This window comes from Acomys minous, assembly GCF_964271855.1.
Source record: "Acomys minous genome assembly, chromosome: 2".
Classification (NCBI taxonomy): Eukaryota; Metazoa; Chordata; class Mammalia; order Rodentia; family Muridae; genus Acomys; species Acomys minous.
In genome coordinates, this window is record NC_140484.1 from 6,785,992 (window position 1) to 6,930,170 (window position 144,179).

A 144,179-nucleotide genomic window follows, 5' to 3' on the forward strand; every position below is an offset into this window, starting at 1 on the left:
AACTCAAGTGACAGCACATGCTGGCGAGGATGTGGAGAAGGGGAAACACCCCTTCATTGCTGGTGTGAGTGCAAACTTGTACTACCATTTTTGGAAATCAATCTGGTGCTTTCTCAGAAAATAGGGAATAGTGCTACCTCAAGACTCAGCTATACCACTCTGGGCATATACCTGAAAGATGCTCCACCATACAACAAGGGCATTTGCTCAACTATGTTCATAGCAGCTTTATTAATAATAGCCAGAATCTGGAAACAACCCAGATCTCTCTCAAAGAATGGATCAAGAAGCTGTGGTACATTTACACAACGGAATACTATTCAGCTATTAAGAACAAGAAAATCTTGCAATTTGCAGGCAAATGGATGGAACTAGAAAAGGTCATCCTGAATGAGGTAACCCAGGCCCAGAAAGACACGCATGGCATATACTCACCTATAAGCAGATTTTAGCCACATAATACAGGATGACCATACTACAATCCACAGACCTAAAGAAGCCAAGTAACAAGAAGGAGCCTACAGGATGCTTAACTCTAATTCACAAGGACAAATAGACTAGACACTGGAAGCAGCTGAAGAGAAGAAACAGGACTGGAGCCTGCGATAGAAGTCCTCTGAACAACTCCACACACCATGGGATTGAAGCAGATGCTGAGACTCACAGGCAAACTTTGAGATGGAGCGCAGAGAGTCTTTTGGAAGAGTTGGGGGATAGAAGGACCTAAAGAGGTTTTCTAGGTTCCCAACCTGTATATCATCTCCCTAAGTTTGCCAATGATCAGAAAATGTCATTCTTAAAGGGTATCACATCTCTCTTGCATTTGTTCCCCAGTCTTTTTTTTTTCCTTTGTCTGACATGAGCAATTTCAAAGACTTTCCTTCCAGCTCTGTTACTTCTGCTGCTGCCTGATCTAATCTGTTCCTGGGACAGCTGACTGATGCTTCTCTCTGACCTGTACAGTTTCTAGTGTCCGAAATGTTTTCTGTCTCGTTCTCCTTCAGATCCCATGTTGCCTTCTTTAACCCATTTAACTGTTTTTGCTTTTTTCCATTTTTCTTGAATTTCTATGTTGATAATTGTTCATCTATTAGGATGGGTATGTTTTATGATATTATGTGGCAACCTCCTTAGTCACTTTCTCTTGATAATGTCCTGAAAGGTTTTAATAATGTCCAGGGTTTTCCTCACAGAACAATTTTTTTCATTCTCGTCACAATCACCAAGGCTAATCTTCCACTATAGATTTTTTTTCCTCACAAGACCCTGACCTACCTGAGCTAAAATTAGAAAGTAGGAGGCTGTAGGATCAGGTGCAGGAGGCCAGGTGTTGTGCAGACATGGACTGACCAAGTCTCCCTTTTCTTATTTTCACAATACTAGCTACAAAAGTATAAAGAAAACTTAACAAACTTCTCGTCTCAAACTTATTTCTTGCCTTCTGTTTTGCTCTGTTAAAACAATTCCAAATGAAATTTCCACTTTTCACCTCTTAGCTGGAAATCAGCAAGTGAATGTCATTAGGGGATATCAAGTGCTGCTGTTCTGCAAAACCCTTTGCACATCCGGTCAATTTGTTTTGTGTCAGGAGGACATTTAATCAATATCTGTCTGATTCGCTTACACATGTATCATCCAAAAGTCATTCAGAAAGAACCACTGCATTCCCAGGAAGCCTTTGTACGTCTGTTTCTAGAGATAAATAAGAGATGCTATAAATCTTCTTATACCAAGATGATGACTATTCAAATCCCACATATATCAAAAACTTTGAGAATCACAAGATTTAGGGATGCTCTAAATATAGAAGAGCATCGTGGAAATTATCCCTTGGCTCCTAAGTAGGTAAACTACAACACATTATCTTATTTTTCTACAGAAGTGAAATAAATGTCTAATTCTTAACCAAATAGCTTGCCAAAAATCACCTAGCTATGGAACTTTATATATCTCCTCACATCACCAAGAAAGAACTGGATGCCATGATAAACCACATTAGAAAAAAAAAGTGTTTTTATTCCCCAAGGAAACTTTATTTTTAAAGTTCCATAATTTTGGTGTGACATTTGGATCCCACAGTAATTTACACATGGATCACTATTGGGAAAAGTCTATTAAATGTTATATTTTAAAAGAGAAACATTGGAATGTTCAACAAGAAAAATGAAGCCCTTAGATGTCATTTAGTTCACCTAGTAATTTATATTTACTAAAAATTTCCGACCAATCAGCCAAAGTAGGATCTTTCACTGTCCTGTGGCTTATCTAATTATTACTTTCACCGCATAAAATATACATTCTCGTTCTACAAAAGAGAAGATCCTGCTATCACACTGACAAAAAACAGCAATTTAGGGATTCAGATGGGGTCTGCTTGACACCATGACCTGCCTTGGTACCCTGCTCTGCCATGACCTGCCTTGGTACCCTGCTCCTCCATGACCTGCCTTGGTACCCTGCTCCGCCATGACCTGCCTTGGTACCCTGCTCCGCCATGACCTGCCTTGGTACCCTGCTCCGCCCACAGGGCCACAGGTCTGCACCAGGCCCTTTGTGTGTATACTATAGCTCTCAGCTTGGCATTTTTATGGGGTTCCTGAGTGTGTAAACAAGTGGGTCTCTGACTGTTGTGCTTGCTTGTGGGGCTCTTTTCTTTCTGTTGGGTTGCCTTATCCAGCCTCCGTGTAATTTTTTTTTTTTTATAGTATAATATTTACGTTGTAACATTCGGGTTTTGTCTCAGAAAGGAAGTGGATCCATAAGGGAAGTAAGGTGCAGGAAGGAGTGGAAGGAGGGGAAACTGTAATCAGACTGAATTGCATGGGGAAAGAATCTGTGTTCAATAAAAGAAAAAAAACTAAACTAAAAACAACTTACCAATCCACCAAGTCACTCTTCTGATATTTTTTTTCTCCTTTCAAGAACACAGAGACAAAACATATTAAGAAACCCAAGTACATCCCCCATAGTGGGGAGTAGGAGTGAGTCTCTTATTTGTGAGTATAAGAAGCAAGGCTCTTAAACTGCTCAGTGTCCGTTATACTGTTCCTATGACTTAACGCCATAAATGAACGGACTATTTATTGTCTTAGTTTCTTTTATGTTGTTGTGATAAAATACTCTGACAAAATGAATTTGAAGGAGGAAAGTTTATTTTGTCTTACTTTTCATGTTATAATCCATTGTGGTTCAAAAGCCAAGGTACCCAGAACTTGAAGTAGTCAGTCAAATTACAACTCCACTCAGAAGAATAGATCAATGAATGTATGAATATCAATACTTAGCTTGCCTTTCCAACTCTAAAGGGGGTCAGAATCCCCTGTGTAGGGAATGGTACCAGTCACAGTGGGGTGGTCTTCCTAACCCAATTAATGGACTTACGATGTTTCCTAAAAAACATGCCCAGAGGCCAATCTCCAAGGATTCTAACTTTTGTCAACTGGGCAGCCAACACTAATCATCACAATTCTCCATTTGTCAAAAAAGAAAAGCAGTGTGAATAGACTGTAAATTGGCACCAGGCAGAACTGGGTTTGAGTCTTTCCTTCTTACATTCCCAACTCAGAGGTCCCAGGAAATTATCATTTTCCTGGGCCCTAGCACAGGCTCTTTATGTCTCAGCCATATGTAATAAACAGGTAAAAATGTGCATCCTGTGTAGCATTTAAGTATTTGATGAAATCATGTACAGAAACTCCTTGCAACTCATCAAGCACTATGCAATCTGTCCCATAGAGGTTACCAGTTCAGCATCTTCATCAACTGCATTAGAACATAAAAAGATATTTTTTTCGGCACCTCAGAAGGGAGACCATGTACATACTATTCAGAGGTGAGTCAATGGACACCCTCATCCCACAGATTCTAGGCCAGTTCACTATAGAGGACTTTCCTCTTAAGGCAACTGTCTCGAGAGAGGCCAATCCCTCTGTCAATGTTACTCCTCAGATCACATTTTTGTAGCTCAGCTGGCTGCCCTGCTTCCATACAACGCATGCCATATTCCAAGATACTTTAATCAGGGTGGCCCTTGATACTTAGCACAGAATCCTGGACCCCATGCTGGCTCACTATGCCAGGCTCCTATCAGCTCTTTATACTGTTGCTGCCCTGATACATCTGCCCAAGATTCTGTAAAGCAGAACAAGGCACTTTCTGAGGAAGCCACAAGAGGCTAACCCTAAGAATCCTCAGCACGATTAAATGCCAGAGATTGTTGTGAACTGGGTCAAAAATTGCCATGGTGACTGTTTACATGACATCTCACAGAATCCTCATCTCTATGTCACTGAGACAGAAATGCTTCCTTGTTAGCAAACATGTGTGCCTTCCTTCTTTAGCCAAATTATAAAGTGATTAGTGATTCCCTAAAGAGAGCAGAGGTCTCAGGTCTGTGGCAGACAGCAAGGGAGCATAATATGAGGAAAAGTCCCCATCAGGTACATAACAATAGATGGCTGCAAAGGAACCAGGCTGAAAGGGTTTCATGGTTTTTGTTTGTTTGTTTTTTATTTTTTGTTTTGTTTTGGAGTTGGTATAATTTGGTTTGTAGAATGTTGTTTGACATTTTGTTCTGTCTTATTTTTGTTCATATCTAAGTAGTGTCTTCTTTAATTCATGTCCTGGCAAGCTTTTCTCCAAACCTACATGGGGCAGCAATGTTTCAGGTCTCATATCAGGCAGATTTGCTTATGTTAACTCTAAACAATTCCTCCTCAGAATGTGTGAAACGCAAGTGTAACACCTACCTTACATGGTTACAGTGAGGTCAACAAGTGACATGGCACAGAATACAAATGAGAAGAGAGAACCAGGGTTCATACTTAAAGCCTTCTCCTCGCAGCCACAGGGCAGTGGCTACCTAAATAGAAACAGGAACAGCTCAATAATGCCTTACAGATCTGAATGTGGCTAAGCAGGGACAGCTTCAGAGCCCCTGGGCATGGAGTAGACATGAGGTCAGAATACAAGAATGAAATAGAAGCCTTCTGGGTGTGAGTTGAGTTCCTCATTTTCTGTCTTTCATGGTAGTGTACCCAGAATCTTGAATATTCACTCAGACTAATGAAAAGTGGCTGCCTGATACCATCTCTTTTCTTTCTGGGTGACTCACTGAAGAATAGCATCATTAATATTTACTGTCTGCCATAATAGGATGGGAAGGGAGAATTTAAGGAGGTTGTATATTTCCCATTCATGGGAAACACTGCTGCACTCTGTTCCTGAAAAGCCTTGAAGACACTACCACAGGCGCTAATGAGGGCCAGTCTCCCTCCAAGCTCTGCTGCTGGAGTGGACTCTTCTGTGAGAACTTAGTCTGCTTCCTACCACATTGCTCGCTGTCCTTTCCCCATCAGCCAGTCCCCAGCTCTCTGGCCTCTCAGAAAGTCCTTGACCATCCATACTGAGAAATCATTACCTTCAGCTGAAGTTCATGAAAGTTCGCTGCAATGAAGAGAACAATTTGGGAAAGTGGGGAGAAGTATTTTCCCAAGTAGAACGTCAAAACTTCTATACTGTACCATTAAATTAATATGGATTCTAACAAGCGAGACAGATGTGATCTCTTAAGGCAAATCAGTTGGATTCCACCCTCGTTGTACACTGTCAACATGATGTAACCATTCATTCATTCAGTGGGGTGTCTACTGAACCCCAATGTTTCCAGTTGCTGATATGAGAACTAAGGGCACAGAGATGGACATAAACAGCGCCCTTTCTTAAGGAGGTGACGAAAAGGCAGATGCGAAACGAAAATCAAAAAATTTCATCAAACACGTGCCATGGCAGAATCCAGCCAGTAAGTGGGTGGAAACAGTGAGAGGGTCTGCTTGATAAGTGGGCCAGGGTAGGTTCCATAGAGTAAGAGGTCAAAACCCCATGGCATTGGTCTTGAAACATCAAGGGATTTCCAGAGGAAGATAGAGGATATAGCCCCAGGAAAAAGAAACAGCAAGGTAGTGTCACAGAGGATAAAATGACAAAGTGAAGGAGGGTGTGTTTGCCAGCTTGGACAGTTTGATGGGAAGAGTGAAGGAGGAGTAAGCCAGGCTAGCTTGCGAGAGTGTTTAATGTCCAGTGGTGAGCACTGGCTCACTTCCAGAAGAATTCCTATAAGCTCTGCACACAAAGCCTTGCATTTCACCCTAAACAACCCTTTAAAATTTGTCTGCATATGTGTGTGTGTGTGTGTGTGTGTGTGTGTGTGTGTGTGTGTGTGTATCTGTGTGTGTCTGTGTGCCACATAATTGCAATGCTCACAGATGCCAGAAGAGGGTGTCAGACATCCTGGGACTGGAGTTAGATATGGAATGTAAGCAACATGTGGGTGCTGTGACTCAAACCCAGGTCTTCTGGGAGAGATGAAGGGCATCTCTCCAGCCCTTCCAAATGGCTCTTTTCAAAAATAGAAAATAAAATAGATTTCTTTTGGGAAAGCAGTAGATTTTCTCAGGACGGACTGAGCAAGTTGCTTTTAGTTGAACAGAGATCCCAGGGAGTTGAATGGAACAGGGTGTTTCAAGCAGATGAATTAAGAGGCTTTATTGTTGTTGTTTTTTTCCCCACTGGGGAAGAAGGACAGCAAGAGGATGGAGAAAAGTATCAAGATAGACATCCAGATGCTCCACAGTGAGAATGCCCTCCCTCTATCACCCACTAATAAAAATCTAAGAAGAAGTAGAATGCAGAGGCAGATAAATGCATCCTTCCCTCATGGCAGAGTTCCTAGAGAATCTATCAAGTCTCATGCTGTCCTCAAAGGATAGAATAAAAGCCAAGAAATGGAGGCAAAGGTGAATAAAGAAGCAGAAAGATGCTAGATCCTCCACATGGATGTGGAATTTCACCAGCTCTCCAAATGGCAAAGGGCCTCTGTTGTCACAGATCCTGTCCTCTGAAGCATAGAAAACACCAGAATGACAGAAGCAGGGCATGCATTCTGTCCCACTTCAGCTTCTGTCTGAAACCTCACAGGGGGTCAAGCCTCTGTAATGGCGAACATCTGTGGCATTGTGGCAGACATCAGTAAGTGTCTTAAGTGGCTCATTGTGGGCATCCAGAAGAAAGCATGGCAGATGTCAGAAATATGAGCAGCAGGCCATGTCAATACAGATGAGTATTTGACAGGAAACAAGGTTTTTGACAAAATTCTCGAGACTAAGCCCCAGTAGGTCCCAGCCTCAAACATGCCTGCTTTCTGTCTGAGAGAAATGGGTGGGTGAGACCAGCCTCCTTTCAGCAGTGTTAGCTATAAGAACAAGTTCATTAAAAATCAATGAAACAAACAACCTCTAAGCCCATCATGATTAAAAGGTCTGCTGAATTTCTGACTTGGTACTGGCACACACCAAAGAGGCAGAGCCTAGAGGTAAGGAAGATTTTTAAAGCCCTTTGCAAATCACAGCTGATCGACACACTTTATTTTAATCATCCCATTGTCAATTTAGGAATGTGGAATTACAAAGTGCTCTTTAAATGTTTTTGAGTTCTCTCTCTCTCTTCTCTCTCTCTCTCTCTCTCTCTCTCTCTCTCTCTCTCTCTCTCTCTCTCTCTCTCTCTCTCTCTCTCTCTCTCTCTCTCTCTCTCCCCATAAAAGCCACAAGACATGTCTAGCAGAAATTGCATGCTGCTTAAAGCCATGGGTTATATTTGGCTTTTACTTTCTGGAATGTCTACCAGGGAATGTGTCTTACCCTTCATTCAGAAAATAGATATTTTCCTTCCTTTAATGTTTCTCTCTTTTTGGAGCCATGATCCTCCACATCTCTCAGCTCCTCTGGGCAGGGGAAAGCACCATCTGGTCCAGGCCCCTGCCCTGGATTGGACACTCGGAAGTTCCTCCCTTTCTATTCTCATTCAACTACTCTCCAGACCCTTCTCTCTGCCAACTTGATGCTAGATCAACCTTCTCTCCGTTTGGCTACATAATTCTTCCTTCATCTTACCTCCCCCTCCAGCCTGCTGTGGGGCTGCCAGACCAATCTTCTTACTTCCCAGCCTGTCTTCACCAAAAATCCGGTGAAGATGTAGAAAAAGCATTTCCTCCTCTCAAAGAGCTTGGGTTCTGAGACGTGTGTCCTTACGAGATGCTTGTATTTGACCCATGACAACCTAATTGCAACACAGTTGAGAACCTTTTTTCACTTCAAGCTTGCTGGGCAGATCATGGTCACAAACAGCAGTACCTGATTATTTGGGGAAATAGCTTAGATTTACAGATGTTATCAGGAGGGAGGAACATAAAACAGTCCCTAGGGTAATAATAAAACAACTAGCGAGAAATCTCTAAGGGACTTTGGTTTAAGAGTTTGTTCTATGGTAGACGTGAGTTCTCTTCCAGGACCTTACCTCCCCAAAAGTTATTGATGAAAATATCCATGTCTTCTCATGCATTTAGAATTATCATGCGGGGACACCAGAGTGACCTGCTTAGATGAAAGAATGAGCAGAAATAATAACTGTGCATAAGAGGGGATAATTCACTGAATATTGCGTAGAATATGAACACATGATGAAGGGGGCATCCTCACTCAATCCAAAGCATCATTAATAGCAGTTGTTAATTACTTGTAGGCAGAGTTCACAACCCTTCATGCAGTCTGCATATAAAATGGATCCATGGGCTTATGTGTTGATGGTGTAGTCCCTACTGGTGAGATCATGGAATTTGGCAGTGACCATATCAAGAAAAAAACTAATTTTATCAACAGGTCACTTCTCTACTGGTAAATTCACAGTTGAATTTGCCAGTAAGACTGGCATTGAATTAAAGAAGTACACCATTCCTTTGAAGTGCTTGCTTTGTCCTTGCTTCCATTTTGTCTCCTTCCATCCTATCCATTGGGAAGTGAGCTTCTTCACTCCTAATGTTCAGACTCTCCACACATGGGCCCAGAAGCAACAGAACCAAGTGGCTGTGAGCTGAAACTCCTCCTTACATTGACTTTGCTCATGTATTCTGTCACTGTAAAACAGGCGACTAAGAAAGGCCTTCCATGAAAGGACGCTGATATCGCCCAGAGACCTCCCTAGATTCTGCTTCCTGCACCCCTTTCCAAACAGATCCTTTAAGCTAACGTTCTGCTCACCATCCAATCCATCTCCTCTTATCCTCCTTTGCTTTGCTTCAAGGCCAAATTACCATCTTCCCCATAAAATCATAGGCCTCTTTCTATAGCATCTGTGGAGCCTGTGCTAGAGAAGTTAATTTGCACCTAATTTGATGAACAAACTCTCTGGTTATATTTTCTCCTGCATAAGACATAGCAGGACACAGATTGCTCCTTACAACATGCCCAAGTGAAGCTTCAGCTCTAATCTTTATGAGAGAAGGGAGTAGAAATCCTCACAGCCTCCTCCAAGTATCTTTCTACTTCTCATTAGACATTGGCAGTACTGTAGCCTCACTTCTCTTCAAATAAATAACAGTGCTTTCCAGTTCCAAGACGTTGCTCTGGCTATTCTATCTTGCCAGTGGAAAACACCTTTTTCTCCCCTTTGTCTATCAAACTCCTATTTGTCGTCCACAGTGCAGCTTAATTTCACCCTCCATCACAAATCATTTTACAGTCACTCCATGTTCAGCCTACTGCTACTGACTTCCTTGGACATGTATCAAAAACATGTCACTTCCTTTTAAGAAACCAATGGTTTTCTGACTACCACTGGATACAGACAAGGTCAGAGTCTAGTCTAGAGCAACATTGTCTCTTCCCTGAGCATCTTATAGCCTAACCAGAGGCAGGAAGCATTCATATGCAGATGTTTGTGTTCACACAAGAAAAGACATATCAATAGCCACCAATACAAAGTTGTTTAAAGCTTCCACATGTTTCACCGGAAGAAGAAATGCCTGTCCAGAGCAAGAGGACCGAATCAAGTTGAACACCAAGGTGATGACCACTCCTGTATCCTTATCTTTAGTGGATATCTGTTGCTAAGATTTTTTTTCATGAACATTTTGCAGCCAGGCAACTGTTTCTTGCAGAGACTATAATACATTAGCTTCAGATCACTGGTCAAATGAGACTTGTCATGACGTCTTCCCTTTAGCAGTGTCTTTTAAATCTATAGTGCTTGAGATATCTCTCAGGACCAAACTTATTTAACTGGAGCTCTGGAAGTGAGGGAAGATTTTAAGAGCAAAATATCAGCTTTTGGAAGAGTTATGGATTAAATCTGAAATGTGCCCCCACAGGCTCTTGCTTTGAATACTCATTACCCAGCTTGTGTGGCTCTTTTGTACAATTGTGGAGTCTTTAGGAGGCTGGCTCTCTGGAAGAAGTAGGTCAGGCTCTAGAAATCAAAGTCCCTGGATCTGGCTACTTCCAGCTTCCTGGTTCACCATAATGAGAAGAATCTCTGCACCACCCTGTTCCCTGACCATCAGCTTCACCACGTCGTCCATGCCATGGCTGACTACAACCCTGCATAAGCCAAAGTAGATATGTCCCCTGACAAGTTGTTTATATCAGGCATTATGTTTTCCATGGTGTTGAAGTAACTAATGCAAACAGTGTCATCATGTTCTAAGCTTATAGGTTTAAGGGACCTGTGTCCCTTCATCAAGGCAGGGAGGCATGCTGGAACTCATCATGGTGGGAGAATGTGGTGTGGAGATTCTGCACATCATAATAAGAGAGAAAGTAGAGAGCAAATGGAACTAGGAGAAGGGCTAGAATATTCAGTGGGAACAAGTACAAGTGATACAGAAGGCATGGAGATGAACAGAGCATCAAGAGTGTAGAGTTTCCTGAAATTAACCTCCAAACTAGAAATTCTCTTTCTTTCTACATATGGAGGTGCCGCTGGAGAAAGCATCATCTGGGTTGAAAGATCTAACATGTATATGTGTCCACCTTCTGCAAGGAAACATCCAGAAAGCCTCTTAACTAAGAATTGAGGCTAACAAGGGGCCTTCTAGAAAAACAACATAAAGGGGGAGTGAACTCACGTCCTTTCTCTGAGGGTGTTTCACTAATGCTGTGGAAGCCACTAGTGCTGTGGGTGTCACTAGTGCTGTGGATGTCACCAGTGCTGTAGATGTCACTAGTGCTGTGGATGTCACCAGTGCTGTGGATGTCACTAGTGTTGTGGATATCACTAGTGCTGTAGATGTCACCAGTGCTGTGGATGTCACTAGAGCTGTGGATGTCACCAGTGCTGTGGATGTCACTACAGCTATGGATGTCACCAGTGCTGTGGATGTCACCAGTGCTGTGGATGTTGCCAGTGCTGTGGATGTCACTAGAGCTGTGGATGTCACCAGTGCTATGGATGTCACTAGTCCTATGAAAGTCACTAGTGCCGTGAATGTCACTAGTGCTGTAGATGTCACCAATTCTGTGGATGTCACCAATGCTGTGGATATCACCAGTGCTGTACTAACTGAGCTCTGATTCCACATAGTTTCTCAAAGATCAGCACTATAGACCACAAATAATACATCTGAAAACACTGCAAAGGATCCAGTAAGCTCATATTAACTTCATCTTTTAATACCTCATCTTTTCTATACACTGACCAGGCAGAGCCTAAGACTTCCTTCTATAGCCTAAGAGACCATTTGTATCAAGGGCCCTTCTTTATAGGCCTTTTTCTAGAAAACACACAATTCTTAGTCCTAGTTTTTATTCTATTGCTGAGATTAGGATGATGACTAGAGCAAGCCTGGGAAGAAAGGGTTTGTATGACTTACACCTCTACATCACAGTCTGTCACTGGGGGAAACCAAAGTAGGAAATGTTACAGTTATTTTTATAAACCTGTATTTGTTTCTCTCTTAATCTGGCTATCATGCAAATAATTGAGATTCTTTTATATAATCTTCACAACACAATCTTGAGCAGTGTAAGTCTTTTCTTAACTTTTCTACGTTATCCTGACTCCATCTTTGCCACAATCCCCAAGTTACTTGGTTCTTAGTTCTTTCGTTGCTCCAGCTGAAATGTTTTCATCTCTCTTGAACCTCTGCCTATGGCTGAATACCCTGGCTCCATCTGATACTTCCTCTTCTAGCTCCTCCTGCCCTGGAAGGAAAGAAGTGCAGCTCTATTCTCTCCCCTGCTCATCTATTGGCTGTCAGCTGCTTTATTTACATGCCAGGGGGACAATTGGGGAGCAGAGTTTATACAACATTTAGACAGCAGAGTCTCAGAACAAGGCTTACAACCAGATATGAGAGTGAACAAAAACTAGCATTTGAATTACATAACAACCTTATGCCTACAATGGAAGGAACCTGGAGGCAGGAACTGAAGCACAGACCATGTAGAAATACTATTTCCACTCCACGGCCTGTTCAGCCTTATTTCATAAACAAACCACAACCATCTGCCTAGAGGTGGCACCACCCACAGTGGGCTTAGCTCACCCACATCAATAATTAATAAAGAAAATGCCCTATGGATTTGTCTACAGGCCAACCTGGTGGAGGCATGTTCCAGATGACTCTAGCTTGTGTCAAGCCGACAGAAAACTAACCAACACAGTTACCAGGGATTTAAGCACTAGATATAAACACGTTAAGGACTATGAATAAAGAATGCTGGCAATCTAACCCAGAAACACTGAGAGTAATGCAAAGGTAAGCAGATGCCTTCCATTTGTCATCTACCATAACAAAGAGCATCTCTACGAACCTTCCATTTCTCTAAATGTATAAGATACAAATAAAGCATGAGAAATTCAGATTTTAAAATTACTAAAGGAGCTGAAAGAAAGTGACCAATTTGTATAATCTTTTGGTTTTTTCCTCTTTGTCCTGAGCTCTTCACCAATGAACAGATGAGGGACACCAAAAGCTCAAGCACTTACACATATATCCACCTTGTCAGCTAATACTTATTAAACATTTACTATGTGCCATGCCCTATGGTAAGCATTAGCAATCTGTCAGTGAACAAAAGAGTCATTCAACAACCTCTGTGGAGCCTGAAGACTTACTGGGGAGGGGCTCACATTATAGACATTAACAGACTATAAAATATTGGTCATTTAATGCTTCCTGATTTGATCTTTCTGTAATTTCTATTCCTTTATAATAACCACATTCCTTGCTATCTACTTTGTCTCTGACATTTAGAAGGCTTCAATTCTCAGATTATGAGAGTGGGCAGGGAGTCAAGGGTTGGGCCAATGAGATTTCAGCTTCAGCTGGCCAAAGTGGGCGGTTCTTGTTCAGGGTATTTCTGCCACCTCAGCCAGGCTCTTCAGAATCAGGTGTACAGGGCGGAGGGAGCTGGAATAGGAGGTATAGGATTGCTAGGTTGATAAAATATGTGTGGAGTTTCCTTAAATCTTAAAAGCAGTTATTCTTAAATCACATCCTTGCATAAGTCAAGTTCCCTTCACTGCACAGTTTATGTGCACTTGGCTTCTACCTCTGTAGTCAATTCTGTTCAGGAAGGGAGAAGGCAGGTAGCTCAGAAACAGCACATAGGGAACTACATTGTCTGAGCTACCAAAGGCTTATTAATAGTCAGGAGACAAAAGGAGCCTGAAAATTTATAAGAATAAAGAAAAAGACCCTCAACACTGATTAAATGCCAAAAAAAAAAAAAAAAAAAAAAGGCTGCCACAGCTGTAAGCAGTTAGTTACATTAAAATCAGCCTTTCTGCTCTGTCTTCTAAGAAAAGCTCTCTTCCCTGTGCCTGCCAACTTGCTGTGTATGACTTACAGGTTCTGTGTTACTTTCTCCTATCTTTTCAGCTCACCAGAAGGCAATAACCTGACTCAACAGTCTTCCTGGGTCATAAAATTTATCATTTCAACTGACCAGCAAGATGAACGTGAATCTGTCCTCATATCTGGATATTTGCTTCTGGTTTAAGATTCTCCAAAGAGCAGCTGGTTCACACCAGGTTTCTGAACTTTGGGAAATGAAGAGCCAAAGTGGGAAGGCCTGGATTATTCCATGTGCAGCCTTTGATAAACAGAGCACAGCTCTCCACCTCATACGCAGCCATATAAAGCTACTAACATCTATATGGCTGTCATTAGCGCAGAGTAAAAGCATGTGGGTGTTTGATGTCTCTCTATACCAGAACATTTCTATTTCAAAGATAGTATGTGTACATCAACATCATCATTACTGTCATCATCATCCTTTCTCTCTCTCTCTCTCTCTCTCTCTCTCTATATATATATATATATATATACACACACACACACACACACACACACACACACACACACACACTCACTCACACACACACACTGCCCAAGGTGATGCTAGTATTACTATAAATCCTTACCAAACATGGCCCAGACTATAGAAGATATACCTGACAAAGAATGTTAAAATTGATCTGCTCAGGGGAGAACGAATACAAGATGCCTTTACTGGAAAATTCCTCTCTCTGAAATATTGGCTTCCTGGCCAATCAGATGCCAGTTATGGCACATCAATCTGCATGCTGCCAATGAAAGATAACTCATCCCAGAGAAATAAAGACAAATACCACCTCAGCACAGGTAGTAAAGGAATGCAGCCAATCCAGGGCCCCACTGCCAGAGAAGTCTATTTGCAAACTGCTTTGGCCAAAGCAATTCCAAAGGAATTTGGCTTTTACTTTCTTCACCAGGCTTCTAATGACAGGATGGGGATCAAATCTCATCCTACTCTTGCTGATTGATGTCACTGGCAAGAAATATAGTATGAATGTCTGAGTCGTCCTGTGTAGATGGCAGATGTCTCATTGATTGCCATGTGACTCAGATGACTCATGAATACAAAGGACGTAACAGAACTTAGCACACACCAAGGGTCCAATAAATGCTTCTCCTTCCTCTCCACTTATCTTCCCTTTTACATAAAGTTGACCAGCTGACGCAAACTTTGGATAACTTTAACTCTACATTCAGGCTGGTGTCCTTTTGAGCCCTGTAATCAAGATTCTGAGGTGACATCCAAGGAGCTAACGTGATATCATGCACCTTTGGTAAATAGTGCCCAAGAAAGCCTTTGAACTATTGCAGTAACATAAGCGACAGAGCATGAGATGTGCCTGTTGACTTCACAATGAGTGCAGGCAAATGAGCAGCAAGTTGCTCTCCACACTGCCAGATGGAGGATATTTACTTACTAAATTCCTCATTAGCACAAGATTGGGAAGGTCTTCAGATCTCAGGCAGATCAATGCTCCGCATAAGCTGCTAGTCCATCCACCATTGCGTATGACAATACAGGCTGTGATCTCCTTACAGGGGAATTGAAATCCAGTCCAGACGCCACTAGTCAAGCCAAGGACTCTGACTCTGCTCAGAGAAAGAGTCCTGGGATTGCAGGACTTACACAGTATTGTTGAACCCAGGGCTTTTCATACATGCTAGGCAAGCACTCTACCAACTAAACAATATTCCCAGACTCTGGACCTCAGACATTCTGAAGTTCCTCACTCATTTGGGCTGGAAGTAGATACCAATTTTTTTCAGCAAAGGACTTGTCACCATTGAATGTGTGTGTGTTTTTGCATACACACGCACACACGCACACACACACACACACAATCCTGTTGCTTTCCCATCTCTGCCTCAGATACTCTGATCCATTAGACTATAATAAATACTTCCTGAGGCTGTCTAATCTATTCAGATGACTCTCTCCACAACCCAAACAACTCTGAATCGCCTTATATTTACAGTTAAGTAACATATAATAAACAAATATAACTTGCATCCATTTGTTTATTAATTATTACTTTTTTCATCTGTTGCAAACTCTAAGGGAGCTATATTTGTTTTATTCACGAATTAGCACTTTATTTCTACAACATCCCCTGGCATAACTCTAGTATTTCTGTTTGTTAAAGGATGGATGGATGGATGGGTGGATGGATGGAGAAGGAGGTTTTTCTTCCCTGTCCCATACTCTTGGAATAATGACTCATGACACTCAAAAGTATATTTACAAATACCTAGGTCATATAGCTAAGCTCTTCTTTGACTAGCTCATAACCTAAAATAACCCATTTATTCTAATCTACATTTTGCCATGTGACTGGCTACCTGTGCTCAGGTACCACGCAGCCATCTTCTTCACATCTTGCTGCCTGAATCTTCTGCACCTGGCTCTATCCAAGAATCCTCTCTCCCTACTGGATGTCCCACCCTCTATTTTCTGCCTAAGCTATAGGCCATCAGATTTATTATTGACAAGTGCTACATCCATACAATATACAAGATATTCCTTCTACAGAAGGATGAATGGATGGATGAATAAGTGGATGGATGGATGAATGAAACATAGACAAATAGATACTTGGATCACTCTCTCAGAACTATTTCTCAGCTGTCCTGTGTTTATTTCAAAGTATTTCTTGAATGTGAAAGACTTGAGTCCAGAAAACCATAGACAAACCTCTAGAGAACCCTCCCCTCTGTGATCAGGATGAGTTCAGAAACAAGTCCATGTTGTGCTAAATAGGATTATTATTAGCATATTTGGATCATAAGCAATAAGGGCGAAACTAGGAAAGTGACAATCTTGAAGTAGGAGTCCAAAAGGCAACACAACACTTTCTAACCTATCTAAGCCAACATGGTATAGAATTCAATGCTCATGAGGAAGCTTCAGAGGCCCAGGATGGCCAGCTTGAAGATGACGTCAAAGAGGAAGCTGATGGAGAAGGCTGTGGAGCTGCTACCTAGGTGTGTTGTTGTTTCCTCTGGGATGGGCATGGGAGATCACTGTGGGTTTTACTTGCAGAAGCTGAGGTCATTCAAATGCCTTTACTACATTGGCTCATTAATCATTCCCTTGTGGAAGGAGAGAAGGCTCACGAACCCTACATGTCCCTGAGGGTATATAAGTCGTTCTTGGAGAAGCTGTTGTTTATGACTTGAATTGTTTATGATCCTGCAAGTAAACTCAATAAACTCAATGGCTGATCAAAACACACTTAGGTGGAGTCCTTTCTATCATTACCCTATGTCTGAAGTAAATAGAAATAGTTTCATGAGGAAAAGTTACACTATGGCAAGTCAACATCCAGGCCATCAGGTTAAGAGTAAGATCTGCCCCACAAATGGATCAAAGAGGCCCCAGACATGGGGGAAAATGAGCCTGGCATTAAAAATATAACACGGTTAGGCCAGGAGTAGCAGGGTGTACATCTGATGTCATCAATGACCACGACTTTCTTCCAAAATGGATCTTTGTTTCTTAACTGCCACCTTCTAAAACCCCAAAGTCCTCCTTAAGTCTTCTCTGACACAGAAACCCTGTGAAGGGGACATTAGAACACAGCCATTACACAGACTAGCATGCCTTGTCAACGTCACTGCTTCTCACTCGAAGTGTCCTGCTGAACCTAGGGCTTCCTTGACCCCATCCTAACTACACACTTACCAATAGGCATCTTCCCCCAACCTCTTCTGCCTACTGCCCAGCACCTCTATGACTGTGAATCTGCTCAAGTCAGCAGACAGGCCAAGCAGAGCTTATTTCATCCCTGTGCTTTAGAGAGAGGAGGTGGACCTTCTGAACAGATTGCTTCAAGGAAGACAAACAAAGGAATGCAGGCTCAGCAGAGACACTGGCCACTCCTGTTTTCCCTCCATACCTGCCTCTAACTCTGGCCACATGTAAATGTTACAGCTGTGTAACACGCTAGGACATGGCTCAGGCAGTAAGAGCTGTGCTCAGATCCTCAGTGCTCACGTAAAAAAGCTTGGTGTGGGCCGTGCATCTATAACCCAAAAGCTGGGAGGCTGAGACAGAGGTGTTCTTAGAGTTTGCTGCTGAGTCAGCCTCAGCTTCAGTAAGAGATCATGTGTCAAAAAAATAAATAAGATGGAGGGCAGCTGAGGAAGGCATGTGGCATCAGTCATTGACATAAAGAAGGGATGATAATTGCATGTGCACTGACCAAAAGTCTTCCTAATTTTTAGTCATCTTTCTGTTCATTCTGACATGCCTTGCTTCTCTCTCTCACGCCACCCCACACAGGTTTGTCAGGGTCCTAACCAAGAATGGCTACAGCACTCTGGAGCCCTTGGATGGGAAGGGGGTGTGTGACTTACTTTGCAGCTGTGAGTCCAGGTCTCTGTTCTACCCACTTGTCCCCCTGTAGGGCACATGGCAGCGCTGCTGATGCCCTGCAGCAGATGAGCATTGAGGCAGGAGAGTGTGCTGTCTGGACTCCCCTTTAATTTCCCAGGCAGCTGCCATGCCCTGACTCCTCTTCTGGAAGTGATGGGTTGTCTGGCTCAGCCTTCATCTTGTTCAACAATGTAAATCACAGAAGGTCTCTTGCCTGAGAAAAACAATTAACAAGAAATGCCAGGATTACTGTCTGCCACATTTACAAATCTCTTCAGCTTATATTTTTCCTTCCGACAATTTATGCCTTCCAGTGTCAAGCTGTTCAAATACCTCTTCTTTTTCCAAAATGGACTAGAGTTCTTGGCATCACTTGAGCCATTTGTTCAAACAAACAAACCAAAAAATCTATGAGTAGCAACCCCCACCCCCTACCCCACAAGAGCTCATCCAGGGAAGAGTGCCTATTCTTATGTTTTTATATTTTGGGTTTTTTTTTTCTTGTCTTTCCAACGTGAAGTCATATGACCTCTTTTCAGTTTAAAACTACACAAATTTTTCTAGTTTTATCCATTTGTGGTATATTGTTTGCAGCCTTCTCCATGTGGGTAGAGCTCAGGGATGTGGCTAGAAGTGTGATAAGGAATAAGACAGTTCTCCTCCCTCTGCAGTAATTATCTACAAAATTTCCATAGTGTTGATCTGGAGCAGTATTGCAAATACCCAGAGCAGATGGTTTTCTCACACCCTGCTTCCTCTACCCAGGAGCATTGCCTCACAGCAAGATGGCATTTGGAGGAGAAAAATTGAGAAAAAGGATCACACTGGATGGGCCCCACTTCCTGTTCTCTCCTGCGCCCTCAGAGGTGAGAGAAAGCAGAAAGGACACTCTGTTCACTAACAATGAGCTATGGGGATTCAGGTCTTTAGAACAGGGCTGCTCAATTTCTAGATCTATAAAATTTGGCCACAGGACAGCCCACCCTGTCTAGCTCACAAGGTCACTGCAACACGTAAAAGAAGTGAGTATTAGGAACCTCACTGGGGCTCCAGTAATGGTAAGGAGGGGCGGAAGGATGCATCGTGCCAAGGATGAGCTGAGAAGTACAATTACGCTGGCAAATGGTGCAAGAATTCCAGCTGAAGAGAGAATTCTTTTCTGCTTTTCTTTCCCTTCTTTTTGAATAGTGGGAGAAATTTTTGATTAACACACTTGAAGCAGAAGACCACCATTTCAGAATAGTGTTAAACTGCTACACAAAAGACAAAGAGAAACATGTTACTTCTCCTAAGTCAAACCCAGGGAAACTAGCGGGATGAAGAATTTCACAGACAGAGGATCCCAAAGGCTGTCCAGAGACAGCAGTGCTGGCATTTCTGCTTGAGGTTTTTTGGGTGATGTGATGTACAGTTGTCCTAAGTCTTATTCTCCTGTGTCCTTTAGGATGACATATATGCATATGCATGTGCACACAAACACATGCATGTGTGTGTATGCATGTGTACAAATTAAAGATGCCAACTTACATCAAATCAAATCAACACAAGGTAATAACAAGATACACATACATTAAAACCCAAAGTGAATACCACATAAAATGTCAACTAAACACATACACAGAAGCACACACACCACACACAAGCACACACAAACGCACAGAAGCACACATACAAGTACACAAGCACACACACAAACACACAAGCATACACGTGGTGTCTGGAGACCCACAGATGTCTTGACCAAAGTCAGAGAAGGTTAAAATAAAAGATGCTTTCATCACTGTTACCTGTAGCCTAAGGAAAATGGTACTCTGCTGAATTCCAAGGATGCCACGGACACTTGAGCTGGACTCTTATTGATTTGCAGTGGGATGTCTATCTAGCCTTGACCTTGGCACACATTCTTTGTGTGCCAACGTCACTACTAGACACCACTAGTTAAAGATCAGTTGCTGTAGAAATGCCCACTTGACCCGCTAGAAAAGCTTCCAGACTATACCCAACTACATCTGCACATAGCTTCTTGCCAATGCCATCCCACTCCCCCAGCAATTTTGAATGCATCTGATGCTCATGATTTTATACCAAGGAGCCATTGTTGCTGTTAAATGGATGGCAGCCAAGACGGCTTTAGAAAAAGAAAGTTTTTAAAAGATCAACATTCATTAGTTTGGTTCTTCATTAACTGAAGCACATGTGGTGAAGGGAATAATTAGCAAAGTTAATTGTGGCTTCATGGAGGAACCAAGGGGAATCTAGTGAAATGTCCTGACATTCACCAAGAGCAATATGCTCAGTGATCCTGCAACTAGCTGCAATTAGCAAGAGAGGAAACATATGTATAGTCGCTGCATGTAATTAATCACACCCCTCCCTCACAAGTCTCTCCTGAGTGACAGAAGACATGGCCTTGCGCTCTGCCTCTGCACACTGTGAAGTCTCCATTAGCTTCCACAAAACAGTCATCCCTCAGCTTCCCTGAGGTATTGGTCCTGGATCCCCAAAGTTTTAGTCACGTTTGTCACTGTGGCAAATATCTGAGGAAAAACCTGAGCCTTGAGGCAGAACACCATGGTAAGAAATACATGTTGGAGAAAAGTAGTCACTTCAGAAGGCCAAGAGACAGGATAGGAAGGGGCTGGAGACAAGATAGCCCTCTCCAAGACACACACCCCTAGCAACCCACTTTCTCTAAACTGTTCCCACTAGCAAACTTTCCAACATCCAATAGTCCGTTAAATTATTAACCCATCAATTATCAATCCATTCATTGTGTCAGCACCTTCTGGACCCAATCACTCCTAGGAAGCTGTGCTTCTAAGCAAGTGTTGAGGGTTTTGGTGGATTCTTGGCTGCTAACATAACTACAAGTGGAATTAACTGTATCCAGAAAATGGAGGGAACATCCATAAGGGATATTTTTGGTTTTGTTTTTTTTTTGAAGTGGGTGGATCCACTCCTAGTGAGGATCTTTGAGTTAGGAAGACACAGGCCTTTGATCCAGATCTTAAGGCAGAAAACTGGACCTTTTATCTGGGCCACATCTTCTTCTAGAAACCTAGATGAGGGCATTGAAGACAAGATGCTCTTGCCTTGGCTGCTCTGGCCTCACCAACAAGTCCATCCCTTTCCTCACATTAGCTCCTGCTTCTCTGATATTTCAGAGTGAATTGAAGAGCAGATGAGACATCTAGCCTCATGGACTGAGAAACTTCTGGATTCTTGGACTTTCTGTTTATAGCCAGCCTCTGATGAGTTAGCTGGGTCATTGTAAGTCATTCTAATAATTCCTTGTCTATACATGTAGAGAGAAACTTACTCTATGTGTTCTGTTTCCCTAAAGAACCCTGACTAATAGCAACATACAACTCAGAGGAGGATGTTGCATATCTAAAGTAAAGTAATCAGAAATACCAAAATCCTTGTAGCTATATTGAAAAGTTACTGTCGTCATGTATCCTAAGCATATTCCCTCATGTACTTCAAATCAATATAAGTGATGCATGAATAGTTATTATACTGGGTATTTAAGGAATATTTTATTGATAGATTAGGTTGTTTTCTCAATTTTTTTCTTTTAATATTTTTCTAATTTTCTTTTAAAAAATTTTTTGAGAATTTCGCACACGTATACAATGAAATATAATCTTATCTATCATTCTTTTTCTCCTTTCAGTTTCTTCCAGATCCCCTCCCATCATGTTGCTATTCCAATTTACTGGCTTGATTTTTATAACTGATTAGGTTCTGTTAGTACTCCTATAATGCACATGACCATGTGGCCATCCACTGGAGTGTGAGGAATTTAAAATTGCCCACACCCTCCATAAGAAAAATTCTTCTTTCACCAGCAATTATCTGCCATCAATATGGAGTAGGGATGGACCAGCATGGAGTAGGGGATGGACATCTATCTTAGTGATTCCTGGAGTTTGGCTTACCTGACTTTCTGTAGGTTTTGCGCAGATAACCATGACTTCTGTGAGCTCGTGATTACCACAGCCATGCTATCAACAGAAGGCAACACATCACAGTACATCTGCATCCTCCGGCTCTTACATGATTCCTGCCTCCTCTTCCACAACGGTGCTGATGGGGTTAATATAAAGGTCCCCTTTAGAGATCAATCCTCAGTCTTCCTTCTCAGCCCTTTGACCAATTATGACTCTCTGAACTGACTGACATTCACTGCAGAAAGACACTTCTAGGAGGAAGGTTGAGGGACCAACTCTATAGGAATGAACATAATACTTAGAAGGTGATTTAAAAGCAAACCCATTTATAAAAAAAAAATAGCAGACTCTATGCTAGGACTCATAACCTTTTAGTTATGAGCTTTTGGTCAGGATTACAGTACACATAACTCCTTTCTGTGGAACAGGCCCAATGCAATCGGAAAGACACTGGTCAACCCACAACAGTCCTGTCACTAATGCACCAGGGCACAGATCTTGTCCAGCAGGTCCATATTGCAGCATGAGGGGTTTCCCACTGAGCAAGATCATTGATATTTTTTCACTCATAGTAGCCTGCATAGGATGTTCCAGAGCTGTACATGATAGCTAGGATAAAGGAAGTTTCCCAGCTGGCTTAAGGATACACACACACACACACACACACACACACACACACACACACACACACACACACACACACACACACACACACACATATATATATATATATATATATATATATATATATATATATATATATATATATATATCCTGCAGCCCAAGTGTGCAGTGTCTTCCTCAAGAGGATCTTACCATGTAAGTATGGTGGACACCTAAGGGCGATGGCGGTAGGCTATGTTGCTTTGGAGATCTCCTTGATCCAATATCTTCTAAGGAAGCATCCTACGCCTTGTACTGTGATTTTCACTTAATAACTCATGTCTTCTGGGAGTAACATTGCCCAACCATGCAAGGTAGATGAACTGGAGCTGATATTTTTAAACTGTATTTTATAATGAGCTCCCAGACTAGTGCGTTTCCCTAGGCATTTCCATATATACTTCATTTTAGCTACCCCATTCATTATCCCCTTTGCGCCCATCCCTTGCACCCATCTCTGGTTAATCTTCTAATCCCTCTTCTTTCTTTTCACTAGTGTTCTACTACTCCTCATTTTATTTTAAGTTGGCTTGTGAGATGGTAAGCTTCCATATGGCCTGTCATCCCCCTCCCTTTGGGTAATCCCTGTTTCCAGCCCCCCATACTCCCACATATTTCTAAAGCACTGTTTGTTGAATCCATGCTTGTGAAACCTGTAGTCATGAAAGACCATCTGTGTTTCTTATCTCCTCATACTTGTATTTTATGCCTCTTGCACATTCTGTTTATGTTTCTCAGGGGTTGCTGGGTTTCTCAGTCATGCTGCCACTAAAACACATATCAGTTCTCCTCCTGTCCTGAAGGGGACACTCAGTCACTATCTGGTAAATTAATGGGTAATACAAGAGTGGACGAACCCTCTCCTGTGTGTATAAATTTCAATGACCACTAAGCCTCTGAGATGCAGAGAAGGCCTGAGGATTTGAGACTTCAGAGGTGGTAGCCACTGGCCTGTTTGAATTGAATGTATATATAACCCTTGAAGAAAGACACCAATCTTTTTCTGGCACTATATTTTCAAGTGTGTCTGCCTAATCAGTTGCTGGCTTTCATGTTGCTGTCATTATTGCCCTACATTGTAGCTCCCACATTCCCTCCATCACCACCAAGATGATGTGTTCTTCTTATTGTAAAATAGAGATACTTGTTACTTGTGAAGATGAGGCCCTGGGCAAAGGTTCCATGGTTATCCATTTGTACTATAAAGACTTAGGGATCATTTCAGTTTAGGAGTACATAAAATCTTAGCTATGAGTGTTTCAGACCTGAGTTTAGACCCAGAGTGGGTCTAACACCTATGTCCTGAGAAATCTCATTCAGCCAACAAAATCTTTTAATTGTCTGTCAATTAAGTGGCATTCAACAATTGATAATTGCTTAGTGTTACCTTCCAGACAAGAAATAAGTAGAAGCCCATATCAAGGGCTTTGGAGTAAGGCAATCGAAGCTATACTATTGTTTTGGCAGTTTTCTTAAGCTCCACTGGGGATTCAATACTTCTAAAGTACACAGAAGGATGCGATCTCTTTCACTGTGTACATTTCCTATCCATCCAAAAGATAATGGAGTGATCTGAGGTACAAATCCATGTAGGAGCGGGCTTGCTTGAGAGCTTGAAGCTATCAATAGAAGAAGCTTCATTTCTGCTGTCCCAGTGAAGTAGAAATATACCATGAGGCATTATAGTTACACTGTTTCACTCTCATGGTTTTTTGAGGCAACGGTTGGCAGTGTCTAGCATAGAAGCTACCAAGTAAATTAGACATAAATGATTTAACAGACTGACAAGTTGATGAATAAAACCAATATCATCTAGATGCTAATTTGTCTTAGATTCCTATTTGGATAACATATTTCCAAACATTTTCAAGGTTACTCCTTTTCTGTTACACTTCGTTCACCTCTGAACAAACAAAACATGGAGCCTAGGAATATAATGATCCCTTGAGGACTGGTCCAGCCTGGCGGCCCCTGAACTATACTACTTCTCCATCCAGCCGTCACTCCATTGTAACAGAATCACATTCAGGCACACTTTTCATCACTAAGACCAAAGGAATATCTGACCAACATAAAACACAGTGAGACTTTCCAAAAAGGTAGGAAGTAGAGGAAATCTCATTTACTAGATAGTTATATTATTAGGAGTGTAGAAAATAGCATCATATGCTCCAGCACACAACAAGGACATATGCTCAACCATGTTCATAGCAACCTTATTCATAATAGCCAGAACATGGAAACAGCCTAAGTGTCCCTCAGTAGAAGGATGGATAAAGAAACTGTGGTATATTTACACTATGGAATACTACTCAGCTATTAAAAACAAGGAATTCCCAAAATCTGTGGACAAATGGATTGAACTAGAAATGATCATAATGAGTGAGTTAACCCAGAAGCAGAAAGAGTCAAATGGTATATACTCACTTATATCTAGACACTAGCCCAAGGGATATGTCCCATGAAAGTCTTCACTTACCAGGAAAGTGGGATAGAGAGGAGGACATCATATTGGGACTCTAGGTAAGAGAAGCATGGGAGAATGGGGAAATAGAAGGATCCAGAGGGTCCTAGAAACCTACAAGAAGATCATTATGATGGGTGGATCTGGGCCCAGGGGTTCTGCTCAAACTATGGCACAAGCCAAGTACTATATGTGCAGTAAACATTGAACCCTGACCCAGATCTAGCCAATAGACAGGACATTCTCCACAGTTGAGTGGAGAGTGGGGATTGACTTTCACACGAACTCTGGTGCCCCATATTTGACCACATCCCCTTGGTAGGGAGGCCTGGTGGCACTCAGAGGAAGGATAGCAGGCTACCAAGAAGAAATATCATACCCTATGAGCATATACAGGGGGAGGAGGTCCCCCTCAGTCACAGTCATAGGGGAGGGGACTAGGGTGAAAGCAGGAGGAAGGGAGGAATGGGAGAATACAAGGGTGGGATAACAATTAAGATGTAATATAAATGAATTAATTAAAAAATGAACTGGAAAAAAGAAAATAGCATCATAGATTCTGAATACCAGATAGTCACACCAAACCAGAGCTAGTTGCTCTTGTTTCAAACTTACAGATGACAAAATGAAGGCTCAGCCAGGCTAATGACTTTCTTGGGGAAACCAGTTCATGGGAGAAAGGGTAGAATTCAGAATCACACACCCAGATGAGCCAGGATGATGGTCTTAAACAGAAAGCTCAGTTCTGACCTAAACTGCAAGACTTGCTAATGTTTCAAACCCACCTTCTTGTAGGTTGTCAAGCTCTTAAGTGTAAAGAAAATTACCCTGCAAAAATAGACCAAGAAGAGTGTAACTAGATGCCTTTGCTTCAATCTCTAAGAAGGATTTTATTAAATGGTTGGAGATTGCTCCATAAACCTTCATCACCCATCAGTACAGCGTCTATAGTGGGAGTTTGAATCACATTACATCACAGCTTAGAGTGGGAGCAAGACGAGGTGCTTTTCTCTATAGTGAGTCACTCTGGGGTGACAGGTGACAGCCTTCCACCCTTTAAGAAGCAGGTAAGCTTATTGTTTTAAAGCAAGCCAGCCAGACAAATTGATATATCTTGTTTTTATTTATTTAGCCAGAAACTATTGACTTTTTAGAAATGCATACTGCATAGGATAGATATTAAGAATGAGAAGACAGCAAACAAAATTATATCTGACTCAGTAATTAGAGGTAACTCTAGAAGCTGAAAATGCCTGTTATCTATCTTCAGATGAGGTGCAACATGCTGGAAAAAAAGAGGAAGAGCACACCATGAGTCTAATATGAAAGAATGATGTTACTGTTTATGGAACTCAGGACTAACTAGTCCAACTAGTTAAAAGGATAAGGCTAATGGTTATGGAGCCCAGGACTAACTAGTCTACTGGATAACAATGCACTACTAGTCTTTCAAGGACTTTTCTGCCACCTAAGCTCAGGGAGAAGCTGAGCTTCACATCTACAGCTCAGCAGGTAGAACTGATGAACCATAAAGCAATCTTAAGCATCCTCCTCAATGTAAGTGCTCAGCAAGAACAACCAATCTAAGGTGGGAAAACACAGCCCCCAGCAGTTATCCTTTACTGCAGGCAGCTTATTGTGATGGAGGGAAACCAGTTCATATTAAGTAGGAAAGGGCCTGAGAAAGGATGTATGACACAGAAGGCTATGCTCCTGGAAATGTTCAAACTGTGCTTGATGATCCCCAAAGTCTCAGCTTCTCAAGCAAGGTTATACCTTTGCCTAAAAGACAAAGAACAACAGTGTGTTCTGAAGCGAGATCCTTGAACTTTTTTCACTCACTTGAAACGTTTCATATGATCATTAATATATAAAACACTTCCACGAAGCACTCATTTACTGATAAATCACAGAAATTAAAGAAGTTATTTGATATGCATATGATTTTACCCTTCATTAAAGACTAAAGCAAATTTGAATATTAATGAGGTGGGTGTGGTTGCTCATTTATAAATAAAAAGGTAAATATTGGCTACTCAATATTGAAAAAAACACCTTCAATATTTTCCAATGTTGGTGGATATTTTTATTCTGTTATGGTCAGTGATAAGAATGCTACTTTGCACAAATGTGTAGCATCGCACAAAATGGCAAAAATATGCTTAGGGTCATTTGTAATTTTTTACAATGCTGTCCTAATTCTTGACTCTGAGCCAAGGCATTGAAAGCACCATTCTCTGGTGTTAGGTGTCATGGTGATGGGCACAATGTGAGCTTCATGCAGTGTGCGCAGAATCAAGGCTACAGTGGAGTCACATAACATGGGACAACACAGACAAGTGCTTCTAGAAACATTCCAGGCTCATTTCATGTTTGACCCCCAGTTGACTTTTGGTTATCAATATTCAGGCACATTTTGCTGTTTTCAACCCTCCCTTTTTTTTTTTTTTTTTTCTTTTCTTTGTCATTACAGCCTCTGGTTTAAAAAGCTGGATCTGGAGCTGGGGAGATGACTCTGTCAGGGATTACCTGGCATGCAGGCATGAGGATCTGAGTTCCAATGTCATTCATAGCACCCCTATAACCACAGTCTCAGGGGGAACAAGGGACAGATGGAGGGAGGCAAGTCTCTGAAGCTGACTGGACAGTCAGACCAGACGAAATGATAGACTTCACATTCAGAGAGAGACCTTGTCTCAAAAATAAAGATACAGAACAACAGAGGAAAGACAAGAGACATAAACCTTGGACCTCTACAGAAATACATAATCATGGTCACCACACAACATTTATATGTATCACACAAAACACATCTCTCTCTCTCTCTCTCTCTCTCTCTCTCTCTCTCTCTCTCTCTCTCTCTCTCTCTCTCTGTCACACACACACACACACACACACACACACACACACACACACACACACACACACACGGAAAAACCAGACAGAATCATCACAATATTTGCATTCTCTCAAGATGCTTCTAATATACCTGAGAGAACTATGGGTTGGTTTAGCCTTTATCCTCGTCAAAAACACATCTCCGTTGTCCCCAGTTTTATTCTATAAAACCCAGTTTATATCATTTGCTATGTCTTGGTTTTCAAATGACATTTTGAACAGATACTTAGATCGACCTAATCACTTCCTCCCACTGCCTTGAAGCCAAAAGTTTTCAGGCGCAACTATGTGCTCATAGCATTAAAGTGCAGCTTATAGCAATGTGCTCTGAAACTGAATTTATGCCAACTCTCCAACATTCCAATGTGACTCTGAAAGTGTGGGTCATAGAGCAGCATATCTAAGCTTATCAGAAATGCAGAATTTTAAATCCTCTCAGAGATGAACTCCATCCGAATCTGCTTAGGTCTAAGGGAAGGCATGTCTGGAGATTCTCCTGCAGTGATTTCAAAGCCGACCTTCGGCAAGCAGAAGTCTCCGTGGGGAAGGCCTAAAGCAATGGGCAGCAGTGCTCGGCTGTGTCCTCCTTCAGCCACCAACGGCTTAGCCTCACCTGTTAGCCCGTGATATTCAGGCTTACACTACTTAATTTCTCTACTCCTTTGATTTCTACACAAAGACACAGCTAGTTCTAAATGAGCATTTCAGGTGACCAAACTACGTGAATAAGCAGATTTCTATACACCATGCCTGGGTTTCATGAAAACACAAAAGTTCTTCCCAGGAGGACAGTGTCATAAGGGGCCAACCCGTCTGATGTCCTAAGCACTCTCTTGCCTCTGATAAATACAGAAGGGCCACCTGAGGCCATGTTTAGATGAACAAATTCTGGAGTGGCATCCAGAGGAGCTAATTCCACTCATCATGATTTCTTCTGATCTCAAACATATTAAAATGGGCAATCTCTCCCTCCAGGCCCCACCTAGCAACTCTCCAAATGCAACTTCTGCTATCTCCACTTGCCCCTCTCTGCTGCTACCCATAATGACTTGCTCCCTATCGCCGTGTAGCCTAACTTTTTTTTTTTAATCTGGAGCCAGGAACCTGAGAACATCCTGATTCTTAGCCATTTTCCCAAAGCCCTTGTAAAACACTGGACATTGTAAGTGTGCAGGACACAAGCAGACAAGGAACAAACAGTTCCTGAACCAAAATAGGGAGCCTGGAAAGTCAGACCTTCTCTGGTGTCTTAGCTCAGGCAGAGACTTAATATGCTGCCATCTTATGACTGTCATCCACACTCGAGGGAACTTCATGTAGCTTAGACCTCTGGTTGAAACCATAGGCGCTTCCTCAATATTGGCTTGCTGTCGGTGACATTAAAAGGGGCTGATAGACTGCTCTGACCCGGAGGTTACACTGAAGCTATGCTCCGCTAACCGAAAGCTACGCACAGGGAGGCATGTGTGCAGAGTCATCCTCAGGACCAAGGCATGACAGGACTGAGCAAGCACACAGTAAGGATTCTCTGGGTAGTGGCTCATGCACTACACGTTGTCCCCAGCAAGTTCTTGGGTGAAATGAAATGCCATGAAGAGAAGAAGTGCTGTGGTACCGGGAAGCATTCGCCAGACTCAGTAGCAAGTGCCCATCCAAAGTAGCCATTTGCTTTCTCACCCAGTTCTTCAGGGTATCAAATTCCCTTTGCACACCCAACTACAACCATATTGTCTACAAACTCGGGGCTCTCTACTTCTCTTCCTCCTGCTTTCCCTTGCTTGTGCCAACATAGTTTTTCTTGTTTGCAATGCTGTTGAAAGGTTTGCTAAAGCTGGCCAGCCTTTTCTGATCTGAGGCATTCCTCTGACTCCTACACGGTGTGAGCAGAGGAGAAGGGAAATGTGTAAAAGAGCTTTTTAAAATATCCAAGAAATGTCTGGCATAGTGGCTCACACCTGTAATCCTAGCACTGGAGGTAAAGGGGAATTCAAGGCCATCTGGGGATACATAGCAAGACTCAGTCTCAAAAGAAGAAACAGAGAAGAAAAGGCCAATAATATCTGTAAGTCCCGCGAGAGCCGAGATGCTAAGAAGGTGCAGCCAGGTGGTCTCAGTTTGCTGTACTGTGTCATAAGCATAATTCAGAATCAATTATCTTTTAATAACTTGTACATTTGTCACGTTGCTCTGCTGCATGGCAAGATCTTGGATGTAATTTGTTATATTAAGGACAAACACAACGGAAAGCTGAGACAGCAGGTGGAAGACACGAACAGGGTATGAGACTGTGTGGTGGCTAAGGATGGATAAAATGCAGGCAGCACTTGGGGATGAGACAGGACTCTTGGGTGTTAAAGTACGATTTTTTTCCCTAGGATAAAATGATAGGATTTTTCAAAACTGAAAGATAAAAGGTGGGGGCTAGACTGGAATGCTTAGGAACGTCCCAGAAGATGCATCACAGGACGGTGTGTGGACGCTGCAACTTAAGTTGTAGAACGGTTAAAGTTTGCTAAATCTGTCTAATTCTTATAAATCATAATCTGTGTATAATAAAGAAATTCCCACAGATTATCTATCTTCTTTTGGTAACATTTAAAAGAATTTAAAAACAATATAATTTTAATTGTATCAAAATAGTTGGTTTTTGTTTTGTTTTGTTTTGTTTTTGCTGCTTGCCAGGTTTTTTAAATACTTGAGAAACTGAGTCATAGAAAAATCAAAATAATTTTAAAATATGTTTATTTACTAATTAATTAACCTTATTCTTTGGAAATTATTTTTATTTATTTTTGTCCATTTTATTTTTTATTTTTCTATGCATTTTTCACTTTATTCTACTTTTTATTATTTAAAACAATTTTTAAATTTAAACATATTTTGATAATATTCTTCCACTCCCCCCCCAGTCCTACCACATCCTTTCCACTCCCTACCCACCCAACTTTACACTGTTTCTCAAAAAAAAAAAAAAAAAGTAAAAGTCCAATGCAACTACAAAAACTCCCCAAACCAAGAAAACAAAATAAAGGAAAAAGGAAAAGAAACCCACCAAACTCAAACCAAATACAAGCATACAAAACACCCCCCTAGACATGTGGAATTTATTTTAGCTTGGTAAATTAACTGCTCCTTGGTCATGAGGCCTGTCCTGGAGTGGTTGGCATACCCAGTGTCACTCCATTGGAGAAAATGGACTTTTCCCTCTCTCAGCATGTATAAATGGCAATTCAGTCACTAACCTTTACCCCAATGGCTAGATTTACATCTCTCTCTTTTTTTTTAAAGTTTATTTTATAAGTCTGATGTAATTATCATCTTGGAAACTTACTGTGGAATACACTCACCCTTTCCAGCTCTTCCTGAACTCTAGCTGGCTGGTTCAACTCAGCTGTCCTGCCTCAAAACTCCTCTCTAAGCTCACTGATTCAAACTGGCTTCTCTTGGTTTCTGACTGAATAGCTCTGCTTGGTCTCATCTTAATTTTGGCAATCTGCTATACTCATCTGACTTCCTTCTCATTCTCTGGCTCATTCTGTCTTCACCTGTATCTAGATTGTTCTCTCCGAAACCTGTCACTGTAAACTGTCCTGGTAAAGCTGCCTCTGAACTCCACAGACTGAACTGCCACCAATTGAGCTGCCATGATCTCAGCTAACTCCCCACTGATTCTCAACTGACTAACTGCTGGACTCCGTGGCACTGAACTGATTGAACCAAACTGCCAGAACTACTGAAATGAACTCAGCTCTTCCCTCCCTCTTCACTGCTCTCTTAAGCTGCTTCTCTTTCCTGTCTGTCCCTTGAGAATTGAGCGCATCCATCTCTGACTCATTCTGTCAGATCTGCTTCATCACTTTGTCTGTCCCTCAATTAGACATCGCTTCCAAACATGGCTGCTTCCTTCTACAAGCTAACTTTACCTTCATTGTTTGGGATTAATGGTGTTTACTAAGGGTGCGTTTGTGTTCCAGACAGATGGATTAAAGGTGTGTCATTCCAGCTGGATCACACAGACCTAGAAGATCTTTCGATGTGATCCCTTGCCATAGCAGCCTTGTTGCTGAATGAAATATCCTCTACTATTTTTCTTTTCTTTCTCTTTTCTCTCCCCAAGGTGTGTCATTCCAGCTGGATCACACAGACCTAGAAGATCTTTCGATGTGATCCCTTGCCATAGCAGCCTTGTTGCTGAATGAAATATCCTCTACTATTTTTCTTTTCTTTCTCTTTTCTCTCCCCTTTCCTTTTCTTTTCTTTCTTTCTTTTTTAAATACAAAAAAATAAAATGCAATAAGAAAAAACAAAAACCATCACATTGACGTTGAACAAGACAAACCAACAGTAGGAAAGGACCCCAAGGGAAGGCACAAGAATCATAGACCCATTTGTTCACATACTCAGGAATCCCATAAAATCACTAAACTGGAAGCCATAATACACACACAGATGACCTGGTCTTGTTTTCTGGTGTCCTCCTTCTTTTCTGGCTATCACACTCATTTCATCTTCTTTTCTATTGGGTTTCTGAGCTCTGAGGGGGAGGATTTGATGGAGACATCCAAGGCACTAATCTATGAGCATAGCAGAACATCATTTAGAATCATTTTATCAATACATTTTTAAATTTTTAGGCGTGTATTGTTCGGTTTTATCCAAGGTCCCTTGGCTATCTAGTCTCGGGTTCTTGGTCACCCAAGTAGTCAAAATCAATTATTGGTTGGTTACTCCCACAAGTTTTATCCTGCCATTCTCCTATTATGCCTTACAGGCAGGACACCATTGTAGACAAGAAGTTTGTGGTGGGTTTGATGTTTACATTTTTCTTTTGAGAGTATTCAGACTATGTCCTGTACCAACAATGTGCTAGCATGTAGAGATGAGGTTCTAAGTCAGCTCCAGCTGGACATCTCCATCTTTAATGTGTTGTGTAGGTGTTGTCTTCAGCAACGGGGCCTTGCTGTTGGTTTGTGGAAAGCAACCTACAGTCTTGGCAACAAACTTGGTTGTCTGGAGTTCCTGTGGGTTTCCTTTGGCCAATAATTCAATTAGATGTAACTCATTTCTGGTACTGGAGCTTTGTTTGGTGATAAGACATGGGTAATTGGAACTCTATCTCCCCCATTATTTAGTGATTTAATTTAGATCAAACTCTATATATATATTAGGGAGTTTCTATTGTATTAAGTTTCCATACTGCCCCTCAAATGCCCCTAATTTTAGCTGCCTCTCCCTATATCTCCTCCCCTCCTCTCCCCACTTAGTCTTCCCATTCCAAACCACCCCACACTCACCCACATTCATAACTATATACTCTATTTCCCTTTCCTAACAATATCTTTCTGTTCCCTTTAGTCCCTTACTCTATACCTACCTGTGGATTATAGCTTCGTTATCATCAACTTCACAGCTAATATCTACATATAGGTATGTAGATGCCTATGAATATGCCATATTCATCTTTCTGGGTCTGAGATACCTACCTTCAGATGATTTTTTTTTCCAGTTCCACCTATTTGGTGGAGAACTGGGAGTCTTACAAGTGTGCACGCAAGTGCATACACACATGCAACTCAAGGAGAGGAAAAAGGAAAACACAGTTGATATTTAAATTGATATTATCAATCATTGTCATTATGCATCTTGTTTTAAAAGTAAAGGGAGCAGAGAAGAGAGTAAGAGGGATGGGTCTAATAATTCCATCCTCCAGAAATACAACAGTTAATTCTATATATAATAGTTTGTAAAGTTTTTGTTTATTTTGTTATATACACATACATGTGCACACACACATATGTACACACATGAGTACACAAATACACAAAAGCACATGTGCACACACACAGGTACACACACAGACAAGTATGCACATGTGTTTTCTAATTTTACAGAACTGCTTTTTATACTCTACTTACTGTTCACACCCAGCCTGCTTCCCTCCTAGATATGGAATGGATGCTGCTCTGAGTCAGTACAGAGAGAACCACACTGCCTTCTTAATGGCTTCACAGTCTATAAACCCTGACAATGTTTCCTTTCCTCATTCTGTTTCTATTTCAAATAGAATTGGCATATCCAGAAAAAACACAGCCATATAAAAGTTATGACAATGAACATTCTTTTCATGTTTCTGAGTTTAATGGGAGCTTTGACACTATGCCCAAGGCTAGCTGTGGATTATAAATGTAAATTTTATAATACTGTCAGCATGTCCATCTGTGGACATTTGACTGAGATGTTTTATATCAGGAACGGGAGTTACTTCTCAACAAGTATTTTGTGCCATCGATCAAGATAGTCATTTGCATTGTGTTGTTGTTGTTGTTGTTGATGATGATGTTGTTGTTGTTGTTGTTCTTCTTCTTCTTCTTCTTCTTCTTCTTTTTCTTCTTCTTCTTCTCTTTCTTGCTGATAACCAGTTAAAATAAGTTAACTGATTCCCTATATCAATGAATTAATGCAGTCCTAGAATAAGCCTTAGCTCGCCATGGTAATTTTTCTGCTAATATAATACTCAATTCTATTTGCTGTGATAATTATAAATACCCAAATCACAAATAAAATAGCTGGGATACACGTAACCATTTTATGTGCTCTTTGGACTTGCACTATACTTAATGTTATTTCTAAATGATAATTGGAAATATTGTACTCTACGTTCATGCTTAGAAGCTGCCTGCAGGTTCAAATATTTTAAGGGAAATAATTCTTTGACAAATTTCTCAATTTTCACCTCTTTATTATATTTCAGATTTTCTCCTTCTTAAGGTCTTTTTTATCCTCTTTGGTCATTTGTGCTTTTTGCCATTTGGAAGTAAAATAGCCATTAGGCCCTGAGGCCCTCTAGGTTTCTGATGGAGTCAGCATGTTTCCTCCACATGGCAATTTGATCTAATAGTGCTCCTTATTCCTGTGAATCAATCTATCAAGAGAAGAGGTTCATACCGGCTTCTATTTATGGCATTTCAGGCCATGATCTGTCAGCCCAGTTCTTTGAACAAGGCACCATCCCTTCATAGTGAGGTAGTGTAATGGAGCAAACCTGGTCACCTTACCACCTAAAAGCAAAATGAGAAATTGGGAGTGGTCACAATCCCACTAATACTTTCAAAGAAATGTCCCCAGTATGTGCAAACCTCCCACCAGCACCTCTTTTTTTTAAATTTCCAAATCCAATTATAATGCCACATTGGGAACTAAGTTTTAATCATATGGATCTTTGATGCATAGACCAAACTATAGAGCACTCTGTGCCTCCCACAGACCTGGGGACTCATGGCAATAAATGATAAGGTTTATAACCAAGAGGGCTAACAAATCTGCTGCATAAACTCAGCCATCGCTGCCTGGTTCCAAACCCACTTACTGATTCACTGTGCTGCCTTTTCAGAGCCTGCCCAGCATAGACTTCCACAGAGAAGGAGCTCAGCCTCCATTCAAATGCAATTCATAAAATCAAACTCTAAATAAGTCCAGAGTTATTACATTGATGTCATTTCTGGATTCTCATGATAAATCATAGTAAAACTAATTTAAGTTGTAAAACATGAGTAAACATTAATAATTAGTTATGCAAACGGGGAAGTAGCAGGCTAAAGGGCTGAGTCTTAGCATCCTATAAGGAAACCACGTGCTCAGTCCTGGCTCATTAATTACCAGTGTGGGGCTTTTATTTTCTTATCTTTAAAAGCAGTTGAAGGGCTCACACGGTGTGACATGCACATACATGCTTTAGGACTAAGAAGTGATGGCAGCAGAGGCTGGGGAGATAGCTCAGGCAGCAAGCTTATGTAATTACAAGGACCTGCGCTCAGATTCCCAGCACACGGAAAATGTAGGCATCATAACACATACCTGCAGAAACAGCACTGGCAGGTCGGCGGACACAGGGAGAGTCTCCAGAGCTAGCAGGCCACCCAGTAAGAGATTATGACTCAAAATCTTAAGGCAGAAATAAATTTAGGAATAACATCTGAGCCCAATCTCTGGCCTCCACACATACACATACCACATACATGTGCATCAAAGTTCTCTCTCTCTCTCTCTCTCTCTCTCTCTCTCTCTCTCTCTCTCTCTCTCTCTCTCTCTCTCTCTCCCTCTCCCTCTCCCTCTCCCTCTCCCTCTCCCTCTCTCTCCCTCCCTCCCTCCCTCCATGTATGTGTATCAAAGTACACAAATACATACACATATGCATATACATCAAATCACACACACACACACACACACACACACACACACACACACACACACACACCACAAATGAATTTCAAAAAGACGAGAAAGAGGGAAGAGAAGGAGGAGGAGGAAGCGACAGTGGTGGTTGTGGTTAGAGTGGCGCTAGGAGCTACCAAAACCTCACAAGGGGAACTTCTCTAAGATAACACACCCCAAAGTTTCTGTTTCCTTGATGGAGATTCTGGCCTTGGGTATCAAGCAATCAGTATCAATGAAAGGGCCCAAAGAATAGCTTAACATATCCTGAATTGCATGACATAAGAGAGCCTAAGATCTCTAAAGAACCCCACCCGCCACATCAGCATCTGTGGCTGATTTAGTCTCATGTGTAACTCAAGCTAAAGGGACACTGGGTTTTATAGACCTCTCTCTTCGGCATGCTAGAGATTTGCATGTTTATAGTTCTGTCTTCTTTTCAGCAGGGAAAATTTTGCCAGCCAAGAGGCAGGCTGCATTTATTTTATTTTTTTTATTTTTTGCAGCTATCATATTGCTGATGTTGCTAAACACTGTCATTTCCTTTAATGACATAACTCTAAGAACGTCAATTCTAAAATGGCAAAATGCTGTTTTCCCTGACATGAACTGTGGCCGCTGTACAGCAATGGGAGCGTCAGAGGAAAACATCAAACATCATCAACTTGCTAAAAACATCCCTCAAACATGCAGGTGATGGTTCTGTTGACTAGACTCGCTCATTAAACACATATAAGACCCACTTAAAATTCAACAGCTATTTTTCCTCATTCTTAGCTTTGCATATGAAAAAAATATTTCCTCACAAATCAAACCAATATCCACCCACTATCTGATATGCTGGAAATTAATTATACAGCAAAGATTTTTTGCTGTGCCAGGGTTTTCTATGATCCTGAGATATAAGTTTTCTTTATAGCCATATAAAAAACAAGCTGATGGGTTCAGCTTTATTTTTCCAATATCTTTAAGGGGAGGGGCCAAAAAATATCTTTTCTTTAATAAAAATAACTAGTCTCTGAGGGCTAAGACTGAGCTCTGAATCCCAAGTATGAGAAGGGGTGCATCATTGGGGAACCCCTGAGGCTGGCTGTCTTTAAAAGGCAGGGAGGAGAGAAGAAGGAAGAGAAGAGGAAGGGCTGGGGAAGAAAGAAAATGAACACAGTTTTAAGCTCCAAAAGAGTTGAAATGGGAGTCTAGCCAATCAGAGGGCACTTCAGGGTAAACACCGCCCACCACGTTCCTACCTCCTTTGCTGCTCTTGAGTGATGGGAGATATTCTCCCTCTTCCCTTCCCACAGAAGTGACCCAGTGCTAGAGATATTCCTAGATGCTAAGAGACAGAGGTCCTGTTCTGGCTGGTTTTATGTCAGCTTGACACAAGCTATAATTATCTGAAAGGAGGTTCAGAACCTCAGTTGGAAAAAAAATGGGTCCAGAAGATGGAACTTAAGCAGACAAGCCTGTAGAGCCTTTTCTTAATTAGTGGATGGATGAGAGAAAGCACAACCCATTGTGGGAGGGCCACTCTTGGGCTAGTGGCCAGGGTTCTGTAAAAAACCAGACTGAACAAGACAAGACAAGCAAGTGAGTACGCAGCACCCCTCCATGGCCTCTGCATCAGCTCCTGCCTCCAGTTTCTGCCCTGACTTCCGTCATTGATGGAGCATCATGCTGAAGAATAAGCAAGCAAGCAAACAAACAAACAAGAGCTTTACAAGTTGCTTTTAGTCACGGTGTTTTATTGCATCAATAGTAACCCTAACTAAAACCTAGATGCCCTTTGTCCCTGTAACATGTCATGAGTCTCACGGAAGGTCCACTAGATATAAAAGGAACTGAAGCCAACTGTCTCAGCCTTTTTGTATGAACCACTCAAAAGTTAGATGACAAAAAATAACATAGCCTTTATATAGATGGATCAAATTGTGTTTATATATTTAAGAATGTATGCATATGTGCATGTGAATATATATACATAAGAATTAATTTGTAAATGAAGGCATAAATTTCACAGAGAGAGAGAGAGAGAGAGAGAGAGAGAGAGAGAGAGAGAGAGAGAGAGTGCAATGACAGTGCATGGGAAGGGTTGGAGGGAGGAAAGTAAATGGAAAAGGGGATGTAATTCTATTTTAATTTCAAGAGTTCACACACACACACACACACACACACACACACACACACACAGCCCCTCTGGTCAGGAAACTTGTAGTTGAGTCTTAACAACAGCCCAAATGCATCTGATGCTTACAGTGAAATCCTATTACCTTCCTGCTGGCCACGAGCAGTTGAACAGAACATCTACTTTGTCAAGGTCATTTCATCACAAGGACCATCCACCCCACCCCACAGGCTGAATGCATGGCTGCTAGCTCTTTACCAAGCACAGCTTTATCTCGCTCTGCTCTGTTTCACTCATAAGATTTATCAAGCTAGTCAATCGCAGAATTGTAAAATCAATACCCAGCCTCCACTTCCTAGACATGCACAAGACTGTTCGTCCAGTCTCAACTGCCAGACCTTCCTGAAACGTGCCTGCTGAGCAAGGCCACTACTCCATATGGTATTTTCTTACTTGCCACAAATAATAAGCTAGCCAGCACGTCCCCATGGCCTAGAGCCTATGGTTTCCAGTCACTCTGATACATTCTCACTTGGGACTGCCTGAGGCTCTGTGCTCTCATCGCTAATAAGAGAACGAACAAAACAGGTAAGTCCTAAGTTGGTTGGGACATTAGATAAGATGTGTTGATAGCTGCGGATTCCTATTAGCATTCTTGATGCCGCCTAAGTACATTTTTATTATCCTGATGCCATGAAGCTAATCCTTGCTTTATCAAGACCTCTTTTTAATCTTTTGTTTTATTTTTAATTATGCTTGTGTGGGTGTGGCTACATGCAAATGAGCACAGGGGCTCATAGAAGCCAGAGGTGTCCATCTCCCTGGAGTCAGGGTTGGGAAGGTCTGGACATGGGTGCTGGGAACTAACCTGGGGTCCTCTGGAAGAACATCGAACATTCTTTTATTTTTATTTTATATGCGTGGGCGTTTTGCTTGCCTGTTTTGTATGCCTGGGTAACATATGTGTGCCTGGTGCCCATGAAGGCCAGAAGAGGATATTGGATCCCTTGGAACTGGAGTTACTGATGATTGTGAGCTGCCATGAGGGTGCTGGGAATCGAACCTCTGTAAAAGCAGTCAGTGCTTTTAACCCCTGAGCCATCTCTGCAGCCTCACCAAGCCTTCTTTGAAGAGAGAGTCTCAAAGGGCTATCTCTGTTCTGTCTAGACCTCATGATTGCATGTTTGCTTTGTTAAAATAAATAAATAAAATAAGAACACCTCTTTTCTATTTATTGAGTGAGTTTTTCTTGGGGAAAAGCAAACAAGCACTTCCCCTTCATAGGGCACCAATGCCAGAATCGAGGGCTATTCCATCACAATCTAACTTGGGAAACCAATGAATTTACTAGGGTTATTTATAGAGTCTGGGTGAGGATTAGTTACAGAAGTATAGATGACCCTGTATCAGCCTCGTCACCAAAAGGTGCTACCCTGCAATTGCATAGAAAGCTCCCTGCTGGCTCGTGGGTAGCTATTCCACATGCTGCATAACCCATCACCTCTCACAAACACAAGAACACAAGTAGGTCAGGCAGAATCACATCCTGCAGCAGGTGGCGCAGGAGGAGATGACTGGGATCCTCCTTCAACAAGAGAATGTCAACAGGCCCATACTGAGGGTCACTCAAGGGTAGACGCCGCTTTTGATGAAGACAGCAGAGCTGTCACGCTTTAAGAACAGTGTTCTGCAACACCGTACCATGCAGACTTCTCAGCTGAAAATGTCCAAAATTCTCAAGGAGTGAAAAGCTTCACTTGTGGTTTAAAATGCCCCATACACTATCTTGTTTTAGTTCTGTCTTTATATACTTTGCTTCAAACAAAATGGCTCATGCCTTGAAGGAACTTATTACATCAGGACTCGCTAACTCCCACACTTGCTGGCACAGAGAACATGATCAATAAAATACGTACTGAAGGACAGATTGAAACAAAAGGCCACTAGGTCATAATGCACCCCTGGGAATATACGAAGCCCTGAGGACAACTGGAGGAAAGCAAGCCAGGATCCTGGTCTAAGGCTACTCTTGCTGTTTCTTTCCTTGTGCGGTCCCTGTCTTTGCAAAATAAAAATAAAAAAATCAGTGTTTAGGGGCTTACCACACTCTGCTTTTATGGAAATCTCTTTCAAAGAGAACTTTCAAAGCTTTCTCTTTTAAACATTTTTTTAATCCTTCTTTACTTCTCTATTACCAGACATCTTTTCTCATCACCTAACAAGAAGTTCTATGAGCAGTGAGGGATCTTGCTTTTAATATACAACTTTTAGAGGTGGCTTTAAATCAGATATGGATATTTAATTTATTATAGAGAGCAACCCTTTGATGGCCTGAGATTGCTAGAGATTTTCAGTAATTCTTGGAATGTAGGGTACAAGGTTTCCTTTTCTCACTAGCAAATAATTAATTTTCTTTGGAAATAACTCAACTTTGATTGCTAAGGAACTAATTACTTTCCTTAAAACTGATGAGCAATGGACCCTATTCCCCTGGCTGACTCAGGGTCACTCTTGGGACCTGAGGGATGGTCTTGTCACTGCTGTGACCAAGTTCACATCATGAGGTATGCCTCCCCAGAGAGAGGGAGAGAGAGAGAGAGAGAGAGAGAGAGAGAGAGAGAGAGAGAGAGAGAGAGAGAGAGAGAAAAGAAGAAGAAGAAGAAGAAGAAGAAGAAGAAGAAGAAGAAGAAGAAGAAGAAAAGAGAAGAGAAGATACAGAGACAGACACAGAGACAGAGACAGAGACAGAGACAGAGACAGAGACAGAGACAGAGACAGAGACAGAGAGACCCCATTGTGTACTGCAGGCTCCACTCCTGAACTATCTATCACACAGATTATTTGTATTTTTCCCTCATTCAGCCTCAAGGTTGAGGCTGTTAGGGTAGTACCATGCCGTGGCACGTCCTAGGGATGCTGTTGACATGAACACATTCAGCTCCCATCTACACACATGAGATTGTCTCAATGTAGGATTGTAAGTGAAAACAATCAAGATGCAGCATATATAGCATCCTCTCAGGCATGTAAGCTCACAACATAAGTCCCTGTATGTGACTATGAATGTTTGTGTGTCATTGTTGACACAAGAGATGTGTAAGTGGGTATGTAATAAAGCACGCTGCTTACCTCCTATGGCAAGAGGCCTGGAAGGGGCCTACAGAGAAGGGCAGAAGCTATTTTCATTTTTTGTATATTTTTGCACATTTTCTGCTTCTTAGAATAAAACATATATTTTCTTTCTTTCTTTCTTTTTAATATTTCTTTGTTTGATTTTGAGACCAGGGTCTCACTATTTAACTTGGATGGCCTGGAACTCTATATAGACCAAGCTGGCTTCTCTGACTCATAAAGATTTGCCTGCCTGTCTCCTGAGTGCCAAGATTAAGGGCACACATGACCATACTCAGTCTTAAAGCATAGGTTCCTTATAATAGTGGACTAAAACCAAAAATAAGAGAAGTCCAAGGAGCTTTTGTAACTCTGGAGGTCACACCTGCCATGCCCCAAAAACTTTCTGAAAGAATCCAGGGAAAACCATGTATAATGTGAGAAAAGAGCCCTGGGATGGAAGCAAGAACATCTTACTATAAGAAAATGCTGGACTACACAGATAATATTATAGGATGACCCAGAAGGGACAAGACAAATCTGTCCACTCTCTCCATACCTATTCAACATAGTACATGAAGCCCTAGCTAGTGCAATAAGACAATTAAAGATCAAGGGAATACAAATTAGAAGGGAAAAAGTCAAAATATCACTATTCGTGGATAATATGATGGTATACATAAGTGATGGACAAAATTCTATCAGAAAACTCCTATAGATGATAAATACCTTCATCAAAGTGACTGAATACAAAATTAACAGAAAAAATCAGTAGTCCTCGTATAGAGGGCTGAGGAAAAAAATAGTGAAACAACATTTTTCACAATAGTCACAAATAATATAAAATAGCTTGCAAGTGAAAGACTTGTATGAAAAGAACTCTTAAGTCTCTGAGAAAGAAATTGAAGAAGAAACCAAAAGATCTCCCATACCCATGGATTGGTAGGATTAACATAGTAAAGATGGCCATTTTACCAAAAGCAGTCTACAGATTCAATGCAATTCCAATCAAAATCACAAGACAATTGTTTACAGACATTGAAAGAGCACATCTCAACTTCATATGGAAGATAAAAAATGCTGAGTATCTAAAACAATCCTGTACAATAAAAGAACTTCTGGAGGCATCACTATCCTTGATTTCAGGTTCTACTATAAAGCAATAGTAATGAAAGGGAATGGTATCAGCATAAAAACAGACACATTTATCACTTAAAGACCCATAAATAAACCCACACATCTACAGACACTTGATTTTTGACAAACAAGCCAAAACCATACAATGAGAAAAAAGAAGCATCATCAACAAACAGTGCTGTTCTAACTGGACATCTGCATGTAGAAGAATGCAAATAGATCCATATTTATCATCTTGCACAAAACTCAAACCCAAGTGGATGAAACACCTCATCATAAAACCAGAAACACTAAACCTGTTAGAAGAGAAAATGGGGAAGAGCTTTGAACTCATTGGCATAGTAGACAACTTCCTGAATAGAAGTAGACAACTTCCTGAATAGAGCTCAGGCTCTAAGATGAACAATTAATAAATGGGACCTCATGAAACTGAAAAGCTTTTGTAAGGCAAAGGGCACTGTCAATATAATAAAATGGCAGCCTACAAATTGGGAAAATATCTAAATAAAAACATTTCACCAGCACTACATCCGGCAGAGGACTAATATCCAAAATACATAAAGAACTCAAGAAATTAAACACAACAAACCAAATAATGCAATTTTAAAATGTGCTACAGAGCTAAACAGAATTCTCAACACAGGAATATCAAATGGCTGAGAAGCACTTAAAGAAATGATCAATGTCCTTAGTCATCAGGGAAATGCAAATCAAAATGACTCTGAAATTACATCTAACACCTACCAGAATGGCTCAGCTCAAAATTCAAGTGACAGCACATGCCAATGAGGATCAGGCGAACAGGGAGCACTCCTCCGTTGCTGGTGGACTGCAAACTTGCACAACCACTTTGGAAATCATCTGGAGCTGTCTCAGAAAGTTGAGCTACCTCAAGATCCAGCTATGTCACTCCTGGGCATATACTCAAAAGATGCTCCACCACACGACAAGGACACTTGCTAAACTATGTTCATAGCAGCTTTATCTATAATAGCCAGAATCTGGAAACAACCTAGGTGTCCCTCAAATGAAGAATGGATAAGAAAACTATGGTACATTTATACAATGGACTCCTACTCAGCTATTGAAAACAAGGAAATTTGCAGGCAAGTGGATGGAACTAGAAACGATCATCCTGAGTGAAGTAACCCAGACCCAGAAAGACACACACAGTATGTACTCACTATATTTGCCATGTAGTACAGGATAACCATACTATAATTCACAGACCCAAGGAGGGCCCAAGGGAGGATGCTTGAATCTCACTCAGAAGAGAAAAAAGAACACGCAGCAGAAGTGGATAATGAGAGCTAACAGGGTAAGTGAGGAAGTGGGGAAGGAAAGGGGGTGGGGATCAAATATGGAGATAGCTTGGGTGGGAGGTCAGAGGACATTGCTGAGACAAGCTGAAGACCGACAACAGGGTAGCCCCTCTGAGAGGCTTCACCCAGCCAGCAGCAGATCGAAACAGATGCTGAGACTCACAGCCAAAAATTAGGATGGACACAGGGTGCCTTGCGGGAAAGTGTGGGGAAGGATAGAAGGCTCCAGATGGGACAAGAACTCCACAAGAAGACCAACAGAGTCAACTAAGCAGGGCCCATCAGGACATACAAAGACTAAAGCACAGTCAAGGACCATTAGGTAGACCTAGGCCCTGTCTACACTTATGTAGCTGATGGGCAGCTTAGCCTTCATGTGGGTGCCCTAGTAAGGGGAGCAGGGGATGTGTCTGACATGGAATTTGTTACCTGCTTTTCAATCACTTCCGTCTGGTAGGGCTGCCTGGCCTGATCTCTGTGGAGGAGGATGTACTCAGGCCTGATGTGACTTGATATGCCAAGACGGGTTGGTGACAAAAATGGGGCTCCCATTTTCTGAAGAGTAGGGGAAGGGGACTCAGGGGAAGAGAGCGTGGGACCGGGAGGGAGGAGGAGGGTTATGATCAGGATGTAAAGTAAATATAAATAAATAAGTAAGTAAGTAAATACTACAAAGCCAGGCCCAAGCCATTCTATATATTGAAAGACAAATGTCTACATCTTGGTAACTATCTTTTCAGTCTCCAGAGTGTTTGCATTTGAGGAAAACCACAGCTTTATTTGCCATTGTGACCACTCTCATTTATCTACACAAACAGAAATAAAGACGGTATGGATCATTAATGCTATGTATAATTGGAAAATACTCCTGCTTCAAACACCTTCTGTCACAGTTCCCTGCCCAGCCCTGCCCTCTGCCCACCTCATTTCTTTCCAGCTTTGATGGATTTACAAAGTGAATTCCCATTGTTGGGGATGCTCTAATGGTCCGTAGAAATACATAATTTAAAACATTTATGGGCTTCCAGAGGAGCAAACTGGAATTAGCTTTACTTTGAGCCTAGGGAAATGCTTGATTCTCATCTCTCCTGACATGATGGATAAATCCTGGTTGTAGAGGAAGAGTCTGCACAACATAAGTTTACCAGCATCCCTGCTACAACCCAGGAGACCAGTGAAGCATGCTTCCCTTTCCTTCACTCAACATCACCTGTGTCAATTGGAAATCCCTCCAATAACTGCTGAGTTTCTGTTGAGGGTCAAAGTCACCCCGGATTGAGAAGCAATGGGTTAGTACATAGAGCTGCTGTGCTAGCCAGGCCTTGTGCTGACCCAAACCACAACACTGTACAACACTGTGCTAGCCAGGCCTTGTGCTGACCCAAACCACAACACTGTGTACAACACTGTGCTAGCCAGGCCTTGTGCTAACCTAAACCACAACACTGTGTACAACGCTGTGCTAGCCAGGCCTTGTGCTAACCCAGACCACAACACTGTGTACAACGCTGTGCTAGCCAGGCCTTGTGCTAACCCAGACCACAACACTGTGTACAACGCTGTGCTAGCCAGGCACTGTGCTGGCCCAAACCACAACACTAAGAACAGCACAGTGCATGGGTGTCACCTAGGGAAAACTCAAATCATGTTTGTGAAATGATTCCCACATCACTTTACTCACAGACTGCCTATTCATGGGATCCTCTTTGGAGAGTTAGTCCCGATACGGCTCCAAGAGAGCCACTTCCTCTGTGATACCTATTATACAAGAAAAAAGTAGTCCCTTAAATTAACCCAGCACATCTTCCCTTCGGGGGAAAACCCACGTATCTTTATAGGCCCAGCTCTATGGATTCTCTTTGCCAGAGTTCATAGCTGTCAGACATCTACCATCCTGAAACTCTTCGTGTTAGATTGGCCTCCTGCTCAACACAGAACATGCTTCTGTGATTGATGAAGCTTGAAATAAGGCAGAATCCATTCACCTCTGATAATGGGATGTTTTCCTTTTACTCTGATACCTGTGGGTGATAGAGATGAAGGACACTAAGCTTTTAAAAAGTGATGCTTGGAAGTTTTAATTCAGGGTTAGGGCTAGAGAGATGGCTCACAGGGTAAGAGCACTGACTGCTCTTCCAAAGGTCATGAGTTCAATTCCCAGCAACCATATGTTGGCTCACAACCATCTATAACGAAATCTGTATACATAATAAATAAATAAATCCTAAAAAAGATTAAAATAAAAGAAAGTTTTAATTCACAGATAACCATCAAAGAACCACCAAAGAAAGGATAAAAGGAAAAAAGGAAAGAGAGAGAGAGAGAGAGAAGAAAATAAGGAAAGAGGATCCTTTAAAAACGCAAATGCTACAGGAGGCAGGGGAGATGGCTCAGGCACTGAAGTGTTAAGTGCCTTCCTTGTAAGCAAATGAATATGAGTTTGGATCCCTGACACACACATGAAATGTTGGTCACCAAAGCAAGTTTATTTACCTCCTCTCTGGGAAGACTAAGACAGGGGAATTCATGGAACTCATTGGTCAGCAAGCCTAGCTACACTGGTAAGCTCCAAGGTCATGGAGAAATTCCATCTCAGAAAACACGGTGGAGAGTAATAGAAACATCCAACATCAACCTGTACACATGCACAAACACACACATACACACACACACACACACACCAACACTGTCCCAGATGTAACACATAAGTAATTATTCATCATATATAGTTACACAAAACATTTTTTCTCTCTGTTGCCACATAACTGGAATCATTTTTGTTTTTTGTTTTGTCCCAGCTTATTTTTTGTTTTTTGTTTGTTTGTTTTTTAAATATATTTTATTGATTTATTCATATTACATCTCAATTGTTATCCCATTCCTTGCATCCTCCCATTCCTCCCTACCTCCTATTTTCCCCTTACTCCCTTCCCCTATGACTATGACTGAGGGGGGCCTCCTCCCCCTGTATATGCTCATAGGGTATCAAGTCTCTTCTTGGTAACCTGCTGTCCTTCCTCTGAGTGCCATCGGGCCTCCCCATTCAGGGGACTAGAATCTTTAGGGTTTTGTTTTCCTTTATTCTTCCAACAAGAGTCACAAGCCTTTGGAACATGCAATGAAGTCCCACACTGACCCCTTATAGAACTGCCTAAGAAGGCAGAATTGTAGATTAACCCAGTGGTACCCACTCAGCTGTGTAAACACCAGCAGAGCGAGTCACCTTCCTCATTACAGGATGCTTCTCCTCTGTAAGAATCACAGAACACAGCCGGTGCAATGGCTGCCTCACCAGGCCTGATCTGCACTCATAGGAGTATTCAATATCCTTGGCATTTAAGCTTTACATTTGCCAGTTCAGATGATCAGCAAATTACCGGGCATGTCACAAAACTCCAGATTTGCCTCCAAATTTACTGCATTAAATCTCTGAGCCAGAAGTCGATGGCCAAACTCTGCCAAGACAGGGTAAGCAAGTCCTCAATAGTCCCTGCCTTGCAAATATGTCTGTCAGAGATATTGGGCTAGAAGGCTGAAAAAGATGCTCCAACATTATAGAGAGGTTTGAGTGACTATTCAGGTAGCAAACTGTCTCTGTCATCTTCTCATTTGGAAAGCTACTAACCTGCACTCCTGCCATACTCAAGTAATCAAGTTTATTCCTTCTCAAGTCTCTGATGGACTTGAAGACCAGGTAGCTTAGTGTTACAGTGAAGCTTAGTTGTTTACTGGTTAAGATGTTTTTAGGTCTAGATAGATGTTTTAAGTTGATAATGACAAGATGTGATGGAGATTGATTTACATTCAGAATTCTAGAAGCACCAAGATAGGAAAAATGTTTTCTTCAAGGTTGTCAAATACAAATAGCCAGAACACTAAGAACGTAACATTTATATAATTCCTAAGTATGTCATAATTCTTCTTGTTATAGGTAGTTTATTGTATATATGTGTAATAATATAAATGTATATGTAAAAAATAAAAAATGCTTAATTAGTTTAAAAAATCAGAAAAATGCATCTCTGAGCCTGTAAATGCCTGTATTTGTAGTATTTGGCAGATTTTGTTAGTTGTTTAAAGTTTGAAACCACCACAGTAAGTTTTCAGACTCTGTACAGTGGTGGCATACAGCTTTCAATGAGGACATACGGTGGTAGATGAGTTAGTTACTGCCATGTCCCAGGAGAGCTTAGCTGAAAAACTCAAATATATTCACATTACTAAGTGTTTTAACCTGTGCAAAATATAGGAACAATATGTAGAAAGGTGTCATACATTATTTTCTAGATTAGTTCCAAGTTAAACTTTTTTCTTTCTGCTCTAGGCATTGATAAAATAATTCAAAGAAATTCAATTTGTTAACTATTGAAACAGCAAAAGCAAATTTGGCACAAAAAAAAAAAAGAGCTTTTTGTGTTTGGCAATAGGACAAAATTCTTTCCAAACTCAACATCACAGAGGTCTTCATTCAATGGAAACTGCAGATGCCCTTGCCTCTAGAATGCAGTGCAGTGATCAGCTAGCTTCTCTTATATTGAGAGAAGGAATAAGGCTCAAAACTAGAAAGCAAACGGCATGCCTAGTGGAATGGTGACTGTAGGATGCCCAGTACCATCAGCGATTATTTGAGAAAAGAGTCATTTGTCTGTGGGAACAGCTACATTTCCAGATCGGGCGGAGAACTGAGAGGGAGTCTGGAGTACTTACCCCGCAATTTGCAATTCCTCCTACTGCCCGAGTTAGCCCAGAACAGTTAAGTAAGAACTGTTTTGTTTTAAAGATTTAGACAAGCCATCGGTTGGCCACTCACTCCCACAAACTCGGAGCCACCATTGCCCGGGCTCATCTTGCAGGCAGGAGAGGTGGTGGGATTTTGTGGCTGGGTTGGTGTCCCAGTCCCACCACTAGGAGCCTAGCCTGGTTATAGAAGACGGCTGGTTCAGGCTCCGTATCCTCCGTTACTGGGAGTCCTCACTAGGGTCACATTCGTAGGTGCCAGGAAGTTTCCACTGCACTAGATTTTCGCATCACCCCCTAAATACCACCTATTCCAGTCTTCCCGCCCCGCCCCTTATTCCCTCCCTGCCCCCACTTCCCCACCTCATCCTTCCGGTTCCCATCTCCACTTGCCACCAGTCCACCCACAAGGTCTATTCTATTTCCTTCTCCAGGGAGATCCATGCACACCCCCGAGACCTTTCCCCGTCATTCATATTGAGGCCCAAGCTATGAAAGGGAGCCCATGTCCACACTGCCTGGATGGCCAGGAGCTAGAAGCTGGTTGGCTCAGAGACCTAGCGTGATATTCTACTACACTCGTAGGTTGAGGTCACGCCCAGTCGTCATCAGTGAGGCTTCCTCCAGCAGCTGATGGGAGCCGATGGAGAGGCCGTAGCAGCAACCACGAGCCTGCTCGGGTCTGCACTGGCCCTCGGCTTACATGCTGCCGTTGTTTAACTTGGGGTTTTCATGGGACTCCTTAGAAAGGAGGTGGGGTGTCTCTGACTCTTTTACCTGCTTCTGGAACCCTTTTTGTCCTATTGGCTTGCCTTCTCCAGCCTTGATCTAGTGAGGGTGTGTTGCCTCTTGTTATGCTGTGTTTGGTTGATATCATGAGAGGCCTGCTCTTTTCTGAAGGAAGCAGATCTGGGGAACAGGAAAAGGGGAAGGGCTCGGAAAAGGGGAGGAAGGGGAAGCTGCTGTTGGATGTAATGTATGAGAGAAAAAATTTTTTAAATGAGGCTGTGTGGCCTGATTTATTCTAAGATCGTCCACTACACCAGAAAGCCATCTAAACCCTTAAGTCAAATGTATCAAACTTAATTCTGTCAGTATTTATTAAAAATAACTTGGGAAATAAAATTTGAAAAATAATCCACAACAATATCTTAAAAGGTCAAATATAACTATTTTTTGAGAGGAGGGAACACTTGAAGATAGTGGTTCGGGGTACAGAGAATATAGGAGGAGTTGGGGGGAAAGAAAGAATATGATCAATATACAGCGCAAGAAAGTTAAAATTAAAAAATAACAAAAATTAAGAGGTCAAACATAATAGTAAATTAATAAGTTTATAATTCTCTACACCAGAACAACCAAGTGTTTGGTTTAAAGAAGAAATTAGACAGGATTGTAACAGCCAATATTTTTATATAATTCTTCAAAACTACATAAATAGATTTAATTCCAACATATATAAAGATTGTTATGAAAACTGGCAATTTCTTATAAAGCTTACATGAAAATGCATTGAATGTGAAAGAAGCTGAATAATAACGATGAAGAAATTTGGAAGGCTTGTGGTACCTAGTTAAACTCTTCAACTGCTTTTCCATGAATGTGCCACTACTTCAAGGCAGACAAAGGGCTGGAACAGAAGGTCCAGAAAAAGAGCACACACAAGCACAGGCACTGCTCTACAGGGGGGAAAAAAGTAGCTTTACACAGGCACAGGCATTGATCCACAGTAAAGAAAAAAAGTAGTTGCGAAGCAGTAAAGCAAAGTGTGTCTTTATAGTGAATACTGCAACAGCAACTGGGAAAAAAAAAGAAAACTATAGATTTAATCCTTATCAGTGCTACACATAAATATTAACCACAGCATAGGCCTAAATGGGGGGGGGGGGGGATGTACACAAATTCTAGACAAAATACAGGAGGAAACATTAGAGTAAAGATTTTAACTACAAAAGAACAGTTATACTTCAAACAATAGCGATTTCTTTATTCATCAGCACTGGCCCTGAAGAGAATCAAAACCAAACCATAGACTGCAGAACCACAGCCTCAATGCTGCTTTTGCTAATCTGATTTACAAAAAGACAATCAGCCCTTATTTAAAAAAAAAAAAAAAAGGTAGAAATAGATCTCAGCAAGAGACAAGAAACAGTCAATAGGGCATGTTGCTTAACATCATGGAAGGCAAGTTCCAGCCACTGTGAACACCCACAAGACAAAGGGCTTGCCACACAAACGCACAGCCTCCTTTGCCTGCAGCAGTGCTGAGCCTACAGCAATGAGGACTCCCCTCTGGATTCCATGACCTCCTAAAAGCCACAAATCCAAATGCCATCACCATGGAGATTAGTGTTGCATAGGTCAGGCCCGAATCTTATGCTTAGCTACAAAATTTGAGGCACAATCAATAGCATATAAGCCCTGTAGACCTAAGGTCACAGCAGTGCTCACCGTAGTAAAACTAGGGCTCTACTTTGAGAGGCTAAAAAAAAGAACCAATAGGAAGATAAAGGCCTCAGCTGCCCTCTCTGGGAGTCTGCACACAACCAGGCCAAATGCTTCTCCTCTTTGGATCTCAGGGCCAGGTGGGAAAGCTCTGGACGCAGAATTGAATTCATGCTAATGTTTTATTTGAGCATGTATTATGAATAAGCAATCTTCAGGAAACAATAAGGAATGTTGACTAAAACAGTCATAGAGGTTACTTCCTTGGTACAGCTAAAGCTAATCTTTAGTAAAAGTTCTGAAATACCGCTGACCTCCCACAGTAGTGAAGATGAGGACAGCGCAGCTGGGGGAGGGGCCTTTAGCGGGGTTGGCAGACTGTTGTTCAGGGTCAGAGCTCCTTCAAGATCTGTCCTAACCCTCCCCACACTGTGGATTATGCTGTCCAGTAGCTGACACGGATCTGTCCTAACCCTCCCCACACTGTGGATTATGCTGTCCAGTAGCTGACACGGATCTGTCCTAGCCCCTCCCCACACTGTGGATTAACCTATCCAGTAGCTGACACGGATCTGTCCTCGCCCCTCCCCACACTGTGGATTAACCTATCCAGTAGCTGACACGGATCTGTCCTAGCCCCTCCCCACACTGTGGATTAACCTATCCAGTAGCTGACACGGATCTGTCCTAGCCCCTCCCCACACTGTGGATTAACCTATCCAGTAGCTGACACGGATCTGTCCTAGCCCCTCCCCACACTGTGGATTAACCTATCCAGTAGCTGACACGGATCTGTCCTAGCCCCTCCCCACACTGTGGATTAACCTATCCAGTAGCTGACACGGATCTGTCCTAGCCCCTCCCCACACTGTGGATTAACCTATCCAGTAGCTGACACTGATCTGTCCTAGCCCCTCCCCACACTGTGGATTAACCTATCCAGTAGCTGACATGGATCTGTCCTAGCCCCTCCCCACACTGTGGATTAACCTATCCAGTAGCTGACATGGATCTGTCCTAGCCCCTCCCCACACTGTGGATTAACCTATCCAGTAGCTGACACTGATCTGTCCTAGCCCCTCCCCACACTGTGGATTACGCTGTCCAGTAGCTAACATTGCCACATTTAATGAATGGATTGCTGGGTTGTTGCTGTTCTATCCTTTGCTTCATCTCTAGATGACAGGCAGGTTCTTTAAAGCCTCAGAAACTCACATGCAGAAATGGTAACCTCCCAAAAGGAAATACAATTAAACCCAACTTTTTTCTGTATGTGCTTTAAAAAAAAAAACAACGAAAACAAAACAAAACAAAAGTTGTATTAATCTGGGCCCAGAGAAAAAGAACCAATAGAATACTTCAATACAGAGATCTATGGAGACATATATCACATGACCTTGGAGGCAGAGAGACCACAGTCTTTCATCTGAAGTGGAAGATCCAGGAAAGCTAGTGAAAATCTCTAGCCTAAAGGCTTGAGACACAGAGCTGAAGTGTGAATCCAAGTGTGAATACAAAGTTCTGAGAACTGGGTGTGTGAAGGGCGTAGGTCCAAGGCCAAGGGCAGAAGGGAAGTGTCCCCATGAAAAGTTTGCCTTTGAGGATAACAGAGCCTTCCCTCATCCACAGTTTTGCTATTCAAGTTTTGGGCAGGATTGTGTGGTGCCTACCCATGGCAAGGAGAACACCACGCTGCTTCATTTAGTCTACCATCTCAGAGGCTAAACTCACATGCAGGCACCCTCCAGACTCCCCCAGGAAGATCGCTTAGCCAAAGATCTGGGCACTTCACTGTCCAGGAGACTCACAAGCTCAAGCACCACAGACACCAAATTAAGGTGTGGGGTGCTTACAAAGGGAGATAATCAGGAAATCAGGCTACATCAGCTAGCACTTGGGTTGGTCTCTCCAAGCACTGATCTCCCTTTGGGCCTTAACTGAGGAGGAGTAGAAATATCGGACAGTGTGGAAGTGCAGCTGACAAAATAATTTCAGTCCAGCATCAGTCGAGCTTGCACAAATGTACACTTGAGCCTCCATAGCTAGCTCAGACATTTCCTAGAGCACTTCCCAACTCTATGTTATGTTATTGCAGAAATGCCCTGCCCCAAAAATGGCTGTGCAGTCTTGGGAGATAGAAAACAAGACAGATAACTTTGAAGCCAAAACTTAAACAATGCTAGACATAGATGGCGATTTAGTGATTACCCTCCTCTTGTGGGTAAATATGGGGGTGAGTTGTGATGTTGTTGTTGTTGTTGTTATTTAGTTTTTTTCGTTTAACCAAATAGATAATAACTGTAGGTACTGGGGTTGCACTGATGTAAAGCCAGTAAACACAAGATGGCGGCTCAAAATGGTCCCAGCAGCTCTTGCTTCTGAGTGATGACATTGTATACTCAAAAGAAACACTGCTGCATTACAGCCAAGCACAATTAATGCTCCTAAAACTTGGTTCAGTGTCTCTTGTCCCCAGAGAGCCTTCCTGGGTGACCTCCAGAGCAAAAGTCCACAACCTTCCAACAGAAATGGCTGTGAGGGGCTTAACACACACATAAGGTGGGATAACAAAGCCAGCATGGGGGTGAGGTGAAGACATAACTGTGGAGTTTAAAACAGAGCTGCACTTTCTCCCTCTGTACACTTCTCACTGCACGCACACTAATCTGTCTTCATTCCCAGCACAGAAGCTGCCACAGACTTTTCAGTTGCCACCAGGGACAGGAGCTAAAGTGGAACATGAGTCAGACTCCAGATGAATACACTCATTTGCTAAATCCTACAGCAAATCCGAATGTTAGCTCTGTAATTAAATTGCAGGGTTGTTTTTTTTTTTTTCTGAAACCAGTGAACCAGTTCAAACTGTAATGGAACATATACATACATACATACATACATACATACATACATACAATTTAAAAAGCTACTGAAAGGAAAAATAAAGGGAAATTAAGATGTCTCAGAGGCCCAAAAGAAATATAAACATATGTTCATATAAAGACTTGCAGGCAAATGTTCCACTCAATATTAATAGCCCCAAACTGGTAAACTCAGATATCCATCAATTTCTGAGGGGATAAACAAAGCAATAAAATATAATGATATTCAATAGTGACAAGGAGCATAATATTGATGCTTGCTAGGCTGTGCATGAGTTCTGAAAACAGAAAGTGAAAGAAATGAGACTCCTAACGCTTGTTAGTGCAAATCCCGGTTGTGAGGAATGTCCAGAAGATGCAAATCCTCAGAGAAGAGAAAGCAAACATGTCACAGAGTGCTGGCAGTGGGAACAAATGGACCCCAGGGATTCAACAGATGGGATTATCACATAATATGGTGATACTTGGTAATTCTGTCACTTATCAGAAAACACCTATTGGTCTGTAACGATCTCAGAGCCAATGGAGTTAGTTTTAAGTTGCTGGATCCCACGTCGTTTGCAGATAGAGTACCGGGAAATGGCAGGCTCCGCTGGGGCCTCATTTTATGTGAGCATCAGCTGCTGTGATGGCTGCAGAGACGCGTGACAAGCTTCCGCAGGCTCGTCTTCTAGCACGGTGTCTGTCCCTAACACCTCCAGGGTGGGTGCATGAGCAGTGCTGGACCCACTACAGCCCCTCATGGGCCCTGGCTTGAGCACAAAACAAGGGATTTCTTTAAAGGTGGAACCGGGACCTATCTCTTTTTCCTTTCAGACTCAAATTGAAAGATGCTCATATCTACCATCAATTCTGCAGCCTCACGCTGAAAGTCCATTTGCAATAGAGAAATGCAGTCGCCCAGAGAAGACAGCACACATGATAATAAGAGAGAGATGGACCACATTCCGCACCAGGAAGCAAGTCATCTTTCCGCCATTTCATCTGCCAACAAACTCCCCCTGCTACTAGTTTCATACACACACACACCCACGCACATTCACAAAAACAAATAGCAACAAGCATATAAATCCCTTCTGAAGGCTGAAAACAAATCCCGGCACACAAGAAACACTCCATACTCTTAATCCGGGGGGCGGGGGCAAGAATGCCTGTCATAGCTGAGACAGATCACCAACCAAAATGACTGTATCACTTTAAGTTCTTGTGTTTGAAAGAATAAGCAACCGTTTGAAAAATTTGGCCCAACGCTATTCGTTGTCCGAGGCATCTATCTTCAGAGGTTGAATTTACTGCAATTATACTTGTAGGCCCCAATCCAGCCCCAAGCCGGTCAGGACAAGCGTCTCCCTTCTCCTCGCTGCCTGTGTGGCTAATATTGCTGAGCCAATCAGCGTTTGCAGCTGTCGGAAGAACGTGGCTCAGGTGGGGAATGAATTGTGAGACGATGTTCTCTGAATCAGACATCTGTTTTCATGCAAATATTGTCAGAAATAGACAATGAGCGAGCCACAGAGGATGTGCAAGCGACACAGAAACCTTGTTTCTAAAACATTTATGAGCCACCCACAGACCTGAAGTGAGCCTCCAGGAGTATGAATCAGGGACAGCCTAACAGGCAAGCACAGCCCTCAGCTGTGGAAATCACACCTCGTTAGGTACAGCAAGAAATCCTAACCTTTCTCAAAATGGCTGGCTATCCAAGACCAAGGCACTAGAAATTTCACAATTTCAAATATAATCCTTTGGACTACGTCCTCTGGTCTGTTTCCAAAGTTGGGGCATAGAGACCATTCTTGAACAATATAAATGCTAAATTAAATCACACACAATATTAGGTAACCATAGTAACAGTGTGCAGGCTGATGTGCTATACTGCTGCTTCTGCATTCCTGACCGGTGGGCAGAATGACTATTATTTATCTGTTTCGCAGATAGACAGGAAAATCTGATTTCAATGAGTTAACGACCTTTTCAGAGATATAAGACAAAACACAGAGCAGAATCCTATCCTGACTGCTTTTGCACAAATGGTAGTCGGAACATGGGCCTTTAGTTCACTGAAGGTATAAATAGATTAGATGATAGATAGATGGATGGATGGATAGATAGATAGATAGATAGATAGATAGATAGATAGATAGGAGACATAGAGAAGACATGGAGACATAAATATAAATGTGGGTCTTTAGTTCACTGAAGACATAAATACACTAGGTAGGTAGATAGATAGACAGATAGACAGACAGATAGATAGATGAGATACATAGAGACATAGATACAGATGTAGATATAAGATAGACAGATTAGAGACATAGAGACATGGAAACATGGAGACAGAAATATACATGTGGGCATTTAGTTCACTGAAGACATAAATACACTAGATAGATAGATAGGTAGATAGATAGATAGATAGATAGATAGATAGATAGATAGATGATAGATAGATAGATAAATAGATAGATAGAAGATAGAAGGTAATCTTTGTGCATGTATGTGTCTGTCTCTATATGTTTCTGTACATATGTGGGGGTATAAATGTGTAGATATATGAATATGTGTGCATATTAGTCTGCATGTGCACATGTAGAGAGGCCAAAGGTCAATTTCAGATATCTTCCTCCATCATTTGCCACCACCTTATTGAGACAGAGTCTCGTATTAATACTGGATCTTACCAGTTAGAGTAGACTGGCTAGCCAGCAGGCCCCTTGGTCTGCCTGTCTTTGCCTGTCCAGTGCTGGGATTACAGACGTGTATCAGGACACCTTGGATTTATTTTTAATCTAGGTGGCAATTGTTTATCCAACAAGATATCGCTTCAGCCCATGTAGAACTTTTTATTGTAAATAAAGAATCTTTTACACAGCCTCAGCATGAGCATGACCTCTGTGCAATGATGCCTGCAGAGGCCAGAAGGAATTATCATCAACTGCAGGTCCATGGGGCCAGCAGAGAGGAAGGAGAAGAGCTACAGAGGGCAGCGCGTCAGCAGCTCCCTGGGGCGGCATCAGCCACAGTGTTTCCTCTGTATCTGAATCATTCAGCTTGTTGCAATTATCATAATCACTATTTATGAAAATTCCACATTCTAACAGAAGGAAAAGGGATGCCCAGAGCTAAGCAACTGGCACCACACTGCATTGTGTGTGTGTGTGTGTGTGTGTGTGTGTGTGTGTGTGTAAGCATGCGTGTGTGTGTGTGTGTGTGTGTGTGTGCCTGTGTGACTGTGAGTGACTGTGTGTGTGTGTGTGTGTGTGTGTGTGTACGTGCATGTGTGTGTAAGCATGCGTGTGTGGGTGTGGGTGTGTGGGTGTGCCTGTGTGACTGTGAGTGACTGTGTGTGTGTGTGTGTGTGTGTACGTGCATGTGTGTGTAAGCATGCGTGTGTGTGTGTGTGTGTGTGTGCCTGTGTGACTGTGAGTGACTGTGTGTGTGTGTGTGTGTGTGTGTGTGTGTGTGCGTGTGTGTGTGTGTGTGAATGTGTGGAATGTGTGTGTAATAGTTGGACTTTGGTCCCAAACTTGCCAAGCCAAGTTACAGCCACTTCTATTTTTTGTCCCAAGAAAGCAAAGTTGCTAATTCATGTCGAGTAATCCAGTCCTTGATAAAGTTATAGAGGAAACAGGGAGACAATGACAGGACTGGAAGCAAGCCCAGGCCCCTGCTGAATTCTTTCCTCACAACAGCTATGGAACGTGGAAGCCACTGTAACTTAAAGTCCATAGTCCTCATGGTTGGAAACACTGTTTCTTCTCCATAGAGGACCAAGGAACCTTTGACTGGGCAGAGGGGACAGGTGCACGCATCACTCACCTGCTCTTACCGTCCTGTATACAGGAGCTCTCTGACAGGACCAGGACCCATGAGAGCTTCTCAGAGAAAAGCATGTAGTGTGGGGAAGGGAATGTAGGGGCCGTGGGAGGCTTCAGAGGCTGCACTTGGTGTGAGGTAGAACTGGCTTCTGAGAGGACAGTGTTGCTCTGAGGAACTCAATGAGCAAGGCGCTTACCATAGCCCTGCTCGTGACTAGCCAGCTGCTTGCTCTGGTTATGTCTGTGTCCCTCTAACTCAGGAGACTTCCTTAGCTGTCTCCGCCCATCCCACGGAAGCCCTGCTCTGTTGAACTAGTTTAATGGGAAAGGCAAACAACAAAGGAGCTCCCCGAAAGAAACCATCTTCCCGGGTGTTCCTGTAGAGCCCTGCACCCCAGCGTCTTCCCGGGTGTTCCTGTAGAGCTCTGTACCCCCAGCATCTTCCCGAGTGTTCCTGTAGAACTCTGCACCCCAGCATCTTCCTGGGTGTTCCTGAAGAGCCCTGCACCCCAGCATCTTCCAGGGTGTTCCTGTAGAGCTCTGTACCCCAGCATCTTCCCGGGTGTTCCTGTAGAACTCTGCACCTCAGCATCTTCCCGGGTGTTCCTGTAGAGCCCTGCACCCCAGCATCTTCCCGGGTGTTCCTGTAGAGCTCTGTACCCCAGCATCTTCCCGAGTGTTCCTGTAGAGCCCTGCACCCCAGCATCTTCCCGAGTGTTCCTGTAGAGCCCTGCACTCCAGCGTCTTCCCGGGTGTTCCTGTAGAGCCCTACATCCCAGCATCTTCCCGGGTGTTCCTGTAGAACTCTGCACCTCAGCATCTTCCCGGGTGTTCCTGTAGAGCCCTGTACCCCAGCATCTTCCCGGGTGTTCCTGTAGAGCCCTGCACCCCAGCATCTTCCCGGGTGTTCCTGTAGAGCCCTGCACTCCAGCGTTCAGAGCAGCCAAGGCATGGAATCAACCACATGCCATCGATGGAGGAACTCATTTTCTAAAATGCACTGTATATGCACAGTGGGATGTTATTTAGAAACAAAAAGAGTAAAATATTGGCATTTTCAGAAATATGAATAAGCCTGAAGGACAATATGTTGTTGAGTTAAATAAGCCAAGAACAGAAAGACAAACACCACCTAATCTCTTAGAAAGTGAAGCTCACAGAAGTAGGGAATAAAAATTGTAGCACATTGTGGGAGCTCTGGGCAACAGCAAACAGTGTATTTCAAAAAGCTGCTGGAGAGAACTTTGACTATTATAAACAGAAAGAGATGAAGAATGTTTGAAGTAAGGAATGTGCAAGCTACTCTGAGGTCATTATATGTAAGTATTGGAATGTTTTAAAGGACTTCACAAATATGTGTAGCTATTATGTGTCACTTAAACATTTGCATAAACACACAAATATGCGGTTATATTTATGTGAGAGAGCTCTCTCTGGGATGAGAAGAAAATCCACAGACACACACACACACACACACACACACACACACACACACACACTACACAAATACTTAAGACCAATATTCCACAATGAAATGAAACAGCCATATCAAAGCAACTGATGAATGGAAACACCCGAGTATGACGCGTCCTTCTGATAGCATTCCTCCCTACAGTGAAAAGCAATGAGGGATGCTGGTGCACAGCCATATGAGTGGATCTCAGATGCTTAGCATCAAGTGAAGAAATGAATGGTTAGAGAATTACAAGGAAAGCTGAGGTAGGCACCATGTGGGCAATCAGAGGCTCAGAGAGAGACTACTGCTGTCTGGAAAACTCAGATTAAACTTCAAGGACCTGTATTGGTCCGTATCTCAGAGCTAGGACAAGAGATCTTATAGAAGCAACCTGAGGAAGGGCGTGTTCATTTGACCACAAGAAAAGTCTGGAGAGCAGGGAGAGCTTTATCCATCTCTCAGCCAGGAAGCAGAGAGCAGGGCGGTGACAGATTCCAACCAGTTTGCTTCACCTTGGTTCCATCCAGGATCCCATCCGGTGAGTGGATCTTCCCAACTCAGTTGACCTAATCAATACAGTCTCTCACTGACATAACCAGAGATGTGTTTCCTTGGTGATCCCATTTGCACGTCTTTATGGATCCTTTAAATATTTCAACACTTGCATATAATGTACAATAATCACAGCAGGGGAACTGGCACGGTCTTTACCCTCAAGTTGATTGAGGTTAGCCATCACAGAACCGTGTGTACAGCCTAAACAGGAAGGCAATATTCCAAGCCAGCCAAAGCGTAAGGCAGCACCTGGCCACGTGCCCCTGCCTGTCCGACCCCTGTGAGGCCCATCAAGTGGACAGATAAGGCAGCAGGCCACCTCCACTGCTGCACCTCTGCACCCATATTGACCCAGCTGACATGTCCAGAACTAGAATGTGGCCTTGGCTACAACTGTGACTTACCACGGTCAGTAACTAACGCCCCAGAGCTCTGCCGAGCAGACAGATCTCCTCTCCAACCTCAAGGTCACCGAGGCTGCTTTTTATTTGAAGTCATTTGAATTCAACTTCAGCACAGAAAATGAAGAAGGAAATAGACCTTTATGATAAATTGCTTAAATTATGTCAGAAATTATGAGGAGTAGTTCAACTATTTCAGAAAAAAAAGGCTAAGCTAGACCTTGGCTATAGTCCAATACTCCCCCTGTCCTTGGTCTGTGTTTAGAAAATCCCTCTCGAAAAGAAAGTTTTCTTCTTGGCATCATTAGATTGTGCCAATCCTTTGGTTTGGCTCCACCCACCACTTTCCAGACATGAGGCCCCCAAGTGGAAACTGGACCACAGTTCTTCCAGAATTGCCAATGTAGTCCAGTCAAGACAATTCTTATCACATGTGCTCCACAAGTCGGTGCTGAGCCGGAGACAGTCTGTGAGACACAAACTTTCAGGGGTAGAAATCTCTTCCCTTCCATGCAGATTCCTTTCCTCCAAAGAGACAATGGTGAGTGACAATAAAAGCCCAAATCTAAACTTTTCTTTGGAGACCAAAATACAGCAATTAGTAACATTGTTTCCTGGTGACACTCTTCCTTGGAATCATTCAGAGCATGGCTTAAGAATTCACATTGTGAGCTGGAGAGATGGCTCAGCAGTTAAAGGCTAGGCTCACAACCATAAATATAAGAATTCACATTGTGACCTTAGACCTTAGTCTAGACCTTAGACACCTGCAAGTCTAAGATCTACCTCCAAGAATGTCCCATGATGTCATTTTGATGTTAATGGTATGGCCCTCAGACTAACCACACGAGTCTTCATGAACTGTTTTTCCACAAGCAAGAGGACCACTGCCAAGAAAGTTCAGAAAAAGTCACACAGGAAGACCAAGCACCATTAACAGAAGCACTTCTAACAAACTAGAGCACTTGGCGAATACACAGACATCTCTCCTTTCTCATTTCCACCAACTTCAAACATTCAAATCCCAAGGCCCATGCCTCTGATGAAGATGTCCTGTGATATGAGAAAGGTCAATCTCTGAACCTGCAGTTAAGAAAATATTTGCAATAGGAACACGAGGACCAGCACAGAAGCCAAGAGGGAGGCCCAAATGGCAGATCTGCGGTTACCAGATGCCACTGTTGGTTTGCTGCCATGTGGAGTGCCTCTTGGGTTTTGGCTTTAAAAGAGGGAAGTCCCCAAGAGGCTCTTGTAATTGTGGGAACAACTGTAGGAGTTGTCTACGGGCTCTGAGTGAGGCAAAGAAGCTAAAAAGAAATGCCAAAATAGCTCCTGAAAACACTAGCCACTATCTTCTAAAGCGGCATCAACTCACTGGGTCATGTGGTTCCCTCATTCTCTGTTTTGAGAGTTCTCTGGCAACTATCCAATGAAAATGACAGGGAAAAAAAGGTTTTCTTCATGAGAGTTGACCTAATAGATCTCAACACAAAGTAAAGAAGAGCAAGAAACAATACAAAAATTCTCATGGCAGTTGAGACCAAAGGATACATGGACACATGGCAAACTGGTGGCTTTTGTCCAATCAACAGAATCTTTAACCTTTAGGTTTTGTTTATGGATGTTTTGAGAATATAGACAGTTATAACCCAGTGTCACTCATCAAGCAAACCTGCCATGGTCAGTGAGTTTCAACTTCAGCAGCTCAGGGCCCTTTAAAAATACTGACAACTGGATCCCATCTCCAGAGAACTTGGTTTAATCAGCCCAGGATGCAAGCATCTATCAGGAAAATGTTTTCACTAACTCATTCAGTTTACATAATGTTACAAGTTAAGAACCCTTAAATGCCACATAAAAACCTTGTAAATAATGGAGAGAATTATCTGGTTACTCATCTACTCCAAGGAACATAGAAATGACTCAAATTAGTATGTCCCAAATATATCTCCACTATTAAAATACTTAGATATCTGCTTAGTACAAAGATATTTAAATATTCTTATTGGAGACATTTAAAAAATAAGAAATTGGAGGCTGTGAATAGGAAAAAGTAATATGACAAATACTGATGTTTGAGGAATGAATAAAAGAAATGATAAGGGTAGGTAAAATGATTCATCTACGTACTAGCCTTGCAGCAGTTTCCATGAAAGCAAAAATATGACAAAGAGTTGTGGAAGTTTAAATCTCACATTCTAAAGGCTCTTAAATGTCTTTTCTTCTCCTCAGCTGTCCCCATTCTATTCCACACTAACATTTTCTTAAATCTATTTTCACTTAACTTGCAAGTTTGGTTACTGTCCGGAAATTCAACTACACAGCTCAACAAATAGAGGTCTCCTTCAATAAATAAAGAATCTGGAGGTGAGGTGGAGCCACATCTGCATAAGCAACAGTTTCCTAGTCCTTTCCTTACTAAAGGATGTTGCATAGTTACCATACCTGTATCCTTGGGTTCGTGTTACACATACACACACACACGCACACGCACACACACACACACACACACACACACACACACACACACAAAGATAGAATGGGGACATGTACCTCAGGAAAGACAAAACTTGGCCAAAAATCTTAAGCAGTCTTCACTTTATATCTCATTGGTTATATTTATTTTGGGATCTGTGCCACCACTAGCTGCAAGGGAGTCTGGTCATACAGTTTGAAGATGAACTTTTACGTGAGGGATGAGAGAAGTCCTAAGGTTTGGTTTAAGGAGTACATTCCCTAAGAAATGTTCCTCTGCTTCTGTTCCTGCTCCTCAGTCATTATCTCACATAGTAACAAGCTAAAATTCTAAAAGTAAATGTGAACTCACAAGTCCCCTGATCAAAATTCTTCAAGGACTTATTTTGTTTTCTACAAAACAATGCCCAGTCATAGATGGTACCACATGGTTCAGGCCCTGGCTAAGCTACCATAACCCCTAAGCTCCCTGCACCTCACTGATATTGATCTCCTTTCAGAATGTACACTGTTCTCACAAGTCCCCAGCCCCCTATGCAGGCTATCCATCTTCCTGAAGTTGTGGGAAAATATTACTCTTTCTAGAATATAGAATATTCTGAAAATCTATTGCATTCCACATCTTAAGTAGGATGTCTCATCCACAGCTTTCATACCATCTTCAGATTTGCTCCAGTCCTTGCTGAATGGCCACAAGGCAGTTACTGCCTATTTCTGTCATTCTTGCTACACTTACTGTGTAAATAAATGCTGGAATCCTGTTTTCTCTCTTACATTGTGACTCTCATGAAGTAATTTGCTCAGTTATTTTCCTTATATCACATCCAATCTCAGTGTCTGGCATGAGAAAAGAATGTGAGATTAAGAATAAATAAATAAACAAACAAACAAACAAACTCATCTTAAAAATGAATGTAAAAATCTAAGCAAGAATGAAGTAGTTACTGAGACACACATCTCCCAAGCTATCTCTGACACAAATAGCCAAAGCCTGTTTCCTGGAGAGTCAATGTTATTCTGTTCTCAATAGACCTTGTTTAAAACTAGGATGGAGCTTCTAAATGCTAAGAATAAATGGTCACAAATCCTTAATATGAGCATGATAAGTAGGATTCTAAACATCACACCCATGAATGATTTCTTCAACAAAGCAAAATATGCTAACAAATATCTTGTCAAAATTAGACAAAATATCTTGTCCAACAGAAAAGGGTCTTGAATGTTCTGAATAAGTGATAATGAAATGAACCAATCACCCACTGGGAATATGTAAAATGCTTGACATATTTTTAGTGTGCACTTGTCAACAGATTTTAATAACTTAGAATATGGGAAAATTCCTAAATGCATCTCTAAATTTTTATATTCCCAGCTCTCCTCACTAACTTGGTACCTTATTCTTCTAAACGACTTCCTGTCCATGCTCTGGAAGTCTCTCTAAGTTTAGGTTCATAGAGGGTCTCCTAAGAATTGGGATTAGGGTCAAGCAGTAACACTATCAGAAAATGCCCACACCATACATGACTTAGATAACATCAGTGATTAAAAAAAAGATTTATCAAAGAGCTTTACTTACAACAAAATTTACGACTTCGTGGTAACATGTATGAAGTTGTATCTACCATAGTCAAGGCTGTCCCATTGCCTCCCAAGAAGTTTATCTCTGTTTATAGTCTGCTTCTTCTGCCTAGCTCTCATATAATGATTTCCTTTGTATTGCCAGAGTTGTGCCTTTTATTGACATTCATATGAGTGAATGAACATGGGCTAAAGCCTTTTCTCTGGATCTTTTTTCACCTACTGTTGTACTTTTAGGATATATCTATGGTGGAAGTGGACAGACAGCTCAATAACTACCAGCACTATTGGAAGAGGGCTCAGGGGGGCTTCCAACAGTCTGTAGTCTTAGTCCAGGAGACATAATTCCCTCTTCTGGTCTCTGAGGGCACCAGGTATTCACATACATTTTAGAGAGACATGATTGCATGCAAAGCACTTCTACACATATAATAAAGTCATTTTAAAAATATTTTAAAAATAAATGTCCATGCTATTGAATGTTTAAGTTGTTTGGTCTTTTTTTAAAAAGTTGTTAGTTGTTTTACTGTATGAATATACACAACCTGTTTACTCATTTGTTGGTAGATATGTTCATCTCTCCTCTCTCTCTCTCTCTCTCTCTCTCTCTCTCTCTCTCTCTCTCTCTCCTTGGCTCTGTGGCTTTTACAACTTTGCTACTTTATTTAAATCTTTGAGTTTCAACATAACTTAAGAATCAGAAAAATAATTCTGCTGTAGATTATGATCATGTTGAAGAACTCAGTTAGTCTGACCGAAATGGCATCTTAACAGTTAACAGCTTCAAGAAGTCAGCTATATGAGCATGCGTGCATGGCTCCATTTTTTTCAAGTCCCACTATATTTCCTCTCGGTCTGTAGCTTGTAGTTGTTGGCAGCCAGTTCTTAGGTGTATTCATTTTTTAATTTTCCCTGGATAGTCTATGGATTTTCTGATATTGCATACAGTGTTATTTCAAATTTTAATAGCTAGTTGTTTGTTGTTAGAATATCCTCCTCTTGGCGATGTGGATAAACTCACAGACTAGTTCTGGTGAGTTTTGAGTTATAATCTTATGTTTAAATGCCTTTGAATTTTCTACTAAGACAGCTATGAAGTGGCTATAAAAAGAAAACAGTCATTTTACTCTTTCCTTTCCAATATATATTACATTTTCTTGATTTATTTTCCAGCTAGGACTAGTACAATGATGAGTGGGCAAGGCCAGGGCTGACACATCTTACTTTCAAAGGCAGACAAGGCAGGTTAACTCTTTAATTCTTAAGGACAATGCCATAGACTAGATAGCCATTATTACTCCCGAGCAGTGAGCCTAAGCTGATGGCAAAGACTGCTCAGGATCTGCTTTGAGAAAGCACAGCAACAAAAATTTCAAACATCAAACTGATACACACGACATTTTGAAATGTGCCAGAATCAATACCACAAGAAGCTAAGGTGGGGGTGGTGTTACCTCTAGTACATTCTAGTCTTTGATAAATGCATAGGATTGGGACATTTTCCCTTATAGTATTCAACATACTCTGTTTCATATTTTTGAGCCAGTCATCAATTCATTGTTCAGATCTTTTGTGGTTTCCACTCACCTCAGGAAAAGAAAAATCTAAAGTGCTTAAAGTAAGTTGCTCCTAACCTGAGTAATAAGCTTAAATTGGTTAAAGAAGAATAAGAACTGTGAAAGAATTGGAGAAGAAAAAACTTTCAAAGAAAGTGGACTAGAACATGGATAAAAGGACATGATCCCGAGGGCATCAGTGCCCCTCACATAGCTCCCCTGTGACGCACATACAGTGTCAGAGACTGGAGTGGCCTTGAAGTAGCTCCAGGAAACTTTACACTTGCCCTGGTTTGAAAGTTAAAAGCTATGGGGACTCTGGGGACCAAAAGAGTTGAAATATTAAGAATGTCAACAAATGGACCAATCAGAGAGCTTTCCCCTTGCCTAGAAGTACAGCTGACTATCCCAGGTTCTTCAGCATCCTCAGAAAGGGGCAGGAGCTTCAAATGATGAAAGTTCTAATCTTCCGGCATAAGTAAAAGGGAGATTTAAAGAAACATTACATTGGAGTGACTTTGGGGAAAGGGGGGGGAAGGAAGGAGAGAGGGAGGAAGGAAAGAAGGAAATTCACAGTACGTGGTTTTACCCTGCGGCTCGTGACATTTCCTGGTTATGTAGATGGTAAATATCTAAAAAAGAGAAAGTTAGCCGTGGAGGTTGAGAGCAAAATCTGTCTTTTTCTGGTACAGAAATAAAATGTACCACTTTTTAAACATCACCAGCCTTGTTCAGGAACATTAACTAGAGATGAGTGTATGCCTGCGGTCCACCGCATGCTGAAATCCAGGGAGTGGCCTGTCCATCACTAATACGTCCCTTGGGCAATACAAGTTTCCTTGGACCTTTATAGGGAGAAATAAATATTTGAGATAAAGAACTATTATCCAAAGACACCTGTGGAAAAGGCATCAAACATCTTCTCTTTGCTTAGCAGAATCCATTGGTAATCTTTTGATCCCAGTGACATTAAATTAATTATAAAGAGGATTAATTAGCTCAAGGGAATCTAAGAAGAGTAAAATGAAAGATCAGGGATGCACCAGGACCTAAGGAAGTCCTAAGCAGTTGCCAGGCAGCCATAGCAGCCTTATTCCTTTCTTTTTCTCCAGTAAATCTCATCTTTTTTTCTTTGCCTCAGACAAGCTTTCTGCACGTGAGAGTATAGGTCATCCCACAACATTCCAATTTTATCAGCTTACTACCAAAGACGCATTACTAATCTTTTTGCTTCAGCACTAAAAAAATCCCAAAAAAACAAAATGAGTAGCCTAACTTGGGTCATAAATCCACCACTGGGTCAACAAATCACACAGCGGAAGGATGAATCCCACTAAGGAGATGCTGCTTAGTGTGAGAAGTGATATGAATAAATTGCTTGCGTGGCCAGCAGGTGAGAGACGCGGTTGTCAGAAGCGAGGGCCAGGAATGCTGGATAGATAAAACAATAGCAGTCCCTAGCTACCACATCTGCTAATAGCATTTCAGATATGTGCTGCTGTGATTTGGATGTGAACTACGGACTCATGTTCAAATGCTTGGTACCCAACCAGGTCACTGTTTGGAGAGGCTCTGAACCTGCGGAGTATAGAGCCTAGCAGGCTGGTGTAGAGTGTGCCTTGGCAGTTATAGGCCAGTCCTGCCTCTTGAAATCCAGAAGGCTAGCCTTGAACTTATAAGCACCAATCCTTCCCCAGCCTCCCCAGTTGCTAGGATTAAGGGCATGCATCACCACATCTAGCCCCAGCCCCACTTCCTGTCTGAGCTCTGAGTCCCACCTGGACGTCATAATGCAGCTGGCCATGTTACTCCCCTACCACCATGACCATAAGCCAATTGCAACACTGTGCTTTCCCCACCGTGGTAATTGTACCCCCTGAACTGTGAGCCAAAGCAATCCCTCCTTAAGTTGCTTCTGTCAAATATATGAAGGTCAGAACAGTAAGAAAAGAAACTAGGGATTGACTCCATAGTAGTAAATATGAGGACCCGAGTCTGGATCCCCAGCACCCATAGATAAACAGCACGGCAGCATCTGTACCTCAGGCACTGGGGAAGGAAGGAGAGTGGGGCAGGAGAATCCCTGAAACTCACTGTTGGGGTTGGTTTGATGCTGCTGTGTATTCAGATCTGATTGCAGTCCAGAGGAGTACAGTCTCACATACACAAACTGATGCTATGTAAATAGTGCTCCCCAACTACCTCTGATTGGCTAATAAAGTTGCAGACATCCATTTACTGGGCAGAATAAAAGTAAGCAGAGCTTCAGTTCCAGGGCTGTGGGTCTCACATAGGGACCATGAGGCTAGGAAAAGGAGAGGGGGGGGGGAGAAACAGAGACAGACAGACAGAGACAGACAGAGACACAGAGACACAGAGACACAGAGAGACAGAGAGAGAAGATGTGGCCTGATGGATCACATCCAGTCCAGACAGGATTACATATTGGCAGATAACTTGGGGAGTGCAGCTACGCAGTAGCCAGACTAGCTTAGAAAATTAGTTTAAATCATACCTGCCCAGTTATTGTGCTTAAATAAACCAATAGGTCTCTGTCTTGATTGTTGAGGGTTATCCAGGTCATAGAAGAGCCCTCTAGAGTTTAATAAATATTCAACAACACACTAGCCATTTAATGTAGCCAAATTGGTGAGTTTCAGATTTGTTGAGAGACCCTGACCCCAAAATCAAAGTGGGGATTAGTAGAGAGAGAAGACCTAGAATGCTGATTTCTGAGTTCTTCACAAGTGCACGTGTGAATGTATGTGCCACAAACATAAAAAAGAAAACATAACGCACACATTATGTAAACAGTGAAGCCATCTGCTACCCATAACCTGAGATACCTTCTATCACAGAGATACCCAGCCAGAAAAGAAAGCAGTATACCGCAGCAATGCAACAAACCTCCCACTGGCGTCCTGAAGACGAATCAGGCAGAGACTAGAGTCAGTCAGGAATCTTCTCAGGAGGTTAGAACTCGGTCTCCTTTTCTATCAAGTTAAGGAAGTTACAGGCTGTCTTCAAAGGTCCCAGAAGCTGCAGTGCTCCAAGAAAATCCCCTGTGAGGAATTAGGCCAGAGCCATCCCCAGTAGTAAGTTTCCTTCTAAACCCAGTATCTGGGGTCTTTGAGGGGAGTGGAACATTTTTGAGGGCTTCCTCCATCAAGGGAATCACCTAATGGTGGGATTTAAAACATCTTCTAATTAAACAGCTCTCAGGCAAATTCATTTGCATATTATTTGACTTGCTTAATAAGAATGAATTAAATTACCTCTCTTATGGGGCTGTGGCAAATCATTGCAATCAGAACACCAGAGGACACTCAAAGGAAAAGGCGACTCTAAGTTCTCTGGCCACATGAAGTCGGGGCCACGTGTGACCCAGACAAAGCAGGCAAAGGGGGTGGGCGTAAGCCCAGACACTGAGGCAATAATCCTAGAGATAACTGCATAATAGCATTTCTATTCTCACTCCTGCCCGTCACCTTGATAGGCGGATTACATGGATTAGCTCTGGTTTTGTTCCAGAATTCATTTTCAAAATTACAGAAACCACTTTGATGAACAAAGCCATTAACCCGGACCACGAGTTTAGCCACGGTGACTGGCAAACAAGCTCATACCAAAGCCAGACACAGTGCTGTTTGCTTCATGGGTCAATCTCCATCACCCTCCTAGCAATCTGGTGCAGAAGCCATCACTACAGGAACGTGAAAGCAGCAGACATAAGCTAAGAGTTCATCTCTACAGTCTGAACTTCCGAGTCGGGGTCCTGGTTCTTTGCTTTCCAGGTCTGTGACGCTGGGGAAGCTAGTTAGCATCTCTGTCCCTCGTTTTCTTGTTTGGGAATTGAGAGCGGACATAATTATACCTCCTTGGGTATCACTGGGAGAACGGAGTTGCTGAACACGAAGAGGTCAAACTGCAGTGCCTGATACATAGGAACCATTATATTTGTTTTCATATCTACATCCGGCCCGTGAACGGCTAAGGAATGTTGCCCAGGTCAATAAGCTAGCAACAAGAACAAGCCAGCCTCTTGCCATGCCTACAGGAAAAACCAGAGCCCAGCAACCAAGCTTTTTGGTGTGGATGCTATAGATCAGCAAGTGCAGACCTGGAGTTATGTTTGCTTCCGTGAGTGCTCCTGTACTCTTGAGCATCCTGACTGGGGGGTGTTCTTCAAGGAGCCTGGCAGGGATGCCGGAAGTTGCGGTTGTAGGGAACTGTCTCTTTAAGAAGCTGGCTGTAGGCAGAGATAACCTGCTTGCTAAAGACCAACTTTCCCAGCATTGTGCTTATGTCTGAGTGAATGAAAGCTGAATGGTTTTGTGATGTCATGAAAAGAGAAGGAAGATGTCAGCTCATGGGAAAATTGGGTGAAATGGGTCTTCTCCTCAGTGTGTTATTGATGTGTGAAGTACAAGACAGTGAACGAGGCAGAACTGGATTTTTTCCCCTTGCCTGGAAAGCACAGGGGTAGTAAGTAAACTCCCTGCAGGGTGGGGAAGAAACTGGGCCCTCCTTGTTTGGCTGAGTTAGAACTGAAGTAAATAAATAATCATCACGGCAAATTATAGTTTCCTCCCAGGGAACTTCTGTGCCTCTTGTTTTTCTGGCCAGAAAGACAAGATAGAATCTGAAATGCCCTCTAGGAGAGCTGTCTGTTTCTCTTTTAAAAAAATTAAAAAATAAATAATAAGTAAATAAATAACCAAACAGGGAACAGGAGCTACAGAAATGGCTCAATTGGTAAAATGTTTGCAGCACAAATATATGGACCTCACATTAGTCTGCTCCCCAGAAGCCATATTTAAAAACCAGGGCACTGTGTGTTACCCCTTCCGCAAATGCCTCCTAATGAACTCCAGCTCGTTTCCACACCACGTCACAAAGAGCCACAATTCTCTCCTCAGCCTTCCTTCCCTCCCTCACAATCCTGATGATGACAGCAGTACTGCCGTAAAAGTCCCCAAGTAGACAGGTTTCCCATGTCCCTCTTGATTATAATTATACCCTGATTCCTTATCTTACTCACACACATATTATGTGTTTTAAATTGGATAGGGTACCTTACTCTTGAGAAGTAACCCCTAGGAATCCATGCTGTCCACAGATGGTTTTCCGACAGCTTTTGGAACATCTATTTGAACCAACATGGTCATGGCCTCTTCTGGCCACAAGGTGTCACTGTTGGAAGCAGGCCCCATGCAGTCCTGTGCTTGCCCACTGTGCTCCAGACATTGCTGCTGTGGTTCTCAGAGAGAGGAGAAACTTCTCCCATGATGCTGAGTATAGGGTACAGGATCAGCACCACGGCTCCCACAGCTCAGGTCCAAGGTTACCCACAGGATGGATCAGGCCAAGAGCGAAGACAGAGAGGCAAGGCAAGTCGTGGGCACCGCGATGTTCATGGACAGAGGCTATGAAACTGGGAGGGACAAAGCACGGCAGCCAAATGATGCCACTGACCACAGAAACGGGGTAAACACCATGGCAACGTCATGTGAGATATGACATACTTATTGAGTCGCCCCAAACCGAAAGCTGCACAAGATGTTAAACCCTAAAAGCGAATTATCGACACCCTCTTCCACTCTTATATCAACTTATTACCAGAAACCACCCGTAGCTGAACGATCTCAGTCACCACAAAAACTGCCACAGGGAGTCAGTGACGAAGGCAGATGAAGGAATGATTGCTTTAGAAATCCAAGGGTCTAGAAGGTTCTGTAGTTGAGCTCGGAATTAGGCTTGGGTTTCCGGAAAAGAAAGTGTGGGAACTGTACTCCATGTGAAAGCGTAGCACAACGTCAGAGCCGCTGCCCTCAGTCTGTCATTACTGACGGCAAGCCACTTCTTAAAGCCACATTGCCATCTACCTGGAAAAGCAGAGAAGGACCTAAGATTTGCGGACTACATTTAATATCTCAAGGAATTCTTCTTGCCCGGTGGACAGCTGCAATGGGCTGTCTTCCTGTCTCCGCCACATACTCAGGTGTTAACATCTAAGAGCCAGGCATATGGTAAGGCAGGGCCTTAGGGAGGTGGTTGACTCTTGAGCCATGGGTGCTGTGCGACAGGGCCCTGCTACTCTTTCCAATCATGTGAGGGTCTGAATGTTGTCACCGTACATCCTGGAAGGAGCCCTTTCCTAGCCCCCAACTGTGCTATGCCTGATGTCCCTGTTAGTCTCTGGAACACTGAGACGGGAGCTTCTATTGTATAGCTGCCACCCAGCCTGAGCTACGTCACTATAAGAGCCCTGGCTGAGTAAGACAGCGAACCAATTAGACTTCGCTTAGCTAAATACGGTGTGGTAACAAATACCACGCGTGGAGTATTTGGCATTCTACCGTTTCCTCAGTTAATCCACTTTGATCCTAGGCTATCTCATTGTATCCACTTTACAGATGAGCAAACCAGGGCTCCCAGGAAATAAGCAACCTCCTCATTGTCAAACCCATCTGCCTGACTCCTGCATGCAAACCTTAGCGTCTGCTCTGGTCCTCCATCTTATTCCAGACACACCAGGGAGCGGCTTAGGGACAAAACTCCAGAGAAATATACAGTGGGACCATTTCTCCTGTCTTCCTCAGAGAACAGCACCCCTGAGGAGTTTCCCAAGGGCCAGCCTTAAAGGTCACCCAGTCCCACTTCACTCCAGTACACAGGAGCTGCTGGAGAGCCTGCTGCAGGACAAATGGCCTCTTGCCTTCAGCAGCAGGAGTACACTGCAAGGTCAAGTCTGAGGACTCATCCTTAGAAATATTTATTGTTTATGAGTTGGACAAACGAAACGCTTTGGAAAGGTAATGTGGTTAGAGAATTGAATTACAGAACACTGAAAAGGTCCAGCTCTTACGAAGAGGTTTGCTAAGATAATTGGATAACGACATTCTACATCAAGCAGAGGATGGCTGCCGATGAAGAGGCAGTGGGATCAGTGCAGTGGCCATCTGCTGACGCGGCCAGCATCTCTACCATGGGTTGGTAGAGAAGGAAGCATTGGCTTTTTATTTCTGAAGCATAGGACCTCAAGGTTTTCAAATCTCTAGTTTCAAAAGACCACTAACCACATTTGAGCTTATTTTGTCTAAAAATATAACCCCAGAAAAAATGAGGTGTTCCCACTGATGTGCTGAGGGCCCTCTGGGATGTTATATACTTCCTTTGTCACCATAAGCGCTTAAATCAGAATGGTAAAAAAGACTCCCTATTGTCATTGTGTTGGGACAAATGTTTTGGGGGCTCTTGGGATGCAAAATGCAGCCATTGTCCTGAGGTGAGTAAAGCTGCCCCTGCATGCTCCTGGTGAGCTCCCATGATGCTCTTTTGCAGCCATCATTGAGTACCAGTCTTTCATAGGATACTACACCCTGGAAGCCCAGGGTCCTTTTTCTTCTCAGAGCAAATCTCTGTGATGCAAGGACGTTGCCAGTACATTCTGTCCTCAGATGGCTGGGGATAGGACAGCGGGAAGGCTGTATGTATAATTAATTTAAGTTTCACAGACCTCCACCCTCGGTCCTTGCCCCACTCTTCCAGAGAAAGGTAGACAGAGGGGAAAGGCTGGGCAGATATTGAGTCATTGTCCTGGGGAAAGCATGACAGAAACTCAATTCAATCCGATTAGGGAAGAAAGGGCGGGGCTCTCTGGCGAGAAGAGCAAGGGTACAGTCCCTGGGGAACTGATCCTTTTCAGGGCCTCCGGGTCTTGCTCCTCGCTTTCTGTCATCACTGCAGTGTATTCCTCCAGCAAGCTGAGGAGATAGCTGCTAAGGGCTTCAGTGACAGACATTTGTTACATGCAAACTTGGCCATTCCTCCCGCCCCCCCCCAGATATGCTAAATTTTGCAATGTGATGTAGCCGTCCCTTCATCAAGAAGTAAAACACAGGCTACATTGTTGTACAACTTGACTGGCACTCTGATATATTTCGACTCAGGTGCAGTAGAAGAAGATTTGACATCTGACTCTAAACGTAAGAGACTTTGAGTATCCATGTCTGCCCTCAGGAACTGTGTCCTCCTGCATGACAGAATACTAGACAGCAATCTTAGATACATCAGTAAAGACTTTCCAGATGCCACACACCCCACCCTGAGCCGTGGAGTCAGCATGAAGAAAAATAGTTGAGGCTGGCATACAAACTGCCTTCGAGAGTCATAGAAGATACCCGGGATATCATGACTGAATGAAGCTGCTGCATCTCTGACAGCTTATCACATAGCGGTGGGTAACCTACACAGGCTAAAGGGTTGTCTTCCAAACCCCTGTGCCCAGAGAAGCAGCATTATCACCCAAGATGCCCAATCCTGTGGAATACTCAAAGAGGCAAGGAAAGAAAAGAAGAGAAACATTCTTTGCAAAACAGGGATGGTCTTGTGGACAGACCAGTGCCCTCAACATGGTACCCCCAGCATGGTGCCCCCAGCATGGTGAAGCATTGATAATTGGGAAACATCAGTTTGAATTTCTCCCCTACTCTCATGTTATCAGGTCAAACATTGCTGTATTCATATAGGTTTCACTGCACTCCCTATGTCGCAGAGCTACTGTGTGTTCGAGCTAGCCCTGTGACACTTCTCTTCTGAGCTGGCATCCTATGACAGTCCTGGGATGAAGAAGCAGTTATTCCCTTTAGTGTTTAATGATGGCTATTCCATCTGAAAGAGAGTAGAGGCCAGAGCAGCCTCACAGCCAATGGCAGTGGTCTTCTTGTGAGAATGGATGAGACCAGCTAGCCTCATGTGATACTACATCCATCAGCATTGGCCACGCTGAGGAGTGAGCACACAGCAGGAAGGCAGGGCACTAAATCACACATGTAGGCACTCCATTAGATTAAGGTACAAGCCTGCTGCTGCGCTAAAGAGAAAAATGATCTCAATTTAGACTGAAAATTGAAGCCCCTTCAGTCAGAGCCTTGGGAGAGAAATCCATTTGGTGAACTTGCTTGAGACCCCAGGAAGGCATGGGCACCCCTGGTCCCTCCACAAAACAAGCATCTTCCAGGTCTCTATCCACAAACATTGGGCTCTGAGATTTCCAAATATTTACTACCAATATAATTACCAATTTATTTCCAGAGTCTTTATGTATAAAAAGGCATTTCTGACTTCAAGCAATCTAGCTAGCATGAAATAGTGCTTACACGCTGAGTTGCTCTCATCTTGGTCAAAAGCAAAGAAAATTCTTGAGCTTGCAGATTTACCCAGAATTAGATTCTGCAGACAGTCTCTGCATAGCTTCCCTTAAACACTGACAAGATTTAAGGAACTTTCATTAATACCTTCTATGAGTAGGCTAGGTAAGGGCCGAAGACACTGGAAACACAAGAATGTCAAACAGGAAAGCACTCAACATTTTTAGATTACCAAATATTCCCAAGTGCTCGAAGGGTGTCTGTGTGTGTGTGTGTGTGCGCGCGCACGCATGTGTGTACGTACATCTAAGTGTTACAGACCTCATTGCTTAGGGTGTAGATGCATTATTTATTAATAGTGATATTGCTTACTTCTAAAGAGTCCTTGTAGTTTGTGATAAAAGGGCCCAATTAAATAAATTTTAAAACGAAATGAACTAAATATAAATTCTAAAAGCATAGGAGAGGAGTTAATCAAATCCTATCATGAATAGGATTCCTCTTATCAAACGATAAATTAACCATTGTGCTTCCTGGAAGCCAAGTGGACGTGGGATGTACATGTCTATGGGATAAAGCATCCTGGCCTCATTAGGAACAAAGAGCATAGCAGTGCGTCCCCAAAGGCAGCTAGCAGCAGCCGTCCTTTAACTAAACAAACTCACCAAGGAAGTTCAAGGAAAGACAACACCAGGACAGACGTGTTAAAAGTTGCCCAAGAAGCTGACAACAGACCATATCCTCTGTTTTTCCTATATGTCTTTCCTGTGTGTGTGGTGTCCCTACGCTCAATTCGAATCCCAGTGCTAAGCAACTCCACGTCCCAGTTTCACCATATAGTCTACCATACTGGCTTCGCCATCAGAAGGACGACTGCCAAGCATTCCCTTGTATCATCCTCCATGTTCCACTTACATAACGTCCAAGTGTTAGACGATTCTCACAAGACAAATAAAGCTACCAGATTAACTACACGTGTGGAGTGGAACTCTTTCTATGGATGAGTGATTCCCTTTGAAGGTGAACCCCAAAGTGGCATAGCCATAAATGAGCATTTCTGACATTTCTGAATAATTTATTTATTTTTATTTATTGGGGGACATGGCATGAATGCACACGGAAGTCAGAGGACAACTTTCTGGATTAGTTCTCTCTGTCCAGTGTGGGTTCCAGGGATCAGACCCAGAGGGTCACCAACCTAAGCCAACAGAGCCATCCCACTGTCACTTATTTCTGATTTAAAAAGACCACATACTTATTATGTGTGACTTGGAAACTTAAAAGAGGTGCAGAAAAAAGTTACTCTCAGGGTCACTGGGTTTTGGTCACCTGGCTGTCTTCTGGGTACAGTTTGTATGACTGAGGGAAATTATAGTACATTAAGGATCCCCTCCACTCTGTGTGTGTGTGTGTGTATGTGTGTGTGTGTGTGTGTGTGTGTGTGTGTGTGTGTGTGTGTATTGTGCATGTGTAATATGTTCATATGTATACATGCAGAGACCAGAGGTCACTGTCTAGTGTCTTCCCTCTATTACTCTACACATTATTATTATTTTCATTTTTTATTATAATCTATTCACATTACATCCCGATTGTATCCACTTGCTCTTATCTTCCCATTCCTACTGTCTCTCCCTCCCTCCCTCCCTGCCTCCCTCTTCTGCCCTAATCCCCTATCAGGTCTCATCTGGATAACCTGCATCCCCTTCCTCTGTGTTCCTGCAGGGCCTCCCCACCAAGGGGAAGTGATCAAATCAGAGGCACCAGGGTTCCTGCCAAAGGCAGTCCCCGCTCCCCACTGCCACCCTGCTTTCCCATGTGGAGAATGAGCTGTCCATTGACTACCTTTGAACAAGGGTCTAGCCTTTCTGCTTGCAGTGTCCTTGGTTGGTGCACATCAGTTCATACAAACCCCCTTGGATCAATCACTCTGAGTGAGGTAACCCAGATGCAGAAAGACAGGCATGGTATATCCTCACTTATAAGTGGATATTAGCCCAAATAGACATCCTCTGAGAGACTCCACCCAGCAAAGGACCGGGACAGATACTAGGACTTGCAGCCAGACTCTGGGCAAAGCACTGAGAATGGTATGGAAGGAAGGGGGGTGTCAGGAGCTCCACAAGGAGACTATCAAGGCTGGCTGGTGAATCTACACATTATTTTTTCAAGACTTTTTTTTTTTCACCAAACTCACCAGTCAGCTAGACTAGCTGATCAAATAGCTCTGAGGAGCTGCCTGTTGAGGATTACAGATATATGTTTGCTGGGGATATGAACTCAGCTGGCAAGAGGCCAAGTCAATCCTGCATTGTATTTTATAGTGTGTTAACTCACATAGTGTTTTTGTGGTTTTCACATACATGTTTTTTGAATATCAAAATATACAGACTGGGGAATCCCATTTAAACTCTGGACTTCCTGATCTTTTCTACAGCCAGAAGGTCCATGAACAGACACAGTGGCAATGTCACTTGACAACAGTAGGCAACAGCCGAAGAACAGGAAGCCTAAAGATTACCATGCTGTGTGGACCTTCTGCCTGCTGCACAGCTAGGTACCTCATCTGTCTTCAGGTGCAGATGGGGTAGGAAGCACACTTATGCCCTGGCGAGCACGGCTACACCTCTAGGCCCTGGAACACATGTGTCTAAAGTACAGTGAACATGGGGAAAGGACAAAAAAACAGGGTAAGAATGAGAGTATTAAAGAGGCCATGCTCAGCCTCTCAGAACCTTGCTTCTGTGTATGGGGGAAGAGCATCCAGCCTAGACACAGAGACACAGTCATTTTAAACAAAAGCAAGCCCCAACCAGAGGTGTCTCAGATGAACGCTACTGTCACACTAGGTCAGCAGGCCCATCTCTGCATCTTCAGACTTTCCCCACATGCCTCAAGGCTGCCCAGAGGCCAGCCCACATACCTTCAAGGCAAAGACAACAGCTTAGCCACGGGTCAAGGCACTAACATTTCCCTCAGATCACTCAGAACACTCCACACTGAGCAATCACAGCTGTAGACCCAGGGCCTGTTTCCACAGCATCTCTCTTTGAAATTGGATTTCAGTGAATATTCAGACTGTCTTCTGAGATCCACTTGTTCAGGGCACCACAGATATGTCCGTATCAAATACATATCATGTGGTATTCTGAGAACAGTTTTGTTTGTTTTTCTTGAAAAATAAAGAAAACCAAAAGTGAACTAAGAGTATCTTAGCTCAGAAATTTCTGAATTAGCACATATCTTCAGGGGTAAAAATCGAAGGTAGCTGTCACTGAAATGGATTGACACTCTGTACAACATGAAACCCCCATGCTGAGGAAGCACTGTTCAATTTCATTATAAATGTCAGCAGTGAGTTATCAACTGTCCTTTATTTTTCTGTCTTTTTTATGTTTATATTTTATCAGTTTTTAAAATCAATTTTAAACTGGATATTACATACAATAATGCATCTCTTTCCTCCAGATCCTCCATGTACCACCCCTTTGCATCTTCTGCAAATCATGGCTTCTTTTTCTTTAATTATTGTTGTTGTTGTTGTTGTTGTTGTTGTTGTTGTTTGTGTGTGTTCCCGCACGCACGTGCCCATGTACCCAGATATATGAATACAACCTAAATCACTTTAGTGTTATTTGTATGCATGATTTTGTAGCTGACCAATAGGGGGCTCATCCCTGAGGGAGGCTATTTCTCCTCAGTGCTTTAGTTACCTGTATTTCTCCTCAGCTCTAGGTGTCTTAGTTGCCTGTAGCGCTTTGCTTTTAAGGGTGGGGCCCCATGAGACGCCTCCTTCCATGTGGGCGTGCCTATTGTACTGCACTTCAAATCTTGTTTAGGCAGCCGAATTGTTGAGACATCATAAGTGAAGTTTTCGTGCTGTTTCTAGGAGACACAGTCTCACAACAGATTTCCTGACCCTCTGGCTCTCACAATCTCTCTGTCTCCTTCTTCTGGGTTGGTCCCTGAGCCTGGGGCACAGCATTTGCATAGCAGCTGTGTCAGCTTGAGCTGGTCTCTGTCTGTTGCAAAGTTCCCTTATATCCACAGGTGAGCGTAATGCTCACCTCTCAACAACTGTCTTTTCTTGAAAGAAAACAACTCTTATTCCAAAGCTCTGTTCTAACAGCTTGCAATTTTAAGCATCTTTCCTTTTAAGAAATGATAGTAAATTGCTGCTCTGTAAAAATATCCTCAATAAAAAATATAAAAATTGTCAACTCAATCAGCCCAAAAATATTTCTTTAACTGACCTATGAAATCTGAATGGCTGGGAAACACAATACTGATGGGTTCCCCCCAAACCCCTTCCTGATAGAACACTGCATGATGTCCTCTTTGTGACCTGCCATCTTATTTGATGAACCCTTTTAAGCTTCTACTTCATGTATCACCCAAGAGTTTCCTGGAATTCACCAAAGTTGTCTATCCAGAAGGTTCCCTATGATTTTTGCTTGACTAAGCCCAGTGAGCGGACAGATCTCCAGAACCTCCCCTCACTCAGGACTACACATCATGTGACAAGCAACTCGAATAGTCACCATCTTTGCTGCATGGAAATATCCCAGACTTTCCAGCTTATAGAGGTTTTTTTTTCTAGTTCAACCAAAAGTTTTGAGATGTGAGACGTCATAAAAGTATTGTTTCAAGCCTTAGCCCTGCCAGATAGAAAAGCATGTCAACTGAGACAAATCTTTCCACTTCATCTACATAGCTAAGAGTAACATTAGACTTTCCTCATGAAAACACACACACCAAAAAAAAATCCTATAACCACCAGCTGTAACTAGAGTAGTTAGAACAGTTCTTGGCACTCAGTAAACTCTCAAATGTTCTGCAAACAAATCAGCTTCTAAAACAAACACCCATGACTAATGAAGCCATTGGTTCTCCACTTCAGAGGACCCACAGCACTTCTTGACTATTATCTCCTAGGCTGACTGACACCATTGGTCACAGCTTCACATCCACTCAACAAGCGCAAAAACTACATCAACAGCATCTGGCGGAGGCTGATGTAAGGACCCATCTATGGGAATGAGGAGGAACCTGCTGGGTCTTAGTAGGCAGTTCTCCCCCTGTCTGTGAATGGCAAGCTTCTGTTCCTTTCTCCCATTTGACCATCACTATGGTTTGAATCTAGCATTACCCCATAGACCCGTGCTTTCACTGACTGCTCCCATCTGGTAGCACTGTTTGGGCAGGCTCCGGAACCTTTGCCAGTGAAGTCTAACCAATAGAATTAGGTCACTGGGGGTGAGGTTTTAAAGGCTGTAAGTCAGCCCACAGCCATGAGACTATTGTCTTTGGCCACATAGATGGAGCCACTCCCCCATACGTCCTCTGCCATGATGAGCATAAACCCCTCTGAAAACAGTGAACCAAAACATATCTTCCTTCTAAGTTGAAAGTTTTTTAGTATTATGGCCATAATAAAAACAGAATTAACTAATAAATAAAATTGGCACTGGAGAAGTGTTGTCATTGCTCTGACTAGTCCTGACAGCGTGATTCTTACACCTTAGGCACTGGCCTGTGAGAAGAATTTCAAAGGGTTTGGCAGTGTGGCTACAGAAGCCCACTGTACACCCTACTTAGTGATTCTAGACGTAGTTAAGATGACCAGAACGCTGACCAAAATGCAAACAGAACAGGCCATGCTGATGAGGACTGTCAGGGACTAACTACAGGCCACCTGTGTTACAGTCTAGCAAAAAATTATCCTAAGAATATCCTGGAAATTTGAGCAAGATTGAATGAATAAAAAAGCAAAGGATTGATTAATTTGGTGAAGTAATTTCAAGACAGCAGAGCATTTAACCTTTGGTATAATTATTGCTGATTGGGTCCAGTTGGATTTAAGTAGACCCACAGAACTGGAAAATGGTGCATTGGCCAAGAAAAGAGCATGGATGCATGTAAGTCTCAGAGGAGGCAACGTTTCAGACAGTTTAGCTACCACTGATGCCTGTTTTTATTTTGTGTAAGTGTCTGCTTGTATGTTTGTGAACCATGCGCATGTCTAATGCCAGCAGAGGCCAGATCCCCTGGAGTTGTGAACTGCCTGATATGGGTTTTGGGAAAGAGACTTGGTCCTGCTGCCAGAGCAGCAAGTGCTCTGAGCCATCTCTTCAGGCCCTGGCCATCCTCCTTAAAGTTCATAAATTTCCTAAAGTGTACACAATTTTAAGAAAAAGCTTTGAAAAAAAAGAAAAAGCTTTGAGCCCATTAGTATTCTAAAACTTCTCCAAGGCAATATTTAATATCAAGGTGAAACTGATGTCTGAGTCTCAAACTGCTGTAGAAAATACTGGTTTACAGTTTTTAAACAATTATTCTTTGAAAATTTGACAAATATATGCAATAAACTGTGACCATATACCCTTCCCTACAGTGCAACTTCCCACGACCCCCCACCTCCCAGCTTTGCTCTTTTTCTTAAGAAGAAGAAGAAGAAGAAGGAGGAGGAGGAGGAGGAGGAGGAGGAGAAGGAGAAGGAGAAGGAGAAGAAGAGGAAGAAGAAGAAGAAGAAGAAGAAGAAGAAGAAGAAGAAGAAGAAGAAGAAGAAGAAGAAGAAGAAGAAGAAACACAGGATTTCAACATGAAAACAATGGAACTAGATCTTTATCTGTTGGCCTATATAAACTCAGTTCCAAATGGATCATAGCCCTGAAACTGCTAGGCAAAAGTGTGGGGAATGCCTCCAAATTACAGGCCTAGATGAGGATTTTGGGGATAGAACCCTGGTCACACAAGGAACAAGACCAGAATTTAACAAATGGGATCTTGTGAAACTAAAAACTTCTGTGTGGCACCAGAAACCATTAAACCCAGGAAGTGGCAACTTGAAGAACCAGAGAAAATGTTTGCCAGCGATTCATCTGACAGAAGAGTCACAGCTATAATATATAAAAACACTCCCAACCCCTGAGCTAAGAAAGTAAACAAATAAATTTTAAAATGAGCTACACACAAAAAATTCTACTTTACTGGTCTTTCATCTATGTATAAATAGTTTTTTGACTCTATCATTGCTGTTGGCCTTGCTAATTTAATAACAATAACCTACTTATGATCAATTATCTCAGCAAAACTTATATGACCATTTTGGTCCCATCACCTGGGAATAACAATAACACATAACACATTTAGTTGCATTTGTGTGTATCTTCTGAAAAGTCTGTTTAACCCATTAAGTCTGAGGCTCCCAACTTAGAGACAACTTAGAATCCTCCTTAGGATTAAACGCCATTTGTGATTTTAACTGTTCACTATATGTTTTGTGTTGTAACAAGTACCAGGGCATGTTTTTCTTATGCTTGAATGATAATTAAATGATCAGCTGTCTTTGGAAATATATGTGTTAATTAAAGAGAGAAAGGTCAAAACATAAAATATTAGCGAGGAAGAAACAGAAAGTTCTATTTTTAAAAAATGAAAGAAGGAAGGAAGAAGGGAGGGAGGGAGAAAGGGAGGGAGGCAGAGAGAGGGGAGAGAGATTTCAAAGGAAAGCACAGGTGGCTAGCAAACATCTTTAAAAGGGAGGCTTGAACAGGAAGGGTTGGGTGGGAATGGGGAAAACAAGGCAGTGGTGGCAGTTTAAACAAAGGAAAAGGCGTGTAGAAAGGCATATTTAAACCTCCCTTACAATACAATTAAAAAATACAATTGGGTCGAAGTTTTGGTGGATGGGTTGGTGTTCCACTCCCTCCACTAGGAATCTTGTCTAGTTAAAGGCTGTTCACTTCAGTCTCTGTGGCCCCCCACTGCTAGGGGTCTCAGCTAGAATCACCCTCATGTCCTCCCAGAAGCCTACCCTGTCATAGGTCTCCAGTCTGTCACAGAGGTGGCACTACCCATGGCTTCTCTCCTTTCTGTAGGCCCCCTATCCTCCCTCCCCTGCTCTCCCTAAGTCTGATCTCCACCCTCAGCTTCTGCTGTCTGTTATGTTTCCCCTTTTGAAAGAGATCTGAGCATCCTCCCTTGGGTGCTCCTTGTCACTTACCTTCTCTGGGTCTGTGGACTGTAGGATGTTATCCTCTGCTGTATGGCTAGAGTCTGCTTACAAGCGGGCGCATAGCACGCATGTCTTTTGGGGTTTGAGTTACCTCATTCAGGATGATCTTTTCCAGCTCCTCCATTGCTGGTAGGAGTGCAAACTTGTACAACCACTTTGGAAATCAATCTGGCGCTTTATCGGAAAATTAGGAATAGTGCTACCTCAAGACCCAGCTATACCCCTCCTGAACATATACCCAAAAGATGTTCCACCATACAACAAGGACATTTGCTCAACTATGTTCATAGCAGCTTTATTCATAATAGTCAGAAACTGGAGACAACCCAGATGTCCCTCAACTGAAGAATGGATAAAGAAACTGTGGTACATCTACACAATGGAATACTACTCAGATTTTAAAAACAAGGAAATCTTGAAGTTTGCAGTTTCCTGAAAATAGTTATTCTGAATGGAGTGAGATGGTATCTCAGCGTAGGCTTTTTCCATAAATTTATTTATTTATTCACCTTACAACCCTGATCCCAGCCTCCTACCTCCTCCCTTCCTAGTCCCACCCTCACATCCCACTCCCCTGTCCCCTCTTTTCCTTCTCCTCAGAGAAGGGAAGGTTCCCTATGGGTACCAACCCACCCTGCCACATCAAGTCCCAGCAAGACTAAGCACTTCCTCTCCCATTGAGGTCAGACAAGACAGCCCAGCCAAGGGAAAGGGATCCAAAGGCAGACAACAGAGTCAGGCACACCCCCCCCCCCAATTCTAATTGTTAGGAGACCCACATCATGACCAAGCTACACATCTGCTATACATATGTAGAGGGCCTAGATCCAGCCAATGCATGCTCTTTGGTTGGTGGTTCAGTCTCTGTGAGCCCCCATGGGGCTAGGTTAGTTGACTCTGTAGGTCTTCTTGTGGTGTCCTTGCCCCTTCACATGCAGGATATTTCATCCCAGTATGAACCCTGAGGTTGTGAACTGCAAAAGCCTGTTTGCAATTGTGGTATGGCTCAGTCCTTGATTCTAGTGTTTTCTGTTTACTGTAAACAAGTAATCATGGTGTGGCTCAGCCATGACACACACCTTTAATCCCAGAGCTTTCTGTAAAATAAAGTTAACCTAGGTCCAGAGGTGGAGCAAGACCAACTGACAGGGAGTAAACCGACAAGAGGGACATTGAAGAGAGGAGGGACATTGAGGAGGGGGGACATTGAGGAGGGGAGGGACATTGAGGAGGGGAGGGACATTGAGGAGGGGGGACATTGAGGAGGGGAGGGACATTGAGGAGGGGAGGGACATTGAGGAGGGGAGGGACATTGAGGAGGGGAGGGACATTGAGGAGGGGAGGGACATTTAAGAGGGGAGGGACATTGAGGAGGGGAGGGACATTGAGGAGGGGAGGGACATTTAAGAGGGGAGGGACATTGAGGAGGGGAGGGACATTGAGGAGGGGAAGGACATTGAGAAGGGGGACATTGAGGAGGGGAGGGACATTGAGGAGGGGAGGGACATTGAGGAGGGGAGGGACATTGAGAAAGGGGACATTGAGGAGGGGAGGGACATTGAGGAGGGGAGGGACATTGAGGAGGGGGGACATTGAGGAGGGGAGGGACATTGAGGAGGGGGGACATTGAGGAGGGGAGGGACATTGAGGAGGGGAGGGACATTGAGGAGGGGAGGGACATTGAGGAGGAGGGACATTGAGGAGGGGAGGGACATTGAGGAGGGGAGGGACATTGAGGAGGGGAGGGACATTTAAGAGGGGAGGGACATTGAGGAGGGGAGGGACATTGAAGAGGGGAGGGACATTGAGGAGGGGAGGGACATTGAAGAGGGGGGACATTGAGGAGGGGGGACATTGAGGAGGGGAGGGACATTGAAGAGGGGAGGGACATTGAAGAGGGGAGGGACATTGAGGAGGGGAGGGACATTGAGGAGGGGAGGGACATTGGGGAGGGGAGGGACATTGAGGAGGGGAGGGACATTGAAGAGGGGGGACATTGAGGAAGGGAGGGACATTGGGGAGGGGAGGGACATTGAGGAGGGGAGGGACATTGAGGAAGGGAGGGACATTGGGGAGGGGAGGGACATTGAGGAGGGGAGGGACATTGAAGAGGGGGGACATTGAGGAAGGGAGGGACATTGAGGAGGGGGGACATTGAGGAGGGGGGACATTGAGGAGGGGGGACATTGAGGAGGGGATGGACATTGAAGAGGGGAGGGACATTGAGAAAGGGGACATTGAGGAGGGGGGACATTGAGGAGGGGGGACATTGAGGAGGGGGGACATTGAGGAGGGGAGGGACATTGAGGAGGGGAGGGACATTGAGGAGGGGATGGACATTGAAGAGGGGAGGGACATTGAGAAAGGGGACATTGAGGAGGGGGGACATTGAGGAGGGGAGGGACATTGAGAAAGGGGACATTGAGGAGGGGGGACATTGAGGAGGGGAGGGACATTGAGGAGGGGGGACATTGAGGAGGGGAGGGACATTGAGGAGGGGAGGGACATTGAGGAGGGGAGGGACATTGAGGAGGGGAGGGACATTGAGGAGGGGAGGGACATTGAGGAGGGGAGGGACATTGAGGAGGGGAGGGACATTGAGGAGGGGAGGGACATTGAGGAGGGGAGGGACATTGAGGAGGGGAGGGACATTGAGGAGGGGAGGGACATTGAGGAGGGGGGACATTGAGGAGGGGGGACATTGAGGAGGGGGGACATTGAGAAAGGGGACATTGAGGAGGGGGGACATTGAGGAGGGGGGACATTGAGGAGGGGGGACATTGAGGAGGGGGGACATTGAGGAGGGGAGGGACATTGAGGAGGGGAGGGACATTGAGGAGGGGAGGGACATTGAGGAGGGGAGGGACATTGAGGAGGGGAGGGACATTGAGGAGGGGAGGACATTGTGGAGCAGAGGAGGGACATGGCGGGGGACATTGAAGAGGGGAGGACATTGCGAAGTGGAGGAGGGACATTGAGGAGGGAAGGGACATTGAGGAGGGGAGGGACATTGAGGAGGGGGGACATTGAGGAGGGGAGGGACATTGAGGAGGGGAGGGACATTGAGGAGGGGAGGGACATTGAGGAGGGGGGACATTGAGGAGGGGAGGGACATTGAGGAGGGGAGGGACATTGAGGAGGGGGGACATTGAGGAGGGGAGGGACATTGAGGAGGGGAGGGACATTGAGGAGGGAAGGGACATTGAGGAGGGGAGGGACATTGAGGAGGGGGGACATTGAGGAGGGAAGGGACATTGAGGAGGGGAGGGACATTGAGGAGGGGGGACATTGAGGAGGGGAGGGACATTGAGGAGGGGAGGGACATTGAGGAGGGGGGACATTGAGGAGGGGAGGGACATTGAGGAGGGGAGGGACATTGAGGAGGGGAGGGACATTGAGGAGGGGGGACATTGAGGAGGGGAGGGACATTGAGGAGGGGAGGGACATTGAGGAGGGGGGACATTGAGGAGGGGAGGGACATTGAGGAGGGGAGGGACATTGAGGAGGGAAGGGACATTGAGGAGGGGAGGGACATTGAGGAGGGGGGACATTGAGGAGGGAAGGGACATTGAGGAGGGGAGGGACATTGAGGAGGGGGGACATTGAGGAGGGGAGGGACATTGAGGAGGGGAGGGACATTGAGGAGGGGAGGGACATTGAGGAGGGAAGGGACATTGAGGAGGGGGGACATTGAGGAGGGGGGACATTGAGGAGGGGGGACATTGAGAAAGGGGACATTGAGGAGGGGGGACATTGAGGAGGGGGGACATTGAGGAGGGGGGACATTGAGGAGGGGAGGGACATTGAGGAGGGGAGGGACATTGAGGAGGGGGGACATTGAGGAGGGGGGACATTGAGGAGGGGGGACATTGAGGAGGGGAGGGACATTGAGGAGGGGAGGGACATTGAGGAGGGGAGGGACATTGAGGAGGGGGGACATTGAGGAGGGGAGGACATTGTGGAGCAGAGGAGGGACATGGCGGGGGACATTGAAGAGGGGAGGACATTGCGAAGTGGAGGAGGGACATTGAGGAGGGAAGGGACATTGAGGAGGGGAGGGACATTGAGGAGGGGGGACATTGAGGAGGGGAGGGACATTGAGGAGGGGAGGGACATTGAGGAGGGGAGGGACATTGAGGAGGGGGGACATTGAGGAGGGAAGGGACATTGAGGAGGGGAGGGACATTGAGGAGGGGGGACATTGAGGAGGGGAGGGACATTGAGGAGGGGAGGGACATTGAGGAGGGAAGGGACATTGAGGAGGGGAGGGACATTGAGGAGGGGAGGGACATTGAGGAGGGAAGGGACATTGAGGAGGGGGGACATTGAGGAGGGGGGACATTGAGGAGGGGGGACATTGAGAAAGCGGACATTGAGGAGGGGGGACATTGAGGAGGGGGGACATTGAGGAGGGGGGACATTGAGGAGGGGAGGGACATTGAGGAGGGGAGGGACATTGAGGAGGGGAGGGACATTGAGGAGGGGAGGGACATTGGGGAGGGGAGGGACATTGAGGAGGGGGGACATTGAGGAGGGGAGGGACATTGGGGAGGGGAGGGACATTGAGGAGGCAGGTATTTAAGGCAGTTTGAGGAAGGAGAAGGAGCTTTTTCCTTCTAGGAGCTGAGCTGAGTAGGAAGGTCAGCTGGGTGGAAGGTCTGCCTCCCTGAGCTGGCAGGTTTTCACCCCAGCATCTAGATCCTGAGTCTATTGATAAAATCAAATGTTTGAAATGCTTTTTTAAAAACAACACCATCCTGCTCTTTCAATGCTTCCTTGCATTCATCCACAGAACTCCCGTAGCTCCGCCTACTGTTTGGCTGTGGGTCTCTGCATCTGTTTGCATCAGCTGCTAGATGAAGCCTTCCAGAGGACAATTATGCTAGGCTCCTGTCTGCAAGCATAGCAGAGAGTCAGTAATAGTGTCAGGCTTGGCCTTCTCCCATGGGTGGGTCTCAGGTTGGGCCGGTTGTTGGTTGGCCATCCCTTCAGTTTACTCCATCTTTATCTCAGTGTAGTTTTAGTTTGCATTTCGCTGATGGCAAAAAATGCTGGACACTTTAAAAAATATATTTACTGGTCATTTGTGCTTATTTTGAGAACTGCTTGTTCAGCTCTTTTACTAGCTTATTGATAGGCAGTTTGGGGGAATCAGGGTGTTCATCTCTGAAGTTATTTATATAGGCCAGATGTTAACTCCCTGCTTGAAGTATAGCTGACTTTTCTCCCATTTGGTTTTATTCATTCTCTCAGTTAATAGTTTCTTGTCCTGTGTGGAAGCTTTTTAACTTTATGTATTCCTGTTTGTCAGGTTTTTTTTTTTTTAAGAGCAATTCCTGTGCTGCTGGGGTTCTACTCAGGAGAACTTTGCTGATACCTAGAGCTGGGAGTGTTTCCCTATGTCCCTTTTTCTCCTTTAGCAGTTTCAACATTTCCAGTTCTTCATTCATCCATAAAGAAAAAGTGAAATTATGAAATCTACAAGGAAGTGGAATATGGGGAGCAAAAGAAGCCCAGAGCAAACAAGTAAAGAGTGGACGAAGTCCTGGGTGAATGAATATGCATTGTTGACATAAGTACAGCCATGTCAAGGACCTAGCGTCCCAGATCTATGGGAATGGCAAAGCCTTCCTGTCTGAGTGCCAGTGTTGACAGTGTATACCTGTATGGGTGTTTACAGTTGACCTGTGTGTGCAAACACCAACAAGCACAGCTTCTGCCTCCTAGATACCTACAGCCTCAGCCTGCTGCCTACGAAGACATTCTACAGAGACCTTGTATCAGCTCCTCTCCTATATGCTGTGCATAATAAAGGCACCAGGCTTCTGGTTTGTTGCATGGTTGCTCCTGCTGCATCAAAGCAAGTACAGCCTGCCCCGTTCCACCTTTTCTGTAGGTGTATCTGTGTGCCTGTCCTTTCTTCATCTTCTCATGAGCCCGTCAAGTTTCCAGGACCAAGCTGTGTAGGATGCATGAATGAACTGAACTGGAAAATATTATAATGAATGAAGTATCCCAGGCTCAAAAGACAAATACTGTAGGCTCTCAATCACATGTGAATTCTAGCTTCTAAAGGGATATGTATGGGATGTGTGTGTGTGTGTGATATATATGCATTGTATATGTATATATTTATATAGGTGTTAATAAGTGTGAAGAAAGGCTAGAGTAGGGCCTAGCTGGTAGAAACAGAAGTAGGAGCCACTGAGGGCTACAGCTCCGCTCCTGGTTGGTTCCCTCCTTAACTTCTAGTCTACAGCAACAGGAACAGCTGCAACCCCAAGCTCCGGCCACCCCAGACTGAGCAGCTCGGCCATGATTTCTCTAGCTATAAGGACTAAAACACCTCTTACCCGTGAGTCAACATACTCTCTGCCTGAGTAACTAATACAGTCATTTGTTCAACCCAAAAATAGGGAGTGAGTGCTTGCCGAGTTCTGGGATGCATGACTAGATGCCCCCAAGGGAGCTGCTAGCGGAGCGGAAGGATCACGCCTCAATGTCAACTCCAGGGGAGAAAGCTAGTAGCATTTCTAGCCTTGTCCAAACCCGAAAAGGACAGTTTCTGTAAAAAGTTCACATCCCTTCTTTTAAGGATACCCAGGCACAATTTCCTCCTCAGTTCTCCCTTTTGGCATCACAGAAAGTGATACACTCTTGGCAGGAAGACTTTCTCTCCCGGGGGAGCATCAATAATAGGGTATCATGGGGCTGCCTCTGCCTGACAGTATTTATTACAGCAGTAACTCTGTCAATGCACAGACTTGCAGGGGTTTGTTTATTCCTACTCTGGTCACACTGAGAGGACAAGATCATTCACTACCCTGCCTCTTCTGTCAGGCTTTCGTGCCACCCTCCCGCAAGCTGCCGCCGAGTATAAGGCAAAGCGTGCATTTGGTTCTGTAAGGATGGGTTTGTGAAGCTTGCATAACCTGAAAAGGAATCAAAGAAACAGAGTTACAGGCAGCACACTGTAAAGCAAGATGACCCCTGGCCAAGCAAGACAACAGGAATGAGATGGCCTGGGTGAGTGACCAATGAGTCGCCGTTTCTCTATTGTGCAGCCAGGCCCAGGAAGTACAAGCTGACCACCTCTTTCCATTTACCCCAGCTCAGATTTCATGTCCAGCAATCTCTAACAGGACTGACAATGATAGCCAAAATATCAGAGTGTCTCTGAACCTATTATTCAGCTTGTATGTCAACTCTCTGGTCTTAGCAGGTCTCATTTGGAACATCATGAGTTTTGTCTGCATTGTGGCTGCAGAGGAAGACAAGCCAGGAAGTACCTGGCCAAGCGACTTCACTGCTACTTTAGAATTCCTCAACACAGGAAGACTGCCATTTAAGGAAATATTTCAGAAAAAAAAGTTTTAAAGAGCTATGCTGCGTCTGTTTATTTTCTGGCTTTTTATGTTATTTGTAGATGCCCAGATGTTCCAAATGCTAATGTAAGAAATGCTAGTACCATATGTACAAAATTGTAGCAGATTTTAAATAACTACCTTTCAAATACTATCATCCAATGAAGGGACACGCTTTCAGTATCAAATGATAAATGCACTCTTCCAATCTTGGATCAGATAGCTCAAAAGCTGGCTTATGAACATGCAGCCAGAACATGAGAGTCTGGACTCGAGGCCCAAAATGAAAGTCTGGTCCTTCTAACCATATATGGAGATTCCTTGAGTCATATCAAACCAGCAAAAAGATAGTACCCACTTGGAGGAGGAATAAGGGCACAGCCTGCCACAGTTTCTCTTGTTTGTAGGGAACCCCAAGAGTCTCTGATCTGCAGCAGGAACTCGTTCAAGCTTTATGTCCCATTCCTGGGAAGATCTGCTGACGTATTATTGTCCCTGTGCCCAGAGAAGTCTCAGAGAGCCCACAGTGAGAAGCAAGAAAGCTTTGCGTTTTCTGGGCACCAACTGCCTCGTTAGGGTCTTGACAGTGGCGTGAAGAACATGATAAATGACCACAAATCTCCCTGGATTAGAGGAAGGTAGACTGTAGGGCTGGTCTCCACGGGGGGTATGTTTAAGTCAGGGGTGCCACTGCCCATGCAGAAAGGGATGACTAAAGGGCAGGTAACGAGGTCCAAGTGGGGGTGTCTGGAGGGGTACATACTACAGAGTGAACCCGGAACACAGCACAGGACACACGGTGTAATGCCCCTTTGAGAACTCACAGCAGCCCAAGACCTTCCCTAGAGTGTTCGACTCTCAGGCACCAGGCTGAGCCTCTGAGCATAGACAGAGATCACCACAGTACGAGGGCGCTTCAAAAGGAAGGTGTGTTGATAGAAAGGGCAGGCGTTTAAACAGAACTCTGAAGGGTAAAGAGCCTACAGCACCCAGCCGTGCTTCCTTTTCCAATACCCATCCTCTGTCTCTTCCTTGCCACCTTTCTTCTACCTACTGCACCTGAATCCAGAGGAGCTAGTGTGCGTGGGGAGAGGGTGGGCTGGTGATCCTCTCAGTGAGGGAAGCCTCCCATCCAGCACCTACTCCTCTGTTGACCACTCCACACTCCAGCATAGGTCCAGGATGGACCAGTATCACCAGGAAAGCCAGGATGGGGGTCCTTAGCCATCATCACCCATCCTGGGTCAACTCATCTGCTAAAGAGAAAGAGAATGCCAAAAAATATCTACACAAAGTGCCTATTATTCTGATCTGCCTTAACTGTACAGCTGTCTTCCACACCCCACCACAGACAATCATGGCTCCCAACACCGTACTGGCTGAGCTCCATAATTACAGCACAGGAACTTGATGGTGACCTGCTTCTATAGAAAGATCCACAAGAAAGAATCCATTTAAAGAAACCAGAGACATCTGTCCTGCCAGGACTTAAAGTGAAAGCTTATAGGCAAGTTGTCACAGCTATTGTCTTTGCATGCTACCATTCAGTAAGTGTCAACTGAGCTTCTATGCTGTGTTCTGGTTTCTGTTCTCATTTTTTGAGACAAATTAAACAATTTAAGAAAGAAAGGGTTTAGTTTGTCTCACAATTTGGGATTACAGCCAGTCATGATGGGGAGTCCATGGGGGTGGGAGCCTGAGGCAGCTGGTCTCATGGCACATACAGTTAGGAGGCATAGACAGATGAATGGTGGTCCTCACCTCATTTTCTCCTACTCATTCTGGACCCCCAAGCCATGGAATGATGCCATGTACAGCTAAGGAGAACCTTCCCCTCTCAACTAACTGAATCTAGAAAATCTCACGGGCACTTCAGCAACGTGTTTCCTAGGTGATCTTAGACACTTTCGAGTCAGCAGTAGTGACTGTCTAGTGTGCTCCATACTCAGAGTTATACAACAGAAGTGTGCTGAATCACTAAAGGCTGACGGGAGTTCTGAGCCAAGAAACATGTATAAATCTGTGTTGTTTGTTCTCCTTTGAAGTCACTTGATCTTACAACACAATTCAAATAAATGAATGAATCAAGTTTAAGGAGCTGTTTAAAAATTTTTATTATGTAACTTAAAGATCAGACCACCTCTTTCTTCATTAAAGCAAATGCTACTACAAGTCCTGGTACAGAAACACACACACACACACACACACACACACACACACACACACGCACACTTTTCAGCTAAATACTGAACGAGTTGATTGAATAGAACCAACTTAGCTATGCACATTTGTCAAGGCAAATGCCTCCTCAAGGGCAAGCTATTCCATCAGAGAACTGAGAATCCAATCCCACTGGAACTGCAAAGAAGAACATATTGAGAAACACCTCTATAAGAAACTTCTAGAAGGGAGAACCTTGTATGGGGTCATGAAACAAACACCAGAATTCTATTGCCGACCTCTGTTCTCCTCTCCTCCCAGGCTGGGATGGAGGAGGGCACCACTATGAAGGGAGACACTGTCACCAAGGAAAGCAGAAAAACTGACATTGCTGCATCTCTAAAGCCCAACGGACCGATCTACCTCCACTGACTAAGAAAGCAACCTCCTCAACAGAGATGAACTGTACCTGAAACGGAATCACTGATGCAAATATACTGGGTGTCACTGAGGAAAGAACACCCAAAGCCCTGCTAGAATGAGTGTGCCATGAAGCAGAGGTAAACACAGTGTGGCTAGCTGAGCCCTTCAGAGCCCTAGACATTGAGCACTGAACGTGAGAACATAATCAATCACCCAGTAAAACTGAAACTTGTTGAGTTCATATTCTTGACTATAGCGTCTCTTCATCTAAAAATCTATTATAAAAGACTAATTGGCTAGAAATGTATTAGTGGTAGTGTGCATACTAGCATCAGTGAAGGCTTAGGTTTGGTTCTTGGTAGAGATAGAGACGAAGAACAACTACAGATGCGTCAACATACATAGCATGCGATGATGGAACAGGGAAGGAGCAACGAGCATAGATAAAGAGAAGCGAAACCAAAGCCATGCACAGTCCATGCCCATGGCAGTGCCCAGTATTGCCAAATCCCTGCGAGGGCTCCATTCTTTCTTTAGGAGTGACTCTCCAGAGCTCTTGACTCTGACCTCTAAGAGATACATTCTTTTCCACAAGGCACCCCTTGTTTTAAAACTGAGAAGTTCCCCTGCCTGCCTCCTGCCCAGAGAACATGGGAAATCTGCAAACTTCTTTCCATTTCGTATTTCTCACTAAATCCAATCTATTATAATTCCTTTTAAAAAAAAGAAAAACAACTTTGTGCATCTCTTAGAATATATTTTAAATCAACTCCATAACCAATAATGTATACTCACAAATTTCTTCAAAGAAAAAAGCTTCTTTTTCTTTACCTCTTTATAAGACCACTGAGGGACAAAATTATTAAGGTTCTTAAGGTGACCTAAGAGTATAGTAGTGGCACTCATGCCTTGGCAGTAGCCAATAGCTCTCTAATTGCACTTAAAGCATACTCAACAAGAGGGCATACCTACTACTAGAAACAGCCAACTACCTGAGTCTGCCACGTTATTAAACCACCATAGTACCCAATTAAATTCTAAGCATTTATTCTTATACTCACAGATAAATATAGTTCTCCACACACACCCTCAATCAAGGAAATGCCTCTTTAGAACAAAGACTATTACAGAAAAAAAGATAATTGATCAAAATTCAGAGTTGTGAAGTGTAGGCTTCAAACTTTTTAAAAATTACTTTATGTGGGGTTCTTTAATGCTTATACCTGCCTTCTAACCCTCCTATCCTAGATAGGAGAGAAAAGAGGTTAATGGGAACAGGATGAATAGACCTTCTTAGACTCAGCTCCTGGGAGCAATTCCACTGGTATAAGTGGAGGGATTACATCAGACCCATTAAACAGCAAACCAGCAATTCAGCAAAGGGGACTGCAACTGCAGTAGCCAGAACCTGGAGCAGCAGCTGGAACCCAGAACCTCAAAGTGTTCTTTGGAGCTGTTCTCTCTGGGAGTGTGTCAAAGTGGGGAGATGAACAGCCAAACAATAAGAAACAATACCAAGACCAAAAGTCCCAGCCTCTTGTTTTGGGCTCATATATATCCTCTCAAGGTCCCTATTAAGATGTTTTACAGTTGGCAAAAGACTAAGCCCCTGCAAGAGGCAATTCCTCTTCTAGTGGATAAACATTACCTGTACTCTCACAGGTCTGTTCCCTATCCCACACTTGGGATCAAAACAAAAACATGTTCACATCGACCATAGTGAAGCCAAGTCCCCAACTGATACATCTACAACACAAATTCCTCACCTAAAGCTCCAGGAAAACTTTAGAAATGGGGTTGAAAAGATTTTCTGAGCAATAGAAATAGGAAATCTGATGTGAGATTTCATCTCCTAGAAGTGTCAGAGAAGCTACAACCATAAAGACTAATTAACATGGCTGCCTGCACGTGACCAGAGCAAGGACAATACCAATAGAGATTCTAACACGATCCCCAACCCTAGACTGAAAAGAGGAGAAAGAGCCTTCCTCAGGGAAAAGCCCTCAGTTGGTTGTCTGATGTAAAGTGGTCATTCACGAAATAATATACATACTGAGTAGGTTGTAAACATTTAGGAAATATAGAAGAAGAGGCCATGAATATGTGAGAGCAAGTGCAGATATAGATGGATAGATGATAGATAGATAGATAGATAGATAGATAGATAGATAGACAGACAGATAGATAGATATGATTGATACAGATATAGATATATAGATAGATATGATTGGAAGAAAGAAAGGGAAGGGGAAATACTTCTTGGGATTTGGGCTGAAGAGATGGCTCAGTAATTAAGAGTGAGTATTGCTCTTCCAGAGGCCCCAAGATCAGTTACCAGCACCAACATCAGGTGACTGACAACTGCCTGTAATTCCAGCTCCAGGAAATCCAGCCCCTCCAGCCTCCATAGGCATCTTTACTCATGTGCCCATATCCCCATACTACACACACACACACACACACACACACACACACACACACACACACACACACACACATGCACACGCACATACGCACACATACACAATCAAAAATAAATTAAAACAAGATTCTTGGGGTCTTTGTAGCTCATTCTTTGGAACCATGCAAAGATTTTATTTTTATTTTTGTACTTGAAAGTATCTATGAGGCCAACTCAGAACCCAGTCTGAGGTCTTAATAAAAGGGTGTATATGATAAAGCCACACCTCTATCTTCCTTTTTATCCTGCTTCACGACAATAATTTTGGCTAAACTTTTTCTGTGGGGCTCCTCCAAATCTAAGCATAGTTGGCTTCTGAAAGTCTGTCCAGGGGGGCTTTTGTTCCATATTCCACTCAAAATACTAAATAACTCACCCTTCTATACATTTTTCTCCACCCACATTTGATGGGAAGTGATGAAGAACCCAAGCGGCCCTTTCAACCCTGACTGGAATTATCCTTGGTTGTATTGTTGACTCCGCTACATACACCCTCAATTTCCATATTACCACATGTCCCATTGCTGGCCAACTTCCCAGCACTGTGCTGCAAAGCTGGCCTCTCCTTCAGCTTCCCACACAGTGTCCTCACTCTTTGAGCCTTCTCTTCTCCTCAGGGTCTGTGTAGCATGCAAAGCCATGCTTGTATGGAGTTTGGATTGCAGTAATTTTCAACCTCGAGGTGGCAACTTCTGACCTAATTATTTTAGGTAATGGGATAATGTGGCTCAAGTAGAAATGCCTCCTCCCATAGGCTCAGATTTGAATACCTGTTCCCCAGTTCAGGTTGTACTTGGAGAGGAGATGGGACTTTTAGGGAGTGAAGCCTCACTGGAGGAAGTATGTCACTGAGGGGGGGGGTTGAGGGTTTATAACCTCCTACTCCACTCGTTGCTTCCTGTGTGTGGATTAAGATGTGATCTTTCAGCTTCCCAGTGCTGCCACGATGCCTGCTAGCTGCTGCCATTCCTCCCCACTGTGGTGGGATGGTTCTTTATCCTCTGGAACCGTGAAGCAAATAAATGCCTTCTCCCATAAATTACATTTTGTTGTGGTATTTTATCACAGCAACACACAGAGTTTGTTCAGTTTATCCTAGAGTTCAGTTGTGGAACACCGCTTTCATGTTCATGGGTACTGTGGGTCAGAACTGGAAAAGGGTACCTAAGCTGTCCCTTCTTTGTTGCCCAAGTCCTTAGCTGAATTGACTCATAAGACTAAAGGAGCTGGTTAGAACAGCTGATGTGGAAGACTCCATTTTGAGAATGTTCCTTCACTCACACTGTACTGGAGATGAGGCTCAGTTAGTGGAAGGGAGCCTGGAAGAAACCTGGCTTCTCCAACATGAGAGTCTCAGAGCTATTGGACCTCAGAGCTCCCAGGATTCCAGGAACAAGATTTTCCAAAAGTCTGGAGTCTTCTATGACCGACCTAGTCTTGGAAGTCTCTTAGCTGCACTTTTGCTGCATTCTATCATTAGAGAATGCACAAGTATGCATAGATTTGAGAAGGAACATGGACCTCAACTCTCAATGGAGACACGTTGATGAATAGGAAGTCACATTGCCAGCAGCTTTTATTGCCAGAGCAGTCAGCTGAAGTTGCTGTAATAAAAGGACTTCTTGAATAGTTTATGAAAAATGGAAAGTTCATTATCAGTCATCTGAAGAGATATGAGAGCAAATCTAAAGACTCAAAAGGTCAAAACAAATCTTCATCTCACAGACGTAAGAGTCACAAGGCAGAAAGAAAATCACAAAGGAGCATAGAGTTTCCAGGAAATAAAGGCTATTTCCTACAAAATGTGCACAACTCATGAAAACAGAGAGGAGGGCCAAGGTGAAAGAGAAGCTATGAAGGAGTGAAAGTCACACCAAAACACCAACCCACCCACCCCCAAAAAAGTCTGTTTAAGTAGTTGCTCATGCGTAAGGCTCTACATAGAGAAAATATTGCCCTACCTATACTAGAGAAAAATTATTTTCTAATATTTAAGTGATTAACTGAAAGAAATAAAGCCCTTCCCTCTGGAAGGTAATAGGGGGTACACCATTGCCTCTGGCCTATGTTTAGTTGACTGACGACTGTTTCATTAGTTATATCCCATTGCTGTGATAAAATGCCAGACAGAAACAGATCTCTGTCTACCGTGGCAGGGAGGATGTGGCAGAGTACACAGCAGCAAGAGACTCCTCACACCACTGTGGTCCAAAAGAGGAGAGCAGCCAAAACTAGGGCCTAGAAAACCCTAAGTATGTCCTAGTGGGCATTTCTTCTGAAGTACCACTAAAGTAGAACACAAACACATTAAATCACAGCTTCCATGATGAGGACAAATAGGTAATAATTTTGAAGTGAATTTCTCATAATTTGGCCTTTAAGTTCTGGTTACAAGCTATTTTATAATTGACTGTGATTTCTTAATGATTATTATACATAGGCAGGAATTCTTAGGAAATGGGAAAAATCTAGCCTACAAATTGTTTTCAAACATAATGAAAATTTTATAAAGACTGAACTTAATAATGAATGGCGTCAGCATGTGATGTTTAGGAGACAACTTTGACTTTGCACCGTTCTATTCATCTCTTGGAACCAACCCCATTTTTCAGGATTTACATACTTCTCTCAAATCCAGAAAAGCATTTCATCCCCAGCTACTGCATTGTGCGAGGCCAGTGGAAAATGTCCTGGATATCGCAAGAACGGCCCCAGAGATGTGGCAGAACATCGCTCCTTAGGGATTTCAGGCCTCGCTCAGCTCACACCTGCTGAACTGGAATGTTTGGCTCTGTCGCCCAGAATTTCACATTTTAATATGTCTTTCAGATCTTTGGGAGATGGTTTGCATACCAACATTGGGAAACCAATGGTCTGGGCTCCACAAACAGAGTTAGAGAGGGCTGAAAGAAGTTCCTGGGAATCTTGGGTACCAGTCTCACTTTACAATCCTAACTCTTTGAAGTCAAAAAGCAGGGTAAGGGGGCGAGGGCAATTTCCACACCTCGATGCAACATGAATTTCACTTTTGCAGAAATAGCATAAGCCATATTCATGCTGCATTCAGTTCCCAGATGAGTTGAGTTCCTTATTTTTCAGCTGGGGATGAATAATTTATAATTCCATTGTGTTAAAACCAAAATAATAAGGCTGTCTGTTGAAGTAGTGCTGAGGCCCAGGCTCTGAGAACATACTCATAAATCCTTAAGTGCTTTTCTAACTAGCTGGAGACTATTTATGAAGTGGGTTAGGAGAAGCACTGGGCAGAAGTGTGAGCTGAAGGATGTTTGCACTAGAATCTTTCAAGGCTTGGCAAAATGCAGATTCCTGGGCCCTGTTTCCAAATAATCTTGAAAATCAAAGTGTGAGTAAGTAGGGGCTGAAAAGGGGGACTTTTCATAAGAGCTCAGCTGACTCCCATAGAAGCACACACATGAGAAGTGCGGGTCCAAAGGTTGGCAGACAGCTCTGCCTTCTAAGCACCTTAGCTGAGCCCAGAAATGGATTTCTGCCCTGAGTCATCCTCCTTCAGTGGAGATCAACCTGTTCTCCAGGCTACAAACAGACTGAAGAGGGGAAAGTTGTCCTTGCTCCTTTCCAGAAAGTTCTGACGATGCAGCTAATCTTACAGAGGCAGGATATGATGATGACTAACATTGTCAGCTTGATAGAATGAAGAATCAATCACACAGGCCACAGCCTCTGGGCCTGTTGGTGAGGAAGCATCATGCTAGGATTAGCTGAGGTGGGAAGACCACAGAAATGGGCAGCACTGTTTCCTGTACTACAGCCCTACGCTGACTAAAAAGGAGGAAGTGGGCTGGAGACGCTAGGATTCATTTCCCTGTTTCCTGACTGCAGATGCTATGAACCAACTGCTTCAGACTCCTGTAGCCTTTCACATCTTGATCATGATGGACTGTATTCTCAAACTGTAAGCCAAAATAAACCTTACATCCCCTTAAGTGGCCTCTTCTGTGTTATTTCATCATACAGCAATGAGACAAATTCACTAATTTGGGAGTGGGGTGCTCCAATACCCCATGGAACATCACCCTCCATTCCCAAGGAACATTTCCAAACACTTTAGGCCGCCTAGGACTGCCTAGGGTTTGGTCGCTGGCCAACACCAACTCTGCTTCATCTCCTTTGTCTTAGGTCGCTTCAATGAGTGAAGCAAGTTTCTTCATCTCATTGGTCAAGATGTGACTTCTCAGTCATGAATGACCAGGAAGCTGCTGCCCTGAGGGAAAGTTATCATTCTTATGCGTGAGCTCCATGGACCCAGAACTTGATCTATTTTGGAAGATCACATGCTACCTTTTATAGGACAGGCACTGTGGGAGCCATAGCCACTGTCCCTGAAGACAATGTCTGCTACAGAGTCAGGAGACATGCTTTGAGCCTGTTATTATTGCCTTCATATTAAAAGCCACACATTTTGATACTTGGGTGCTGATGGGGCAAGGGAAGTCTACGCAGAAGACAGAGGCGAACCTCCCCAATAATGTATCCTTTGCAGCCATGAGGATGCCTGCCTTTAGGTCATCTGCTGGAGCTGAGTCACTCTTAGAACACATTGTGGCATTCATTTTAGGGAGTTATTTCTAAAGAAAAAAGAAAGAAAAGATCTCTTTAGAGTCTGTTTGTCTCTCCACAAACCTTTTTTTTTTCTCAAAATACATAAATCTTAAAGGTTTCACTTTGAACAGTGGTTCTCAATCGTCCTAACGCTGTGACCCTTTAACACAGTTCCTCGTGTTGTGGTGACTCCCAACCGTAAAGTTATTTTTGTGGCTACTTCATAGCTATAATAACTGTTATGAATCATAATGTAAATATCTGTGTTTTCCAATGATCTTAGGTCGTGACCCCTGTGAAATGGTCATTCAGCCTCCGAAGCGGTCACGACCCACAGGTTGGGCATTGGTGACTGAGTGAAGAAAGATTCAGTGAAACTTCTTCAGCCAGCAAACAGCTAAGACCACTTGAAACCCCAAGGGGCACACCCAGGCACCTATAGCAGCCAAGCAGGAAGGTCCTTTACTTCCTCCCAGACTGCTCGCCCAGTCTTGGTTTTCTATCTCCTACAGCTTACATTCCCACTTTAAACGGATACAGAGAAGGAGTCCTCTGTGTAAAAATAAAACAAATATAGTGATGAGCGTGGCAGCCAGCACTGCAGTCAAGAGCAAAGGGAGCCTTGCCATGGTTTCAAGTGGTGGTAAGGGTGGAAAGCAAGAGAACGCTGTCATTCTTGGAAAAGGAGAATGGCTCCTCTTGACTCCAGGTGACTGGTTATCCCACCCTACTTTGCAGTGACCTCTGAGACTGTGAACCAACACAATGTGGGCAGGGATTTGTCAATTCTACCTGCTTTTTAAAAAGAAACTAAACACCCACCTACCAATGAGCAGTCCTACATTTTAATTATCACCTCTGCGTTAACATTTACTTGTTGGACAATAAGCACAACTTCTGATCTAACTGGGTGAACCCAAGTCTACAAGGACTTAGAGACAATGGCATTCATGCTGCCCACCTCTATCAGGATTCACCCCAGTGAACCCAGGATTCTCTCTTCCTGAGGCCAGTGTTGGGATGAACCACCTCATGCCCAAGGGTGGAGCTCAAGCAGTTGATGTCAGTACATGCCAGCTCCTGCCTTAGATATAAGTAATGCGTCCAGAATCCTTCTATCCAGATTATCTGTAATATGCATAAAATACCCAAAGAGGCCATGCTTTCTTCTTTCTTCTTGAAAGGATCCTTAGCATTTAGTATGATCATCTCATTTGCCACCTTGTCCTACCTTTAACCATCAGGCCTAAAGTTGCCTGAGAAGGGAATATCAACTCAAGAATCATTCAGGTTACACTGACCTGTGACATTGTCTTGATTGTTAATGGATACAGGAGGGCCCAGCCCATAGTGGGCAGCACCATTCCCTGGGCAGCTGGTCCTAGGCTATATAAGAAATCTAGTTGGGCATGAGTCTGTGAGTGGGATACCAAACAGGATTCCTTTATGGTTTCTACTTCAAGTTCCTATTTAAATTCTTGACCTGTTTTCCTCAGTGACTGACTCTAACCTGTATACTAAGATAAACAGTTATTCCCTTAAGTTGCTTTTGGTCATGGCATTTGTCACAGCAGCAGCATTAAACTAACATGCATCTTCCCTGGATCCTTGCCCCATGTTTTTATTACAGTGTATCCTTCCATCACGCCCCCCTTATTCCACAAGATTCAAACAAAGCCAGCAGCTACAGAGGGAGGTGGTAAATAATGCAACATGTGAGGAAGGCCAAGAGCATTGGGGTAGAGATGGAGTCAAGGGCACCATTCCTGCCAGCTATCTTGTTGTCATGGTTCCATAGCCCTTGTCGTTTTATCTTATACTTTCTGAGCTCTCTAGAGTCTGTGGTCTCCATTTTACACAGAGGAAAGTGAAGGGCAGGGGTTTGGGTGACCTGTACAAGGCCATGCAGTTAGAATGAGCCATAGGTCAACTTGAAACTAGGCCCAGTTTTGAGTTTGTGTTTTTCTACAGCCTACCACTTTGCTGTATATAAACTTCTGATTCAAGAAACATTTTGTAAAAGGAATTTCCGGTCTATATGATTTGTTTAGAAAGTAAAATGTGAAGTCCTGCTAAGACTTAAATACATATTCCCCTGTGCCCTACATAGGATGTCTTTACCCAGACCCCTTCCTTCCCTCAAGACCCAGGGATCTTTGCAGAAGAGAAAGCGGAAAGATCATAAGAGCCAGAGGTGGTATACGGAAACACTCCAAGAAAACAGTGTCTTCTAGACACAAGAGGATTGATAAGCATATAATCTCAAAAAGACTGTGACAGCATGCATGCGACCTGTACAAGATTAACCCAGACCAAACCCCAGCACTGGGAAAGGAAGTGGACAACAAGTCCCATCCCTATTCAAGAAGCCATTTATAACTGATATCTGCTAAAAAAAAAAAAAAGGGACAATCACTTTTCTCTGCCTCCTTAATGCTGGGATTATGGGCACACACCACTGTGCACAGCTCAGCCTAAGAGAGATAAAGAGGGAAGAGACAGAGCATAGAGGAGGAAGCAGAAGGGACACATAGCCATGCCTCCTCGATGGAGGAGGTCAGAAGAGAATCTCCTAGCTGACCACCTCCACACATCAACCCTGGAAACTTCCAAACCAAACACAGATTTTAGGAAACCCATGGTCCAGGTTATATTTACAAGTGACAGAGAATCGCTGCTCATAGCAGGCACACACAGTTCATTGCATTTATGGAAAGCTCGGGTCTATTCTTAGGCACCAGCCTGTTAGCTGCTCCATCTTTCACATCACCAGCAGTCCTCGAGCCTGCCACCACGACTCCAGAGGCAGGCAGGCCATAGGGACACATTCAAGTAACCAGAGACAAACTAGTGCCAAAAGGCAGCATCAAAAGGCCCAAGGAAACCTTATCACTGAGAGCAGGTAGGCCTCAGTAGACAGTGGCATCTTTCTTGGTCTACTTTATAAATCCTTTAAAGTGCCTGTTTAAGAAGCAGCTTTAGGTTAGCAAAGTGCTGAAGGCATCCTGCCTGGATTCTAGGTTGTGCTTGCTTATTTTCAAGAAATTGTTATAATACAATATTAGAAGCTATTGCTCATGTCTTCCCTCTGCCTGGGCTTCTTCTCTTGTGTGTGGCTTAAGAGTTACTCCTTCCAAGAATGCTCAGCAGTCTGCTCGTTTCCTCTTGTAGTGCATAGAAAGAAGGCAAATTCCACCATTGCCTAATCCGGTCTCTGCTGTAAGGTATCCTGGACAGTGTGGTCATGGTGTCACCAGCAAGAGCAGTGACCAAAGAACACAAGAATGGAAGAGACTCCATGGGACTTCCTTCACTTGCAACTGCAAGCCAACACCTGAAATGATTCCTGGCACACAGTGGGCCCTCACATGGTGTGCTGATGAGCAGTTTCAATCATCAGTATTGCCTGCTCACTAATCAACCTGCAGTCCAAGTCAAACATGTGTCAATTTACACTGAAAACAGTATTTGGGAGGAATCTCTGGAACCCAGCATGTCTCTTACTTCCAAACCAATCACTCCTCTGCTATAAGGGCATTCCAGAAGTTCTACAGTGTCACATGTGTGTGCGCACATGCGTGCACAGACACACACACACACTAGCTGCACACATATTTAGTGAAGTGTTTAAATGTTTGGACTGTTGAGTTCCTGTAGATAGAAGTTTCTTAATGAGCTTGCCTGTATCTCTTGAGTCTTACAGACCAATGCGTGCATATGTGCACACTAGCCAGGCTTGTACAACACAACCCTTATACTAGTGATGCAAGAAGGCAAAAGAATCTACAAAACCAAGACAGTGTGCCAACTCGAAAGGATCAACATTTTGAGAAAAGAATATTTTAACTGATTTTTTTGAAAAATCAGATTTTTTATGTAAAAAATAAGCACGGGTCAGTAATACCACTGGTTATTTGTGGTTGGCTGTCTTTCATGTCTTCCAAAGCTCTGAGACACAATAAACCATACATAGTGAAGGAGTTTACTCTAGTACTTATGATGAGAAAATAACAAAATACCAAGGCCGGAAGACACAGGCTGAGGAGGAAACTAACTCGGGTGTCATACTGTGACCTTGCTGCTTCAGGAGGCAGTGTCCTCATAGGGCCAAAGTGATCTGAAGGTGTAACTTTCACACTTCTGCTTTAATAGACTATAGCATACTCCAGCGATCAGGGCCCATGCCTGATTTTCTGTTACATTGTCACTCACAGCCTAACATACAACAGAAACTTTAGTGAGTGTGGACAGGATTGAACAAGTCTACGCAAACCCTGGGAGGGGGCTAGCAGGAGTCTTACTAGCTACCCGATCATGATGAGCGTAAGTGGTACACACTTGTTATCTGGTTTTTGTTCCAGCTTTTGGGGTAAACATTATCCACCATTTGTAGATGTGAAAACAAACTCAACATAACTGATAATGGATGACAGAGGCATGGCTCAGACTCAGCTGTGGGTAACAGCCAAGAGGCTCCCTCATTGGGATGCTCACTTCCATTGTAAAAATGTTCTGACTCCATAGGGCATGCCATCTTCTAAGGGTGACTAGTTCCAAAAGCATCCAAGGGCTTTATGCAGCCTGGGGTGTTAAATACTCAGATGTGGTGGTGGTTCATCAAATGTCAGGGTGCCTGACCAAAGGCTGATGGAGATTTTTTGGCAGTTCTAGTTTGGGTGACGAAGTGTGGTTTGCCAAGCGATGCCTGAGGTAGGAGAGCGCCTCCATGCATACATGCACTTTGAGTAAGGAGCCTAGCGTGATGCTGGATGCTCTGAACATGAATTATGGCTCAAGTGAGAAACACAACAGAGCAATTTGCCTCTGTAACGAATCCCTCTTGTCTGCAGCACTGAAGGAGCAATACTTTAGCGGGCAGTGAGTTGGATAATTGGAAATGAGGGCAATTCTCTGAGTAGGCTGGGGAAGCTCGGGAAGGCTGGCTTTTATCAAGCTCAGGGCTATTTTTTATAATCAGTGTCTACGCGCAAAAAAAAAAAAAAGAAATAATAAATACAGAATGAGAAATAACGTGCCTTCTTCATCCACCAGCACAGGAAAATTCCTTTTAGTTGTTAATTCTACCTTGGAAGTCTATTAAGTAATAATGAAGCATGGCTCCTTGGCTCTGGGCGGGATCCTGGAAGTACGTTACCAAACAACCAACATGTCAGCAGACTGAACAAAATTTTGCCTGAATCAATGTGTTGATTTGTTTTGGTTTTTTTTTTTTCAACATAGACAGAAAAGTAATAAAACTATGATTTTTTGGTAAGGATTTTGTTTCCTGATTGCTAAGCGAGACCCAATCCCTTCTTCACTTTTGCAATAGTTCTCAGTAGGAAACGCTGGCCGATCTGTGTATGCAGAGGCCTGTGCCTGTCTACCAACGCAGTTGTTTTCTTAGTTAGGGTTTTATTGCTGTGCTCTTATAAAGGAAAATATTTGATTAGGGCTGTTTTACAGTTCAGAGGTTTGGTCCGCTATCATCACAGCAGGAGGCATGGTGGCGTGCATGCAGACATGGTGCTGGAGAGGGGCTACAGCAGGAGGCATGGCGGCATGCATGTAGATGTGGTGCTGGAGAGGGGCTGAGAGCTCTACATCTGGAGCCATAGGCAGCAGCAGGAAGTGACAGTGACATTGGCCAGGCTTGTGTTTCTGAGACTTCAAAGCCCACTCCCTAGTTTCCCACTTCCAACAAAGGTACAGCCACTCCAACAAGACCAAACTTCCTAATAGTGCCATTCCCTATGCCCCAAGGGGGCCATTTTCATTCAAACCAACACATGCACACACACATATACACAAACATCACACACATGCATGCACACATATGCATGGGCACACACATGTGCATACACAACCACATTCATGCACACGTATGTACATGCACACATACACATGCTCATACACACATATGTGCATACATACACTCACACCCACACCCTCTGCCAACCTCAGCACACAACCACATTATGCCCCATATTTGTGCTGTTAAAACCAGCTTGCACATTATCCTGCCCATGGCTTGAGGTCTGTCTTAAACAGTACCATGATTCTATAAGAGCCTGCACAAACCCAATAAGCATTTCTCATTTTACCTTGGCAAACTATAAAGAAAGCCCACATTTTACAAACATTATGACTTAGGTACCACCTTTGATGTTGACTTTAGCAGCAAGGAGGCTGGGCACATTCTTCCCACCAGATACTCTGGTATAGAGCACAACACTTACTCCGGAGAGATGCCTCAGAGGAGGAGGGGACATCCCAAGAACAAACCCAACACCCAACTGTACTGAGAAAATCACTCCCCATAATAGAAGAACAGTTCGTTTCCAGCTGCCTGAGGAACACTGGAGATGAGGAAAGGAAGAGAGAGCTGTGGCTGCTGGGTGGGAAGAAAAGAGGGTAAAACACAAGCGTGCTGCGGTGATGGAGCACCCGCCTTGAGGCAGACGCCTGCCTAGTGGGGAGCTTTCTGCAGTAAAGGCCACTCATGCATGACATAGCATCACTCTCAGAACGGTTTCAAGTTGCTTTCATAATGCAAATATGAAGCATCCCTCGCCTGTTCTGGAACCTTCTTACCCCAGACTGGCTCTCACTTTCTCTCAACTCCACAGTAGCATCCGACAGGTGACGAGACCATACACTGGTCCATCAATGCTGGGCCCTGGCCTTGGCACAGACCCCTTCACTCTGGGTCTCTCACTTTCCTTCAGTGTGAAGAGACCTTTGAAGTCCTTGATTCCTGACTCCATGACCGGAAATAATGTCTCATAGAGCTTCCCCTCCCATCAGCCTCCGGTTCCTTCCTTCAGCTCTAACCCTGCACTTCTGCTTGCTTCAAAGGATCTCCCCCTGCTGAACCTTCCTCTCCTTTAAACTTCCCCATCCTTTGCATCCCAGCATGAGTCTCACCGACATCCTCCATCCACCAAGTGTCCTGTCTCCAGGACCTCCTGACGACTGCTGCGACCCTGCCCATCTCTCTCTATCCCCTCTCTATTCTTTCAAATAGAACTTCCATTTCTTCTGGACGATAAATCCTCACTTATCCTTGCTATTACTTCTATTTTTATATCACCAGCAACTGGGGTATGATGGAGGATCAAATAGACTCTTAATTAAAAGATGAATACTCAATTAGCTGGCCCCGCCCACCAGGCTAGGAGTGAGGGGCTCAGAGCCACAGGCCCCTCTTTACCTTAGAGACCAAATGGTTTTCTTCTGGATCTTCGTGTGCAGCAGAAAGTCTTTGTTAGCTTCCCTCTGTTTCTGTTTATCTGAGATCCTGGGCATCCCAGAATCAGTATGTTTACCTGTGCTACAAAGTGAAGGAGCAGGCACGAAGGTACAGATCACTGAATCGAAAGCATTGTGGAGTCCAGCATGGTGGCTATTGTTGGGATGTGTTGCCTGACCTGTGTTAAGGATGAAGGTGAGCCCTGGTGGAGGGCGTGGTGCCTGGCCTGTGTTAAGGATGAAGGTGAGCCCTGGTGGAGGGCGTGGTGCCTGGCCTGTGTTAAGGATGAAGGTGAGCCCTGGTGGAGTGTGTGGTGCCTGACCTGTGTTAAGGGTGAATGTGAGCACTGGTGGAGGTATCTTTGCTCCATCTCCTCTCTGAGAAGCCATGTTCTGCATGAGCACGTGAGCTACTAGGAACAGAGTTTGTTGCCCTGTCTCACTTGATACCATGTCCCTCATACCAGAAAGAGTGCCAGGCACATACAGGCTCTCCATATGTGAGGTGAAGGGGGGAATAAAATAATGGCCAAGTACAAGGACACAGAGAGGCCTGGAATGTGTTCATAGCCTTCCCACTGAGGACCTGAGGCTCTTCTCAGATGCGAGCCTCTGTTGGACTTTCTTAAATATGACACCCAGGACAAGCTCAATACAGGGCCCTGGAGGTGGCTCCCACTCTTCCTTCTCACCTCCTCACTAGCAAAATGCCACCAATGGTTCTGACCTTATAGACATGGGAGGATACAGGTCCTGCCTTACGCAAGCCCGTGGCAAGCTGCAGTCTGTGGTGGCTGGAGACTAGTGTTAAGTACATTTCCAACGATGCCAAATGACCTTGAACCTAGATGCCCTGCAGTGAGATTTCTGAAGAGCTTTGTGTATGTGAATAGTACAGAGTTTCTCTGAGGCACGGCAAAGGGACACTAATGTTCAGTGCAGTCCCTTTGTCTAGAAGGAAAATGTCAAGCCCTTCAGTATAGGAGTATAGCCCTGTGCAGTGGTGAGAAATCGCACACGTACCTCATCTTCATCTGCACCATAGCATCTTCATCTGTGGATGCCCAGTCAGGGCCAGCATTCAGTGTGGCCAGCTCTGTAGCACAGACCTGTGGATAAGTGGCCAGAAGAAGCACTGAGCATGGTCTGCACTGGAACACAGACCTGTGGATAAATGGCCAGAGCAGGCATCCAGTGCAGCCTTAGTTTGGACTACTACACCCTCACACAGTCGAACCCAGGGCATGACAGATTTGTAAGCCTCTGAATCAAGGCCCAGAAGGCATTGTCATTACAGAAGCAGCTGGGAGAATTTGGCTCGTATAGAACAATGGTTGCATGCCCAAACACTGGAGTCAGACCCACCATTTCCATATCCACTGGGCATGTGATGTAGGAAGAAGCCTTGCTTCCTTGCGTCTTTTTCCTCATCTTCAAAGTTCTCATCTTTATGAATTTTGGGTCACACATAGAGTGAAAGCCTGAGCCATACAAGCAAGCATTGTCTAGCATGTGAACAGTAATCTACCGCTTTAAGGCTAATGACTTCAAAAGTGAGGAGTTTAGAGCCAGGGAGTGGTGGTGCACACCTTTAATCTCAGCACTTGAGAGGCAGAGGCAGATGGATCTCTGTGAATTCACGGCCAGCCTGGCCTACAGAGTGAGTTCCAGGTCAGCCACGGCTACACAGAGAAACCCTGTCTCAAAACAACAACAAAAATAACAAACAAACGACAAAACAAAACGAAAGAGTAGCATAGCCATTTTTGGCTCATGGTGTTATAGTCCAGACGGGGTTCAGCATGGGTGGTTTGTCTTTGCTCTGTATCCTGTCAAAGCAGGACTCTCTTGAGGCAGAGAATGAATGCAGACTTTACCCACAGGTCTGGATGGGCTTGGGGCTGGGCAAATGTCTCTGTCTTTTCCCCTTCCACCCTTCCAAGAAGTCAGAATATTCTGTGTGGCTTGCAAGAAAATGGTGAAGACACCACCAAGTACCGTTAGAACTGGGCTGTAAGTGTGCATCGCATCAAATCCCCAATGTTTCAACTGGTGAGGTTCAAGGCTGGATTCAAGGGGAAAGGAAATGGATTCCACACAGGATTTTCAGGTGCCCCTTCACAGTGCTTACCCCCTGAACATGAGGAATGACCTGACCTGCCTCAGATGACTGCAGGCCAAGCACAGATCGCCAAGCAACAAGTCAAACGATGCTTAGGAACGTGGTCTCCAGCTAGATCATGCTAAGTCATCTGATACCTAAAATATCCCACCTCACCCCAGCCCTCATGCAAAAGGAAACTTCATATGAGCAGGCAACACAGAACAGACACCTTGCCACTCACAGATGCACAACTGATACGTCTAGAGTGAGCGAGTACTAACACGATCTGTTGAGTGGATGATCGAAGGACTTAGATAAGTGAATTAGTTAACAGTAGGAAAGATAACAAGCTTCTCTCCAGGGACGACGAGATTGATCCCAAGGGGAACAACTTACACAGGGTCTCCAGAGGCTAAAGCTGGATGCTTCCAAATCCCAAGACCCCAGGGCGAGGAGCCTGAGCAAAGCATCTTCTACATGGTAGCTATTCATTGTGTACTCGTGAAATTCATGAACGCAAAAACCTGTGGTAAACAATTAACTGAATGTGTCAATCAGCCAAAGGATAAAATACTCTATAGCCACCAATACCAAACATACATACGCACACATACACGTACATATACATACAATACATACCCATAAAACACACACACACACACACACACACACACACACACACACACACACATTTATACATTTTCCCTTATCTTCAACAGAGCTTCCGTCTCCCAGGGTGTTCTACATACTTAGGTAACACTTGTCTTACATTACTCCATCAATTATGGCAACAAGCATTTAAAAGCGTATCATCATCATCATCATCATCACCATGTAACTAACTATGGTTACAATATAGTCACTATTTCTGTGTGAGCTTGTATGTCTGTTTGCATGTTCCATGAGTACATGCGTATGGAGACCAATGGTCAATCTTGGAGTGCCTTTTTCCTCAGGAGACATCCACCATGTTTTTGTGAGATAAGGCCTCTCACTAGCCTTGTCTGGAGTAGATAGTCAGCAAGCCCCAGAGACCCACCTAGTCCTCCTCCTCAGCACTAGTAACACATGTAAGTGTCCCCAGACCTGGCTCTTTTATATGAGGTTCAGGGCTCAAGCTCAGTTCCTTATGCTTGCAAAGCCAGCACTTGTCCACCGGAGCCATCTCTCCAGCTCTTGGTCCACTTTCTTCTTTAATTCTCTCTCTTAATTTATGAAAGAGGCAAAACTATAATCCCAAGTGCATAGGTGAAATCCAGAGACCCACACAGATTAGGTAACTTGCTCGACTCTTATAGGCCTTGAATGGCCAGACAGATTTTCAGCCTAGAAAGTCTGACCTCAGGACTGTGTCACATCATAGGCACGGTTTCACTCTTTTGTGTGCCTCTCCATGAGGCTAAGGCTGGCTCCTAGCATCCCATGGTCTCACTCTTTTGTGTGCCTCTCCATGAGGCTAAGGCTGGCTCCTGGTATCCCACGGTCTCTTTTGTGTGCCTCTCCATGAGGCTAAGGCTGGCTCCTGGTATCCCGGGGGCCTGGGTCTTCTGCACCAGGCCTGGGTGGAAGAAGTGTTTAGTGGGTATGTTAACTGAATGGATAAAGGCTATGCGACTTCACGCGGAGAGGCTTCTGCCACGGAGCATCCAATCCTCTGTCCTGGCCTCACCGCTCTGGGGGTAAGGCATTCTCACTTCTGGCACAGACACATGGCTACCTTTTAGTTTGAGGAAAACCAATTGATCACTCCTGGCCATCACAGGCTAAGTGTGGCCAAGATGAAACAAGATAAATTAAATTCCTCAGAGCAGCTTTTATCTTTAAGACTCTACTCCCACCCTACCCCAAGCACCACACACATGCTTTCCTTCAGCCTCTTCTATGACAACGCACATGCGCAAAATGCTTCATCTCATCTCCTCAGGGTAAACAGTTCTCCAGCAGTCCCGCCCTTACTCCGCAGGTATCTTCCAACCCACGGAATCCCCCTTACTCTGCAGCTGCTGACGCTCAGGAGCATGAACCTATCAAAGCCAGGAAGATCCACAGGTAGCCCAGCACATTTTCTTCAGTGAGCCTCATCTCCGCCCCTGCACCCCCCCCCCCCAGACAGAGCTTTGAGTGTGCTGACCGGGATGCACCTGGAGTATCCAGGAGAGCCCCTCTCTGTTTTGGGTTGTGCGGCAGAAACTTCCACAAGAGTTATTTCACTCAGCCCATAACAGGGCAGGGAATTATAAGCCTGTTGTTAAAAGAAATGAAAGTTGAGGCTAGGCACCTACAAATCCAAAGACTCCCAGGCATGGCGTCTCAACTCTGATGGACGGGCTCACATCCCAAGCTCCTTCCTTCCCAGGGAAATGTGAAACTAAAAGGAGGGCTATTCTGCAAATGTCGAGAAAGAGACAAAATGAGGCCAAAGTCATATGGAACATAAGTAAGTTAGGTACCCTGGGAAGTTGATTTCATATCTGGCACAACTAACTAGTTCAATGAAGAAAGACATTTTTTTTCAATATGAGAAATCCTCCAGGAAGCCTCAGAGGATAACTTGTGAGACATCCAAGCCACTGATTAAAATACCGACTCCTGGGGCCTACGCATAGGCACTTAATCAGGATGGTGGGTGTGGGGGCAAAAGTCTTCATGGCTAAAGAGTCTTCCCCACTTTCAGGGATTTCTAATATATCCTCAAAGTTAAGAAACTGCATGGCCCAGTGGCAAAGGATGAAGTAGGTGTCCCTGCAAAGTCCTTGTGCCCTAGGTTGGTTGGGTGGGTGAAAGGACCATGTTGAAAGTGGGCTACACCCTACTCTGTTATGCCATGTTATCTAGAGCAGTGTCTGCAGCTGTACATGGCACTAAATGACTCTCTTTAACAAGCAGCTTCTGGCTCCAATTGGGAGTGAAGGATGACCCAGAAGCTGCAGGTGTGGGTTGAATGAGACACACCTGCCATAGGCTTGGGCACTGGAACACTTGGTTCGCAGCCGGTGGTGCTGTTTATGGTTGTGTAGGAGCTGTGACATTTCTGGAGGGAGTGCGGCACTGGAGGTGGGCTTAGAAGGTTAAATACTCACAGCATTTCCAGTTCAGTCTCTCTGCTTGTTGCTTGTGGTTTAAACCGTGTGCTCTCAGCTTCCTGGGCCTGCCGCCGCGCTCGCTGCCAGGTGCCGCGCCTCCCATGCTGCTCCAATATCCCTCCAGCTGTAAGCCCAAATCACATCTCCTATCTGTGGTGGTGTTTTACAACAGCAACAGAAAAACAGCTAGGACATTGCACCCTCTGCCAAGCGCCACCCACTCAGCACAAACTGACAGCTGACTTATTCCTGGGGATCAGAAGGGAGTCACATTAGGAAGAACTGGGAAGCACAGGGCACACTGGAAACATTAAAATCACACCAGGGAGACCAGACCCAAGAATTAACCAAACACTTGTGATGGAGGAAAGGTTGTAACTCCTTCACCTGCCCCACATAAAGTGATAGACCCCCAACATTGCAATGGCACAGCCCACGCCAGCCTATCATCTGCTACTGATGTGTGTGTGTGTGTGTGTGTGTGTGTGTGTGTGTGTGTGTGTGTGTCAAAACCAAGGACTACTGGACACGGCTCACTCTCCTGCTGTTGCCAACTGTCTGCCCTGCCACCTGTACACCTACCTGGACCTGGACTTGAGCGGCCATTCCTACTCATGCCAACTTCCTGGTCCAGACCCAGCTCAGCATTTCACCTCATGGCTGAACTTGGCATCTTTATTCTCAAGGCAGACTCAGCAGCTCCCTCCTGCACTGATCTGGTTCGCTATTTTATCAATACACACTCTTTCTCGGCCCTTCTGAAAACCTTGACCTCTGCTGCAGCTGCCTTAATGTGTATTTATTCTGCAAATACATACATACATATATATATATATATATATATATATATATATATATATATATATATATATATATATATACACACACATACAGAGAGAGAGAGAGAGAGAGAGAGAGAGAGAGAGAGAGAGAGAGAAACATTTACGGTGTGCTATTAGAGTTAATATTAGTCGTTAAGATAGAAATAAAGAATTTGCATTTGCCTTGGTCAGGCTACTAAGTAGAGTGGATTTTAGGACAAATTGCTGTCACTGAAACTGCTAAACCCTGTAAATGTATTGTTATTTGGTAAATTATGACATCATGAGACAACGCAAACGTGTTTGTTTTTGCACAGAGAGTGCCTTAAAGTTATCCTCCCAGCTGCATGAGGAACCTTTGAAGTGCGCCTGAGGAGCTTCTCTTCCAGGCACACCAGGCCTCCCTCTCCAGGGACACTACTATGGTGCTGCAGTGTCAACATCAGGCAATCAAAGAGCACACGCACCCATCACTTTCAGGAATAGGAAAGGGAAGATCCAAATCCTTAGAAAGTTGACTAATTTGGTCTTAAATTTAAAGGGTCTTGCAAATAGCATTTGTAACACTAGCTTCTCTCTCCGCATCTCTGCCTGCTATACCAGAAAACTGGTAAGAAAGAAAAAAACTGTCATTGCATGAGCCATCACTTCAAGTTTGGAGCAGCTACAGCCGTGCCCTTCCTCCAGCGCAGAAGTCTCTCGGCAAGTCTGGCTAGCTGTGCCTCAGCACATAACAACAGAGGGGATGGTCCACCAGAGTTCCTCTGGCTGCTCTGCTGATATTTATCAAACCGTGAGAGGTCAACCTGCATAGTCATCCTGTGTGTGTGTGGGGGGGGGGTGTTCATGTGCTTGTGTGCATGTTGGGAGAGATGATACAGACTTGCACGCTGTGTCCATGTACTTGTGAGGGGTCAGAGAAAACTTCAGATGTCCTCATTCTGACGTCTGTCATTGGTCTAGAACTTTTCCAAGTAGGCTTTGCTCATGGCTAGGAGCTCCCGGAGCCCACCTGCCTCCTTGTCTTGCCATTGCTTAAATCACTCATATGTGCCACCATGTCTGGACTTTATGTGGGCCCTGAAGACCGAACTCAGGTCGTCACACTTGTGAGCCAACCTCTTTAAATCATCTTCCCAGACACTGTAAAGATCTATTGTTTAACTTCAAGACAATCCACTTTTCTCCTCGGTTCCTAATCTCCCCTTGTTTAAACTTCCCCGGTCCCTGCTATCTGTGTGACCATCTGCCCACCTGTAACCAGACCTGGCTGGAGAGCGCGCTGGTTAAAAGTGGCTCTCCTCTTTCCGTCTTCTATCAGGATGCTTTAAAGAATCATCTTTAAAAGGTTCCCTAAGATGAAAAATAGAATATATGGAATATATAAACTGGTTCCCAAGGACATAAAATTTGCCTTTGTGTAGATTTGCCCAGCTTTTTACAACTTGTGGGAAAGATGGCAGAAATACTGAATTGCATACAATCTTCAGCACACCGTTAAGTGAATAGCAACGTTCTGTCTATAAAAGGAACCCTGACAGCTTCTCCATCCCTTCTAAGAAGAGACAGAAACTCAGAAGTCAAAAATAGACCTAGATACTCTAGCAGCCCTGGCTTCCTGGTATGTCCTGCCATTTCTTAGAACACAAGAGAACTGAGAGGAAGTGTTCTCCTGCCTGGCGCTGCACACTGCACTGTGGGGAAAGGATGCAAGCCCTTTGCTTGCTTTGGAAATCTTGTGGGTGTCCGAGATACCTTGAGCTTCTCAGTAGTGTGACGATCAGTTACAATTGCATGAAACCAACCGTGAGGGATACCCCCTTCCAGCCACTCTTCCCTGGGCCTCCTATGGCTTCACAAATGGAGCCAACTCACCCCTTTGCCAGATGTCAAGACTTCCTCCTGGGGAGAAAGAGCAGCTCTTCACTCCAGACCCAGCTCTCTTAACATAGGCTGGAAGTTTTGAGAGGTGGACACGTGCATACGTGCTTGTTTCTATGGTAACTCTGGTCAAGGTTATCAGACAGTGAACTCATATAGTGAGAAAAGACAAAACTCTATGTCTGTAAGTTCCAACAACTTGTTTTTCCTTTCTGCCCTTGGGTATGTCCCACAAATTCTGTCATCAATCTAAACTTCTGGTCCAGACAAGGCTATGTCATGAGGTAGCGTGTTGCAAAGACAACATACTTTACCTTGTTCATGTCTTTCTTGACACGGAAGCTTATTTCCATCTGATACCGTGATTACTATTTGGTTACTACCAATGATATGGCCCACACTGATGCAGACATTCAGCATCAAAGTTTCATCTTTCAAAACAGTTATGAGTAGGTGTCATAACTCCTATATTGCAGACGATGGAGTTGTAGGCCTGAGGAGCCAGGTACTGGCTCAGATGTTCCACAATTACACATGGTGGGTGTGGGATTTCACCAAAGCCAGCCTTTCTTCACCGTCCAGCATCACATCAGTGCTGCCTACCACACACACTTACAGCACAGCTCTCTGCTTTTCAGACAGTGATTTTCCAAGGCCTTGTGTTGTTTGAAGTGACCCCATCGCCTTCAAACATTTCTTCTGAGCTTGTGTGTTAGTTCTTTCTCTTTCCAGCACTTTCTGGAACATCTTCACTTCTCCACCTTTCTCAGTACAGCACAGGCAGAGCATGCTGTCTCTTTTCTTTTTTGTAATACTAAGGGTAGATCTTGGGGCCTTGTGCACACTAGGTGAGGACTGTACCACTGAGCTACACTCCACGTAATAAATGTTGTCTTAAGAGTAACGAAAGTTCTCAAATGTCCACGTTTCAGCATCACAACTGAACAGCACCTCTGAGGTTCTCCACACAGAGCTTGGGCTACCTCTATTTTGATAATTACCTTCTTCTCAAGGAAGCATTCAAGAAGGAAACTGAAGCAATGTGGGCAGGAGAACAGAGACAAGTCATCTGGGGTAATTATAGAGTCTGATGTGTCACGATGTGGTCTGCCTGACAGAATCCCATTCCATGAAGCACTTTAAAGCAATAGCTTAAGATGCTCATCGAATATTATAACTCAAAGCTAATCCATCACAGGGACCAAGGCTCACATCTTTAGCCACTTGTGAAGTTTCTCTGAGTGCCAGCATCCCAAGCTAATGATTACCACAAACAGGCTGCCTGCAAGAAAAATTTCACAAATAGGATTACTGTGTTTTTCAGGAGTTAATGTGCAAAGGGGCTGGGAGATATTGCAGCCATCTCTCAGGAGAGGTTAAAGTGACAGGAGCTGAGCTGCAGCCATCTCTCAGGACAGGGGTTAAAGTGACAGAACCTGAACTGACTTCACAGTCTCTCCATCATCAAGTGTTTTTATAAAGTTTAGATTCCTCTAGGCTGTGGGCTTATTTATGGGTCCATCCTGTGTTTATTGAATTTTTTGCTTTGGGTTTTGTTTCCAGCCTGGCCTTCATTTACTGGGCATTGGCAAAGGGACCACTCGATTCAGACAGTGTCCCCACCCTCCCTTCCACCTCCAAAGAAACAAGAGACCAAGTGAAAGTAAAATAGGAAGATGGAAGGGTTTGAGACAGCGATGTTCTTTCTACATACTGAGGTTCTTGATTTCCAGTAAGCAAGAAAGGACATCAAATCAGCAGCAATTGAGCGCCAAGAGGCATCATTATCTTGTCAGAGGCATTAAATGCTGAAGTGAAATTCCAAATACCTACTCGGCATGCAAGGCAGTGCATTCCGATCCCATCCTGTCTTCTCAGCCCTCCTCTCTGATCCACATTAAAAAAAAAAAACTTTGATTTGATATAATGAAAATTCGTTTCTATTGAATTAGTTCCTGTGTGCCAAGCCCTTTGTGCAAAGTCCTTTGCATGGATTATCTTAAATTACACCCTATTGTAAATGAGCAAACAAAGCCAGAGAGCAGCCTGCAGGGTGTCACACAGCTTCCTAGTGCACCCAGGACAGTGACACCCCAGAGACTAAGCTCCTTACTCTGACATCTGACTCCCCAAGCCACCTATGACACAAATCTTTCTCCTTCACTCACCCAATTTAGACTGACCTTCAAAGTTCTGCTCATACTCCACTGTCTGTGGTCCTTTCTCTGACTATTACAAAGCCATTGTGATCTCTCTGTCTCTCTGTCTCTCTGTCTCTGTCTCTGTCTCTGTTTCTCTCTCCCTCCCTCTCTCTCTCTCTCTCTCTCTCTCTCTCTCTCTCTCTCTCTCTCTCTCTCTCTCTTGCCAGCCTCCTACGGTCTCTTAGAGTCACCACATTCACCCTGGTGATTGCACTCACCTTTCTCTGATATGAGACGGTGGAGGAATTGCTCTTGAACTACAGTCTCAGGTGCCAAACCCACTTTTGGCACATTCCAATGATGTGGTTGGCTATTCATTTAACCAGATAAGCTCTGGAGTTTCCATAGTGAGCAATCACAGGCCTGGTCTCCACCATGAGCACCAGATTGAACCCTGGACCAGTGGCCTCATCTTTCTGAGCTTTGGTTCCCTCTTCTGTAGAATAGGGACAAAACTGACCATCTCGTGTGTTGAATTTACCCTAAAGTATGTAAGTGCCTGGCACATAAAAGGTGCTTGACAATGGGAAATGCTATAACTGCTGCCATGTCATGGGTTTTCTTAGTCACATTTCCCTAACAGGGTTCTACATATTGCAGTAATGAGGAATCACTCCTTGTAGCATCTCTTCTAAGAACAGGATTCAGAGTTTACCAGGAACTGGCTGCCTGGGCTGATTAAGCTCATGTTTACGTAAACACAAGAACCCACCCCTTCCCTCTTTCCCCTTCTCCCTCCATCCCTCCCTTCCTCACTCCCTCTCCAAATGCCAAAATTCTGGTCTAGTGAGTCAGAAAAGCCTCTCACCAAGGAGGTCTCACTGGTGGGGTTTCTGTGGCTTCTACTACACAGCCCATCAGGAGCTTTCACTTGCAGAGTGCATCTTCCTTTCCTCCTGAGGCAAGCTGACCTAGAGCCCAAGTCCTAGAGCTTAGTCTGGCCCATCAGCATTCCCTGACAACTTCTGTGCTGTGAGCTCCCCAAACCACCCCTTAGTTGATGTTACCTAAACTCTAAGAGGAGTTCTCACCCCCACCCCGAAAACCAACCAATTCTTTCATATTGTTAACCTCTCAGCCTCCCTTAAAGTCACCCTGCCACATAGATGTAACTGTCCCTTCCATCTAGGCTAGAAGGCCTAGGGCACAAGAGCGTAGGTGTTTGGGTGCCTGGATCAGGACTTCAGCGGCAAGTGCTCCCCTCACTCATGAGACAAAGTTGCCCACAACCATCCCTGAGCTGGACCTCTCACAGCACATGGGCTCCCTAAAGAAAAAAAAAAGAGAGAGAGACAATGTTCTTGTCAAATTCATGCTCACTACAAGCATACTCTGTTACTGACTCATATGGACACAGACTTTGCACTGTACTTAGCAAAGGAGGCTCAAGACACCACCTTTCTTTCCTTAGTGACCCAGCCTTCTTTTCCAGGACTGCTCTCTACAGGACACTTGAGTGGCTTGCCACCTCCCAGACACACTGTGCTGTTTCTCACCCATAGATCTTGTCATTTGCTCTTTTTGTCTCCCTGGCCAATTCCCTCTCCATTCAAGGTAAGTTCACACATGACATCATGCTCAGTCAGCCAGGAAATGTTAACCACTCCTCTCTTTCTGCCATGCTGCCCTGTCCCTGTCCCTACATAATGGCTCCTACCATTCCATCAGATATTTATACAGGCAAAGGAAGGGGAGAATAAATCAGACTCCTGGCACCTACCTAACACAGATGGACAGGGACAATTCACTGTTTAGTTTGTTAATTGCTTTTCATGATTGGTGAGAAGAAAATTGAAGGCGAGAATAGCTGCTTGTTCTTCTCCATCCCCTCTTCCTCTGCCTCTTTTCTTCTTCCTCTGCCTCTTTTCTTCTTCTTCTCCTTCTCGTTCTTCTTCTTCCTTTCTCTGCCTCCTCCTTCTTTCTCTTCTGCTTCTTCCTCTCTTCCTCTTTTCAACATCATGACATCCAAAATGTCTGTTTCTTTGTGAGCACCCAAAGTCTGTTTGTAAATTTAAATTCAACCTACAAGCACCCAAACTCTGAGTGCCCAATGACTGCTGTGAAAGTGTCCAAGCTGCAAAGACTTCCTGTCGGGAGGCCAGGCACAGAGGGTTTCCTGTGCTTTTATCCTTCAATGGCGGACAGGAGGTCTACAGTTAGGGCCCTGTGGAAACAATGAGCAGGTGGAGTGGAGGAAGGAAGAGGACACAGAGGGGAGGGGGGAGGGAAGAAGAAGAGGAGGAAAGGGGAGAGGGAGGAGGAGGAAGAGGAGGAGGAGGAAGGCAGAGGGTACTTCCCTGGCTGAAGTAAGCAAACTTGAACTACAAGAAAAGCGAAGAGATAGGAAAGGCCTGCGCTATCTTCTGCTGTTTTCATCCAAGCTACCTTGCACTACACTCTCCCAGCTAGATCAGCAGAGGTGTAATTCACAAGTGCAGACTTCGTCATCCTGAACGTGTTTTAGGTGATAAGTTGTTTTAATCAGCCCGGCTTGTTCTCTCCGTGCCCATGGCTGGTACAGTCGGAAGCGAGAAGGTTTAGTCCAATTCCTCCCTCTATCTGGTTGATATATTGAGCCTCTCTTCCAGATTTTTCTCTTGAGAGCATCCCTCCTTTATTACTCTTCTCTTCAGTTCTTATAATGAGAGTTTTGCAAAGCATGAATCCTGTTTTTAATTCCTAATCTAAAAGGATTTGTAAGCTATGGCTGATTTTTAAGCAAAACATTGTCATCTTCCAGGAAGATTATCACACAAAATATAGAGATGAAAGGTCTTTGAAATCATGGTGAGGACTGCTGTCAAGGATGGCCAAGGCTTCTTCTTACCTCTGAGAAGTTTCTGAAGGAGAGTGAACGGAAGCTGCCAGTGGTAATGAGCCTTCCTTCACCTGCTTTGTGGGTCCCTGTCTTTCTCTATGGAGAGACTGAATCCATGCCCGGGTTGAGAGGTGCTATCAGTACAGGATGAAGTTTCACCATTATTAGTAGGAATATTCATCACACAGAGTGAGAATATATTCACCAGCTGCTTTGCTCCACCCATAGCCACTAGAAAGTAAAAGGTGTCACTTTCCCAGGCTTGTGTTTCCTCCCTTTTTGTAACTGGTATAAGCATGTATGCATGTTTGCGTGGGTGTCACATGTGCATGTGGGTGAGAATGTGTGCATGTGTATGCACATGCATGTGGAGGCCAGAAGACAAGCTCAGGTGTCGTTCTCAGCAGTATCATCCATGTCCTTTGAAAGAAGGTCCCTCACTGGCCTGGAGTTCGCCAGATAAACTAAATTGAATGGTCAGAAAGCCCCAGGGTCCCATCGTCTCCACCTTCCCAACTCTGAGGTTGTGATGCACTTCACCAAAGCCTGATACTTTGATGTGGATTCTGGAACATGAACACATTCCATCATGCTCGCAGTGTGTGCTCCACCAGCAGAGCCTTCCCCACAGACCACAAGTCATCCCTTCTTCCTTTATGAGCCATTCCATAATTTCTCCCTTATTCATTTTTGGATGCCACACATAACTTTTAGCAAATAAGGACACAGAAATGCTGCAGAAGGGTGGCTGCAAAGCTGCAGACATCAACTGCAGAAGCCAAATGTATGAACACAGAGTGCCTAGCTCAGTGGTGAGACAGCCTTTCAACAGAGTCACCTCAGTCACTCTGGGGAACAGAGACCAGAAACAAGGGTGGACCAGTGGCTAAGCAGCTCAGAGTGCTGGTTCTTGGAAAGGACTTGGGTTTGGTCCCCAAAACCCACATGGTAGTCCACAACCATCTGTAACTCCAGTTCCAAGGGGTCTGGCACCCTCTTCTGACCTCCTTGGGCACCAGGCATGCACATGGTACATATCAATACATGCAAGGAAAACACACACGCACATAAAATAAAAAGCATCTAATGATGATGAAAGGGCTCTGAAACCTCACCACGAACCCCAAGGTGCTGGGCTGGAAATTAGCTCAGATGTAAAGCGTTTGTTTGACAAGCACAAACATCTGAATTAAATCCACAGAAACTACATTTTTAAAAAGCCAAGGATTGGAGCATATACTTCAATCCCAGTACTGGTAAAGTGGAGACAGGTGATCCATGGTGCTCCTCTCTGACTCATCAGGCTGGTCTAGCTGGCAAAATCTAGGCCACTGAGAGACTCTAGCTCAAAAAAAAAAAAAAAAAAAAAAAAAGAAAACAATCAAAGGCAGATGGTGCCTGGAAAATGATAGCTGAGGTTCTATACACACACACACACACACACACACACACACACACACACACACACACACACAAATGTGCACATATACACAGAGAGAGAGACAGAGATAGAGACAGAGACAGAGACAGAGGATGAGAAGGCAGAGGACGGAGGCTCATGCTCACTGTGGCACCCCCTCTCTGCCTCCGCATAAGCACATCAGTGTCCAAAGCTTGCGAGCAATGGCAGACACAGAAGTTTCCTGTTGTTTATCTAATGATTGTCCCCAAAACAATCATCCACGACTGCCAATAGTCCATGGATTGTCCTGCACAGAGGTGAGAGGGGAAAAACAGAGCAGAAATGGTCACCAGGCTCAGCACAACTTCTGAAGACAAAGAGCTTTGAACATGGGGACCATAGCTGAGTAAACATCTCATCTATAGCAAGGACTCTCCAGGAGGCACCGCCACACGGCCTGGGAGCAAACTTCAGTTGTCACTTGGCCAGCTAGGGCTTGCTTAGCTATAAGGAATGGAAAATCCAGGTGAAGATGTTTTAAATGTTTACAGTGACATTTCTCACATTAAAAGCAACAGACCTAAACTTACAGATGCAACTTAGGTCCAGGAACTCAAACAAAAACACAAGAAATGTGTCTTTCTCCAGTGGCTCCCATAAGAGCCAACAGAGAGAAGGTGCAAGTCACAAGTGCCAAGCACAGAACGCATAACTGACCTGAGACAGAGGAATAGTTCCTCCCGTTGACTTCTACAAGAATCCTAACACTGAGCCTTATTGGCCTAGTTTTGAAACACTGAGCCATTCACAAGTCTCCTTCACATGTCAGAAGAAGAAGTAGTAGGGCAGGCAGGGCAGAGCAGGGCGAGTGGATGTGAAGGCAAATCTATGCATCCACCTCACAGACACTTAGCGTTTCTCAGGCTCTTTCAGCATCCTAGACACAGCCGGGAATCTGCCTTCAATACGGTATTGGTGGTTTCTGAGCACACAGAAAGAAGGACTATAAGAGCTAGAGATGGCCCAGTGGATAAAGCGTTTGTCATGCAAGCATGAGGACCAGAGTTCAAATCCCTAAAGGCTATGTACAGCTAAGGACAGTAACATGTATCTGTGAATCCAGTGTCCCCAAAATGAGAAGAGGCACAGAGACAGAAGAATCCCTGGGGGCTCCCAGGCCAATGAACCCAGAGAAAACAGCAGCAACAATACAACAGAGAGACTGTTTCAGATAAGGAAAAGGAGGCTCTTGCACATACACACACATGTGCACACACCCTTGCACACCATCACACATCTTCACAGTGTCGCTCCAAGAACAGAGAATAACTGACTCCAAGAGAGATGGGACTCGTGTTTCCTAACCATAGGGTAGAGACATTTTTAGGGACAAAGGTTATTAACAGTAAACATTTCACAGAAATAAGAGGTTTTTTTTAAAAAAAAAATCTGTATTTATAGATGATACAGAAACCTAAAAAGAATTATGAGTGAAACTATAAATATGAATATCATTTAATATAATGTTTGAATATAAAATTAATATAAATGTCAACTTTCAAGCTCCCCCCTCCTGCTCCCAGCCCACCCTTCTCTACAGAGCTGCAGGTGCCGAGGCTGGAGTTCCCCTTGTGGCTGAGGGGACACCTTCAGGACCTTCTCACTTCGTCCGGCTGGCCACCTGCCTGAGTCTTGCTGCTGTGACTGCCCCTGTGCAGTCATCCTTCACACCAGGGCCAGCTACTGGACATAGCTCTCAGTTTCTCTAAGAGGAACAGAACCAGTCTCCCAGTGTAGCTTCAGGGACATCGGCCCAAAGAGACCCCTCCTGAGAGGTCTGCTTCTCATAGCTGCCCACCCACTGAGAACAGGGATCCAGCAAAGTGGCAGGCTCTAGGGCCCCTCTCCAGGCTTCCAGACTGAATGACTACAATTCTGGTCCATTTGCTACCCAGCCCTGGGGGTGGCGGTCATTTCCTGAAGTCTTTTTTTCCTTCTATGATATCCTCATATTCTCCGTTCATCTCTACAGTTTCCATTTTACATCCTTTCAGCAATCAACAGTTCCATTCAGTGATCTCTGCTGAAATAACTGGTGATGTTTCTGTCATTTCACAGGGCTGTTTGACACACATGCAAAAAACCAAAGATGTCATGTATACAAAGTAACCAATTAGAAGGTAACAAAAACATTTTTAATATATTTTATTAATTTATTCATATTACATCTCAATGGTTATCTCATCCCTTGTATCCTCCCATTCCTCCCTCCCTCCCATTTTCCCCTTACTCCCCTCCCCTATGACTGTGACTGAGGGGGGACCTCTCCCCCTGTGTATGCTCATAGGGTATCAAGTCTCTTCTTCACAGCTGAGTGGAGAGTGAGGTCTCTGACTTTCACACGAACCCTGGTATCCCATATTTGACCACATCCCCTGGATGGGGAGGCCTGGTGGCACTCAGAGGAAGGTTAGCAAGCTACCAAGAAGAGACTTTGATACCCTATACAAACATTTTTATTAATTAAATTTACTTATTTATTCACTTTACGTCTTGAATGTGGCCCCTCCCTCCTTTCCTCCCAGTCCCACACTCTCACATTCCTCCTCCTTTCTCCCTCCCCCTTCTCAGAAAAGGGGAGACCCCCCCCACCCCCATACCAGCCCACCCTAGCACATCCAGTCTCATCAAGACTAAGCACATCTTCTTCACTAAGGCCAGACAAGAAAGCCCAGCTATGACTGAGGGGGACCTCCTCCCCCTGTATATGTTCATAGGGTATCAAGTCTCTCCTTGGTGACCTATTATCCTTCCTCTGAGTGCCACCAGGTGTCTCCATCCAAGGGACATGGTCAAATATGGGGCACCAGAGTTTGTGTGAAAGTTAGATCTCCTTCTCCACTCAACAGTGGAGAATGTCCTGTCCATCGGCTAGTCTGGATAGGGGTTCGAGGTTTACTGCCTATTTTTTCCTTGGCTGTTGCCACAGTTTGCGGAGGACCCCAGGGCCCAGACTCGCCTGTAGTTTTCCAGGACCCGCTGGATCCTTCTATTTCCTCTTTCTCCCAGGCTTCTCACACCTAAAGTTTCAATAGGATGTCCTCCCCTCTTACCCACTATCCTGGTAGGTACAGTTTTTCATGGGGACTTAGGGGAGGGGAGGGGAGTAGGGGGGAAGTGGGAGGGAGGGAGGAATGGGAGGATACATGGGATGGGCTAACAACTGAGATGTAATATGAATAAATTAATAAAAAAAAGGAAAAAATAAAATAAAATATTTAAAGAAAAAAATAAGGAAAGCTTGAAGTTTGTAGGCAAATGGATGGAACACCAATGCAAAGAATAAAAATGAATGAATGAATGAATGAATGAATAAATAAATAAATAAACAGAGAGAAAAAAAAAAGAAAGCCCAGCTAGCGTAAAGTGATCACAAAGAACAAATGAGACCAAATAGCTAGGCACTGAACTAGGAAGGAAAGTGCATGGCCTGTGTGAGAAAGCTGAACACAACACCACTCCTGAGAAGGGAATAATCCAAACCAAGGAGATCTCACTGTAAATGCAGTAAAGATCCATCAGGCTTTATTTTGGGGGGGGGGAGCTAGGCAAGTTAACAAAGTTTATATGGAAATGTTAAATATCAGGAAACTTTAAAACCAAAAACCATGCCGGGGAGATGAAACCAACCCTGCCTGATAGCAAAGCATGTTAGGGCTCCGTGGACAAGGCTGTCATAGTACGTTCTTGGTAAACAGACAGTGAATGGATCGATGCAGATCTAAGCAGACACAGCAGCACAATGTATGCCGAGGCAGTAAATACTAAAGAAATGAGAAAAGACAGCTTTAATAAATGATACTGGGGTTAGTGCATGATCATATGGGAAAAGCCCAAAATAGATCGGCCCCTCATACATCATAAGCCATGACAGACTCCAAACAGACTAGATGCTTTTTCCAAAAATTAACTGAAGGGATCTCTCCTGGCTATGACTTAAAATTTAAAGCCAAAGAGAAAATATATATATTAGTGAAGATACTTAAAAAATACTTTGCAAAGACAAAAAAGAAAAATGCATAAAGTCAAAAGTCAATGACATCTGAGGGAACCAGTGTGCTGTGTATCCTAGATGAGGCTCTCCTAAGGCAGAAAGATGAACAACTGAATTTTCAACAAGCCCGAGCTAGTAACTGATGGCTTGAAACACCTCAGCCTCACCAAACTCATAGCAGACTGAGACAACCTATGACAGAAGATCCACAGAGTAGAAAAAGAATCCTAAATCATTAAGAATGAGATATAAGCAGATATTACACTGAAGGAAAAAAGTAAGCTAGCTATGGAAGAGTTTGAATGCCACTGGCTTAGAGAAAATGCAAGCAGGTTTCCCAGTGAGACACGGCTACATCACACTGAAATGCTAGCACTGTTAAAGGCCAGGAACACCTGTTGGTGGGAGTCGGGTGAACAAGGACACACAGTGCAGGTGAGATGCAAATTGGCACAATCACATTGAAAAGGCATTTGGGGCACTGTCAAGCACAGCTAAGCATATGCCTGTCTCACAACCAGAATTTCTACTTTTAAATACACACTCATGAGAAATAGGTACATTTTTATAAGCCAAAGATTCATACTGACATTATTCAAAAGAGCACCAGAACTGGAAACAACCAGAATCAATATGTCGCTGCATATTATATTAATATGTCTACACACAGGACTGATGCTTGTAAATGTAGTAAAATAGTAAATGTAGTAAAATGATCAACATTAATAAATAACCAATATACAATATATAACCAATGCATCTGAGAGATATCATGCTGAATGAAAAAAGTGAAACACAGACAATGTGGTGGCACATGGCCTTAATCTGAGCACTCAGAGAGGCAAAGGCAGGTGGATCTTTGTGAGTTCAAGGCCAACCTTATCTACAAAGTGAGTTGGAGGAGGGTGAGGACCGTTACACAGAAAAACCCTGTCTGGAGCCCCCCACCCCGAAGAGGAGAAGGAGGGGAAGAAAGAAGAAGAGGAGGGAAGAAGGGGAGGAGGAGAGAGGAAAGAAGAAGAGGAGGAGAGGGAGAAAGAGGAGTGGGGGGGAGAGGAAGGAAGGGGGAGGAAGAAGAGGAGGGGGAAGAGAGGAAGAGGAGGGCAGAAGTAAAAAACAGGTTGTGCACACTATGTGAGTCATTAATATGAAGTGAAGATATCCATCTCACTATAGTCAAGATTATATGACTTACGGCCCCATGTATAAAGACAACTTCCTTGCAAGCCTGGCAACCACATTTGATCTCTAGGGTTCACGTGATAGAAAGAAGTGATTCCTCTAAGTTGTTCTCAGGTCTCCACACAGGCATGCATGCACACGCACACACACAAAAACCACACATATAATAATACTAATAATAATAATTATTATTATTATATCTAAATAATAAATAAAAATAATTATTATTGTTATTATTTCATAGAAATATATTACAATTTCTGACGGCAATATTAGCCTAAAAGAAACACAAAAGAATAAATGAGTCTTCTAGATTCTGGAAATATTTATACCTTTATACAAATGATAGTTAACACAAATATCACACATTTACAAAATACATAAATGTCATAATGTTTACATTTAAAATTAGTTTTCTGTTCTTGTTTGCTGATTAGACCACAATAAAGTTAAAGCATACAAAAAAAGGTAAATTAAAATGCAATTTCTCATTATACTGGCAAAACTCCAGAGTCTTGACAACACTCCCTACGAAGTTATGGTGAGGGAGGTGTATATACATTAGCCCTGCAACTTGGTTGAAAGGGAGTGTGCAACGTCTGTGCAAATCTCAAGCACATCTGTCTTTTCACCCAGCAAGGAGGCTTCTAGGAATCACAACTGTCAAAAAATACAAAATGGAGTATACCCAAGGATATTTGTCACAAAGCTTTTCTAATGGCGGGAGAGTTGAAAATAAAGGATTTGCTCACAGACTAGGGACTCACTGCACAGACAGCGAAGATTGCATCACGGAGCCTCCGGTGACACTCAGGATGCAGACTACCTCCTGGTAAAACACTCAGTGGCATAGGGTACAAACGAGAAGACCCTTTAGAAGCTATGACTCAGAAGGGGATGGAGGTGGCTGTTTAAAGGTGCGTGTGAGAATTCTGACAGTCCTCTTGTCCACACTTGGATCTACATTCCTGCCCTCTCAGGTTAGACTGCTTTCACCAAAATAATCTGATTTAAAAAGATGACAAGAGGCCAGCAGGAGCCTAGTACTTAAAAAAAGCTGGCACCTTCCACCGAACTTAATGAGAAACTTGAGCCACCATGTAAAAAAAAGTCCTTCTAGAGAGAACACCACATAGAAAGACCCCAGGCTACTTAGAGTCAACAAAGACTCCAGTAACCTAGCCAGCCATTCCCCTGAGGCACCAGGCCTGTGACTGAGATGCCTTGGACCTTCTTCGCTGGTCAGACCAGACCAGCCGCACACCATAGCAATATGGGTACTGCTCTTAAATTACCATAGATATTTTAAAGCAAGTGATTGATTTTGTGTCACTGGCTTTATACATGTGTCCTAGTTTCATTTCTCTTGCAAGTGATAAAAAAAATACCCTGACAAAAAGAAAGAGCAGAAAAGTGCTTGTTTTAGCTTAAAGTTCCAGGTTATAGATCATCAGGGAGGCCACGGCAAGAACTTCAAACAGCAGCACAGTCAAACCAGAGGAGGAACATGCTTTCCTGTACTCTTCCCACTGTCATACAGTTCAGTGCAGTCTGCCTAGGGAATGGTGCTGCCTACAGTAGCCTGTGCCGTCCCACATCAGTTAATGTAGTTAAGACAACGATCCCCATATGTGCTCATGTGTCTACATATCATATGTAGACAAGCACTCATGGGTCAAGTGGAATGTTTAAGCTGACCATCTCAGTGCATATGCCAAAGTCATAAAGAAAGACTACGTGCCTGCACAATATCCAGCCAGGCCCCTCTGGGTTTCACAGTCTCTGTGGAGAAGTCAGGTGTAATTATGATAGGTTTGCTTTTATATGTGGCTTGGCCTTTTTCTCTTGCAGCTTTGAATATTCTTTCTTTGTTCTGTACTTTTAGTGTTATGATTATTATGTGGTGGGAGGATGTTCTTTTCTGGTCCAATTTATTTGGAGTTCTGTAAGCTTCTTGTATGTTTATGGGCATTTCTTTATTTAGGTGGGGGAGATTTTCGTCTGTGGTTTTGTTGAAAATGTCTTCTGGGCTGTGACGCTTGGTGTCTTCTTCTTCTATTCCTGCTATTCTTCTAGACTACTATACTGAGCAAAACTTTCAATCGCCACAAATGGAGAAAACAAGATATTCCATAACAAAACCAAGTTTAAACAGTACCTAGCCACAAATCCAGCCCTACAGAAGATACTAGAAGGAAAACTCTTACCCAAGAAAAGCACATTATACCCAGGAAAACACATGAAATAAATAACTCCACAATAGTAAAACCAAAAGAAAGGAAACACACATACACTCTCTACCACCACCACCATGAAAAAAAACCCAGGAACTAACAATCACTGGTCATTAATATCTCTCAACATCAATGGCCTCAACTCCTACCTTGGCGGTCCTCTGAAAGACTCCACCCAGCAAAGGATCCAAGCAGATGCTGACACTCACAGCCAAACTTCATGGTGGAGCTCAGGGAGTCTTATAGAAGAGTTGTGGAATAGAAGGACCGGGAGGGGACAGGAGCTCCACAAGGAGACCAATGAAGCCAATAAATCCAGGTAGAGGAGGGGGGGCTACAGAGACTGATGTATCAACCAAGGACCATGTACAGTGAGGACCTAGACCCCCTGCTCAGATGCAGTCGATAGGCAGCATCTGGACCTTGTGGGTCCCATTATATTGGGAGTAGAGCTACTTCTGACATGGACTCTGGTGCCTACACGTTTATCACTTCCCCCTAGTTGGGCAGCCTTGCCAGGCCACAGAGGAAGAGGATACAATCAGTCCAGATGAGACTTGCTAGGCTGAGGTCAGATGTGAGTGGAGAAGGGCTTCCCCTTACTGAGGACAAGGGGAGGGAGGGGGAGGCAACAACAAGGAAGGGAGCTACAATTGGATGTAAAGTGAACAAATTAAAATTTTTAAAAATAAAAAGAAAGGCCTTGTGAAGTTAAACTTAAGTAGAAAATATCAGCATGCTCTTCTAGTTTTATTCTTTCTAAACATATATACATATCTCCTATTTTAAACCACTAAAAAGACCTAAAAACAATGACAGCCCAAGCGATGAGCCCAAATGCCAGACATTTCTTTCTGAATATCACCTCCCACAGAGAGACTCCAGGCCTGAGCTATCTTGTGCCCAGGAAGTAAGGACATTGTTAGCAATAAATAGAGCTATGCTAAAAAGTCACGAGATCCAAGTCCAAGGCACATAATGTCTTAAGATGGCATAATGTCAGGAAAAATATAATTAGAGTGAATGAAAACATCAAACACAGTGGCATACCATTAAGAGCATTTTAGTCAACAACAGGCTGTACTACAAGGCTGTGCTGGATTAGACTGGAGCTGAAAAATTCCTCCCTCCTGCTGATGTCACTGCCATCGTAGTGTCGCAACGTAACATGATCCTTGGGTGTGTGTGGAGATGGTGTGTAAACAGCAGTTTTGGTTCTATAAAAGCATAGGAATATGTATGTGCAAATAGCAAAAAAAAACTTGATAATAAAGAACTAAGTTGCTTGCTGAAGTCTCTACTGTGCTGTCATTACTGCCTCAGAGCACACACGCACTTTGTTCACTGTACAGCTGTGTGTGTGTCTACCATCCCAGGCTTGCTACCTCCTGATCTCATGATGAGGACACGTGTAGCACCTAACAGCTCCATCAAGGTCTGAGTAAAAAGATCTGGGGACCCCACAACAACGTCACCTAACAAAGCTTTTCCCAGAAGGTTTCCTTATTCTTCTGCGGTGTGGGACTTTTAAAAGTCATGAGATTATCAGAGTACAAAACAGAGAAGATTGTCATTCATTGCCACTGGGCATCACTAACAACTATTACTGTAAAAGTTAACACCGTGCGAAAATCAAGGTTTCGTCCTGCCTTATCAACACAGACTCTGCTTTGCAGAATGAAAGATTGCTGGAGCAAGTTCTTCCTGGACAAAAATCTCAGTAAATTAGACAAGAAATGATGGTAGAGCTGCCTCCACCATAAAACCAATGAGTTGGTCAAATAACACGAGTGTGCTGGCTAGTTTTATGTCAACTCGACACAGACTAGAGTCATCGGAGGGAAGGGAGCCTCAACTGAGAAATTGCGTCCATGAGATCCATCTCTCAGGTGTTTTTGGTTAGTGATCAATGTGGGAGGGCCAAGCCCAGTGTGCGTGGTGGCATCCCTGGGCTGGTGGTCTTGGGCTCTATAAGAAATCAGTCTAAGGAAGCCGTGAGGAGCAACCCAGTAAGCAGCACCCGCCCATGGCCTCTGCATCAGCTCCTGCCTCCAGGTTCCTGCCCTGACTTCCTTCCATGATAGACTACAGCGTGGAAGCATAAGCCAAATAAACCCCTTTCTCCCTAACTTGTTTTGGTCATGGCTTTTCATCACAGCAATAGAAACCCTAAGACAATGAGTAACTAGTCACTTGCTTTATGGTGATGCTCTGAAGAGTTCTTGTCAGGAGAAATCAGTGGATCACAGAGCATCTTAATGTCTCAACCACAGCATCTACTGAGAACATGGTACCAAGCTCAGTAGCATGAAAAGGGAATCAAACCCTGCACATCTGGAATGTGGAGTCCTCTACAGGCCAAATGACTGACATTTTCAACAAACAAAATGAAATGAAAGTGAAAAGGAAAGTTTAAAAAAAGTCATTCTAACAGGTATGGCGTGATATCTCACTGAGGTTTTCTTTGCTAGTTCCCTAATAGGCCGTAGTGCTGAGAATTTTGCCATGAACTTATAATGCGATGTGTATAAAATGGGATATTATTCAGCTTTAAAAAGAGACATCTTTGTTACTGGAGAAGATGGATGGACCTAGGAAACTTTATGCTAAGTGAAATAATACAAGCAAAAAAATAATAATAATACAAGCATAGGAAGGTGAAAATATCATTATCTCAATTAAGTTTGGAATGTAAGAAACACTGGTTCATACAAGCAATGGAGTGAGTGGAGTGAGAGGAGTGACGGTTACTGTAGGTTGGGGGTTGGAGAAGGACGGAGGAAATGAACAATTACTGGCTAAGGGGTACAGAGCTTCATCTAGACAGGAAAAGCAAGTTGTGAGATCTACAAAACACCACGATGTTGGGTAGGTGAGAATGGACTGTATATTCAAAATAACAACAAAGTTAATTTCCATGACATCATCACAAAAATGTGAAGTAATTAACATGATGGACAAGTTAATTAGTGTGGCCTTAATTGCCCTTACATTGTACACATATATCAGAACATTGCATTATATTCTGAATCTGTAAAATAAGTGCTTTTAGGAGTTGTCAGTTATTATAAACTTTTAAAAACGTTTAAGGAGGAAGAAATACTAGTAAAAACATAAAACCAAGTTCAACACCTTGTTTAAATTTCCTACAACTGGCTGTAAAATCATCTGGAAATAGAAAGGTCTTTGAGTTTACCAGTCTCTTAACTAATAAAGAAAAAGTTAAACATTTACCTGACCTGTTGACCCAGAAATTTCACCTCTAGTTATTTACACAAGAGAAATTAAAACATGCCACAAACAGACATGTATGGAAAACCCACAGATGTTTTGTTCATAATAGCTAAAACAGTGGAGAGATATAACAAACATCTATCCACAGAAGAATGGATAAACACGTGATGCATTGTGGAATTTAGTTCTTAGCACAAAAGCACAGACTATTCTGAATTAGCATGCACAGATATCACAAATAGTACGTTAAGTGAAAGGACCCAAGCACAGAAAACTGCACTTACAACGCATTGCAGAACACTGGGAAGTAAATCAGGGCTCAGCTCTTAAAGGGTAGTTGCCTGGGAACAGGTACAAGTGTCCTGTCTTGAGAAGGATGTGGATTGCATACTTCCGTGCATTTGTCACAACTAATTGAAATGTACACTTGGAATTTATACATGTCATTCTAAGGAGAGGAACATAAACAAATACTCAACTGTAGTCAATAGCTTGTTGTCACAGAGACATGGGTGAATAATCCTGAAACCACAGCCTGTTATTCTAGACTTGAGCAATTAAGTCAATACACTGGAAAGGGCATGTGGACAAACCATTATAGGAAGGGGACAGCCAGGGTGTGATGGTTGAGACAGGTAGAACAGGAACAGTCAGCATACTCAGCAAGTGGATCGTGGGTTCTTAAGAACCCCTAACAAGTGCCCACTCCAAGGCTGGAACAGAATAAGTTTGGGCATTACAAGGTACAGGACCTGGCTCTACACCACTCCCACTGGCCAAATTTAGGCAAACTTGATTATAAAAAAAAAAATACAGAGGGCAAGATGGTTCAGCGGGTAAAAGAATTTTCCACCCACTGTGTAGAAGTTTACTCCAGGTTGAAACATTCTATCCTGTGGGCTAAAGTCCTTAAAACACAAAGTAAACAACTCAAAATAGCTTCAGGAAGTCCCTGAAATTGAACAGATTCACTACCCACCTCACCCAGTTTTATAAACAATAAAGACTGCTGAGAGTCTCTCTCAGACAAGCCAGCCTCCTGAAAGAAACAGAAACCATCCCAGTGGCCTGGAAGAGGCCGACAACAGCTGAACTGCATAGAGGAAACAAAGACCAAATGAGCTGCCTGGAAGAGCTTCAGACCAGTGGGGCTGCCTGGAAAAGACACATTGTGATCCTCCTAGCCACCTGCAGGCTATGCCATGCGTTCCACATTTCCCCTGTGCTGGGATGGGCTGTGATGATTCAGCTGCCTTAAGTCATTTATGCTCTTGTAAGTAACCCTTCACCCATATTCCTGGAAGTAAACCCAATAAAACTCACTGGTTCACCAAGACCTTGGTGCTACGTGTACTTTGGTCTGTTGTCAGTTTATTATCTGTGGTAATGACACACTTGCCCATGTCTCCCCAGGAATAATGTCACACAACACTATGCAAGTTTCTCAGCCTGAGTTGGATCCCTGAAACCCGTGGTGAAATGTCAGGACCGATGGATGGTAAAACTGATTAATGAAATTTTGATTAAAAAATAGTAAACAGGGTATTTCATAGCCTCCAAGACCTGCCTCTGACTTTCTCACAATTAATGACATAAAGGGGACCTGGAGACTCCACCGCGACAAAGAGCTCAAGTCTGGATGGGATGCTTATGGCTTTGGTGTTTCTGTCAAAAGGACAAACATTAAGTTAAATGATAGGGGAAACACAGACAAGTGGGATGAGGAGACCATCTCCAAGACAGCTGAGCCTCTGAGGATGACAGAGTCAAGGAAAGCAAAGGCTGAGCCAACATTCCACATGGGACGGACTAGAGAGACCTCGATGAAAGGCGTGGCTGCGCAGTGAATCTGGACTAGGGGAAAGTACAAGACAACAAAAGCAATTGCTGGAAGTTACTAAATTTTGAGCAGGGATGAGAGACTACAATAATAACAGTGCTGAATTCCTGCTCTTAAATATTATAGTCTGGGAAGATGGGTCAGTAAGTAAGAACTCTTACTATGCAAGCAGTGGAAGGGGAGTACAAATCCCCGGGGGTGTGGCTTAGAGACAGGGAACTCAGGGGCCAACAGCAGCAAACTCCAGGTTCGCTGGAAAACCTTGTCTCTGGAGAATAAAGCAGAGAGCAAGACAAGAGGACACCCGAGGTCCTGCTCTGGTCCCCACACATGCACACATGCATACAAGATGCATAAATATGAATACCTGTGCATAACACACATGCACACACACTCACACACACATACATACACACACATACACATACATACACACATATATATATACACACACATACACACACGTATTTTGCCTTCCAAAATTACATATGAAAGTGTTTACATATGAAGGATGTGATAACGCAGTATATTTGTCATGGTGGTGACTTCCTTGAGCCCTAGCACTCGGGAAGCTGAGGCTGGAGAATTAAAAATACAAGGAAAGCCTGGGCTAGTTAGTAAAATCCAAGATAGTCTAAAATGCATAGCTTGACCCTGCTAAAAAGTCTGTTAATGCCAGTACATGATTAATTAAATTCCAGACTTTATCCAGAAAGAAAAAAAAATTGTGAAACATTAGTTAATAGAACAGCATTTTATAAGCGTTTGGCAAATTTGAGCCAGAGAAAACCTTTCCCCTTTACATTCTGTCAGGTGTTTGGTTGTACCTACAGCCAGCTGAGCAGCTGGGCTCCTGGTCCCAGGAGGAGGATGACATCCCACACACCTCCTTTGCTTGTCGCAGGACTTTGGCCGTAACATGGGGATGGCTGATGGAGCAGGAATAAACCAGCCTTGTTGCAGAGGAAATCAATCTAACAGGGACTTCTCCTTCACAGGAAGAAATTACTTTCCAAATGCAATCATGGGTTTCCTGAGAGTCATTTGCAAGGCTCAGGACCTGGGCTCTGGTCCTTCTCCGCCTCAGCCCCTGCACAGGCTGATTAGCTATCTCTGCCATGTCTGTGGATGAGCTCACCTTGGCAATGCATGAGGCTGTTCTCAGCCCTGTGAATGGGATAACGAGATGCCCAATTAAGGGGATGTTGAATAAGCCCAACTCTGGTAGCTACCCCCCAGCTGGCACTGAGGGCCTTTCAACTGGCAGGGGGTAAGAGACAGATCTCCTTGGGGATCAGGCGGCTCCAGTGAACCTGACTGCTCTAATCACAGAGGTTCCAGATAGGCAGCAACATGAAAGTCTTACACAGGTGAAGGGAAAGGCGTCAAGGTTGGCTTGGCAAAGCCAATGAGTGGGTGACTAGCTGCCGTTTCCTGTGTCAATCCTGACTTCTCAGACTGCTTCTGGATGAACCAACACTGGTAGATGGAGCATGAAGGAAAGCTTATACCAAGATAGAGGTCCCAGGCCCCACTCTCCAAAAAGCTGTGAAGATAACCGTTTCCACTGTAATAAATGTGATGGTGATACTGAGCAAGGTGGTACAAACTTATAATGACAGATCTTTGGGTGGCTGAGACAGGAGGATTGCCATGAGTCTGAGACCAACCTGGGCTATACAGTGAATATAAGGTCAGGCAAGGCTACATCTCAAAACTGAGCAGTGATACAGTTGGAAGCTAATGATAACGTTGGCATGGTGGTATACATGCCTTCTCTCCCAGCACTTGAAAGTCTAAAGCAAAATAATTAGGAGTTCAAGACTGAGAGATGTCTTGGAAGTTAAAAGCATTTGCCTCTATTTCAAAAGACATGTGTGGGGTTCCCAGCACCCACATTCTGTGGCTCACAACCACCTGCAACTCCAGATTCATGGAATCCCAAATCTTCCCCTTCTCTCCATGGGTACTGGAATACTCATGGCGCATGCACAAGCACACAGGTGCATGCACGCACATGTGCACAGAGACATACACACACATACCCACATGCACAGACATACACACACACACAGACATACACACACAGATACACACATGCACAGACATATACACACACACACACACAGAGGCATACACATACACAGACATACACACATACACAGACATACACACACACACAGAGACATACACACACAGAGACATACACACACATACACACATACACAGACATACACACACATACACACATACACAGACATACACACACACACAGACATACACACACAGATACGCACATGCACAGACATACACACACACAGATACACACATACACACACACGCACACACACACACACAAACATACACACACATGAGTGGGGAGAGGGAGAGGTACACCCACATAAATTGATAAAAAAAAAAAAACAGTTAGTTTGTTTTTTTTTAAAAAGTATTCAAGACAATGAGCTGCATAGCAAATACCAGCCAGATTATGATATGAGGAGATCCTAATTAAAAAATAGTTTAAAATAACTGATTACCTATCACTACTCAAGACTCAGTTCAGAGTCTATTATTCACTGGATTCTCAAAAAACAAACCAATGTACCAGTGTGTTGTGAACTTTCATCGTCTCAACCTCCATTTCACTCATTATATTATGCTATATATTGTACGATACAGATTAAATTGTAAACGTATTTAGACACTTTTATTATCTCCATAAGAGAAAGAGGAAACTGAAGGTCAGGTGACTCCCTGAAACCACAAAATAAGCAGTGGAAAGCAGAATTTGAACCTCTAGCAAGCTCGAGTCTTAAGCCCCAGCTCTTCAACATGGTTACTATGATGCCACCAACCCAGACAACACCAACCTAAACCTCAACTGCGATTTCCCAGCAGGCTCTGGGGTTGGAGACTCAGGCCAGGGAAGACTACAGTTAAGGAGTAAAGAGGCAGGGCTGAGCAGGGAACAGGACGAAGTGTAGGCAGGAATCTTCTAGAGAGTTGTCCACGGTGGCCATGGAAGCAGAAAGTAGCTTTGCCTGGAGCCAGGAGGGACCAACAACAAACCTGGTATTATGTCCATTAAAGATTAATTATGATAAGAGAAATCACTGCTGCTAAACAGTACAGTCAGCTATGGATGGCAATTCTCACAGAAGAGTGCCAAAAGAGGGTTCTGAACATTCCAGACACCATGGACTGATAAGTGTCAAGGCAACAGACAGTCCAGGCAGTCTTCCTCATCTGACGATTATAGATTCACTATGCACTGAAATGTCACCGTGTAATTCATAAATACACACCATGAATATCTGTTGAGGAAAAATATATTTAAAGAGTGGAGAATTCAAGCCACTCTAGGTTGTGTGGCCGGATTCAACTGACAGCCAGAGAAGAAAGAGCAACCTGTGACTGGGGCGGTCTCGGCAGGATTCTTGGAAGAGGACAGGTGGCCCATGCTCGAAGGTAGGATGAGAACAGAAGGGAGAAGAGAAAATCATCTTCAGCCAGTCAGCCGGGTGAACACAGTGAAGGGGAGCCTAAGAGGCATTTCTGGATCCTCGTGTCCTGAGAGACACCCTGAGATGACGGGTGTCTTCGGGGCTGTGACATTTGCACATGACAGTTAGTCACCTTTCTCAAGTCCTCCCTGCCTCAGCCTTTTGCCACATCACCTTAGTCTTAGAGAAAATGATGCGGCCGTAGCTGTTGCCTGGTAGGCACAAGTGGGAGGCTGTCTCTTAATGGGTTTGACCAGGCCTCGCACAGCTAGCTCCATTGAGGAGAAATGTTGCCTCTTCCTATCTGCCAGGGTCACTGAGTGTGACACCTGCAGGTCAGTGGATGGGCTGTTGGGTGGAGCTAGATGAGGGAAAAGGAGATGGCAATGAGAAAGAATGAATCCGTCCAGCCACAGTAATGCATCCATTCCTTCCCCCAGCATCCTGAGCACCACTATGCTCCAGGATGTGGACAATTCACTCTATGATCAGGTTCCTGGCGAACAGCCCCTGTGGTCACAGAGCATGCAGAAAGAAAGGCATGGGTGAAAGACGCTGATCCAATAGCAGCATAGATACCTGCCACTTTATGGGATAAGCTCTGTAAGGAAAGCCACCCAGGGCGTTCCTCACCTGGAGTGCATCTCGTCCAAATCTCGAGAGCTTCTAGGGTGATGGTGTTCAAATGTGGCCCCGTTAAAAATGACTGGGCTGGGCTGGAGAGAAGGCTTAGTGGTTAAGAGCATTGGATGCTTTTCCAGAGGTCCTGAGTTCCATTCCCAGCAACCACATGGTGGCTCAAAAACCATCTATAATGAGATCTGATGCCCTTTTCCGCCAGGCAGGCATACATGCAGACAGAACTTTGTATATGTATTAAATAAATTGTTTTTAAAAAACAACTTCAAAAAAAAAAAGAGTGACTGGGCTACGAGGGCTCCTCTTGTGAATAAGCTTCAGAAAGCAGTCGATAAAATCCCCCAAAGGATGGCTCAGTCGGTAAAGTGCTTGCTGTATGAATGTGTGCACCTAAATTCAAGCCCCAGAACCTACACGTAGAGGGAAAAAGTAGCCCAGGTGGGACATGATTGCTATGTGACTGCTGGGGACATAGCAGGCAGTCCCTGGGACTCACTAGCCAGCTAAGGTACTGGTGAGTTCCAGGGAAATGGGAGAGCATGTCTCAAAAAAATTAAGTGGGTGTTACCTAAGGAATAAGAATGGAGAATGTCCTTTGACCTCCACACACACATGTGCATGCTTACCTTCCCACATACACATACCTACATATACACATTTACATATGTACACACAAGTACATGTATGTACTTATATATTATACCATCAATTACATTGGAAAAGAGTTAAAGGAGACAACTCTTTTTTAAGGTGTTCTTCATGCCACTGTGGCTGTTACATGGATGAGGAATCAGGTGGGGAAAAGCAGGAACAAAATGGGCAGAAAATCAGCACAGTGGAATTGGCGATGAGTGAAAGTGAGCTCTTGCCAGGCATGGTGGACACGGACACGGAGGCAGCACAGTCCTTCCAAGCAAGGAAGGCAGATTGCAAGTGGCCATCTCCCGCCCAGCCGACTTGGAATGAGAGAGCTTCTGGTACAGCTTTGTGAAGGGGTCAGTGTTCTGGGCTCAGCTCCCTGGGCAAGGACCTCAGCTCTCCATGCTAGGGGAACACAGAGAATCACTGCCACGACCTAAGGCCCGTCAGAACCATTCAGCCCACACTCTGATATTTACCTCTTTTCTTCTCAAAGCTTATTTTGAACTCAGACCATTTATGGGCATCCCTGACGGACCTGGTTTTTCCGGAGCTGCTTAGGCGGATACTGCAGCCATCCACTGCATCTGTCCCCTTCTTGTTTTGTTTTTGTTTTCCGGTTGTTTTATTTTGTATCCCAGGCTAATCTTGAATCCACACCTTCCTGGCTCTGCTTCCTAGACCTGGGGTTATAGGAGTGCACCATGGCACCCAGTTGTATTAGCTTCTGATTTCTGCTATAACAAATTCTCATAACCTGATCAGTTAAAACAATACATATAAATACTCTTCTATTCTCAGAAGCCTGGAACCAGTTCCCTTTGCCTAATGTCATGGTGTTGGTGAGGCTAACTCCTTCTGAGGGCTCTGGGGGGAGAATCCGCTTCCTTGCTTTTTCTTACATCTAAATGTAGCCTATGCTGCTCAACTCATGGGTCCCTTCCTCCTTCTTCAACATCAGCAACTAAAGTCTAGTTTCTGCATGTTTCTACATTGATCTCTGGCCAAAGCTTCCTCGTGGTTCCTCCATTTTAGAGCAACTGGACAACCTGGAGTAATCCTAGTACCTTTTGCCAAGAAGGATCCACAGGAGCCAGGGGCAAGGGCATGAACACCTCCAAAGCCACTGTTTAGTTCTCAGGGCCTCTGCTTGTATAGAGAGAACTAAAGATGGTGATCTTGCTATTCCAGGCATCATCTGCAACTACTGATCATTCCTCTTACGGCCAGCAAACTGATATCAAAATGACAGAAGCATGGCAGGCAGAAGAAGTAAGAAAACGAAGTTGTCTGAGGATGCCCCTAAAGACTATATTCACATTTGTATTGATTCATGACTCTTTCAGGGGCAGCACCATGCCCAACACACACACACACACACACACACACACACACACACACACACACACAGTGAAAATACAGTGAAAGCTTTGGAGCCTCTCTTACCAAAAGCACACAAAACTCCTAACATGCCTCTATATGTAGTTTTGTAGTTTTAGATGTTTCCAGAAAGAGGAGGGGAAGCCTGGGGGACACAAAGGGCCTGTAGAGAAAAGAGAAAATGACCAGGGGCATCTCTGTGACAATCTGGAGACCTAAGTCAGGGTAGCCCCCCAGGGGGGATATGAGAAGGATTCTAGCAGAGATTCCTCGTAGCGGGGGCCATAGAGGCTGAAGAGGACACACTCTGACTAAACAAGTCTTAGTAGAGGGAGGGAAACACCAGCCCATGCACAAAAACGTCAAATTCAAAGTTCACCCAGCCTACCAGGTGTGCAGAGATAAGACAGAGCAGATAGAGCAGAGACTGAGGGAAGGTCAACCAATGCCTGTCCCAACACAAGACCCGCCCCACGGGAGAAAACCAACCCCTGAAACTATTAACAATACTCTGCTATGCTCTCATACAGGAGTCAAGCAGAGTCGGCCTCTGAGAGGCTCACTCAGCAGTGCTCCAACAACAACTGCTAAGACTCGCACCCAAACACTGGGCAATGTGTAGGGAACCTTGCAGAAACATTGGGGGAAGGAGAAAAAAAAACCTACACGAGATAGGAGCTCCACAAGAAGACCGTCAGAGCCAACTAACCAGAGCCCAGAGGGGCTTGCTGAGACTGAAGCACCAATGAAAGACCAGGCATGGACTGGACGTAGGCCACATTCACTGTGCCTCTACAGACACCTCTCATACTGACCAACCACGACCAGCATTGTGCTGCTGGGTCTTCCCTGGCCATCTGGGGTTAACAAACGCAGACTCCGCTGATAAAAGCTGCAACTGAAGAGACTAAAGCTCCTAACAAAGAGATCTTGGGGAATCTAGATTCACTTATATAAATTCTATTTTCACAAATGCACAATGCATATGTATATATTTAGGTGATGTGGGCATCTTTCTCCCAGCCAATAACATTCAATATGATGAGACACCTACCTACGACTAATAAAAGCATTTCTAACTCTATAAGGAAAAGACAGACAATTCAATTAAAACAAACATTTAGAGATTAGGACCTGAATTTCTTTCAGTCTTCTGAGAATACAAGTTAAATCCATGATACCATGCTAGCTCATGTAAGTAGACTTAAGTAAATCTGCCCTTGTGCTGATGGCTCATGTCATTTGCCAAAATGTCTTCAAGGTACATACATGCTGTAGCATGTACTTTGCCTTCCGCTGTCCAGTGTGTGCTTATATCACATTTTGTTTGTCCATTCAACTGTCACTGCACACGTGGGTGCAGTGCTCCCCAGTACGCAGGCCTCTTAGAAGCCTTACTTTTAGGCAGTAGGGACTATTAAGGCCCGAAGAAGACTTGGGTAGAGTACATGAAAGCTGTGATTTTTGATTGAGAGGAACACCAGTACTGTTTTCTGTAGAGGTCTTGCACTTTGCAGCCCACATACATGCGTAGGTGATACACATAGAGTGTTTCCCTTTTCTTGGTACAGGTAGCTCTGCATGGCAGAAGTGTGCACCTGGGACTCCTCACCTCCTCACATCGTGTGTCACACACAGCAAACAGAAAGGGAGGCCAGGCCATGGAAGCTCAATATCTTTTTTCCCAGTGACCCACTTCCCTCAGTTAGGCCCCACCTTCCTCCTGAATGTTCTACAACTTTTCAAACTAGCAGCACCAGCTGGGACCAAGTGCTCAAACGCATGACCCTCTGGAGGGTACTCACATTTAAGCCACAGTATATGTGTGTACACATATGTATTAAACAGATGCACATACACAATGTGGAGACATATTAAACGCAATATATTATGTATTTTACAGTAGTGTGATAGTTAAAATTGGTTTTCAACATAGCTGAGCTCTGAAATACCCAGGGATAAGTGAACCATACCTCTGTATATGTCTGTGATAGCTTCAAGAGGAATCTGGGCCATGAGGACTCTGATCTAATGAATGGGCTGATTTCTTGAAAGGTTCATTGCATGAATCATTTAGCAGGTGGTAAAAGGTAGATGTGGGACTTAGTTGGATAAAGTAGGCCCTTGTGGCTGTGTCTTTGGGGGCTACATATTTTCCTGGCATCTTCTTGTATCCTTCTTCTCTCTACTTCTTGTAGAGAGAAGTAAGCATCTCCTGCCTTATAATGTGCTACCCAAGTGCATGGGGCCAAGTGATCATGAAGTGAGCCCTCTGAAACTGGGACTAGAAATAAGTGTCCTCCAGCCATTATGAGTGCACGTGTGCGTTCGTGTGTGCATGTGTGTGCATGGATGCATGCCTGTGTGCATGTGTGTGTGCACGCATAGGCATGTGTGCACAAACATGTGCGTGCCAGAGGTCAACATCAGAGGTCTTCCCCAGTGGCTCTTTATCTTACTTTTGTTGTTTTGAGACAGGGCGTCGCCATATACTTCTGACTAGCCTGGAACTTAGAATGAAGACCAGGCTGGCCTCAGAATCAAAGATCCTTCTGCCCCTCCACCTATCATTTATTTATATGGGTTCTCCCACTTAATCTGGAGCTCACTGATTCAGCTGCATTGGTTGGCCAGTGAGATTCAGGGATCTTCCTGACTCTGCCTCTACAACACTGAGACGAAAGGTATGCACCGCCCTGCCTGGCTCTTTCCACGGCTGGTAGGGCATCCAATGCAGGGCTCCATGCCTGCACACCAAGCGCTTTACTGACTGAGCCATCTCCTCACCCTTTTAATTTTCCACGCTGCAATTTCCAACTGTCAGTCATATCCTTTAATGTTAAAAGTGTTTAACTTCGTTGTATTCCAGTTTATCTATTTCCCCCCTTGTTTCCTGGGGTTTTGGTGTTATAACCAACAAAATAACTATCAAATTTACTGTCCTAAGTTTGTTACCCTGCTGTTTCTTACTAACAGTCCTGTTTTAGCTCTTAAATGTAGGTGTTTGCCCATATTTTTTGGGTCTAGTACGAAGAACAGGTCTGAATCCATTACTCTGCATGCAGATGTCCAGGATTCCCAACCCACATGGTTTTAGAAACTTTCCTCATCTGTAGAATGATGTCTGCAGCCGTGTCAACAGCGCAGCAGTCGCTGGGGAGTACGGGGCAGGTGCCTTTCCACTGCTCTGTCACCTCAGCACAGCTGTTTAACCATGTATGAGGTTTTATTGCGGGACTCTCCTTTTTCGCTCATTTTGCTCCCTCTCTCTGTGTCAGAAGTGCTATTTTTAATACTTTCCAACTAGAAAGTACCCTAAGAATAATTGGTGGCATTGCTGTGGAATGTGGCACAGTATTGAGAGTAAACAGTTCACAATGGGTGAACCTCACAAGCATATGTTAGGAAAATGACACATTCTCGCCGCCCCCCGCCGCCCTCGCAAAAAAGAAAAAAGAAAAAAAAATACTAATTTTATGAATCCCTTTACTTTAAGCTTGGAGGAGTCTGAGCATAGAGGAGAAGCAGCGACACCGGAAGGCAGTGCAGGTGGGGGAGGAGCTTCTAAGGCACAGTCTGCTGGTTGTCATGATCAGCTGATGCGTCAGAGAGCTCAGCCAATCAAAACTCAGCAGTGCCCAAGTTCCACCAATCACATCCATAGAGCCGCTGTCAGCTGAAAATAGCTCACTAAGTTCCCAGCAGTATCTACTGCACGACTCATGTTCTGAGCCCATAAAGCTGATACAAACCAAGTACATTATCCATAGCCAGCGTCTAATAATAAAATAATCAGGTTATACCTGTTGCTGATATGTCTATGCCTGGGAGACAGCTCAACAAGCACAGACAATTAAATCAAGAGATACAATAAGTTAATCCTGGGAGACTCTGGAAGAATGAAATTTGGCCTCCTCTATGACAGTC

At 43.8% G+C, this 144,179-nt stretch overlaps 2 long non-coding RNA genes across 2 annotated transcripts; one reads left to right on the top strand and one right to left on the bottom strand.

The window, feature by feature from the left end:
* Positions 1-34,266: 34,266 nt before the first annotated feature.
* Positions 34,267-107,324, bottom strand: LOC311590073. The gene is made up of 4 exons (XR_014776755.1): positions 107,312-107,324; positions 35,877-35,963; positions 34,968-35,080; positions 34,267-34,430 (listed from the first exon to the last, which is right to left on the bottom strand). It is a non-coding gene; the product is annotated as an uncharacterized lncRNA (long non-coding RNA).
* An 11,517-nt stretch (positions 107,325-118,841) lies between these two features.
* On the top strand, positions 118,842-123,927 carry LOC311592889. The gene is made up of 3 exons (XR_014777534.1): positions 118,842-118,878; positions 123,663-123,724; positions 123,915-123,927. It is a non-coding gene; the product is annotated as an uncharacterized lncRNA (long non-coding RNA).
* The last annotated feature ends 20,252 nt before the right edge of the window (positions 123,928-144,179 follow it).